The 144,179-nt window shown below is 42.7% G+C and overlaps 5 protein-coding genes across 8 annotated transcripts; 2 read left to right on the top strand and 3 right to left on the bottom strand.

Moving 5' to 3' along the window:
- The first annotated feature begins 37,851 nt into the window (after positions 1-37,851).
- On the top strand, positions 37,852-47,279 carry LOC108928138 (calpain small subunit 1-like). The gene is made up of 11 exons (XM_018741921.2): positions 37,852-38,001; positions 40,032-40,110; positions 41,447-41,483; positions 42,008-42,100; positions 44,597-44,654; positions 44,971-45,035; positions 45,168-45,236; positions 45,753-45,831; positions 46,205-46,321; positions 46,461-46,519; positions 46,975-47,279. The coding sequence occupies exons 2-11, from the start codon at positions 40,064-40,066 to the stop codon at positions 46,996-46,998; spliced, it is 648 nt and encodes a 215-aa protein (XP_018597437.1). The 5' UTR covers positions 37,852-38,001; positions 40,032-40,063; the 3' UTR covers positions 46,999-47,279.
- A 9,715-nt stretch (positions 47,280-56,994) lies between these two features.
- Positions 56,995-61,631, top strand: LOC108928116 (tripartite motif-containing protein 29-like). The gene is made up of 5 exons (XM_018741897.2): positions 56,995-57,375; positions 59,409-59,504; positions 59,854-60,037; positions 60,610-60,669; positions 61,105-61,631. The coding sequence occupies exons 1-5, from the start codon at positions 56,995-56,997 to the stop codon at positions 61,629-61,631; spliced, it is 1,248 nt and encodes a 415-aa protein (XP_018597413.2).
- Positions 61,632-66,083: 4,452 nt separating this feature from the next.
- plekhm2 (pleckstrin homology domain containing, family M (with RUN domain) member 2) lies at positions 66,084-93,876 on the bottom strand. 4 transcript variants are annotated; one of them, XM_018742057.2, is made up of 20 exons: positions 92,994-93,876; positions 89,792-89,898; positions 89,348-89,457; positions 88,669-88,768; positions 80,420-80,507; positions 79,901-80,075; positions 79,418-79,477; positions 77,770-78,040; positions 76,863-77,600; positions 76,600-76,669; positions 75,343-75,433; positions 74,804-74,868; positions 74,384-74,472; positions 72,788-72,920; positions 71,239-71,429; positions 70,844-70,909; positions 68,663-68,822; positions 67,448-67,627; positions 66,853-66,969; positions 66,084-66,760 (listed from the first exon to the last, which is right to left on the bottom strand). In XM_018742057.2, exons 1-20 carry the CDS (start codon positions 93,051-93,053, stop codon positions 66,623-66,625), a joined length of 3,009 nt encoding a protein of 1,002 aa, XP_018597573.1. In that variant the 5' UTR covers positions 93,054-93,876; the 3' UTR covers positions 66,084-66,622. The 4 variants fall into 4 exon arrangements, with proteins under 4 accessions (XP_018597573.1, XP_018597574.1, XP_018597575.1 ...); XM_018742058.2 differs by having other exon boundaries at positions 77,770-78,037; XM_018742059.2 differs by lacking the exon at positions 79,418-79,477.
- A 7,662-nt stretch (positions 93,877-101,538) lies between these two features.
- zbtb17 (zinc finger and BTB domain containing 17) lies at positions 101,539-117,643 on the bottom strand. The gene is made up of 15 exons (XM_018741793.2): positions 117,471-117,643; positions 113,556-113,819; positions 113,085-113,258; positions 111,139-111,477; positions 110,965-111,054; positions 110,591-110,814; positions 109,058-109,200; positions 107,300-107,600; positions 107,120-107,207; positions 106,910-107,026; positions 105,993-106,113; positions 104,454-104,584; positions 103,953-104,240; positions 102,337-102,426; positions 101,539-102,073 (listed from the first exon to the last, which is right to left on the bottom strand). The coding sequence occupies exons 2-15, from the start codon at positions 113,758-113,760 to the stop codon at positions 101,700-101,702; spliced, it is 2,685 nt and encodes an 894-aa protein (XP_018597309.2). The 5' UTR covers positions 113,761-113,819; positions 117,471-117,643; the 3' UTR covers positions 101,539-101,699.
- Positions 117,644-121,978: 4,335 nt separating this feature from the next.
- On the bottom strand, positions 121,979-125,883 carry hspb7 (heat shock protein family, member 7 (cardiovascular)). The gene is made up of 3 exons (XM_018741952.2): positions 125,370-125,883; positions 123,830-123,963; positions 121,979-122,836 (listed from the first exon to the last, which is right to left on the bottom strand). The coding sequence occupies exons 1-3, from the start codon at positions 125,440-125,442 to the stop codon at positions 122,657-122,659; spliced, it is 387 nt and encodes a 128-aa protein (XP_018597468.1). The 5' UTR covers positions 125,443-125,883; the 3' UTR covers positions 121,979-122,656.
- Between the last annotated feature and the right edge of the window lie 18,296 nt (positions 125,884-144,179).

The raw sequence follows: 144,179 nt of genomic DNA, 5'->3' as shown, positions 1-144,179 counted from the left end.
TAAAGCTTGTTCTGATTCTGATTCTCATGTCCCAGTTTTATGATAATGGATGTTACACGCAAACATTAACCCATACTTGATTGTGTCTACAGGGTGCATGTAACTCGCGCTCCGTAGTATAAGGGACTGGATTCATGATCCATAAATTGTACATTGACCAGAATGAAAAACTGGCAATGTCTGGAGGAACACATGTCCTGGAAATTGATGGATTTAGCAGCAAAATTTTTTTTTTTTTTTTTTTTTTTTAAATCTATGTCAATCTTTCATTTTATGAAGATGTTTACAGGTGAGCAATTCTTGTCATTTGCATTTTTAATTGTATTAATTTCATACTTTTATGTCTTTTTTCACATCTGCAATTGTCAGCTACAGGACCAAATTAGAGTACACCATGGAAAGGAATTTTACTTATTCTAGCTCCTTCAAAGAAAGTGTTTCAATATCCTTCAAAATCATGAGTGACAATGTTACATGCAAACACAATCAACTAAGATATTGGCTCTATTTGCATAATATAGACAATTGTGAAAAGATTTTCTGCTAATATTGAGGATAATAACTTGGTGCATTTATAACAGGTATACAGTAATTACTTAAAACAATATTCTTATGTTTTCCTGATCACAGAACCAGACAGTTGAAAGGATGTGGCCAGAGATAAAAAAGGGTTAATTATTTCCTCAAGACAGCACTTGCAGAGCTTGTGGACCAGGAGCTCTTGGACATGGAGAATAACTTTCTCAGATACTGCCTCCAACTTCACATACCAGCTATGTCATCTTGGTATGTTACATTTATTTATTTAGCAGATGCTTTTCTCCAAAGCAGCTTACAATGGATATTATGTAGTGTTATCAGCCCACACACCTAATTCACCAAGGTAACTTACACTGCTAGATACACTACTTACAATGGGTCACCCATCCATATATCAAGGGAACACACTCTCTCTGTCACTTACACACTATGGGGAACCTGAACAGCATGTCTTTGGACTGTGGGAGGATACCCATGCAGACACAGGGAGGAACATGCAAACTCCACACAGACTGAGTGGGGATTGAACACACATTGTCTCACACCACCCAGGCACTATGAGACTGCAGCGCTACTTGCTGTGCTGTCGTTGTGTTGTGCAAGCTTAGAATGAACACAGGATTCAAGGTATACCGAACCTTTTTTTATATTTAACTTTAAATTTTTAGGCAGCAGTTAAGACCTGTCAATTTGACTTGGAAGTTATTGTTGAGATTTTGGCAGAGGGTGGATGTCTGAAGAAAATCCCTGCAGAACTGTTGCTTCATGCCAACGAAGCAGCTGACCTTTACGAGGCTGAGTTTTGTCTCTTCACTAACCAGCCAATCAACATTTGGAAGAGATGCATTCTTTTCAGGGAGACAAAGCGTATGTGCGGAACACCACTTTGCCAAACTGCACCCAGGTATTTCTATATGTTACAACTATACTGTGAATGGCGACTTCTCAGAGTTCAAACTGGCTCAGTTAGATCTTATCAACGCAACCAGAAGATTCACTCAACATGAACCTTACATAAAAACAGAAACAATATTAAAAAAAAAAAGTGAGTTCCGAGTTCAGTCAACAGAAGTATTGTCTCTCGGGACAGACAGCACATCAGAAAAGCCAGTGACTTCATAGACATTAGTATACTCTTTACATTTAAGACACTGGCTAAAAGTTTGCTGCCATTACAGTACACATACTTTACATCCCACAAGGGTCCTGAACAACCTGCATAGATGGGGTACTGAAATGGTCTTGTGAAATAAGATTCAATACATGAAGTTTGAAGTTGTCTTTAGTCATTTAAGTAATTTTCACTGTACTAAGAAATTATGCATTTTGTCTGGTTAAAAGTTGGTTTTTTCCACATTGAATTCATTCCTAAAGAAAGGAATAGTAATTTGAAAAAAATGTTTAAAATTATGTAATTATGGTATGAAGACTTTAGTCACAATATTAGCCCGATGAAAAGTTGATATTAAATACAGCAGGTCATCTCATGGAGCCTGACATGATATCACATGATCAGAAAGTATACTGGCTTTTGTATTGCCAATCCTGTTACTGGACATTTCACTCATGGACTAAATCATGGCCAGTTGTGAGCAGTTCATATCTACAATGGCATCAGTAACTGAAAGCTATTGCTTTTACCTGATGCTGCATACACATGACTTAAGTGCAAGAGCATGTCCAAAATGACTGCCATATTAGCAAAAACAACGGAACTACTGTGTGCACCTTTAACAGATTAACTGAAATACACTGTTAAACTTAACTGAATTTATGAAAAGCATCAGTGTTAAAAAAAAGTAATGTGTTGGGAATGCAAACCTTTGCATACAAGCCAGCTGAAAGCTTCCTGTAGCTGTTGTGCTTGGGAGTCCCTCATCACCAGTGTGGTTCTCCTGTGTCATTACTGAAGTGACTTCTTGTAGGTCTTGGGCAGCCAGGACAACTTTTTCAATTTTTTTCAAACACATGCTGCAAGCCATTGCTGTCATCCTTATGACTGAAATTAAGAGACATAAGATAAACATAAGTTTAAACACAAGCTACAATGCACCAAAAATAAATAGTCTTTTACTTATTTTTAGTTAAAATGTTAGGGACTGACAGCCAGAAACGTTAGGTTACTCACGTAACCCCGGTTTGCTGATAACATGAGTGAGGTATCTCACTATGGGAAACGCCTCTGGCATGACAGATCCTGGGAGCACCAATAACACCACGTCTGTCAGCTGACAGACCAGTCACAAAAGTGATGCAGGAGTCCTGTCTTCCTAATACATATACCGCTGCCTGTGGTCCCTACTTCATTTTTAGCATATCTCTTCTCCGTGCAACTGCAAGGAGGGAAGGGTGGTGAGATACCTCACTCACGATATCGGAGAACTGGGGTTACGTGAGTAACCTAACGTTCTCTTTCAAACATTCGCTCGGTATCTCACTATGGGATATAGACAACTCCCGTATTGCAGATATGCTGTCCAAAGCAGGCATGTCAACCAACTCAGTGAGCTATGTAACATAACAGAAAACCCGCAACTATTCCTCGAATAGAACGGGAACATCTGTGAAAACCAGAACCAAAAACACCTCATGAATGAACGTTTTGTTTCATTATTATTTTTTTGGGTGCGGTGGCGCAGTGGGTTGGACCACAGTCCTGCTCTCCCGTGGGTCTGGGGTTCGAGTCCCGCTTGGGGTGCCTTGCGACGGACTGGCGTCCCGTCCTGGGTGTGTCCCCTCCCCCTCCGGCCTTACGCCCTGTGTTACCGGGTAGGCTCCGGTTCCCCGTGACCCCGTATGGGACAAGCGGTTCTGAAAATGTGTGTGTGTGTGTGTGTATTATTTTTTTTTTCACACTCAGGATGGAATGAGCCAGCAATGGCTCTGTGACGTCCAGTCAATGAAATCGAACAAAAGTGTGAGGCGAAGCCCAACTTGCTGTCGCACATGTGTCCTGAACTGAAATGCCCTTAAACAGAGCCCATGAGGTAGCCATACTGGTAGAATGAGCCCACAGCCCTTCCGGAGGACCGAGACCCATGCTATTATAACCTAATATAATAGCTTCCACTACCCAGTGGGACAGGCGCTGACGTGAAATAGGTTTACCCCATGAGAATCAGCTCATGAAACAAATAACTGATTACCCTTCCGTAGTGCCTTCTTTCTGTCCACATAGTGATGCAACGCACAGACAGGACACAAACAATGAAGCCGCTCCTCTTGCGACGAGGAAGAAGGCAGCAGATGAAAAGCCAGTAAATCCACCTGCGTACAAGCAAGGGCTGACTCGTTCACTTTAGGCACAAACGCTGGATTAGTTTTGAAAGTTACCCTTCAGTAATCCGTAGCGAACAGCATACAAGTGTTATGAACCAACAAAGCATGAAGTTCACTAACCCGCTTCGCAGTCAAAAGAGCCAATAATAAAGCAACCTCTATTGATTTAAAGCTCCTTTCGCTACACTCTATAGGCTCAAATGGGGGCTGAGATAGTGCATTAAGGACCACAGACAGATCCCACGGCAGAATCAGTGGCTTTGAAACCCTGTTCAGACGCTGTGCACCTCTCATAAACCTGCATACGAGCAGGTGTTGACCCATAGTGTTTCTTTCAATCCCCACATGGCACGCAGAAATTGCCTGCAAGATGTACCTTTATTGTAGAAAAGGATCTGCCCTTGTCTAAAAGTTCTCACAGGAAGCATAACACATCTGCAACCGAACAGAGAAAAGGAACGATGTGTTTGCACGCGCACCACTGTTTAAACACGTTCCATTTCCGATCATACGCAGAGTGCGTTGAAGCTGCTCTTGCGTTCTGAATTGTTTCAATCATCCTCAGAGGCAAACCCCTAATGCTTAAGTTCAACCTCTCATGGACCAGGCCCAGAGAGCTACTATGTCAAGGCTGGGTGAATAATCTCCCTTTGCTCTTGTGAGAGGAGGTCCCTGTGCAACGGGAGAGGTCATGGCTGGTTGCATAGGAGTCGCATTATCTCCGCCAGCTACAACTTCTCTGGCCAGTTCGGGGCGATAAGTATTACTGAGTGTCCGTACTCTCTTACCCTTCTTCGATCAGACTCAGTGGGGGAAACGCATACAGCAGTGCGTTTGGTCACGGGTGCACCAGAGCATCCACACCCATAGGCGCACCGTCTCTCGCCAGAGAGAAGAATAGAGGGCAATGAGTATTTACGTGCGAGGCAAAGAAATCTACGGCAGCTCGGCCGAACCGCTCCCACAACTGGCTCACTACCTGAGGGTGGAGGGTCCATTCTCCTTACAGAGGACTTCCTCTGGATAGTAGATCTGCTCCCGCATTCATTATTCCCGGGACGTACGTTGCCCGTAATGAATGAAAATGCTTCACGCCCCACACGATCAGTTTCTTTGCCAGACTGTGAAGCTGAGTGGATCGTGTGCCCCCCTGGCGATTTATGTATGCCACCGCTGTTGTGTTGTCTGATCCAATCAAAACATGATGGTTTCTTAGGAACTGCACAAAATGTTTCAATGCCAGAAACACTGTCAACAGTTCAAGAAAGATTGTGTGCGTTCTTTCGCTATCCTGCCCTCGCACACTGCACCCCAACCTGTGAGCGACGCATCTGTCGTCACCACCTTCCTCAGAGAAACTGCCCCCAGCAGAGTCCCAGACTCGAGGGAAGAGCGATCTCTCCACTGACGGAGAGTGCGCATGCAGAGTGATGTTACTACCACTTTGCGGTTGAGGTGTCGTTTTGGACACAAGCACTGCGCCGCCATCCAGTGCTGAACCTCTCTCATTCGCAACAGTCCCAGTGGAATGACAGAAACTGTCAAGGCCATCAACCCCAGAAGATGCAAACACAGTCTGAAAGGGACTCTGTCCCCTTTCCGAAAAAGGGATAGACAACCGCAAATTGACCTGATGCGCTCCTCTGACAGAAACACTTGATACAGGACTGAGCTCAGACTGAGACCCAGGTAGATTATCTCTTGTTTGGGCACCAAGCAGCTTTTCGTCTCGTTCATCTTGAAGCCTAAGCTTTCATGAGACAGGAGCATTTTTGTATCTATCTCCGCCTGCTGCTGTGACGGAGCACGGAGGAGTAGATCGTCCAGATAAGCTGCACTCTGAGACCCGCTATCCTCAGCGGTGCGAGTGCTCCTTCGACACACTTGCTGAACACTCTCGGGGCTAAAGAGAGCCCGAACGGAACTGTCAAAAACTCGTAGGCTGTACCCTGATAGGCAAACCTGAGGAATTTTCTGTGTGCCAGGTAGATGCTTATATGAAAATATGCATCTTTCAGATCGACTGACGTACACCAGTCGTTGGGATGAATAAATTGACACAGAATTCTGAGCGTGAGCATTTTGAACTTGTACTTTCTGAGGTGTTTGTAAGGTTCCGCAAATCCAGAATGGATCGGAGACCTTCCCCTCGCTTTGGAATGACAAAATACCGGGAGTAAAAAAAGCCGTGGTGGCTGCGTCCTCCGGCAGTATAACCCGAATCGCTCTTTTGCTCAATAAAGAAGCTATTTCCTCCTCTAAAATCTGAGCCGACTCCCCTTCTGCTGTTGACATCAACACACTGCTGAGAAGTGGTGGCTGTACAGCAAACTGCAGACGATAACCCTGGCTTATTGTGGATAAAACCCAGGGGTGTACTGCGCATGCGTGCCAGCTCTTCGCATGAGCAGCTTCCGGACCACTGCGGCTCTCGCTCACTAGTGACGCTGCGCCGCCATCTAGCGGCAGAGCTGGGGACTGCAGCTCTGGTCTGGACAATTTCGTTTTTGCGTGTTTTTATGTCCAAACATTGCTGTGCCCTCGGCCCACTGCCTGGATGCACAGGGAATGAGTTTATTCTTTGCAGACCACATATGTTCTCATGTAAACTGCCCTCTGCTATCCATTGTAACCCCGTGGGTGGAGGGGGGGAGAATTTCTCTGTGGGGCACTGGGGGAACTGGTGCCAACGTTACAGCTGAACTAGTCATAAGAGAACTTTATCCTCTGAACAATTCCCGTGTCCCACGCCTTCTCTTTGGAGGGAGGGGGAGAAAATAACCGCTGTCTTTGAGGGAGGATAAGAGCAGATACTCCGCGAGTGCTGTTGCTCGTCCCTTCGTCCTGAACAGAAGGACGGATTAGATTGCATGCCATTTCTTCCCTCCCTGAGGGTTTGCCAGCCGGTGTCTAGCTGCAGCCGCTGCAAAGGAAGGTTTTCCGCTCAGCTGAGCTGGTCTGGACTGTGGCTCAGCCTGCTGAACCTGAGAAGGTCTGGGGCCCCTGAAGGTTGGCTGACCACTCCTCTGGAGGTCTTCAAACCTGGGGTGTGCTGGTTGAGGAGCCCTAGCAGTGGACTTGTGAGGGAGGCAAGTTTGGAAAGCCTTGCCCTCCAGTTTTCTTAAATCACACCACTGTCGCACAGCAGTGACCGATGCCCCGAAAAGGGTTTTGGGCTAAACTGGAGCATCCAAGAAGTCCACTTTCTCTCTGTCCGACAGCCCTGACAGTCCCAACCAGAGCGCTCGCTCACCTGCCACTGCCAGGCCCATGCTGCAACCACGGTCTGGACCGCACCCCTCAGGTAGTTCTCAGGTTGAGATCTGCAATAACACAGACCTCTTCCCAGAGAGCTGGGTTTGATGCCCCAGTGTCCATTTGCTTCCTCATCTCCTCCATAAGCTCTGCCTGATAAGCAGTGAGGAGAGAGGTGGCATTAGAATCAGAATCAGAATCAGAATCAGAACGAGCTTTATTGCCAAGTATGTTCGCACATACAAGGAATTTGTCCTGGTGACAGGAACCACCACAGCACAGACAGAATGACAGTGACAAGACACAGATGAGAAGATAGAGCACGCGAGCAAGGGACAAAAAATATTAAAAAATATAAAGTACCCAATATACAAAAATAGTACAAAAATAGTCGCTAGATACAAATGCAAGGGAGTGTAGGAGAAATGTGATAAATAGTTATAAATATAAATAGCATTATGTATTGCACGGTTTACTCTCTAGGTGTGAGATTTAGGTGTTCATGAGGTAGATGGCCTGAGGAAAGAAACTTTTCTTATGCCTGGCTGTCCTGGTGCACAGTGCTCTGTAGCGCCGGCCAGATGGCAAGGGTTCGAAGAGGAAGTGGCCTGGATGTGAGGGGTCTAGAATGATTTTGCTCGCCCTTTTACTGACTCTGGACGAGTGCAGTTCTTGGAGAGCTGGGGGGGATGTGCCGATGATTCTTCCAGCAGTCCAAACTATCCGCTGCAGTCTTCTGATGTCTGACTTCGTAGCTGAGCCGAACCAGACAGTTATAGAGGTGCAGAGGACGGACTCAATGACTGCAGAGTAGAATTGCAGCAGTAGCTCCTGTGGCAGGTTGAACTTCCTCAGCTGACGAAGGAAGTACAACCTCTGCTGGGCCTTCTTCACAATGGAGTCTATGTGGGGCTCCCACTTCAGGTCCTGTGAGATGGTGGTGCCCAGGAACCTGAATGACTCCACTGTTGCCACAGTGCTGTTCATGATGGCGAGTGGGGATAATGCTGAGGTGTTTCTCCTGAAGTCTACGATCATCTCCACTGTTTTGAGCGTGTTCAGCTCCAGGTTGTTATGACTGCACCAGACAGCCAGCTCTTGGACCTCCTGTTTATAGGCAGACTCGTCGCCATTCCGGATGAGGCCGATGAGTGTGGTGTCGTCTGCAAACTTCAGGAGTTTGACAGAGGGGTCTTTCGCGGTGCAGTCGTTGGTGTACAGGGAGAAGAGCAGTGGGGAGAGCACACATCCCTGGGGGGCTCCAGTACTGATTGTGCGAGTTTCGGATGAGAATTTTCCCAGCCTCACTATCTGCTGCCTGTCTGTCAGAAAGTTGGTGATCCACTGACAGATGGAGGTGGGCACAGAGAGTTGGGTTAATTTGGACAGGAGGAGGTGTGGGATGATGGTGTTGAAGGCTGAGCTGAAGTCCACGAACAGGATTCTCGCATAAGTCCCTGGTTTGTCCAGATGTTGCAGAATGTAGTGCAGTCCCATGTTGACTGCATCATCCACAGACCTGTTTGCTCGGTAAGCAAACTGCAGGGGGTCCAGCAAGGGTCCAGTGATGTCTTTCAGGTAGTCCAACACCAGTTTTTCAAGTGACTTCATGACCACAGATGTTAAGGCGACAGGTCTGTAGTCATTAAGTCCTGTGATCTTGGGTTTCTTTGGGATGGGGATGATGGTGGAGCGTTTGAAGCAGGAAGGAACTTCGCACATCTCCAGTGATCTGTTGAAGATCTTTGAGAAGATAGGGGCCAGCTGGTCAGCACAGGTTTTTAGGCAGGCCGGTGAGACACCGTCTGGGCCTGGTGCTTTCCTTGTCTTCTGTTTGATGAAGACCCGACGCACCTCCTCTTCGCAGATCAAAGGTACAGGAGGGGGGGAGGTGGGGGTTACTTGAGTTGTTGAGTGATTGGTGGAGAGAGGGTCTGAATGGGTGTAGGGTGTGAGGCAGGGTTTATCAAACCTGCAATAAAACTCATTCAAATCGTCGGCTAGTTGTTGAGTTGACACGGTGCCGGGGGGTGGTGTCTTGTAATTTGTGATGTCTTTCATGCCTTTCCACACCGACGCAGGATCATTGGCTGAAAACTGTTTCTTCAGAGTAGTTTCTCTTAGCCACTCTGATCTCCTTTGCCAGTGTGTTTTTGGCCTGTTTATACAAGACTCTGTCCCCGTTCTTGTAGGCGTCTTCTTTGGCCTGACGAAGCTGTCTGAGTTTTGCAGTGAACCACGGTTTGTCATTGTTGTATGTTAAACGAGTCCTGGTAGGGATGCACATATCCTCACAGAAACTGACATATGATGTTACAGAGTCTGTGAGCTCATCCAGATCGCTAGCAGCAGCCTCAAAAACACTCCAGTCAGTGCACTCGAAGCAGGCTTGTAAGTCCTGCTCTGCTTCCCCAGTCCATCTTTTAACAGTTCTTATTACAGGTTTAGCTGATTTCAGTTTCTGCCTGTAGGTCGGTATAAGATGAACCAGGCAGTGATCAGAGAGCCCCAAAGCTGCCCGTGGAACAGAGTGATATGCATCCTTTACCGTGGTGTAGCAGTGGTCCAAAATATTACTGTCTCTGGTGGGACATGTAATATGCTGTCTGTATTTTGGCAGTTCACGGGAGAGATTTGCTTTATTAAAGTCCCCGAGAATGATTATAACAGAGTCCGGGTGTTGTTGCTCTGTGTCAGTGATCTGGTCGCCCAGCTGTTGCAGCGCTGCGTTCACGCACGCTTGCGGTGGAATGTAAACACTTACGAGGATGAACGAGGAAAACTCCCGCGGCGAGTAGAAAGGCTTACAGTTGATGAAGAGCGCTTCTAGGTTGGGACAGCACATCTTCTTCAACGCTGTCACATCTGTACACCACCTTTCGTTGATGTAGAAGCATGTCCCACCGCCACGTGATTTCCCCGCTGATTCCGCGTCGCGATCCGCTCTGAACAGCTGGAAGCCCGGCAGATGTAGCGCGCTGTCCGGAATGGCTTCATTCAGCCAGGTTTCCGTGAAGCACAGAGCAGCAGAGTTTAAAAAGTCCTTGTTTCTTTGGGACAGGAGGAAAAGTTCGTCCATTTTGTTGGGTAAGGAGCGGAGGTTCGCCAGATGGATACTAGGCAGCGCTGTTCTAAAGCCGCGCTTTCGGAGCTTGACAAGCGCGCCGGCTCGCTTTCCGCGCTTGCGCGTCTTGGAGCGCTTGGAGCGCTTGAGCAGCGCCGCTGCACCTCCGACTACAATGTCCAGCAAAACGTCAGAATGGTCGAAAACCGGTAAAATGTCGGGTGGTGTGTACTGCCGAATGTTCAGCAGTTCTTCCCTGGTAAAGCTGATTGTCGGAGTATAACTAAAAACAGGGCAAACTAACAAAAACATTAAAACAACTGTGGAGCTCCACACCGAGGCGGCCATCCGCGGCGCCATCATGTATGAGAGCCTTCATTCATTCAGCCATTAAGAGCCTTCACTGCCAGCGCAGAAGAGCGATAGATCTTCTGAAAAACTGAGGCTGTTAAGCGCTCAGTGCATCCTAGCAGTGAGGCTGTGGCAGAGGAAAAGGCCGCTCTGCGGGCAGGGTTGAGGTGATGTGCCATGGACAGCTCAACAGGAGGGGGATTCGATATCCCTAACTCCTCCATGTTGCTAACATCCAGCCTGAAAAGCCCCTTTATGGGGACCCTGTGTGAAAAGGGCTTATCCCAAAAATGTTTAATTTCTGAAATGCATGCGGAGACCGCTGGAATGAGCTGTTTAATGGCTGGGGCACGTGACGGCAGTCTTTTCCCATCGTAAAGATCCCTCTCCGTTCCTTGGTTCACCTGCTGTAATGGCCAGTCAATGGAGAGTTTTGCCGCTGCCCTCCGGCACATATCAAGCAGGTCGAACTCCGCCTGAGCTAGGGAGGGGGACCCTTCGCTTAACGCGCTGTCTGGCCGGGAGGGATTCGGCGGGAGGATCTCATCGTCTTCGTCCTCCTCTCTTTCCTCCGATAGACGAGCGATAGCTTCGTCATCGTCACCGTCCTCCTGTCTGTCATCCGTTAAGGATCCAAAGAAGGGAGGCAGTTCTGGGGAGATTTCATCCATAAAGTCGCCCCAGCTGCATGACGCAGGGGGCTGTTTAGTCTCCTCTGCGGGCGGCAGAGAAAAGCAAGGGTCTGTTGTGTTTACTCAATAAACACACTGAGAATGATTTTGTTAACTGGCACATAGCCTCGTTTAATGTCCACACTGGGTTTTCACAACCATGTGCTTTTTAGTATCTCCACTAAATCTGCTTCCTTGCTGCCTAGGTATCCTTCCTGTACCTACCGAACACTTCTGCCCTCTATAGGTAATAACAGAAACAACAACTGATCACCACATCCCACACATTTTCTGAACCGCTTGTCCCATGGGGGGGGGGGGGGGGTCGCGGGGAACCGGAGCCTAATCCGGCAACACAGGGCGTAAGGCCGGAGGGGGAGGGGACACACCCAGGACAGGACGCCAGTCTGTCGCAAGGCACCCCAAGCGGGACTCGAACCCCAGACCCACCAGAGAGCAGGACTGTGGTCCAACCCACTGCGTCACCACATCCCTTTCCTTTGAAAGTAGAAACCTAGATAAACAGAACTAAGACATACTAGATAGATACTATATTACAACAGATAGTCATGTTACAGAAACCATGAAATTTCAAAATTATACATATTCTATATAAACAAATGCCACAGAAAATGGGTATCTACAAATTGAGTCTGACGGGTTTCTTTATGGTTCGCAGTGATCTTCTTAGTACAGGAGGATCACTCGTCCCGGCAGAGTGATCATTGCCAGGTGCTATGGACGAGGAAGCCTGTATGCTCAAAGGCACTTGATCCTGTGATGAGGCTTGAACCTCTTCTCTCTGATGATCATCCAATGGTTGGCTCGTTTCTTGTGTCTTGAGAAGACTCCTACGATTTCTCCTGAAGACCTGTCCATTTTCTGCTCTAACCATGTATGATCTCGGATTCACTTCTTCCAGCACAACAGCTTTCCTGTCCCAGTGGTTTGAATCCCCAAACCTTACGACGTCATACTTTGATAACGGTTCCAGTCTTTTGGTATTTTTGTCGTAGTTTGTCTTCTGTCTCTTTTATAGCGCTTTTTGTCTCATTGTGATGTCCTTTATTACATCTTGTTTTGTGTCACCTCTGTAAGGAAGTGTTGTTCTAATTTTGCGACCCATCAAGAGTTCTGCAGGAGATGCACCATGTTCCAGAGGCGATGCGCGATAACTCAGAAGAGCTAAATACGGATCTGATTTGCTCTCTGATGCTTCACAATGTGCACTCCTTTCTCCGCCTTCCCATTGGACTGAGGAAATTGTGGACTCGAAGTCACATGCCGGAAATCATAGTGAGAGGCAAAGTCCTGAAACTCACTTGAACTGTAACAAGGACCATTGTCACTCATCACTACGTTCAGAATGCCATGCCTGGCAAAAACGGATTTCATGTGCTGTATCACACATGCACTTGAGGAATTGGACAACAGTGCTATTTCAGGGTAACTGGAAAAATAGTCCGCTACCAAAAGGTAGTCCTTCCCACTAAAATGGAACAGATCAGTACCCACCTTCTGCCATGGATACTTAGGTAAGTCCACTGTGATCAAGGGCTCTCTTGCCTGCTTGTTCTGATGCTTGAGGCAAATTTCACATGTACTGACCATTTTCTCAATGTCAGCATTCATTCCAGGCCAATATATTGCATCCCTTGATCTTCTCTTGCATTTCTCTATTCCAAGATGTCCTTCATGTATCCTGGAAAGCATTTCCTTTCTCAGGACCTGTGGAATTACAATTCTGTTTCGTCTCAACAGAAGACCATTTGCTACACTGAGCTCGGCTCGAACATTGTAGAACTGTGGACATGAATCCTTGACCCATCCATTGTTCAAATTTGTAATCACCGTCTGCAGAATTGGATCTTTTCTCGTCTCCTCAGCTATTTGCTTGGACTTCTGATCAGACACTGGAAGGCTTTCCACAACAAGATTAACATGCATGTCCACATCAACTTCAGTAGAGCTCACTTCATGCAATTTCTATACTGATGGTGCGCGAGACAATGCATCAGCTAAGACAATGTACTTCCCTGGAGTGTACACTAGTTCAAAGTCATAACGCTGCAGTCTCATCATTAGACGCTGAATGCATGGAGACATCTCATTCAGATTCTTTCGAATGATTGCTATTAAAGGCTTGTCATCTGTTTCAGCAGTGAATGATGGTAAACCATATACGAAGTCATAAAATCTCTCAAATCCAAACACAAGTCCCAGGCACTCTTTCTCTATCTGAGCATATCTGCTTTCAGATTGTGACATTGTTCTGGAGGTATAAGCTACTGGTTTCCAGCCTTGAGCCTCTTCTTGGAGCAAGACTGCGCCTAGCCCATATTTTGATGCATCTGTGGAGATTTTGATCTTCTTGGATGCATCAAAGTATACAAGAACTGGTGCCATTGTCAACGTTGATTTGAGGATATTCCATTCTTCCTCATGCTTGCTCGTCCATCGAAACTCGTTTTTGTGACTCAGCAGTTCCCTGAGTCTAGCTGTTTTTGTGGAGAGATTCGGAATGAATTTACCAACAAAGTTCACCATCCCCATGATCCGCAGCACACCTTTCTTATCCACTGGACTTGGCATGTCAAGGATTGCCTATATTTTACTTCTATCAGGCCCTACACCATGTCCTGACAACTTGTCGCCCAGAAAGGTAATTTCAGTTACACCAAACTGACACTTGGCTTTGTTGAGTCGAAGTCCATATTCCCGAATTCTTTGAAGTAGCTTGAGAAGCCTCTCATTGTGCTCCTGTAATGACGATCCCCATACCACTATGTCATCAACATATGCACAAACTCCACTAAGCCCTTCTATGACGTGCTCCATGGCACGATGAAAGATTTCAGATGCTGATATTATGCCAAAGGGGAGTCGTAGGAAGGAATAACGTCCAAATGGTGAGTTGAATGTGCAGTATTTGGTGCTGTCCTCATGAAGTTTTAATTGTCAAAACCCTTGAGAAGCATCAAGTTTGCTGAAATACTTAGCACCAGCCATCTCACTGGTAATCTCCTCACGCTTTGGAATCTGGTAATGTTCTCTTTTTATATTCGCATTCGAATCTCAAGGATCCATGCATATCCTCAAATCCCCATTCTTCATTTTGACACAAACCATGGAGTTCACCCAGTCTGTGGGTTCCTCCACTTTCTTTATAACTCCCAGAGCTGTCATCTTGTCAAGCTCCTTTTTTAGTTTATCTTTCAGTGGTGCTGAAACTCTTCTTGAAGCATGTATCACAGGCTGAGCATCTTCTCTAAGCTGAATTTTGTAAGTGAATGGGAGAGCTCCCAGCCCCTTGAAAACATCTTTAAATTTGCAGACAATATCATTTGCAGTTTCCTGTTGCGCCAATGCTACATCATGACTATTGATGCAATACACTCGTTTGACCAATCCTAACTTCTCACAGGCTTTGTCACCAAGAAAGGAGTGATGATCATCTGGAACTACAACAAAGACAAGGCAATGAATTTTGCTCTTTACACGTACTTTGAGTCTACACACACCTTGAGTCTTTATGTCCTGCCCATTGTAAGCTTTGAGTGACACTGGACTTTTCCGAATATGAGGTCTAATTTTCATCTCCCTTATGTCACTTGTGCTTATCAGATTGGCCTTAGCTCCAGTATCAAGTTTCAGTGAGACAATGGTTCCATTTATTTCTAATGACACAATCCATTTATCCCCAGACACACCATCCACATTTGAGACATTTTCTTCTTTAGTCTCATTGCTTCGCTGAACACTTTCTGTATCACCGTTGATCATTCCCACAAAGAAAGTCTCTGACAATTCCGTCTTTTCCACAGCATGCACATTTGTCGTTGATTTCGACTTATTTTTTGAGAAACATTGTTTGGCAAAGTGATTCATACCTTTGCATTTTGCACATTGCTTCCCATAAGTCGGGCATCACCTGGGTTGATGCACCGAACCACATCTTTTACAACTGAATGCCTCAGTGCCTGTCCTCGGCGTGGATCGTTCACTTTGCTTTTTCATCTGTGGAGTGACAGCGCCGACTACTGGACTGTCAGCAACAGCAGCGCCCACTTTGTCACTGAAAGTTTTCGAATGCAGCAAAGCAAGTTGACTCGCATGACAAATCTTGACAGCATCATCTAACGTTAGCTCCACTTCCCTAAGCAGTCTTTCCCACACTCTCTTCTCGTGAATGCCAAAGACAATTTGATCCCTGATCAGCGAATCAGTCAAAACACCAAAGTGTTGTACACGTCTAGTGCCTGAGGTCCAGCCACCGTCAGAAGCAAAGCAATCTTTCATGCATCCGGCTTGTTATCCAGCCCAACCGCTTGCATGTACAGCGAGAATTGTTGCTTGAATGCCCGCCAGCTGCTGTCGACGTTCCCGGTTAGTTTCAAGGGCTCAGGTGGTTTAACAGCATCCATCGTACTTCTGACATTTGTTAGCTGCTCAGAGCACTCTTGGTACCATGTTGTGTTTACTCAGTAAACACACTGAGAATGATTTTGTTAACTGGCACGTAGCCTCGTTTAATATCCACGCTGGGTTTTCACAACCACTCCTCCGTGAACCGCCACCTTATCGTGGTGGAGGGGTTTGAGTGCCTGAATGAGTCCAGGAGCTATGTTGTCTGGGGCTACATGCCCCTGGTAGGGTCTCCCATGGCAGACAGGTCCTGGATGACAGACGAGACAAAGCGCGGTTCAAAACCCCTTATGAAGGAAAAAGCAAGGCGTCCGTTTACCCCGCCCGGTATGGGGTCACCGGGGCCCCACCCTGGAGCCAGGCCTGGGGGGGGGGCTCGCATGCGAGCGCCTGGTGGCCAGGTCTATGCCCACGGGGCCTGGCCGGGCTCAGCCCGAAGCCATAACGTGGAGCCGCTCTTCGGTGGGCTCACCACCTGCCGGAGAAACCGTAAGGGGCCGGTGCATTGTGAGTTGGGCGGTGGTCGGGGCCGAGTGCCCGGCCGACCCAAACCTCGGGCGCCAACTCTGGTTTTTGGGACTTGGAATGTCACCTCACTGGCGGGGAAGGAGCCTGAGCTGGTGCGGGAAGTTGAGAGATACCGTCTTGATATAGTCGGGCTCACTTCCACTCACAGCTTGGGTTCTGGAACCACTCTACTCGATCGAGGGTGGACTCTCCACTATTCTGGCGTTGCCCAAGGTGAGAGGCGGCGGGCTGGTGTGGGCTTACTAATAGCCCCCCAGTTCAGCCGCCATGTGTTGGAGTCTACCCCGGTGAATGAGAGGGTCATCTCCCTACGCCTTCGGGTCAGGGAACGGTCTCTCACTGTCGTTTGTGCTTATGCGCCTAGCGGCAGTGTAGAGTACCCGGCCTTTTTAGAGTCCTTGGGGGGCGTGCTGGAAAGCGCTCCCACTGGGGACTCTGTCGTTCTACTGGGGGACTTTAACGCCCACGTGGGCAGCGACAGTGATACCTGGAGGGGCGTGATTGGGAGGAACGGCCTCCCTGATCTGAACCCGAGTGGTGAGTTGTTATTGGATTTCTGTGCTAGTCGCGGTTTATCCATAACGAACACCATGTTCATGCATAAGGGTGTCCACCAGTGCACTTGGCACCAGGACACCCTAGGTCGGAGGTCGATGATCGACTTTGTAGTCGTTTCTTCTGACCTTCGGCCATATGTCTTGGACACTCGGGTGAAGAGAGGGGCTGAGCTGTCAACTGATCACCACCTGGTGGTGAGTTGGATTCGATGGCGGGGGAAAAAGCTGGATAGACCTGGCAGGCCCAAACGCATAGTGAGGGTCTGTTGGGAACGTTTGGCGGAGGCCCCTGTCAGAGAGGTCTTCAACTCCCACCTCCGACAGAGCTTCAACCAGGTCCCGAGGGAGGTGGGGGACATTGAGTCCGAATGGACTATGTTCCGCTCCTCCATTGTCGGTGCGGCGGTTCGGAGCTGCGGCCATAAGGTCTCCGGTGCCTGTCGCGGCGGCAATCCCCGAACACGGTGGTGGACACCGGAAGTAAGGGATGCCGTCAAGCTGAAGAAGGAGTTCTATCGGGCCTGGCTGGCTCATGGGACTCCTGAAGCAGCTGACAGGTACCGACGGGCCAAACGGAGCGCGGCTCTGGCAGTCGCCGCGGCAAAAACTCGGGCTTGGGAGGAGTTCGGTGAGGCCATGGAGGAAGACTTTCGGTCGGCCTCAAAGAGATTCTGGCAAACCGTCCGGCGACTCAGAGGGGGGAAGCGGTGTTCCACGAACACTGTTTACAGTGGAAGTGGTGCGCTGCTGACCTCAGCTGAGGATGTTCTCGGCCGGTGGAAGGAGTACTTTGAGGATCTCCTCAACCCCTCCGACACGCCTTCCGTAGAGGAAGCTGAGGCCGGGGACTCGGAGGGGGACTCGTCCATTACCCTGGCTGAAGTTGCCGAGGTAGTCAAAAAACTCCTCGGTGGCAAGGCTCCGGGGGTGGATGAGATCCGCCCCGAGTTTCTCAAGTCTCTGGATGTTGTGGGGCTGTCTTGGCTGACACGCCTCTGCAGCATCGCGTGGAGTTCGGGAACGGTGCCTCTGGACTGGCAGACCGGGGTGGTGGTCCCTCTTTTTAAGAAGGGGGACCGGAGATTGTGTTCCAACTACAGGGGGATCACACTCCTTAGCCTCCCTGGGAAAGTCTATGCCAGGGTACTGGAAAGGAGAATCCGACCGATAGTCGAACCTCGGATCCAGGAGGAGCAATGCGGTTTTCGCCCTGGCCGTGGAACACTGGACCAGCTCTATACCCTCACTAGGGTGCTGGAGGGTTCGTGGGAGTTTGCCCAACCAGTCCATATGTGTTTTGTGGACCTGGAGAAGGCATTCGACCGTGTCCCTCGTGGCATCCTGTGGGGGGTACTTCGGGATTATGGGGTTCGGGGCTCGTTGCTACGGGCTGTTCGTTCCCTGTATGACCGGAGCAGGAGCTTGGTTCGCATTGCCGGCAGTAAGTCAGACCTTTTCCCGGTGCATGTTGGACTCCGCCAGGGCTGCCCTTTGTCACCGATTCTGTTCATTATCTTTATGGACAGAATTTCTAGGCGCAGTCAGGGAACGGAGGGTGTCTGCTTTGGTGGCCGCGAGATCTCGTCTCTGCTTTTTGCGGACGATGTGGTCCTGTTGGCTTCATCAAGTCAAGACTTGCAGCGTGCACTGGGGAGGTTTGCAGCCGAGTGCGAAGCGGCGGGGATGAGAATCAGCACCTCCAAATCCGAGGCCATGGTTCTCAGTCGGAAAAAGGTGGATTGCTCCCTCCGGGTTAGGGGGGAGTTGCTCCCTCAAGTGGAGGAGTTTAAGTATCTCGGGGTCTTGTTCACGAGTGAGGGAAAAATGGAGCGGCAGGTTGACAGACGGATCGGTGCGGCGTCCGCAGTAATGCGGTCATTGTACCGGTCTGTTGTGGTGAAGAGGGAGCTGAGTCGTAAGGCGAAGCTCTCAATTTACCGGTCGATCTACGTTCCTACCCTCACCTATGGTCATGAACTCTGGATCATGACCGAAAGAATGAGATCGCGGATACAAGCGGCAGAAATGAGTTTCCTCCGCAGAGTGGCTGGGCGCACCCTTAGGGATAGGGTGAGGAGCTCAGTCACCCGGGAGGAGCTCGGAGTAGAGCCGCTGCTCCTCCGCATCGAGAGGAGCCAGTTGAGGTGGCTCGGGCATCTGTTCCGGATGCCTCCTGGACGCCTCCCTGGGGAGGTGTTCCGGGCTTGTCCCACTGGGAGGAGGCCTCGGGGCAGACCCAGGACACGTTGGAGAGACTATGTCTCCCGGCTGGCCTGGGAACGCCTTGGGGTTCCCCCAGAGGAACTGGAGGAGGTGTGCGGGGAGAGGGAAGTCTGGAGTACTCTGCTCGGACTGCTGCCCCCGCGACCCGGCCCCGGATAAAAGCGGAGGAAGATGGATGGATGGATGGATGGTTTTCACAACCATGTGCTTTTTAGTATCTCCACTAAATCTGCTTCCTTGCTACCTAGGTATCCTTCCTGTACCTACCGAACATTTCTGCCCTCTATAGGTAATAACAGAAACAACAACTGATCACCACAGGGTCTCCTTTATTAGTGGCTGCCACCCGCACCCTTCTCTCTAGCACCCTTGGTGGGAAGAGAGAACAGTGAGGACAGCACTCAGTATTCACGAGTGCCGCCTGAGCATGTTTCACCCCCAGACATACGATGCACAAGGGATGAGAATCCTTGCCGGAGATCATAGATCCACACATGCACAGACACAAAGTTACTGCTTTCGCTCCACCCCTTGCTGAACTGGCAGTCACGATGATAGATAATAATCTAAGCTCACCACGACGTGCCACCTAGCAAAATATAGAAGAGACATCGCCGTAACACATAATTCTCCCAGTATATCGCAAGCAAACAATTCACTGTGACAGTGAATAGACCCGCTAGCAAAACAGCTGTGTTCAGTGATGTACCTTGATGGCTCGTCTTCGAACAGTTAAACAGCTATTTCCCAAAACAGGGCCTGCTGAAGGATAGCTTCCAATTTTGATCTTCATGGGGAAGAGATCAAGAATGAAGTAGGGACTACCAGCAGTGGTATATGTATTAGGGAGGCGGGACTCCTGCATCACTGTTGTGACTGGTCTGTCAACTGAGAGACGTGGTGTTATTGGTGCTTCCAGGATCTGTCACGCCAGAGGCATTTCCCATAGTGAGCTACCGAGCGAATGTTTGAAAGAGAACCATTTATTTTAAATGCATTTCTCCATACAATGAAAGTGAATTGTGACAGAGGCTATCAGTTGCCAGTATTGTTTGACTGCCCAAGATCGCTTTTTGTGTTCCGTAGAGTGATGCTGGAACAACATGAGGGTGAGTAGATGACAATTGACATTTTTGGGTTAAAGATTCCTTTAAAGTCTGTATTGCTAAGATCTGTGTTGATTACTTAGACAACTATTTCTGATCTTTAGATGTACTTGTGGAAAAAAAGCTGTATTGTACCTGGTCCTCTTTCATTTGCTCCCTTGTTGAAATCTTTGAAATTTCTCCTCTAAAACGGCAAGTATTTTTCGAGCATTCTGCTTTCAGTATAGTGAACCTGTACATAGCATCTGAACAAACATCCCAGTGTTAAATGCATACACATAGCCACCCATCCATCGTCAAGAATCTCTAGTCCTGAGCTGAAGCCTTACCCGGCGACACAGGGCGCAAGGCTGAAAGAAGGGACACACCGCGGATGGGATGCCATTTTGGCACAAGGCTCGAACCCCAGACCCGCCGCACCACCATGTCCCCTCACACACATACAACAGTGTTAAATACCCCAAAACATTCTTCATAAAAATAAGGCACTGAAATACCTTTTCTTCCTTCTGAATCCATGATATCATTGCCCTGTGCATCCATGAGGGTCAATGGCTCTTCACTGTTAAGGGCAGTTTGAACTTTAGCTGTAATGCTGTTGCCTCAAACTTCATAAACCGGACAACTACAGTTGTGCTGGGCTTGAATTTTCCATTCAAACACTCAGCAATGAAAACAGACCTTTCAATTGAATAGTTAATCAAAATTACATAATTTAGCTTGCATATATAGCTACATGTGTACAGTTAAGTTATGGTACACATGTAGCTATATATACAAACATACTACAAACAGTTTACAATGACAAACATGAAAATTCTGTTTATACTATATAGACTTGGGTGCAACAAGACATCTATACGCTTCCAAGGCTGCCAGCAGGTAAGTTTGATGCAAAGATGGAACAAACACATCTTATAAATGTGGGAGAATGTATGCTTAATTTTAAAATAAACACTGGACTCGAACCCCAAACCCATCAGAGAGCAGGACCTGGCCAAGCCCACTGTGTCACTGTGCCCCCTTTTATATATTGTTTGACAAAATGCTACATATTGTGCTCTTTGAATACATTTTTAGTCTGTAGGCTGTTTTGATGCAGTTTTTGCATTATAAACATCTTTATCTCTGTGGTGCATTGTGATTCTAGGTAATATCTCTGAAACGATCATGACATGCTTGCCCTTGGAGGTGCAATACTAGCCTGAGGCAGGGATGATACAGAAGGACCTGCAACACTGGATGGTGTGTGTGGAAATGCGAAGCGCTCGCTGCCACTGGAGCTACTGGCAGATCATGATGGCAACAGGTTCGATTCACTGTTGCTGTGGATTTCACAATGCCTTCTTGGTGTCAAGTGCAGTGTGCTAAACAATCCATTCACTCCAGAAAAAACTGCCATGTTGCTTTTAACAAACTTTTCAATTTAACATATATCTCATCATGTTCTACCACCACTAGCCAGCTAAAACTTCACACTGCTTGTAACACATGGGCTTAATTAGTAATAAAATTCTTAAGAAGTAGCCCCATGAAAAGTCTTGCCAATTTTCTCAGTAAACATGTCATCCTCCCTTACTGTCACTCTCTTGGTGCTTTTGAAAAGCACGTAGTGATCCGTATTAACTTATGAATAACTCGGAGCGAAACAAGAATGTTCGACGAAGCCGCTGATGGATTATATGCTGTTTCAATTAGTTTACATGCAGGTTGTTCAAGAATACCACAAAATGAAATTGTTCAGTCAAAAAATAAGACAGCAAGAAAACATAAATAAGGTATTTCAAATATTTCACATTTTGAGCAAAAAAAGTTTTTTAAATGTAGTTACTTCATAATTTGCTTTTCATTTTTAAAACAAAAGGTATCGTTGCTCACATTTTGTTTTTCAATTTCAAATCAAAAAACGGACAAACTCAATGTACACGGACCGAGGGCTTACTCAAAATACAATATGTGCATTCTTAATTCTTGCCTCTTGGCTGCGATCAAGTATAGTACTGGAGACTTTAGCTGGGGGTAAAGTGGAACCTTATACAGAATTGTGTGTGGCATGACCGCTGCATTCTCATGTACAAGCTCTGCTCCCTGGTACGTTTTTTCTTTTATTTTGGGTAGCCTGCCGAGCCTAAGGTGCAGGGTTTAGGGTGGCTTGTCCCCCGTCCTCACAGGGTGATGCAGAGATTTTTGTTTTTAGTGTTATTATATCAGATAGCTGAGAATAGTTTTGTGTCTGACAATGACTGACGTCCCTGGCACTCCTAAGGACTGCTTGCCTAGCAACAGTGTGTCCAACGATCGCATGCCTAACAGCTGCCTGCTGAATGACCACCACAACCCCCTCGGTGTCAACCCTGGAAATGTAATATAAAAGTACCTGCTCCAATGCACCTGGCTGTGGAACCTCCAACTGAGAGGCTCCAGCTGGCTTGAAAAACTGGTCAGTAAATAAGGGTTACTAGAAAATCACAAGAAACACAGTGGGGAGCTGAACACATCTGCAATCTTGCTTATGTTCCCTTTTTACCTGTTTGCCATATTGTGAAAAGGTGTGCAGGTAAGTGAGTGACACCACCTATGGTCACTGGGGGTATTGTCCCTATGGGTCATGTCAATCAGAAATCTCACAAAACATTTTAATTGTTTCATGTGGGACATGAGCACATGGGCAATGCTATGAATAAAGTTTAAAGTAGATACAAAACAAACATTTTGTTTGTTGTAGTACATACATTGATAACTCTTTATCATCCACGTAATGGTTCATATTTTCCTCACAGTCAATGAGTGGAAGCTAGTTCATTCCAGTCAATTTACAAAATTAAGGTTAAAGGAGTCATACTCTTCATGCTGCATGTCATTAGAAATTAATCTACAAAGCCATAGTCAAAATACCATTGCAAGATAATGAAATTAAACCCAATTTATCCCAAACAAGGCACTTAATCCTAAATTGCTTCAGGGGGATTGCCCGTGGGACTGGCATGACATTGTAAGATGCCTTTCATGAACTGTCAGCTAAATACTTCATCATAAAAAAGTAAACCTGTTAAATGTAGCCTGTTGCAAAATTTAATAGGCCTAGATCACTTTCAGTGATATGGATTCTCAGGTGTAAGTGCAATAGTCCACAGTGAGGTGTTGAACTCTGCCAGCCAAGACAGCATCTAAGGAATGATGGAATCCTTGTTTCATGTAAGTTTCATCAAATGTTTCTTCAGACACAGAACGCATACGTAAGTGTAGTATCATGTGATATGTACTGCTTAGCTGCATCTGCTGATGTTGACAATTTCATCCGCTTGAAATGTGTGAGAAGTAATGACTTACGGAAAAGTCCGTGATTTAGAAGGGCGCATTAAGAATTTTATTTCTATTCGAAAGATGGACAGCTGGCTGGACTCAGTGTATATCCGTGGTGTCAAACTCTACAACGAGCCTCGCAGGCGTCAGTACAGTGAATCGGAAGCTGGGTACCCCAGACTACTCTAATGGCAACTGGGCTACTGTAAGGAGGAAGTTGAGTGAAGGTAAGCCTAAGCCACTGGTTCCTGGTACTGATTCTGGTTCTCCCAGCCAAATCCAAAATAGATATTTGGCTCTTTGTAGTTTGCCTGCTGAGCCTGGAAATATTATTGTTAGTGTGTTTAGTTTGAGAGATTCTGCTGTTCGGAATGTTAAGGTTCAGGGCCTTGGAAATTGCAGTGTGATAGCAAAGCTTTTCCAACGTGCACACATGTGCAACATCAAGGTTTGTGTAACTTCTCTAGCCAATAATGCGGTGTGAACTCTAATGGTGCCTGGTGGAGGTAGTGATATTCATTACCAGCAGTCTAGGTGTTAGAGCCGCTTTAGGTCTATGTGTAATAAAGCTAGAAGGAAGTATTGGAATGTAATACTATTTGGTCCTTTACCTAGACTATTCATGGGGGACATAGTCTACAGGACATTGGTAGCCTTTAACAGGTGGTTGGCGATGTCATGCCGCTCTAATGGCATATCGTTCTTTAACAACTGGGATGAATTCAGGGAAAGGCCTGAATTTTTCATGATAATGTATACCCCAAATGGAGGGGTTCTTTTGTACTGGACCAAAAAGTTGCAAGATTGACTCAGCCATAAGTCATCTCCTTTACCTCCTTTCTGCATTTATGTCTCAATGTACCACTGCCACCAGCAGTTTAACATTCTGTCTGTTAAACATCCACTCACTAAGAAGTAAAGTTGCTTTGGTAAACAATTTAAAACTAAGTTACTGTAATGTTTGTGGTTTAATGAGCAGTCCACACGTGGCTGACTTAACATGGCTTCTTTATTCCGCCATCTTACATGAACATACCATCAATATGTTGTACTACGCAATCACGTTACTTACATATTTTTACATATTCTAATTAAATATCACAGTTGCAAATCCAATCTCTTTTTTCTTACCTGGCTCGCTGAGTCCGATACGTTTCCGGTAATTGAAGCCTCTCCAGACAGTTATAATTTTTTCCATAAATGTCACTCAACACATCGTGGAGTCGACATTCTTTTCAATAATGGACTAGCAATAACCCCCATAAATCGTGATAATTTTGTATCATTTGAAGTTGTAGCTCTAGATTTCAAGTCTAAACATAATTATACTTATCAGCCATCCACCTGGATTGTACTCCGCTTTTCTCTGCAAATTTAATCACTTTGTTTGGTCACCACTCATGACAAAATAATCTTGATTGGTGATTTTAGTATTATACAGATATGTTGTTGGATACTCTTGGAGTAGTTTTTCGTTTCAAATTTCATCGGTTTTGCTCAAGTCAACAGTCCTACTCATTCACGTAAGCATACACTTGATCCTGTCATAACTTATGGTGTAGATGTTCATAATGTTAATTATTAGTTTAAATGAGACTAAATTTATTCATTACATGAGCAAATCTGATTTTGAAATGAATGCAGCTACAGATCAAATGGCTTTTGAATAGATAATTCTCTAGTGAAATTCACTTTAGATTCTGCAGCTCCAGCAAAAACTAAAGTTATTCAAAATATAAGAAACTCGCCATTCTTCAACAAATCAACTCATGTTATAAAGATGTTAATTTCATCAATTAAAACATAAATGTTGCTCAGCTAAACTGTATCTTTATTATGTAGCCTGGCTCGATTGTCTAAAAACATAGAGAAGCACTTTTTAATCTGAAAAGCTGAAGAAACAGTTTTCAGCCAACGACCCAGCATCAGTGTGGAAAGGCCCGAAAGACATCACCAATTACAAGACACCACCCCCCCGGCACTGTGTCAACTCAACAACTAGCCAATGATTTGAATGAGTTTTATTGCAGGTTTGATAAACCCTGTCTCACACCCTACACCCATTCAGACCCTCTTCTCCACGAATCAATTAACACCTCCAGTAACCCCCACCTTCCCCCCTCCTGCACCTTTGATCTGCGAAGAGGAGGTGCGTCGGGTCTTCGTCAAACAGAAGACAAGAAAAGCACCAGGCCCAGATGGTGTCTCACCGGCCTGCCTAAAAACCTGTGCTGACCAGCTGGCCCCTATCTTCACAAAGATCTTCAACAGATCACTGGAGCTGTGCGAAGTTCCTTCCTGCTTCAAACGCTCCACCATCATCCCCATTCCGAAGAAACCCAAAATCACAGGACTTAATGACTGCAGACCTGTCACCTTAACGTCTGTGGTCATGAAGTCACTTGAAAGATTGGTGTTGGCCTACCTGAAGGACATCACTGGACCCTTGCTGGACTCCCTGCAGTTTGCTTATCGAGTAAACAGGTCTGTGGATGATGCAGTCAACATGGGACTGCACTACATCCTGCAACATCTGGACAAACCAGGGACTTATGCGAGAATCCTGTTTGTGGACTTCAGCTCAGCCTTCAACACCATCATCCCACACCTCCTCCTGTCCAAATTAACCCAACTCTCTGTGCCCACCTCCATCTGTCGGTGGATCACCAGCTTCCTGACAGACAGGGAGCAGCTAGTGAGGCTGGGAAAATGTTCACCCAATACTCGCATGATCAGTACTGGCGCCCCCCAGGGATGTGTGCTCTCCCCACTGCTCTTCTCCCTGTACACCAACGACTGCACCGCAAAAGACCCCTCTGTCAAACTCCTGAAGTTTGCAGACAACACCACACTCATTCGCCTCATCCGGAATGGTGACGAGTCTGCTTACAGACAGGAGGTCCAAGAGCTGGCTGTCTGGTGCAGTCATAACAACCTGGAGCTGAACATGCTCAAAACAGTGGAGATGATTGTAGACTTTAGGAGAAACACCTCAGCATTATCCCCACTCACCATCATGAACAGCACTGTGGCAACAGTGGAGTCATTCAGGTTCCTGGGCACCACCATCTCACAGGACCTGAAGTGGGAGCCCCACATAGACTCCATTGTGAAGAAGGCCCAGCAGAGGTTGTACTTCCTTCGCCAGCTGAGGAAGTTCAACCTGCCACAGGAGCTACTGATGCAATTCTACTCTGCAGTCATCCAGTCTGTCCTCTGCACTTCTATAACTGTCTGGTTCGGCTCAGCTACGAAATCAGACATCAGAAGATTACAGCAGATAGTTTGGACTGCTGGAAGAATCATCGGCACACCCCCCCCAGCTCTCCAAGAACTGCACTCGTCCAGAGTAAGTAAAAGGGCTAGCAAAATCATTCTAGACCCCTCACATCCAGGCCACTTCCTCTTCAAACCTTTGCCATCTGGCCAGCGCTACAGAGCACTGAGCACCAGGACAGCCAGGCACAAGAAAAATTTCTTTCCTCAGGCCATCTACCTCATGAACAGCTAAATCCCCCCCTAGAGAGTAAACCAGTGCAATATACAACGCTATTTATATTTATAAATATTTATCACATCACATCTCTTACTCACACTCCCTTGCATTTGTATAGAACATACATATAATGTCTAGTGACTATTTTTTTGTATATTGTGTACTTTATATTTTTTAATCCTTTATTCACATATTCTATCTTCTCATCTGTGTCTTGTCACTGTCATTCTGTCTGTGCTGTGGAAGTTTCTGTCACCAAGACAAATTCCTCGTATGTGTGAACATACTTGGCAATAAAGCTCGTTCTGATTCTGATTCTGATTCTGATCAATGCCACATCAGAATATTATACTAAGTCAGTTGATGAAAATTTGAGTAATCCTCATCTTTTTGTTTAATACCATCACTAACTTAACTGGTAAACACATAGATAAACAATGTAATTCTGTTTATATTACTAATGACAAATTTGTTGTTTTTAACAAATTTTGCAATATCCAGGCATCTGTCTTAGCCAGAGTAATGAGTTCTGGCTTTGATAATATTGTGCTGTCCGAATCGTTTCAGTAACTTTGACTTAATTGCTATAGAGGAAATTACCATTCTATTTTGCTCGATGAAATGTACTACCTGCCCTTTAGAGCCAATCCCCACTGAGCTACTTAAAGTCACAGTTTCCATTGTCACTGAGCCTATTTCTAATATAGGCAGGATGATAAAAAACTGGATTCAGGAGTGTGCAACCCCCGAAGAGACTTAAGAAGAGCCTGTGGTGGTCAGGGTCAAAACGGAGGAGCTGTCACGAAGCATTGGCATCCAGGGGAACCCCGACAAAAAGCATGCTCTGGCAAAGATTCCACAGAAGAGCAATGAGATGCTGCTAAAGGCGGTTGAGCAGGTTGAGTGGGAGGGAGAAAAGCAGTAAAAAAAGGTTGCAAACCACAGCAGAGTGCAAGTATTTGTGTTTGGGGAAGTCTCCCTCTACCCCAGGAGGAGAGTGCGTTCCTAAAGGTGCTGGATGACGTGCTAGATGGTGTGGAACAGTGTACCCAGTCTATGTACAGGCAGGGCTTTCCAGGTGGAGTAAGCCCCTGGCTTGAATGAAGTCCCTTCAAGCTGCCCTAAAAAGGGGCGACATGGTGGGGCAAGTGACAGCAACTCTACAAAAGCAGGAGTGCTGCACAAACAGAAGCAGCCAGTCTTGCGAGCATTGTGGCGGCCCTGTCATGTGGCGAGGCAGTGGCATTGTGAGTGGTAAGGAAATGGTCTGCCAAGGTCCTCTGCCAAAAAGTGACCGAACAGAGGAAGGTGAGAAGACACCCAGGGCGGGTGTTTGCCACTGATGATGGAGCAGGGACAGTGCACAGTGTCTGCAGCAAATTAACCCTGCATTGCTTCAAGAACCAGTCAGCAGTGAGGAGCACAAGGCCATTAGCAAATATCATGTCAGTACAACCAGGCCTGGTTGCCTGTGCATCAAGGAGGTGTGCTGGGACTGAGGCCAGGTAGACAAGGGATGAGGATAGCCCCCTCAGCCCCCAAGCACACCACCATGCCATGGCAGGTGGTTGCCGCCTATGTCAAGGAGCTGGTCAGCCTGGATAAGTTCTGTGAAGTCCCCAATGAGAATCAGGTCCAGAATGTCATGTACTGGCACCCATGATTGCTCCTTGGGGGCATAGCCCCCTCCAGTAAACCAGATAATGAATCATGCCTCTGCATCATTTAGAATCCAGGAGTGCCTTGACTGAGCAGGATGGTAAACCACCCACATCCAGAGGCAGAGGAGATGAGGCAGACAGGCTTTGTAAGATGGAATCGCAATAGGGGTTGAGCTGGAAAACATGAAATGTGGGGCACATTCGATCGCTGGGAGGTATTTATTAAGGGAAAAAAGCTGTCCAAACCTACCTGGCCCCATGTGAAAAAGTAATTGCCCCCCCCCCCCCTTTAAATTATGAATGAACTGTGATTAACCACATTTTTTGGAAAGCTGAGTTAAATTTCACTTGCCACACCCAGGCCTGATTACTGCCAGACCTGTTGAATCAAGAAATTACTTAAACAGAACCTGTCTGACAAAGTGAAGAACATCTCAAAAAGCAACACATCATGCCGCGATCTAAAGAAATTCAAGAACAGATGAGAAACAAAGTAATTGACATGTATCAGTCTGGAAAGGGTTACAAAGCCATTTCTAAGGCTTTGGGACTCCAACGAACCACGGTGAGAGCCATTATCCACAAATAGAGAAAACTTGGAACAGTGGTGAACCGTCCCAGGAAAATTACTTACCAAAATTACTCCAAGAGCGCAACGACGACTCATCCAGGAGCTCGTAAAAGAACCCAGAACAACATCTAAAGAACTGCAGGCCTCATTTGCCTCAGTTAAGGTCAGTGTTCATGATTCAACAATAAGAAAGAGACTGGGCGAAAATGGCATCCATGGGAGAGTTCCAAGGCGAAAGCCACTGCTGACCAAAAAGAACACAAAGGCTCGTCTCACATTTGCCAAAAAACATCTTGATTATCCCCAAGACTTTTGGGCAAATATTCTGTGGACTGATGAGACAAAAGTTGAACTTTTTGGAAGGTGTGCGTCCCGTTATATCTGGCGTAAAACTAACATAGCATTTCATAAAAAGAACATTATACCAACAGTCAAAGATGGTGGTGGTAGTGTGATGGTCTGGGGCTGCTTTGCAGCTTCAGGACCTGGACGACTTGCCATAATTGATGGAACCATGAATTCTGCGCTCTACCAGAAAATCCTGAAGGAGAATGTCCGGCCATCAGTTCGTGACCTCAAGCTCAAGCGCACTTGGGTTATGTAGTAGGACAATGATCCGAAACACACCAGCAAGTCCTCCTCTGAATGGCTCAAAAAAAACAAAATTAAGGTTTTGGAGTGGCCTAGTCAAAGTCCTGACTTAAATCCGATTGAGATGCTGTGGCATGACCTTAAACAGGCCGTTCATGCTCGAGAACCCTCCAATGTGGCTGAATTAAAACAATTCTGCAAAGAAGAGTGGGCCAAAATTCCTCCACAGCGAAGTGAAAGACTCATTGCCAGTTATTGCAAATGCTTGATTGCAGTTGTTGCCACCAAGGGTGGCACAACCAGTTATTAGGTTTAGGGGGCAATTACTTTTTCACATAGGGCCAGGTAGGTTTGGACAGCTTTTTTCCGTTAATAAATGAAATCATCATTTAAAACCTGCATTTTGTATTTACTTGGGTTATCTTTGTGTAATATTAAAATTTGTTTGATGATCTCAATCATTTAACTGTGACAAATATGCAAAAAAATAAAAACTCAGGAAGGGGGCAAATATTTTTTCACGGCACTGTAACTGCAACCAGTAAGAAACTGCATTGATGATCTTGAAAGGACCGATGAACTGGGAAGCTAATTTCTGTGAGGAAAGGAGCAGTTTCATGTCTCGTGTTGGTAACCACAATCTTTGCCCTAGTTGGTATAACAGCATTCGGCACCTTCTGTCACCCTTTTCCTTTCATGCAGACACCGTCTCCTGGCAGACGCTTTTCTCCAAAGCGACGTCATAGCAGTCCATGGGAACAGTGGAGGCTCATAACCTGAAACACACTGGAAAGGCATGATTTTAGTGGACGAGTGGATCAGGGAGTTCTGGGTATACTCTGCCTAAGGCAGGAATCTGCTCCAGTCTGTCTGGTTCTGGCTACAGTAACTCTGCCGGTAATACCTGATCTCCTGGTTGAGGTGTCCCACTTGTCCATTGGACTCTTGGTGGTATTCGGAAGAAAGGCTGAATGATACCCTAAGACAGGAAAAGAAGGCCTTCCCGACTTGTGAAATCAACTGCTGTCCCCTGTCTGACACAATGTCTTTTGGAATGCCATGTAACCAGAAGACCTGTTGGAACAACAACTCTGCTGTCTCCATGGCTATGGGCAGACCCTTTAATTAAAGGAACCATGCAACATGCTTTAGAAAAGCGGTCTATTACCACCAGTATGGTGGTGTTCCTTTCTGACTTAGGTATGTCTGTAATGAAATCAGCTGCATTGTGGGACTATGGTCAGTTTGAGACAGGCAACGGTTTGAGAAACCCTGCTAGAGGCTGTCATGGTACCTTAGCCTGGGCACAGGTGGTACGTGCAAGGATGAACTTCCTCTGTTTCATTGATGGCCACCATAAGCATTTGGAAACAATCTTAACTGTCCTGTTTATTCCTGAGTGCCCTGTAGTGGGGAAATCATGGACTCAGTATATTGGCTTTGACCTCACTGCAGATGGAACATATTCATTATCTTGAGGCAGCTTGATGGGAACAAGGTCCAAGCCTTGGGCTGCTCTAATGTCATCCAACAGAACCCACTGGGTTGGCGCTACTAACCGTATAGGTGATGGAAGATGAAGTGAGTCTGGATGAAACCTCAGATTACCTGGAGAGCGCATCTGCCTTGCCATTCCTGCAGCCTGGATAATAGGTGAAGAAAATAGCCCACCATACCAGGCTGTAACTGAGCCACTACTCCAGGTTTTGATAGTCCGTGAGCACCAAAAATGGGTGAGTGGCACCCTCTAACCAATGCCTCCAGTATTCCAATGCTAATTTTGGGGCTAGGAGTTCTATGTTACCTACAAATGAATCCCAGAAATTCCAAAGAATGTTTATGGAATTGTCATTTCTCCCCTTCACATAAAGCTTATGTGGGCCAGCCTCTGTAAAACCTCCCTTATCTATGCCACATGTTCCTGAGATAGACTGAGCAAGATCAGGATGTCATCTAAATACATTAACACAGATTAATCATCTCTCGGAGGACCTCGGTAACGAAAACGTGGAATACTGAGGACGCATTTGCAAGGCCAAAGGCATAACCTGATACCCATAATGACCCAGGGTGGTGCGAAATACTGCCTTCCACTCATCCCCTTTTCTAATACGGACCAACTTGTATGCACTCCTGAGGTCCAGTTCAGTAAATTTTTTAGCTCTTCTGACCTGTTCAAGGGTGGCCCTAATAAGAGGCAAAGAGTGAGGATATTTAATCATAATGGCATTTAGCCCACTAAAATCAATACAAGGCCACAAGCCCCCATCTTTCTTCTCTATGAAGATGACTCCCATGGTGAGGACAATGCTCCGGGGATGCAGAACATTTTGAAGAATACTCTTCGCTTCCAGTGGAGGAATCGGAAGGATGACATCAAATTTCCTGAGCGAGTTCTTTTTATTCTCTATGTTATCTTAGGACCCCTGGACCTCACCATTGAGGATGTGGTCTGCATCCAACGTAATGGACCGTTGTCATTCTTTGATTTCATGCTGCTGACCAAGGGGGAGTACTGGAAGATCATGAAGACATGTGGGGAGAGTGCTGATCACGCCACCTTGCACCCCTACTCTGTGGAACCACTTTGGAGGAACGACGGGAGGATCGTGACTTCTACGTCTTTCACCCCTTCATGTCAGCAGCAGCCGTGGAAACCTTTTTTAACGGGTCTGTCAACGTCATCTGAGGATACAAAGATGTGCTGGATGAACTGGGCTTTTGGAATGGCTAAAGACAGTTTTAGGTATGTCTTCATCCTAATCCTTCAGGGAATGAGGGTTTTTGCCACCCTCCTGCATAATTTAACATTTGTGGCAGCACGGGCTACCTGTTTTATCAAGAGCAGCCTCTCTTCTCTCACCCGTGTTGGGGTCAGGGGCACACAGAGAAGAACTGCAAGGAAATGATGTGCTGGCAATGTCCGGAGACCAGCCACCTAGACAGGGACTGCATAGGTCCTCCCAGCTGTTCCTGGTGTGGAGGAGAGGGTCATCTCATCCGCAGTTGCTCCCAGCGTAGGCAGCCCTGCACTAGTGAGGGGCCGTGCAATGCGGCATTGGCCCAGAACGGCACGAAGACAACACCATCGTTGATGGGTGCTGAGGGTCAGATGGCAGCCATAGCAGAGACTGAGGTAATAAACGGTTTTGCACCGGCCAGTGTTGGTGGGTCCCACTCGGCCGGCACTCGTGCAGTGCTTCCGGCCAACAAGGGTTCTTGCTCTCCTGGTCACAGGGGTACAAACTTGGACTTTTCAAGGAAACCAGGAAGAAAAAGAGACGAAGCAGAGAGGCTGGACCAGTTGCTGGTACTACACTGGGGGCGGTTGTCTGGATGGGCACCACACAAAAAGGCCAAGAAGATTACCCCCTTTGCCCATTTGGACCAGGTGTGTTGGTTATTGGTTTGTTCCAGGTGGTGCCCCCTCCTAGGTTCAGTTTTTCAGGCTCCATTGAAGGGTCTCACCTCAGAGCTGGAGAGGAGGGGGATTATTGTCTGGAAAGATTAATATTTGATTTTCGTAGGGTTTTATTTATGGCTGGTAGCATAGTGGTTAGAGCTACTGCTTCTAGATCTAAAGGTTGCACATTTGATTCCCACCTCTGGCTGCAGTACCCTTAAGTAAGATACTTACCCTAAATTGCTCCAGAAAAATTACCCAGCTGTATAAATGCGTAAATAATTGTAAGCTTGTATTGTAACAATTGTAAGTGTAACCTTAAGATTGTAAGTCACTTTAGAGAAAAGCATCAGCTAAATGTATTGAATTTGCTAAATTTTAATACTGTTTGAGTGTTGTAGTTTATTGAAAATTATTTCCTGTATTTAATTAGGTTTTTTTATAGTATAGCGTAAAAGGTGGATTGCCCCCTCCGGGTTAGGGGGTAGTTGCTCCCTCAAGTGGAGGAGTTTAAGTATCTCGGGGTCTTGTTCACAAGTGAGGGAAAAATGGAGCGGCAGGTTGACGGACGGATCGGTGCGGCGTCCGCATTAATGCGGTCATTGTACCGGTCTGTTGTGTTGAAGAAAGAGCTGAGACATAAGGCGAAGCTCTCAATTTACCGGTCGATGTACGTTCCTACCCTTATCTATGGTCATGAACTCTGGATCATGACCGAAAGAATGAGATCGTGGATACAAGCGGCAGAAATGAGTTTTCTCCGCAGAGTGGCTGGGCGCACCCTTAGAGATAGGGTGAGGAGCTCAGTCACCCGGGAGGAGCTCGGAGTAGAGCCGCTGCTCCTCCGCATCGAGAGGAGCCAGTTGAGGTGGCTCGGGCATCTGTTCCAGATGCCTCCTGGACGCCTCCCTGGGGAGGTGTTCCGAGCTTGTCCCACTGGGAGGAGGCCTCGGGGCAGACCCAGGACACATTGGAGAGACTATATCTCCCAGCTGGCCTGGGAACGCCTTGGGGTTCCCCCAGAGGAGTTGGAGGAGGTGTGTGGGGAGAGGGAAGTCTGGGGGGCTCTGCTTGGACTATTGTCCCCGCGACCCGGTCCCGGATAAGCGGAGGAAGAAGATGAGATGAAGATAGTGTGATTCGATTGCAGATACTAAGTCATCAATACTTTTGATTGGAGTCTTTTTCTGTGGAAAAATGTGATTTGTGGAGTTTTTGGTTGTCGGATGATGACTTTGTTAAAGTTAAGTAGAGTTGTCATGATTGGTATCTGTTGTTTTTAATGGAGGGGGTGCGGTGGCGCAGTGGGTTGGACCGCAGTCCTGCTCTCCCGTGGGTCTGGGGTTCAAGTCCCACTTGGGATACCTTGCAACGGACTGGCGTCCCGTCCTGGGTGTGTCCCCTCCCCCTCCGGCCTTACGCCCTGTGTTGCCGGGTAGGCTCCGGTTCCCCGTGACCCCGTGAGGGACAAGCGGTTCTGAAAATGTGTGTGTGTGTGTGTTTTTAATGGGGTATGTTTGTTTTTTGAGTATATTGAGTTGTGTTGGTAGTGTAGTTGTTTTATTTGCAAATGTTGAATTTTATATTTGTGAAATCTTTCTATTTTTAATTGTAGTTAATAAAGGAGAGAAAAAGCCTCCAATGCCTCATGTTCTGATTAGGCAAGGGGATAAACCCTTCCCCTAGGGGACATCATGCCTGGTAGAAGGTCAATTGCATAATCACAAGGCCTATGAAGGGGAACTTCAGCAGCCTTGCATTTCTTAAATATCTGCTAGGTCTGAATATTGTACAGGATTCAGCAAGGGCATAGCTGCTTTAGGGCTTTCAATGGAATGGGTTCCACATGGTATATTCAGAGGGGACGCAGTGGGTTGGACCGGGTCCTGCTCTCCAGTGGGTCTGGGGTTCGAGTCCCACTTGGGGTGCCTTGCGACGGACTGGTGTCCTGTCCTGGGTGTGTTCCCTCCGGCCTTACACCCTGTGTTGCTGGGTAGGCTCCGGTTCCCCGCGACCCCGTATGGGACAAGCAGTTCAGAAAATGTGCGTGTGTATGGTATATTCAGACAGTTTTGTGAATATTCCTTTTCCCGAAAAGCAACTCACTTGAACTCCAAGAAAAGACAGGGTCATGGTATCTAACAATGGGTATCCAAAGATAATGGGTTGAAAGGGGATTTGACTAAATAAAACCAAATCATCTGTATGCAACAGCCCCACCTGCAGGGTTATGTGTTCTGTATGATGTTTAACCATCCCAGACCCAATCGGCCTTAACAATCAAAGCTGATTGCTGAGGGCTGCGAGCATGGAGCACAGGTAAACCCCAAACTTCAGCAATATTTATATCAATGAGATTCCCTGCTGTGCCGCTGTCCAGCAAAAGCTTACCTCCTGTGCCTGCATACCCCATTACAATTTAATGAGCAATAATAACTGGGAGGCACTATGAGATACACAATCACAAGTAGATGGCGTCTTTCAGATTCACAAGATTTCTGTGCAGGACAGGAGACCTGAAAATGATCTGCCACTCTGCAGTAAAAGCACAGTTTCTGCCGAAAATGACGCCTTCTCTTCTTCATTTACATTATAGAAGTAGTTGCGTGAATGTTTATCCACTGTATTTCTTAAGATTCCAGCAGCAGCATTTTGAATAAGTTGAAGTTGTCTGATGGTCTTTTGGGGAAGATCAGTCAGGTGAGCATTACGATAGTCCAATCTACTGGAGATAAATGCATGCATGAGTTTGACTAGGTCCTGTTTACGAACACACCCTCTGATTTTGGCTATGTTTTTGAAATGATAAAAAGACACTTTAGTTATAGTTTTGAAAAGCTTGAAAAAAAAAAAAAAAAAAAAAAAAAAAAGTTTTGATATGGTTAGTGAAGCTAAGGTCCTCATCTATTATTAGCTGGAGGTTTTTGACTTGACCTGTAATTTTTAGAGCACTAGAGTCCAGGAAAGCATTTAGTTTGAGTCTTTCTGTTTTGCTACCAAAAAGGATTATTTCAGTCTTATCTGTGTTTAATTGGAGGAAATTCTGTTGCATCTAGTTATTTATTTTCTTGAGGCAAAGACACAGTGAATCTATTGGACTGTAGTTGTTTGGCGACAGAGCTAAATAAATCTGGGTATCATCTGCATAGCTATGAGAAGCTACCTTGCTGTCTTTAAGAATTTTGCCCAGTGGCAGGATATACAGATTAAATAAGAAAGGTCCCAAAACTGATCCTTGATGGACTCCATGTCATGGCCATAAATTTTAATTCATAATCCCTTCCATCTAGGTACGATTTGAACCATTTAAGGACTGTTCCTGACAGGCCAACCCTGTTTTCTAACCTATTTAACAGTATTTTATGGTCAACCATGTCAAAAGCTGCACTAAGGTCCAGTAACACCAGGACAGCTAATTTAGATGAATCCACATTCAGGCGAATATCATTCATTACCTTTATTAGAGCAGCCTCAGTACTGTGATGTGGATGGAAGCCAGACTGAAAACAGTCAAGACAGTTATTCACTGTGAAGCAATTACTAATTTGAATAAAGACTGCTTTCTCAGTAATTTTTCCCATGAATAGAAGATTTAAAATAGGCCTGTAGTTATTAAGCACCGTGGCATCCAGGTTTCTCTTTTCTAGGAGGAGCTAAACAATGGCAGCTTTCAGCGATGGTGTAAAAATGCCTGATGTTATGGTTTCGTTCCACATGATGACGGACTCAAGTGCAGAGTTCTTCAAATCAATGTTTATTATATCAGACAGACGTAATCCAAGAGAGATGTCGGGGACAGGCAAAGGTCGGGCAATCGGCAAACAGAATACACAGGACAATGAGAATCGTGGTCAAAGAATAAACAAGCAACGGTCGAAGTCGGAAGAGGTTACAGGTAACACAATTAGGCATCCAAGAGAAGTCGCTGAACAAGGTTCCGCATTACCGTCTCCTCGGCGTCCCTTTTTATCCCTGTTCCCATTAGGGAACAGCAGGTGTCGCCGATGTGCTGGTTGATGGAGACTTGACACCTGACGAGAGAGCTATTGACTATCTGCAGTAATTCTAATGATAGCCAACTAAATATGCTTTTTAGAAAATCAGCAGGCAAAACATCAAGATAGCAGGTAGATGGTCTAAGGTGCTGTGCCAGTTTCTCCAGGGTTTTACAGTCAAATAGCATTAAATTCAGACATGACTGTCATCTTCCTCTTATGCGGTAAAACGGTCATCACGTCATTGCCAAAGGGGGTCAAGCAAATGAGTGATCTAATATCTGTAATTTTGTTGTGGAAAAAAAGATTTAAACTGATTACACTTTTCAGCAGAAGATAACTCAGGAACTGACTGTCTTAGGGGATTTGTTAACTTGTCCACAATGGCGAATAAGGCAAAGCCACTGTTGATATTCTCACTAATGATATTAGAGAAATATGATTGTCTAACCTTGCTTAGCTCCAAGTTAAAAGTTCTAAGTCTTTTTTTATAAATGCGAAAGTGGATCTGAAGCCTGTTTTTCCTCTATTTACAGTGCCTCCCAGTCATTGCCATCTAAATTGCCATGGAGTATGCAGTCTCAAGAGGTTAAGATGTTAGTGGAGAGTGGTGCAGCAGTGAATGTTATAAATATAATAGCAAAGAAGTCAATAAATTCCCCAGATCTTTGGTCGCTCCCTTCAGGAGTGCGGGTCATTACAGCCAGACTTTCAGATTTTAGTCTTATACAGTTTTTTTGGATATTTAACATTTTATGTATAGAAACATAAGCGTTATTTAGTGAGACTTCTGCGTTCAGTTGTCTTGTCTATGTGAACACAGCCCTGAGCAGCAGAGTACTGTGTTTGGGTGGCGCCCAGTGCAGCAGCAGTGCTGCACAGAGCCTGAGGTGAGGAACACAACCACAGTTACCTGCGCAGGTTTTAAGGTGATATTCATAGCCGAGCTGACAATTCTCTGTCTGTATCCAAAGGGCTCCCAGTAAGTCTTCTTCAAAAATTTATCTTTTGAAATGTATCCTTTAACTTTTAAATTTATGGCTGACATTAAGTGTTACTAAACGGCAAAAGAATATGTTTATAGTAGTAATTCTAATTCTAATTCTTTACGATTTAGCTTCTTGAATCAATCTGTATCCTGCTTCTGTTTCTGTTAAAATTAGCTGCCTTGAATAATGACTATTCTTCATGTCTTCTGTAGCTACATTTTGCATTGAGATCACTTAACTCTTTGTGGACTGAACCGCTAATAATGAAAGTTCGGTGTGATACTTTTAAAGAGATTGATGCAAAAATAAATTTATTGAAAATTAAAAAAAAATGTAGTAGTAACTGACTCACTGTTATATCAACACGTATACAGTAGGCCTATACACAAAGTGAAATGGTCAGGGAAGAGTTCTCAGTTTTTAATACTTTTAGATGGGCTTAATTTAAATATAGGTAAATATATAAAAAATTGGCTTATTTGCAAACTATTTCAAAATGTAAAAATACTAAAGCGCTGCGAACTTAACCTGTGTTTACCTTGTTTCATCCTTTTTATAACATTTATTTTTATTGTAATAATATGTACCCTGATTACATTTATTGGTATGCTATATGTGTTCTTATCTGCATTTTTTAAATTGTTTCTCTTGTTTAAAAATAAAGAAAAAATTCTGTCTTAATTCCATTTCCTCTGTGTAAATGTGGACGTTTAACCACCACCATAATTGCAATTTTGTGTAGGACAGGTTTAGATGAGGAGTAGTTCCTTAGATGGGGGGGCGCGGTGGCTTAGTGGGTGGGACCAGGTCCTGCTCTCCGGTGGGTCTGGGGTTCGAATCCCGCTTGCGGTGCCTTGCGACGGACTGGCGTCCTGTCCTGGGTGTGTCTCCTCCCCCTCTGGCCTTACACCCTGTGTTGCCGGGTAGGCTCCGGTTCCCCATGACGCCATATGGGACAAGCAGTTCAGAAAATGTGTGTGTGTGTGTAGTTCCTTAGATTATTGTCATTTTTGGAACACCCTTATTTCCATATTTTGTTGTACAATCACCATTGGAAGCATGACTAGGTGTGGTTAAAATACAGTAACAGAAACACGTGTTTGTGCGTAATGAGAGTGGGTGTTGGGGCTTTGAGTAAAGTCGAAAATCACGTTTAACCTGTTCTCCAAAGGAAAATCACCCAACTCTTCCACTGAAAGCATGAGTTTACTTAACACAACAAGACTACATATCAAGACTTTTAAGAAAAAAAATTCAAATTAAAAATTCTTTCATTCGTAAAAATACAGAAGTTTAAATTTTTTTTTTTTTTTAAAATCTATACACATTGCATGTGCATATATAAAATACATATGAAATGACAACCATTAACAACAATATACAAACATATATAATAATTCTCTAAATACATACTGTATGTACATTCAAATGTGCATACATGCCTGAGTATATGTGCAAACATCTGCAAAACTGCAACTTTAGAAGAAAAGGTTTAAGTTCACCATTAGATTGAAAGCCTTGTAAAGTGTTTCAGCTGTTTAAATTGTTCAGAGTAAAGAATGATATGCCACCTATCTGGAGAGCTATTAGTCTTACCCAACTTAACATCAGTCTTATTGTAATACGACTCTTTTTTTCATCTCACTAAAGACTTCATTAATTAATTCACACACACTAGCTGAGGCTGCTTGTCCCAAGCAGGGTCGCACCAAGCTGGAACCTAACCTGGCAACACAGGGCACAAGGCTGGAGGAGGAGAGGACAACCAGGATGGGACACCAGTCCATCACAAGGCACTCCAAGCAGGACTTGAACCCCAGACCCACCAGAAAACAGGACCCGGCCAAACCAACTGTGCCACTGCGTCCCCCCCCCCCATTAATTAATTCATCAGAGACTTAAGATTTCTCCTTGACAGGTTTTCATTGGCCATCCTAGCAGTAAATATTCCATGGTACCTTTGAAAATAAAATTTCTTAAACTTCTACTTTTATACTTTCTAATTTTATCGCCCTTCTTGCAGATTCCTTCATCCTCTTTTTGACACTGCTCAACATGTTTCAGGCAAAGAGATTAATTGGTGGCCTCATAGATATCTTAAGGTAGGTGTGTGGTATGCATATCCCACATATTAGATTTCAAAGCAGATTTGTAGGTAGTCTATTAGTAATTTAGCTCTGATTCTTATATGGAATGAAAACTGTTTACCCATGTACATGGTAGGTTATTCTTACTGTAGAAATGAAGGGTGAGTACTTTGCTCAAAGTTTCTGTAGCAGAAGTTACAAAAAAGGACCTTAAGGTTACAAAGCAATTGCCCTAGCCAATATGTCCCCTTGTACCCCAGAAAATTCCTAATACCTTTAAGATACCACTGCCCATTTCTGTCAGTCACTGTTTTGAGAAATACATTTTAATGCGTTGGTACAAGTATATTTATAAAGAGCTGTAAAGCAAATGTGAAATTCAATGTCAGATCTGACCAGAAGGTTCAGCCTTAAGTATACGGAGTGAACACATACATGCATTTAACAGTGCAATACAGTACAGGATCATTGACATTTCAGCAAGACTTCTGATCACCTGGGGCAGCCAGTAGCACAGCATTTAGGAAAAAGGAATGGAATCTTAGAGCCCACTAATCCGAGTTCCATTCCTCCCACTGCAATAGTACTTTTGAGCGATTTACTTAATCTGAGTAGCTCCAGTAATACCCATCTCTGCATATTGGTACAATCTGTGATTCAGTTTAGATAAATGTATCAGTTCAGCAGGAGATCATTTCAGTATTTTTTCATTTAATAATATTGATTTGAATTCAACATGTAGTTCAAAGAACCTTTATGTTAAGCTCATTCAGAAATACATGGAAGCATTTAAAAATGCTCATATGTGAAGCAAAAAATGTAACAAACAGTTTTAACTTTAGCTTGAACTCCTGCGTATGAAATCTTTGCCACAGGGCAGCAGCTACCATCTGCCAGAGATAAGGTATACCTTCATCGAGCTGGAGATGAGTATTGATCTATGCAAACAATATCCATTAGTTTCTTAAGAGAAAATTTATTACACCTGTAAATTTAGTTTACTGTAGTGAGAATAGCATTTTTATAAAAACAAAAGTGAAATTGGACTGAATAATGTTTTAATTTTTTTTTTAAAATTACACCTGTGTCCATACATTTTTACATATTTCTGGATGAGTGTGTATATTTATTTATATGTATATAAATGATTTTAGCTGAATTCAAATCAGCTGGTTTAAGTTGCAAGTTGGCACTTTCAAATGGGCTTTCCAGTTGGAGCTGAACATATTTCAGTTGAAATTAATGGTGGATAGTCTTGGCCTGCTTTTCTGAGCTGGACAATATTCTGCTACAGTGCAGTGAGCTAGTTATGTGTAAATGTCTGTGCATCTGACTTATCTCATTTTCACAGCCCTGCTGACGCCAGTCAGTTTGCGCCTTCAGACCCTGTGAGCTATTCCTTTTTTTTTATTCATGGTTTTGACTAATACAGGTGCAAGTAGTCAGGATAGCAGATACAGCTCATTTATCTGCATATACTCTGCGGATCAATATAATTTAACAGAACATTATGGGGCAGCAGGCAGTACTGTGGTTAGAGCTGTCTCATCTATTCTCTTTCCCTGGATCAAGAGATTTACCTTGAACTGATACAATAAAAATGACCCAGTTGTATAAATATGTAAACTCTTATAAGTACATTAATAGACAAACCTACCAGTGTAAGTAACTTTGCAGATACCCAAATTTTAAAATAATTATTAAATGATAATCATTTTGTAATTTCACAAACAATTGTTCTCATTCTTGTCTAAAAATAAGTTAAATATAGGGGTCACAGAATTAAATTATCTTAAGTGATCTTTGACTTACTGGATAATGAGTAATTTCAGTTGTTTATATTATTTTTTTTAGTAATATTAAATACAGCTGGTGATTAAGTAAATAATATCAGCTGGTCTATGTTGTACAGCCTCCACCTCGTAGGCCACTGGCGTATGCAGAGCAGAATGAGACTGAAGAGGAAAGGCAGTTCCGAAAGATCTTTAAACAGCTTGCTGGTGATGTAAGTATCTCCATCCTCTCACTACATCACTAATGACTAATTTAGGCCTACCTTCATTGTCTCTGTTAGCACCACTTTGGAACCACCTGAACTTCAGCCTGATTTAGCTGCTGTGTAATACAACTATAAAGTGGGTCTCTGAATAATGAGCATCTAAGTTATGAGCTCTTTGCCATTACTTTTCTCAGAAGTAGCTTGTATTTAGCAATTCCAACTGAAATCTTGTACCAAAGCTTAACTTGAGCAACATGCATTGTCTTAAGTTTTCCAAAGCAGTGGAGAGGATCTAAAAAAGGAAACAAATGTAAATAAGCTGTAGATGATTACTGAACTAACCAGTATTACCAGTTTCGTGCCGTTACTGAAGTGTAGGCTCTTCATCCGCCACCTCCCTGTAACACCACCAGCTTTGAGTTGATACACAGTCATTGTCTGTACTTCAAGGTAAATTCCAAACTTACACTATTCTTGAAATTTCTTAGAGTTATTTTTTTACTTCACTTTATTACACATCTGTTGGTTATCTGAAAATTTTCTATGATGTGAGGGATTAAAAAAGGACTGTGGAGCTGCAGATGAACACAAAAACTCTAGTTCTGTGTGTGGTTCTATGTTGCACATGTTCTTACTTTACATTGTGTCATTAACACCTCTGTCAGGAGGCTCAAAACACCCAGGTGTTTGTACAAGCCACCTGAACTCAACAGAGAGTGATGGAGAGAGAGCCAGCCCTGGGTTGTTCTGTTGCCATCTCAGAAGCCCTGTCATTTCAGCCCCTCAGTGAAGCTCTCTGGGTTGCTAAGAGTTACATTACGTTTATCCCTTTAGCAGGCACTTTTCTCCAAAGCAGTGTACAACTGAGTGATCCAAACTACATTTTACCAACATACAGAAAAACAGATATGGACATACGATTCTCAAAGTACAGTCATGTCCAGTTCTGCTGTTTTTGCCAGTGTACATTGTATGAGTACCTGCATACAGTAAAATGGGGACTTTATAGTACTGATTCTGGTATAGAGACTTCAGTTATCTCAACTTTTCGAACTGTAAGATGTGGAAAGCTCTGGAAAGATAATCTAGAGTGAAACCCTGGAAATCTCAGCAAAACATTTCTCTTAGTCTTGTATCTTGGGAAGCAGTGAAAAGACGCACTTGGGATTTACTCCCTAGCAAGTTGTAAATTATTCCTTTATGTATTTTGCTTGAGCTCTCATATCTTCTAGTTTTCACACTTTATTGAAGTGTCTTTTTCTTTTGTTTTAAACCTGATTGGTTCATGAGCCCCAACCATGAGGTGGACATGGGCCTCTCTGGGCATAAATGTCTGTCCTCTTTGGGGGGTATCTTGAAGCACTTTGTGACATCTTGTTGCTGGCAGTTTTCTGTGTATTGCTTTCTCTGAATCTCAATTGTATAAATAAAATATTTTCTTTATTAGTTGCAAGAGTCTTTGCTATTCTTCCATAAAGTCCATCAAATTCTGTGTGAAACTTCTTCTGTGTTGTGTTCTCATGTGGATATGCATGTTTTCGGTCTTTAGAAGCCCAAGTTGCCACAATGATCTACCATCCAGTGCTATAAAACCAAATTTACTACTACTAGGTGTTGTCACCTCCATGCGTCTACGTTGTGGGTTGGTTGTGTGCAGGGTAGAGGGTGGTTAATGGGTGGTTGGAATGGGAGGCTTTGGGGGGATTGAGTCACTGCGCCGTGAGCATGGAGGGGTATGGTTCTGGGATGCCAGATCTCACTGTTAAGCCTTCTGGAGGTGTTGTGGGCTCAATTCGATGAAACACAGACGAAGGAAGGTGCCCACTTGACAACCCCAGTGAAGTGCTCGCAGTGATCCCCGGCGCAGAGGGTAGTGTCCATGGCTAATATGTGCTGGTGTGTAGGTGTATAGAGGTGTGGGTAGCATGGATAAATCAAATAAGATGGATGGTGGATTGAGAGAGTTGGTATGAGTACTGAGAAGTAAGTGGGCACTGTTGGTATAGTTAGTATTTTGTATCCAGCCTCATTATTTTTGGAACAGGGGTTTTAACATCTTACCCTGTGTATTATTGTACACTTGACATCATAGCTGGAGACTTCAACCCAGCCATTAATAAACCATGTCCTTTTTTCCTCTGTTACACTTCCATTGCCCGCTTTTAATGACATACACCACGCACATACATAAATTAAAAAAAACACATACATCCTAACCGCAACCTTAATTACATTTACATTTATTAATTTAGCAGACTCTGCCAGTGGTGGAGGATTATAGCAATTTCACTGGAGTGAAGTTAGTGATCATGTCCTGCAGGTATCAGAGAGCAAACCCGCTGGAGGCCTTGTAGGTCAAAACCAAAGTTCTGAACTTGATGGGGGCAACAACAGGAAGCCTATGGAGAGAAATGAAGACAGGAATTGGATGGGAACACTTTGACATGGATGAATTTTATTCTGTATTTCTTAATGACACTGGATTTATTTTCTACCCTAAAGGACATGGAAATCAGCCCCTGTGAGCTGAAGAACATTCTAAACTCAATTATTACAAAACGTGAGCTTTTTCATTGTCCTTTTTATGAAATTGCAGTCTTTATAATTTACAGTGTAAATCTCAGTATCACATAGCTTTAAAGAGTTTTAAGGAACACACAAAATAACTTGGTATAACCATAGCATAATGTGATGAATAATTTGAATATTGCATGCAGTAACATTAGAACAATGTGATTATGTAAATTTTTAAAGAATGAGTCATCCAGAAGAAAATTGTGTGTGAGTGTGCGTTAGTGTTTAACAGTACATTAACAGGAACAGTAATTAACATTGTAACTGGTAGGTAAAGTGGCCATCCTTTCATTTTATTTCAGGTACTGATTTGAAGACGGATGGTTTCAGCATTGAGTCCTGCAGGGGCATGGTGGCAGTCATGGATGTATCCTTTGCAGACATCCAGTGAGGTACTGATGTACAGGAAGAGGTGGGCTGTAGGGTAAAGGACTCAATCAGATTGTGGGAATTTAATTTGAAAACTTTTGCATATTTTTACTTTAACAACAATATCTAGCATGACAACACGGGTAAACTGGGCTTCCATGAGTTCAAACATCTGTGGAACAACATCAAGAAATGGCAGGTAAGAGCAAAATAGTAATGTCAAAAGTTATGCATATGACAGATCTAATGCGCGTAAATACCAATCATATAATGTGGACATTATGTAATTCCTTTCCTAACTAGCTAATAATGGACGTGAAGGAAGAAATGCTAAATTTTGAATTCTTAGGAGATCTGGACAAGGAGAAAAATTGAAAATGCAAAGTGGAAAAAGTAATTATTATTTGAATGTATCCTTTTCCAGGGGGGTGCGGTGGCGCAGTGGGTTGGACCGCAGTCCTGCTCTCTGGTGGGTCTGGGGTTCGAGTCCCACTTGGGGTGCCTTGTGACGGACTGGCGTCCCGTCCTGGGTGTGTCCCCTCCCCCTCCGGCCTTCCGCCCTGTGTTACCGGGTAGGCTCCGGTTCCCCGTGACCCCGTATGGGACAAGCGGTTCTGAAAATGTGTGTGTGTGTGTGTGTGTGTGTGTGTGTGTGTGTGTGTGTGTGTGTGTGTGTGTGTGTGTGTGTGTGTGTGTGTGTATATCCTTTTCCCAGGGGGTCTACAAGTCTTATGATCAAGACAGATCTGGAGTTATAGGTGCAGATGAGCTCCCCGCTGCCTTCAGAGCTGCAGGTTAGAATGAGAGCTGTGTGACTTCATCATGAAAGTCTTTGTAAATACCCTTATTCTACCAAATCGATCATGTTCAGCTTCATATGCATATGTGCCATATATATTTTAATACATATGTTTATATATTCTTCAAATGCAAAATGTAGATAGCATGCTTAATGATTTCACTGGAAAATGTGGTCATTGTGTTTAGTTATTCTCATAAAGACTTGGAAACTGCCGAAAAGTGATTAAAATTTCAAATTTTAATTATCCAGGGTTTTAATGATACTGCAATGTCAAGCACAAAAAATTCAAAGTTACTTTAATGATCCTGAGAAATTCACCTCTGATAGGATCCCCAAATCTAATATTTCCTTAATTCTTTATGTAGGTTTCCCTTTGAGTGATGTGCAGTACCAGATGATAGTTCGTAGATACAGTGATGAAAACGGCAACATGGATTTTGACAACTACATTGGTTGCCTTGTGAGGCTGGATGCCATGTGTCGTGAGTCCTCCTCTTTTTCAGTTTAAAAACTCAGCTTAAATATATATATAATATATATATATATATATATACACACACACACACACACACACATTCTTGAGTTGAGGTCAAAATGTACAATTTTTTTTGTTCCGCTCAGGTGCCTTCAAAACTCTTGATGTGGACAACAATGGAACCATTAAGCTTAATCTTCAAGAGGTAAAAAAAAAATGCACACTACTCGATGTGCACTTATGGGGTTTAGGTCAACACATGTGTAGGGATATTTTTCTGTTTTTACACTCGTCTTTTAATTTGATATTTTTCTTATCTTTCCGACATCATATTTGACATCATATTCTTTTTCATGCATTTGTGATAAACTTCCGAAGGTTTATCACATATGAACCAACCTCACTCCTTATATTTTTCCACACATTACATAGCCACATAAATATCTTAATAGGTACTTACAGATATTCTTTCACTTCCAATATTCAGAGATATTAATAGATTTACAGTAGTTAAATGTGTCTATATTGAAGAGGGATGAACAAAATAATTGCTGATGCAAAGAGATGTATTTACAGTTATATTTTTTGTACTGTAATATGTATTAATACACATATTTATTATTTTTTTCATTATGTAAAGTAACAACTTTTTCTTTCTAGTGGCTGCAGATGACCATGCACTAAGAAGAAATATACCCAGATGATGTATCGGAGGATGCCCAAGTGAAACATTCATCTTTTTGCCATAGTTATTCACTTTTTATTAGATTATTTTGTTGTCAAGGACATAAGATGTGGCCCTTTCTATGTAACGAAAGTCCAAACTGGGTCATTTTTTTACATTCCTAGTATAGTGAGTGGGATCATTATCTGCAGAAGTTACATGGCAACTATCTTAAAAACTTTCTAACTTAAGTTTGTCTCTGCATGAAACAATTTTTAATTAAAGTACTTTTTTGTTGAAATATAATCTCTGCTCTATGATACTATTAGAGCGATACAGAGTATGCTTTCTCTTTGACAAAGGAAAATGGTCAAACAAATGTTCTGGGTGTTGTAATGATTTAATATACAGTTACGAAAAACACATTTAAAATACAGTGAATAGTACAACACTAACAAATAATGTGTCGATCTTTGGCTTTGAGTGGTATTGTTAAATATTGTCAGGATTCATCTGATGATGCAGAAACGGATTACTGTGTGACTAGGGAGAGAGAAGTCTTGTTATACATCACTGTAGTTGTGGCAGGCTTTTGTGGCAAGAAGTTTGGTCTAAGATGTAAATCATTTTGTTAGTGACTTCTTAATCCCATGTATATGAGGCTGAAAGTTTAAAGCGGAAAGAAAGATAGAGAATCTCAAGAGGGTGGCTACTATGTGGATAGTTTATATGTCATGATAATTTCTAATGAGATACGGAATGTATACCACTTGCAACAGAATCAAAGTGCTGCCACAACAATGATAAGAGATACCATAAATTATGATCAGAATTAGCAAGATTTTAGGATCCTGCATTGTATACATGTAACATGGCGGGAGGGGTGATACTTAGCTGAGTAGCCCATCACCCTGAGTGGTGTATAGGCCACAAACACACACACACACACACACATTTTCAGAACCGCTTGTCCCATACGGGGTCGCGGGGAACCGGAGCCTACCCAGTAACACAGGGCGTAAGGCCGGAGGGGGAGGGGACACACCCAGGACAGGACGCCAGTCCGTCGCAAGGCACCCCAAGCGGGACTCGAACCCCTGACCCACTGGAGAGCAGGACCTGGTCCAACCCACTGCGCCACCGCGCCCCCAGGCCACAAACAATAGTTTGCTAATATTTACAACCACTAAGCCTGAATATACAAGGAAGAGGGTTCAGTCCCCTGTATCTTCACCCCATTGCAGAACCTGAGAATCTCTTCACCGTGGAAAAGTAGATGTGGAAAATGAGCGGGGCTATAAAAAAAATACATTTACATTTAAATGTATTCGTTTAGCGGACACTTTTCTTCAAAGTAACTTACATCTCATAGAAAATACAATGTGTTCATTGCATTAGGAGAAAAAGAGACATAGATGCAGACGCGTGATCCTTGAATGCAGTCAGTTTCTTTCCACCATATGAACCAATGTTCATCACAGGAGTAGTTGCATAAAGGTTTATCTGAATATCAACAATTACAAATCACCTTCTTTTTTTTTTGAGATACATGTAAACATTTCTGTTACATTACAGGAGTAGCTGTGCAAAGGTTTATGCAGGCATGATCTTAGTTACAGTGCGTTTATATGTTATGTGAACTTAAGAGATCATGGGTGAAGTGAGTCTGGAGAGATGAGTTTTAAGACCTTTTTCAAACGTGGACAGAAATTCAGCAGTTCTGAGCAAAAGAGGGAGATCTTTCCACCACAATGGAGCCAGAACCGAGAAGCTTTGTGCTTTACCTTCCGTGCATGGGACCACCAAGTGGGCAGAAGTAGAAGAACGTAGCAGTCTGTTTGGGGTGTAGCAGATGATCAAGTTTTGTAGATATGTGGGACCAGTTCTATTGATGCATTTGTAGGAAATAACCAGGGTCTTATAATACGTCAAATTGCAATATTCAGACAATGTATGGCGGTAGAGTGGTGCAATCTACATATATATTTCAAATAAGCATTGTATTTTGAACAAGCTGAAATATTGAGGTATTCAGCAGTTTGCCGAGCTTGGCATTTAGATTGCAAACGTTTCAAACGTTTGAGTTTGAGCTCAAGCTATATATTAAGAAAGAAGTCCAACACACTCCACACAATTTGTGCACTGATGATGTCACCTCGACTGGTGATGAAACTTTGCAATCTAGATGCCAAGCTCGGCAAACTGCTGAATACCTCAATCAACAACCCGCGCTACAAAGACCACCAATCTTCTCGATAATTTCCAAGCTGAAATATTTTTTAATGTAAATTTTAGTTTTAATGTACAATTGTGGGAAAGCCATCATGATATATTATATTGGCACAGAACATCTGAGAAGCCAAGAGACTTTTTCTATAAGCATATTTAACCTGATTTCTTCCACTCTCCTATCAATCTCTATGGCAGACACTACTATATGACAACAGATCCATTTAGGGTTGAGAGTTTTCACACGCCCCTCAGCAAATCTCTGTGGTAAACACCACTGTCTAACGACACACCCATCTAGTGGCCAATGTCTTCCATTCCCCTGTCTGAGCTTCTGTGGTGAATGAAACACAAAACAAACTTAAGCACTTCGGGGTTATAAAAAAACTATTTAAATTTTACCAAAAGAGTTCTATGGGGGATGTGGTGGTGTGGTGACTTTGACCAGTACCTTGCTGCATGGTGCATATGGGGTTCAAGCCCTGCTCAGGGTTAGTGGCAGCTCTGTGTTTCTCCCTGCATGTCCCTCCCCAACATAGAGCAGATGGCACTGGCAACCCCCCTCTGTTCCTCCCTTGCCATGAAAACCACATGGGTAGCTGCTGTGAGTTAGGTTTAACTCGATGGCATCAACAACCAGAGAGTTTTATGTATCTCTGGTTAACGGGTTCTGAATGTGGGGTGGAGGTGGGCACATCGGCAGGATAAAGGTACTGGACAGCGGATGTGCTTCATTGCTGAAACATAAGTCTACCAAGTGGGGAATGTAGCTCCTTCATGGAGAATAACAATGATGCAACAGAAACAAAAGACCTGAACCCTGACCCACACCACAGCTCCACTGAGTAAGGTCCAAAAGGTTTTTCCTAAGATCTCCAAGTCCTCAGAGCAGCTGCTTTTAAAGTCCTTGTGATCTTTTAAAGGCCCCTGTGGAACACATGGGGCAACAAGTATAAGGATCATGTAATCACGAGAAAGCGAATTTTCACATTCTTAAAAAGTTGCTATGGGATTACAGCAAAAAACATGTTTGATCAACTAAGCGTTTAAAAATGAAAAGGCTTGGATGGTCATTTACTTTCCTTTCTTAAGCCATTTTAATTGAAAGGATCATCCCTTTTACTCTTGATTATAAACAACGCGATGCAGAGATCAGGATCATCTTGATCTCAGGTTCTCTTTTTAAGCATCATATTACATACACTCACTGGCCACTTTATTAGGTAGGCCTGTTCAACTGCTCGTTAACACAAATATCTAATCAGCCAATCACGTGGCAGCATCTCAATGCATTTAGGCATGTAGAAATGGTCAAGACAACCTGCTGAAGTTCAAACTGAGCATCAGAATGGGGAAGAAATGTGATTTAAAGGACTTTGAACGTGGCATGGTTGTTGGTGCCAGATGGGCTGGTCTGAGTATTTCAGAAACTGCTGATCTACTGGGATTTTCACGCACAACCATCTCTGTGGTTTACAGAGAATGGTCAGAAAAAGAGAAAATATCCAGTGAGCGGCAGTTCTGTGTGCTAAAATGCCTTGTTGATGCCAGAGGTCAGAGGAGAATGGCCAGACTGGTTCGAGCTGATAGAAAGGCAACAGTAACTCAAATAAGCACTCGTTACAACCGAGGTATGCAGAAGAGCATCTCTGAATGAACAGCACATTGAACCTTGAAGCAGATGGGCTACAGCAGCAGAAGACCACACCAGGTACCACTCCTGTCAGCTAAGAACAGGAAACTGAGGCTACAATTAGCACACATTTTCTTGGCACACTCTGGGCCCCTTAATGCCACAGCCTACCTGATTTCTGTTGCTGACCATGTCCATCCCTTTATGACCACAGTGTACCCATCACCTGTTGGCTACTTCCAGCAGGATAACGCTCCATGTCACAAAGCTCAAATCATCTCAAACTGGTTTCTTGAACATGACAATGAGTTCACTATACTCAAATGGCCTCCACAGTCACCAGATTTCAATCCAACATGGGATGTGGTGGTATGGGAGATTCGCATCATGGATGTGTAGCCGACAAATTTGCAGCAACTGCCTGATGCTATCATGTCAATATGGACAAAAATCTCTGAGGAATGCTTCCAGAACCTTGTTGAATCTATGCCACGAAGAATTAAGGCAGCTCTGAAAGCAAAAGGCGGTCCAACCTGGTACTAGCAAAGTGTACCTAATAAAGTGACCGGTGAGTGTATGCTCTGAATGTGGACTCAGCACAGTTCATGGGCAGCATGGTATTATAATTTAATCAATATTGTAAAGGATCTGGAAGCAGGCAATCTTAACTGTACACTAGACAGAAATCCAAATGCTGACTAACCTCTATGACAAATTTAAAGTATTCCACTACACTTAAGAATATGACCACAAATCTAGCTCTGGTTGATATTTGGAGAGAACTGCATACTCCAACTGGAGATTATACATTTTGCCCTAATCATCACAAATTCTATTCTTGATCAGATTACTGTATATCGCACTCACTTTTGACAACCACTTGTCCTGGTCAAGGTCATAGCAGTCCAGAGGAGCTCCATGAAACTGCCAGCACCCATTTAAAAAGGGTCTTAAAACTCACCTCTTACAGACTCACTTTGTCTATGATCTCTTAAATTCATGTACAGCGTAAATGTTCATGCACCATAGCTTTAAGATCATGCCCAGACAAACCTTTAGACAGCTACTCCTGAAACGTAACGTAAATGTTCATATATGTATTTCCAGAAAAAAAAAAAATTGGAAGGTGATCAGGAATTGTCGGTATTCTAAAAGTTTTATGCAGCTACTCGTGTGATGAACATTGGTTCATATGGTGGAAAGAAACTAACTGCACTTAAGAATCACACGTCTGCATCTATGTTTCTTTTTCTGCTAATGCAATGAACACACTATTTTCTATGAGATATACATTGCTTTGGAGAAAAGCGTCTGCTAAATGAATGTAAAATGAATGTAAAATTCCGTACCGTTAAAACTAAAGCAAGCATCTCCTTTTCAATGGTGCTGTAATTATCCTGGTGCTTGTTGAATTTCTTGGAATAAAAACCAATTGAGTGTTCAATACATGTATAAGCACATCTCCGGCATCTACATCCAGCCTGAAAGGCCGATTAAAATCAGGAACAGCTAACACAGGGGCACTGCACAGAAGAGCATTGACCTGTTCAAAAGCACTTCAAAACCCTTCAGACCACTGTAATATGCAGTGTTGGCTTTTTTCCTCGTGGTGTCAACCTGGGTGAAGTAATACCGTTCAGTGAACTACACCACTTTGAGTGAGGAGTGTAACAGATAGGGAGACCCTATCGAGCTGATGCTCCTTACATTTATCCATTTACCTGACGCTTTTCTCCAGAGCAACTTACAATGTTAAGGTTACAGTTATTACAAGATTACAATTATTCACCCATTTATATAGCTGGATAACTTCACTCGAGAATTTTAGGGTAAGTACCTTGCTCAACAGTACTAGTAACAGTACCAAGACTTGATCAACTGCTACACCCCAACCAGACCCCTTCGCTCATCTGCTTCTGCTTGCTTGGTGGTCCCGCACACGAAAGTAAAGCACCAAGGTTCTCGGTTCTGGTTCCGCCGTAGTGGAATGACCTCCCCCTCTCACTCAGAACTCCTGAAACTCTGTCTACATTCAAGAAGGGTGTGAAAACTTACCTTTTCTGGATTCACTTTGCCCATGATCTCTCAGGCTCATGTATGGTGTAAATTTTCATGCACCTTAACTTCATGAGCATCCCCAGATAAGCCTTTACACAGCCACTGTACTGCATGTAAATGTTTGTGTAGCTTAAAAAAAAAAATTGTAGCAATTCTAAATTGGAATTGTAGGAAGGTTATCAGGATTCATCTACCCATTTTATTATGCACCTACTTGAGCAATGAACATCAGTGCATGTTGCAAAAAGTAAAGTGGAAAGTAACAAACTAGGTTTACTTAAGAATCAGATGTCTGCAGCCATGTCTATTTCTGCTAATGTAATGTATAAATTGTATTTTTGCTAAGACATACATCACTTTGGAGAAAAGCTTCTGCTAAATGAATAAATCTAAATGTACTACAGCCAGAGGTGGGGATCTAATCTGCAACATTTAGATTCAAAGGCAGTAGCTCTAACCATTACACTACCAGCTGTCCCCTCCTCATCACCACAAGGAGACAGTTCAAGTGATCTGAGCATTGAGTTACAATGACCTGTGGAACATGACAGCATGAGAATGAAAGAATGAAATGTTTTTGAAAATTGATGGATTGAGGAATACATTTTTTTAAGTAAGAAAGTAAAAAAAGTGCAAATGCATACTGCATATAGGGTTTCTCCAGCACTGGAGCAGACATTCATTCTACACCAATATCTGGCTATTACAAACGATTAAAAAATGGATTGTGTTCACATTTCAATACAATGTTGCATACATTTTATTAGAAGGAAAACCTAGGTTGAACACATGTAGCACACTGCAGGCTTTTGCAAAGACAGGATAAGATGTAGAATCTGGGTAAGGTACAAATTTGTATTCTTATTCTGCAGGACTTTTTTTGGTGCAGAACAGAGCTTAAAACTATGAAATGTGACAACTCCAACATAGGGCTTAGAACATGATTGTGGGCTGAGGTTGCAGGTCTCAAATATTCAGTCCTACCAGATGAAGATTTACATAGATTGCCAGTAACTGAAGCCACTGGTGTAGCTTGGGTGCCTGACCTCTCCCCGTCATGTTGGCATAGCTGCACATTCCATACTATATATTGTATTTTGATGACACTTCCCTGCTTCTGTGTACAAGATAACGCTTAGACTCGGTTTGTGAAGGTCGATAGTAGGCTTTTTTTGCAAGTGATATGAAAGTCATTTGAGAAAAGGGTGAAGTAAGGGGATCTGTGTGGTAGAGACTTGAACTTCAGAAACTGGGTCTGTGGTTTAGATACGCAGCTGGGAGCCTTGGAGACTATATGCTTCTTTACTCTAATTAGGTCAATGTATGTGAGGAAGGAGGAGTTAATGTGGGTGGAGGAGGAGCCTCAGCTACACATGGTGTTGGTTTGAATCCAGCTCAAGGTTGAGTTTGCATATTCTCCTGATGTTTGCACCCTGCAGACATGCACTGAAGAGGCAATGATAAACCACTTCCATTCCCTCCCTTACCTAGAACACCATGTCAGTGGTCACTATGTCACATTTGCACTTCCATTCACACACACCCACACACACACACACACATTGTCTGAAACCGCTTGTCCCGTTCATCTATCCATATTTGGGAGGTATGGTAAATGGCAGGGTAACCAGCTGCAGATGTTGGTATTTGAATGGACACAGGCTGAGGTCTCTCCACCCACCCACCTGTCACAGTTTCATTGATTACACACACACACACACACATTTTCAGAACCGCCTGTCCCTTACGGGGTCACGGGGAACCGGAGCCTACCCGGCAACACAGGGCGTAAGGCCGGAGGGAGAGGGGACACACCCAGGACGGGACGCCAGTCCGTCGCAAGGCACCCCAAGCGGGACTCGAACCCCAGACCTACTGGAGAGCAAGACCGTGGTCCAACCCACTGCGCCACCGCGCCCCTTCATTGATTACAATCCATCCATTTTTTTCATGAATTTTCTTTTCCGTTTGTCCTAGTACGGTCGCGGTGGCAACAGGGAGAGCAGAGAGGCCTAGCCGCCCCTGTCCTTCGCAACTTCCTCCAGCTCAGCCTGGGGGATCCCCAGCTATTCCCAGGCCAACTGTGACATATAATCCCTCCAGCAGGTCCTGTGCTGACCTCAGGGTCTCATCCAAGTTGGCTATGCCTGGAATACCTCCAAAGGGAGGTGCCCGGGGGCAGCCTTATCAGATGCCCAAATCACCTCAACTAGCTCCTCTCAGTGTGGAGTGTGAGTGAAGATCCAGACTAACATGATCCAAAAAACCTCCATGGAAAAAGAAAAACCTCCATGGAAAAAGTAACTCTCCGGTCCCCTTTCTTAAAGATAGGGACCAACACCCCAGTTTGCCTTCCTGGATCTGGGCCTTGGCATGGTGGAAAAACTTGCGTGATCTAGGGATCTCCAGAGCTATGTAGTCGGGGGCAGTATGCTCCTGGTAGGGTCTCCCAAGGCAAACAGGTCTGGAGTGAAGATCCAGACTAACACGATCCAAAAACCTCCATGGAAAAAGTAAACAAGAGAATGTTTACCCTGCCCAGAATAGGGTCATAGGGACCTACCCCCCGGAGTCAGGCCTGGGGGTGGTGTTCCTAAGCGAGCGCCTGGTGGCCGGACAGCCCACGTAACCCGGCCGGCTTCAGCCCAAAAAGGCAACGTGGGAGGGCCATGTGGGCCTACCACCCGCAAGGTCCAACATGGAGGTTGGGTGGGATGTATATCATGCGGCAGGAGAGGGCAGGGTGGTACGTGGCATCACGGCCCCTCACGACAGAAACTGGCTCTTGGCACACACACACACACATTTTCAGAACCGCTTGTCCCATACGGGGTCACGGGGAACCGGAGCCTACCCGGTAACACAGGGCGGAAGGCCGGAGGGGGAGGGGACACACCCAGGACGGGACACCAGTCCGTCACAAGGCACCCCAAGTGGGACTCGAACCCCAGACCCACCAGAGAGCAGGACTGCGGTCCAACCCACTGCGCCACCGCACCCCCGGCTCTTGGCACGTTTTATTGATTTATTTTTGCATATTATTATGAGACAACAGAATCCTGTCTTGCAGCTTCCAGTTACAGTTCTAATCCAGTTCCTTACCGTAAACCGACAAAGGTAAGACATGCTCCAGATTCCTGCATTGTAGCAAGTTTAGATAATAAATACTTTCACATTCACAGGTGGCAAAAGTACCTGTGGTAAATATTTTCTTAAAAACCACGCAACTATTTGTCACGGTGGTTTGGAAACTTTCCTGACAGCATGACAGAAACTCATACGCTCATACATATCATCAGCACAGGTAATTTGGAGTCATCAGCTCAGATGAAATGCATATCTGGGCTGTGGGAGGAAACCAGAGCATCTAAAGGAAACCAGTGCAAAAAAACGGCAGCATGAACATACAAATTTCAGAAAAACTGACCTAGATTTGAGCCCACATCCAAACCTACCACCCAAGAACAGTGAAACCCCGGCTTTATTTGCTGCGGCGCCATTCTACCCCTTGTCTAACTATTCCAATTAAAATGATTATGTTCTTCAGATATGAATTTAAAGAAGCATACTTCCTTAGATATAAAGTGAATTCATAACTCTGATGAGTTTTTGCTCTAAAGTGTTTGTCTTTGCAAATTAAGTGAAAATGTCATACTGCAATTTTGTCATGAAAAATATTTCAGAAAGAAAGTAAATTACATGGGCCAGTAGAGTACACTCTTCCTCAGTAACTGCATGAAGGATTGTTCTGGTTTATCATGTGACTTTGTGTCTATATACACCTATCAGATTTTCAGTGATATGTATTTGCTGAACTTCCTGTAAAACAAGCATTCGTCAGGCATTGTTCTTCAGCTACACAGCTCTTGCCACATTCCCTTGGAGGAAAATGGCTTCTCTTCAGTTGATAGAGGACCACATCAGTTGCCCGATCTGTCTGAACTCACTGAGCGATCCAGCGACACTGCCTTGTGGACACAACTACTGCATGGAATGCATTACAAAGTTCTGGGATAAAGAAGGCCATCCTGAGAGATGCTGCTGTCCACAGTGCTTAAGGACCTTTCACCCACGGCCAGAGCTGAGCAAAAACATCATGCTTGCAGAGGTGGCGGAGGAGCTAAAGAAGAAGGGGTTACTGAGTCAATCTCCTACCCATTCGTGTGCTGGACCCGAGGATGTGCCCTGTGACTGCTGCCTCATGGACAGGAAGCTCAAGGCTGTCAAATCCTGCCTAGTTTGTTTGGCTTCCTACTGCCAGACACATTTGGAGCCCCACATGAATGTCCCAGCACTACAGTGGCATGAGCTGGTGGATGCCACTTTGCACATACAACAGAAAATCTGCTCCATTCACAACAAGGTTCTGGACATCTACTGTGAAGAGGATGAGGAGTGCATTTGCTATATGTGCACCAGGGAGAACCATGCAGGCCATGACACCATCTCACCCATGGAAGCAAGAGCCAACAAGAAGGTATGGTATCCTGCCAGAATTACATTTCTCTGTCGCAAACATCCAAATGCAGTTGAAAATGACACAATGATTCATTCGGGATGCTCCTGTTTTTATCATATCTTGACTGATTTTTTTTTAAAAGGACCTATGAGTAATTTCTTATAGTGTTCCTCAGATAAGAGGGGGTGTGGTGGCACAGTGGGTTGGACCGGGTCCTGCTCTCTGGTGGGTCTGGGGTTCGAGTCCTGCTTGGGGTGTCTTGTGATGGACTGGTGTCCTGTCCTGGGTGTGTCCCCTCCCCCTCTAGCCTTATGCCCTGAGTTACGAGGTTAGGCTCTGGTTCCCCATGACCCTGTATGGGACAAGCGGTTCAGAAAGTGGTGTGTGTGTGTGTGTGTTCCTCAGATATTAAATGGCAGTTACAACAAACATGGCTACAATAAAATTTCTGTAAAAAGGCTTTATGTGCTATTTCTTCTGGTGCATAGATCATGAACAATATTTGGCAGGGTTTTGCAATCCCACTTGAGCATTTCGCTACCATCTTTAGTACTCTTTTCCATTGGATATCACCAAGAATTTCTTGGATAATAAGGGTTTAAAAATGTGAAGAAATTGGGGGCACCTTCTTTTTTAAAACATTACAGATGCTCCTCGACTAATGATGGGGTTATATTCCGATGAACCCATCATAAGTGGGAAAAATCATAACCAAAAAAGAATACGGTACCATACCTACCGAACATCATAGCCTAGCCTACCTTAAACGTGCTCAGAACACTTACCATAGCCTACAGCAGGGCAAATTTCAGCAGGAGACATACATGGGCATTAAGTAGGCGTGATGGGATGCGAAAACACAAATAAAAAACACTTTTAACACAGTTTCGGTTGTTTACACTCGTTAGCATGATCACTACAGAGACTGCGATCATGGTTGAGTGGATGCTGCAGCTCGCTGCCATCGCCCAGCATCGGGAGAGTGTTTTATACCTCATATTGCAAGCGCAGGAACAGATCGAAATTCAAAATTTCAAGTATAGATTCTATCGAATGCATATTGTAACTTTAAAAAATCATAAGTCAAACCATCGTAAGTAGAGGAGAATCTGGATTATACAGCATTAAAAAACACGAAGATGGACACAAGAAATTCGACAATCTTTGTTGGATCAAAAGCTGTCAAATTTCTTGAGTCCATCTTCGTGTTTTGTAATGCTGCGTAATAACGTTTTACTGATAATTATCAGTAACTGCTTGTGCAGAAACGTAGGGTGTGAGACAGCATCCGCAATGTATGAGATGTCAGACCATCAAAGAGCAGTCACACACACATTCACACTATAGTCTATTTAGTTCACCTAAAACACGTCTTTGTACTTTGGGAGGAAATTGGAGCACTTGGAAGAAACCCATACAAACTGCACATAGACTGAGCTGGATTTGAACAAACATCTGATCCCACAGCTCAAGAGATGTGAGACACCTGTGCTACCCTCTATTCCCTTTTGCTGCCTTTCATACATATATATAAATATTGATATATTCCAGCACAAAATATCTTTGAGATTTCTCATAATGTAAGCAAGATTTTGGGGAACCAAAGAATACTTTTCTTTCAGGAAACTATACATGGTTTATTTCAGTGGTTGTTGACTCACAGTTTGGGGTACTGACAAAAACAGGTTTGATGCATTTCTCAGGTATGTTGCCAGACACAAAATATGCTGACAACAAATATAAAAGATCCACAGCTAAAAATAGCTCTTCTTCCTGTAAAGAGATACTTGCAAAAGTGATAATGTCTCTCTGTCAGAGAAGAAATTAGCATTTTTTTTCTTTTTCTCTATAAGCCAGGATCCAGAATAATTACAAAAAACAGAGGCTTCAGCAAAGGAATTGATAGTTTATGATGGACAGTTTATGAAAATGCACTGTCCCCAGCCAATGTGACTGTCTAGGAAGAGGGATAACTCTTCACATAACAAAATGTTAATTGTGTGTGTAATAAATGTTAAAACTGAACCCCTTCATTTCGTGTTCATCTTCAGGACGACGTAACAGAGACACAAAATCAATTCAAGAAGAGGATCCAGAAGATGGAGAGCAAGCTGCAGGAGCTGGTGCAGGCCATGGAGTTTTTCTCGGTAGGTGTGGAACCAACCTCTAGGTAATTCCAATGGAGCAGTTTGTTTTTTGTCATCCGTGTTTCTTTCTGCTCACACACAGTCATTTTAATACAATCAATTTTACATGATTACACATTAATGTACAGAGAGGTTGTTCCTTGTCGCATTTTCTGTTGTCTCTGTTCTGCTTCTCTGGTTTCCAGGTATGCATGTGATATATTTTCTGGTAAAATAGCATTTGTAGAAATAGAAGCATTATTAGAAGCAGAAATCCTTGCTAGATGTCACTCAATTAATTTTTTCATACATGATCTTTGACAAAACTTCTATCTCTATCGACTGAATTTTCTGTTATGGTCTTCAACAGAAATTCAGGCAGAATGCTGGGGTTGACTGTGACAAGGTCTTCAGTCAGCTTAAAGAACTCATAGAGCAGCTGCACTCCGAGGTGAGGAAGAAAATCGAAGAGCAGGAGAAGACTGTGGTGGGCCAGGCCAAGAAGGCCAGAGAGCAGCTACAGAACAAGATTGAGAAACTGAAGGGTAGAGAAGGTCAGCTGGAAAGTTTATCCCACACACAAGACCACATTCTTTTCCTGCAGGTAAAAAATTTCAGAAAAGATATAACAATGAATTTCCATTTCTAGAGTACTGTAAACACAAAGACTAATGCTCTCTCTTGAAAGACCTGGAAATCTCTTTGCAACCAAAATGATGACCAGAGTCCTGCTTCACTTCGGATCCATCCTTACCCCTCTTTCTGGGATATGAAGATCTCCTTAATTGAGATGAAAGAGAAGGTTGAGCGTGTCTGTCGACAGGAAACAAATGAGATCTGTCAAAGAGGTTTGTGCAGATATCACTGACCCCTTGATTCATCTGAAATCTGCTTGGAAATCACTTAATACATTTTGATATGTTGAAAGCTTCTGTGCTCTAAGCACAATTTCCTTTTTTACAGTGATTAAGGGTCATATATTGGCTCCACCACACATACCTCCCAAACAGTGTGCTACAGGATGTAAGGGTATGTCTTCTCTGGCTCTTCATCCTGTGGGATGTGCTGACTCTACAGAGTTACCTATGAAGTAATTTCTGTCCTTTCCTTCTTTCCTTCTCTACAGTGAAACGACACAATACAGAGAAGCTCATCATACCCAAGGGTTGTAAGCCCTTCAGTTCAGGTAAAAAAAAAAGGGGGAGACACTGGTTTTGCTATGTGCTGCAAGAAGTACGGTTGTTCTGATTGTTAAGTATTGTTTTCCTTTGAATCCAGCCCCTGCAAAAGTCTGGACCAGAACGGACCTTTTAAGGTGTAAGTCTTATGACCTTTATGTTTTCTGTGTGTATGTTCTCACTTGTGAACCTTTCTATGAAAACACAGCAGTCTCGTGAACTTCAAACCAAAGTAGATGAGAAAATTGTACGGTAAAGAGAATCCTTAACATTTTGATCACAGTGGTTCCAGTGATGATGTTTTAGCAAAAATTTAGTTAAAATCATATTGAACTAGCAACCTTTGGGCCCAAAAGCTCTAACCTCTACACTACTAGCTGCCACAAATAAATGCAAATGTAAATTGTAAAAGTATTAAAATGCTAACACTTCACCCTTTACAGATTCCTGGCCATTCACACTGGACCTTGGTACAGTCAGTAAATATATATCAATCTCTGAAGGAAATCGAAAGATAAGTGTAAGAAGCAAGGGTCATCAGTCACAGAGGTTCCAGAGGTGGGAGCTGATGCTGTGCAAAGAGGCCATCACAGATGTTTGCTGCTACTGGGAAGTGGAGTGGAGTGGCCAAGATGTCTTAATCGGGGTGACTTACAATAACCTCATCAGAAAGGCTAAGACCCCCGACTGTGACTTTGGCTTTAATGCCTGGTCTTGGAGCTTGCAGTGTACTGATACCAGCTACACTGCCTGGCATGACAACCAGAAGAATGAAGTAGCCAACCCCGTGGCCTCTCCCTGGGTGGGGGTCTACCTCGACCACAAAGCAGGAAGCTTGGCATTTTACAGCATCTCTAATCGTGTCACACTACTGCACAGATTCCGGACCAGTTTTTCCAAGCCCCTCTATCCATGTTTTGGAGTAGGCTTTGGATCAGCATTAAAACTGTGCCATCTACAAGTGGAATGAAGGTGACAGGAGAAACCCCCAGTATAAACCCCGCCCCCCCCAACACACACACACACACACACATACACACACACACAGATTGACTGAAACCACTTGTCCCAAGTGGGGTTGTGGCAAACCGGTGCCTAACCCAGCAACGCAGGGCATAAGGCTGGAGGGGGAGGGGACACACCCAGGACGGGATGCCAGTCCATCCAGTATAAACCAGAGAGAAACAATTATATTGATGACTGAAGCAGGAATATTAGTAGCTGTGATTAAGTAAAAAACAATTTCTTTATATATACACACACACAAACATATATATTATGTTTACAACAAACATGGCTACAATAAAATTTCCATGAGAAGGCTTTATGGGAACACAGTGGCACAGCGGGCTTGGCCGGGTGCCGCTCTCTGCCAGGTCTGTGATTCAAGTCCTGCTTTGCATGCCTTGCGACTGTCTGGCATCCTGTCCTGGGTATCTCCTCTCCCCCTCCAGCCTTGTGCCTTGTGTTGCTGGGTTACGCTCCTGTTTGCCGTGACCCTGATTGGGATAAACGGTTTCAGCCAATGTGTGTGTGTGTGTATATTCTGAATATAAATCACTGCAAAAAAAGAACATCTGATCAAAATGTCATCACTGTGAACTAATTCTAAACAGTATTTGTTACATCTGATTTGTAACTGAAATATTATGTTCCTTTTTGTTCCTCGAGAAACTGCTTACAGATTACTAACATTTTCCACTGTCTTACTTGCTGATTAGAGAAATTTTTGTTAGCATTTTATCTACTACTGAAATGTTATGTAGGTTTCTCAGACATTACCAATAAGGAAAGCTGGTATCCTGCCATTAAAGTTCCATGATCTCATGATTTTATATTTTTTCTCCATCCGTCTAAACATGTGGATCATTGGGGTTAAAATGCATTATATCTAGTCATGCTATATAAAGCTGTGATATTTAATTATAAACAAACAGCACAGAGTTATCAGGTTTGTGATTGTTTCCATAGAATTATTGGATAGCTGGTGGTATAGTGGTCAATGCTGCCACCTTAGGCTCAAAGGACCTAGTTTTGAACTACTGGAGTACCTTTGAGGAAGGTACTTACACTGACCTGCTATAGTAAAAATCACCCAGCTGTATAAATGGGTGAATACTTTGTAATGTTCTGTGGAGAAAAGCATCAACTAAATGAATTAATGTATTAATATAAATCTTTTCAAAATCCTGAAGCAGTAAACTCATAACACATATGGACTTGTTTTTGTAATCCAAGATAAAACAACCTTTCCAATATTAATTCTTTAGCTTACATTGTAGATAAAGAATTGAAAATCATTAATGATTTATATATACATTAACTTTGTCAACTGCAAGTGCCAGCCTGTTCCTTTTTACCTAGTGAATGTAACGCAACATTTTAAAAAGTTAAATATTGTTTTTATACTGTATAAAATTAATATTCCATTAATTATTTTTGTCAAATTCCATCTGTAATTACCCTTTCTACTTATTCAAGGTCTATTCTTGTTTTTGATCAACTCTGATTATGCCTGGACTAATATTTATTACTATGTTAATAAATCAAAAAAACTTGCTGAATCACTTGTTAGCATTTTTATGAAGGGGACCTATGGTATTCTTCTGCACTGTTCATCTGTACTTGTGAGCTACCTTCTCAGATTCAAACCCATTTCCTTCTGGTTTGACTCTGATAACTGACATGGGTACTACAAAGCAATGTTTTGCATTTTATTGTGGCTGGGTTGCTGAAGGAATATTTTATATATTTCATGAAGACCATGTGAGTTACTTCGGTGATCAGCACAGCTCCTCCAAGTTTCTACTGAAGATGTCTGCCAGGTGTGGTCGTCCTCTTAATGATTCCCTCCCCACACACACACACACACACACACACACACACACACACACACACACACAGTTATGGTGGCAGGGATGTAGTTATGTTCCAGACTCCTCACACTGGCTGATAAACCAATTTACAGCATTTATTTATCATAACCATATTTACAAATTTTTTACATATGCACAGTCCTATAAAGATGTTTATTAAACATCTTTATTACACGCCATTTTTTAGAATACAATTTGTCTACTGAGGTTTATTACTACATTGAAAACAGAAATAAAATCTAAAAAATACATAAAAATAACCAGAAATAACCAAGAGTACATCCAAGATGTGCTTGACAAAGAAAACCAGATGTAACAAGTAGATGCAATTGTGCAGCAACATTCACACACTCCATTTGTACTCTGCTGGCTTTACTCATACACTTCATTACAACACTCAGTCTCTACAACCTGAGCCCAGCTCCACATATTACTCCTAATATTACTTTTCACATGAATGGGGGGGGGGGGGGGGTCAAACATGTTCCAGAATAGGAAAAGATATAATGAAGTAAGGAACAAAAATCTACAGTCTAGTGTGTATTATTCCAGATAAAGATATCCATGGCCTTGACATGTTAAGCATTTTTCAAAAAGTAATCTTCTCTGTCAATTTTGGCTTAGTGTCATTGCATACCCATGTGATAAACGTAATAATGCAGCTGAGGTTATTATATTGTTTTTTGCTATGAAGTCCAATCCCTAACCACTATACCACCTGCTGTCTATGCAACCCCATGCAGCAGAGTACTGGTATAGCCCTCCTACATACTTGTGGGCTCTAAGGCACAGTACAGTACAGTATAATCATGATGCTTTCAGCTGGCACCTGTAACACAAAATACCTGCTGGATTAATGAAGGGACATTTTTATTTCATTGCTTGTTTGAATTTTTCATTCCAACTCCAGTTCCTCTTAAAGACTGATGACTTGAAAGACCTTGAAGGACTCATGCAAGTCAAACTTCTAGCTGTAAAAATGCTGGAGCCACCCCCCAAATCAAATTGCCTTCATAAAATACTCCTGAAATATAACTAAAATGGCAGCAGATACTAAAGAAAACAAAAAACTATTTTAAATCAAATCTTTCAAAAGTATCTGAGATTAGGGCTTGAAATTAGCACCTTCCTACTAACCAAATAAAGTAAATTAACTCTACAGCCAGGAAAACGAAGCAGCTTCACAATCCTTGTTAATGACTTCAATTCAAATGGACAATTATGGGTTCATGAACATGATTCAGGCTCAGCATCAAGCTGTAACTCCAAGTCATGTTTGCTTCACTGCTTGGAAGCTCATGCCAACCTTAGAACACCGACAACAGAGTTCAAGCAATCGGAGAGTCATACAATTATTTCAAAATAGCTACTTGGTGAGACCCCAAGAAGGAGTAGAAGCTAGTAAAGTCTCCAGGAAGAAAGCTAGGAAAAAGACTGCTCATAAAGTATACCATAACCTCAGCCAAAAACAGTAACAACTGACGTCTAGTGCCCTGTTCTTATTGTCAGTGATTTTATGGTTGTTAATTACTATGTTTTACGAGTTAATGAGTGTTTAGATATAGTCAAAAACTAGTAAATGTTGTAGTAAAACTCTTTAAAGTAACATCTAATAATCATGTATGGCAACAATGCATTGATTAAAACAATTCATGCTTATGAATGTTTCCTTAATATTTAAGGATCCCCCCTCCCCAAAGCTTAAAAATGCAAAGACAAAGATTGAGCCTCTGGTTATTTTTCATCTGACAAAGTTCATTTCAGAGCCTGGATTATGTAGTGCTGAATGGCTAAAGCTGAACAATTTCCCCTCAAAAGACCATCAGGACAATTTTTCAGAGGAAGCAAACATCATACAAATAAATCCCCCCCCCCCCCCCACAACAACAACACTGTTGCAAAATCAAAGCATTATGTCCAAAGTGCAACTGGAAACTAACAGTTTCACACAATCTTAATGAACAGGGAGAGAAAGCAATCAAGTACTTGGTCCAAAACAATGTCACTCCTGGTGCATTTCAAGTTCCTCGCACACCCGTTGTTCAGCATAGACCACCAGATACCCATCACAATGTTCAACACAGATCTGTTCACTTCCTATTTTTAAAAAATTGTTAAAATTCATGACAGGAGCCCTTAAACAGATGCAGAAAGCCAAATATTACATTAAATTTGCAGAAACAACCGGCCTTTTTTGCTTCTCGCCACAGAGTAACTGAAAAGCAGTTAATAATGCAAAAATATTGTGCAGCTGGGTTCCATGTAATGTGCGCTGTCCCAGCGGATGTAATGCAGCGTTGTGTATCACCACTCCAGTGTCGAGGTGAAAACCATCAGCTCTCCTGCCCTAGAACCCACTGGACTGCAAGGAGATCCAAACAAACTAAGATTGAACTTTCAAAACAAAGTCCTTCATAATGATCTCCAGCATCCAAGAGCCAGCATGAAAACTATGAAGGGGGGGGGGGGGGGGGGGGGGGGAGACTTCCCACACCTTGTACCTGCATATTGCCAAAACCTTCTGCATACCTGGGTGGGTTGTGTGGTTTTTTTTTTTTTTGTTGTTTTTTTATAAATGGTGGAAGACAAGCAAACAGAACCCACTGCAATCATGAGGAACTGTCCAACTTGTGCAAACTGCATTTCAGTGATACTGCAAACTTTCACCAGTTCCTCACATATCATGATTTCAACATATTTACAGTAACACTTTCTGTCTAAAAAAAACTGAATGTGTCAGGCACAGAGGAGTGCTTTACTCTACAGCAGCACTCCCATGAGATTCACACCAAAAAAATCAAACGTAAACCTAAAGTGTTTGATGCATGTATTGTGCGACATGGGCCAATACAATGAAGGGCCCCATGACTACTTCCGCTAGTAAACCAGACCAGGCTCAAAGCTTGTAGCTGCTTCTGATAGAATAAGGTTTACCCTTCCACAGTAAATAACTTATTTGCAGAGTAAGAGCTGTGGGTATGCGGTGTGAAGCTCTGGTCTGGTTGACCCAGCAGGGCACCAGTCGTACCCATGTTAGCATTGCAGCAGCTATCAGCACTGTTAGCAGTGCACACTTAAGCTCCCTTCAGCACCAGGGCTCCCTGTGGGCTCGGCCGCGGTGAAGGCTGTCGCTTCGCTGCCAGGTACTTCTCATCAGAGCCAGCGCCTCGCCACACTTCTTCTGTACCAGTGGGTCTGACACATCCTTGCGAGACAGGCACACCTACCAAGCAGCAAAGCAAAGCATGAAAGGTCTTTAGCCATATATGTTGATGGACTCTAGCTGCACAAGATTTGCAAAAACAGTTCACAGACCTTAAAGATGTCATTCCAGACCCTCTCCAGCACCCCTAACAGGCGATCTCTTTCTCTGCAGCTGCTGAAGTAGAGGACCCATGGAGGCAGAAAGTGGGATCTGTCTTCTGCAAACTCCTACAAAGATGGAAGAATGTAGACATCAGCACTAATGTCCACATTTACTGCAACAAGAAAGAATATGTAAAAACAGAATACCAGCAAACATTAATATCATATGCTGAAGTGCAACATGAATGCAGGGCTCAACAATAACTGTTGTCCAAACTGTTAGGGACAGGTAATTTGCTATAATTTTCAGTCAGGCAGAGAAGAAAAAAAGAGACAGGTGGAAATTGGAAAAAATATTAAGAAATCTGATGCAGAATGATAACCGCCATTGTAATAAAGAAACTGATGTCACTAACTATTGTTTTCTGGCTAGAAAGCACCCAAATTAGTCAAAATTTTATGAAAAGTAAAATGTAACTGACCTGTGGAAAACCAAACACACGCACAAAAAAATACTTGTTGACCCATGCAATCACACACAAACTTGATGATTAAACAAACACTAAAAGTGGTCAGCATTTAGGTGCAATCCCAGATGCCTTACAATGACACAATACTCCTTGTCTCTCTCCACACAGACAGCAGTGACGTCACAGAGCTCAACCCCTCCAAGTGAGCGGAAGAAACTTGTCTGGCAGTCCTGATGACAGGTCAGCAATTTCTTGTCTGTCATAACAAGACAGCATGGGATACAAGGGCTGGGTGCTACACCTTGTGGGGTGATCTGGAAGGACAAAAACCAGAAAACCAAATTATCCTGTTAACATCTTCTTCTGTAACCTTGGCTACCCCCTGTACCCAGACTTGAAAAACAGGCAAAAGCTTCTACAGTTGCAATCAGTTTAGATAGAGGGGTGGCACATTCTGCACTTGAAGTGATATAGATAACCTGCTTAGTATACAAACAGAGAAAACCCAGACAGATATATATGTGAAGACAACTTGGTTCATTGTGAGGACAAACAGGCAAAAGTGAAGGAATGGTGACTAAATGAGATACGAAGAAATGCATGGAAATTCAGGGAGCTACCTTATTGACAATGTACAAGGTGTTGAATGAATGACTGTAGCACAAGTGTGGTGATTCGAATGAAGTGCAGATCTTGACTAAGAAGTACAGTACCTATAAACTGTATTCATCATAACCCTCATACTTTCTCACACTTTACTTCGTGGAATAAAAACCTGCTGCATCTGCAAGAAAAGTGAGGCTTTGGAGAAGATTTATTTTCCAGCATAAAGCTAACCCAAAAGCAAAGCCAAAGTGAAAAGCTTAAACAAAAATGTCAGTGCCCTGGAGTGATTATGTAAGAGCCCGGAACTCAGTCCAACAGAAAACTCATGACAAGGCTTGAAAATTGCATTTCAGTCATGGTCCCCATCCAACTTCAAGAAACCTGAGCAGTTTTGCAAAGAGAAATCTGCAATATCTACAGTGTTAAGATGTGCAAAGGTGATACAGACGTATCCAAACAGAACCGAGGCTATAACTGCTGCAAAAGTGCCTCTACTAAACACAGAGTGAAGGGGTAAAGCTGCAGTCAGATATTTTTGTGCTTTGTACTTGTAATTCAAAATTTATCAGTAGAAATGTGTTTTCACTTTTTAAATTTTTCCATTTGTCAGCGTCAAATCCGTTCTTCAATCTTATAAAACATGAAGAAGTATGAAGGGGTGAGTATTTTTAATGGTACTGTAGGTAGGCATGGTACAGACAGGATAACAGTCAGACATAAGTATGGGTGTGAGACAAACAAACCCCTTTGGAGACGGACTGACAGAGCAGCTGCATCCAGTCTGCCATGTCCTGCTCATTGTCCGCACTGAGCTCCAGCGGAGGGCGATCTGTCAGGATAACCTGGAAGGCATGTGGCCTCTCAGACGAGTGGGAACGCCGGCAACCTCCACAGTGCTCACCCCTGTGCAGAGGGAGAGAAAGGAGCAGGAGTCATCTTTATCACAACCAGAGAACAGACACAGTCTTCCAAAATGAACAATGCAAAAAGAATGAATGTATATAAAGATGCAGAGCATAGTACACCAATCCGGAACCCAACCCGGCAACACAGCATGCAAGGCTGGAGGGGAGGGGACACCAGTTGCAAGGCACCCCAAGCAGGATTTGAACCCCAGACCCACCAGAGAGCAGGACCCGGCCAAACCCGCTGCACCACCGTGCCCCCCCTCCACTTATTTTAAATGCAAAAAAAATTATGAAAACCTGTCTGACTGAAATGCCTATAAATAAATACGCGTTCTCCACAAGTTCCCATTCAATGTCTCTACCAATGAGCTGCCCCGCCATGCCCCAAGCCATTATCAAAAACCACTTTACAGTGAGAAATCAGCAAGAGGTGAAAACAAAATAGTGGTAGTAATGACAGGAAACAAAGAAAAAATACACATCAATGTATCTGGACAAAAATGATTAGGGACACGCAAAGACAAAGAATTAGAGAAAAATAAAAAGGAGAGGACGAGAAAGAAAAATATGAATTGTGGATATAAACAGGAGTAATTCGATGACAGACAGGACTCGGAGCAATGCAATATATTAAATGTAAGCACCAAGATACAAAGAAAAAAGAGGGCAAGTGAGACTCAAGAAAAGTATTTGACAAGAAAGAAGGGGAGGGGGCAGGGAAAGAAAAGAGAACAAGGATGGAGACACACAAGTAGGTACCCATTAGGACATATTAGCAGGAGGGCAGTAAGAATGGGAAAGAGCCAAAACAGCAGATTAGATGAAACTAAGGAGTATAATGGCAGCAAGTTGCTCAAATGTATTTACATGTAAGGTTATGTAAATATCTTAATTATTGCAATAGTAAAAAAAAAAATTTTAAAAATCCTTTGCTAGAATTTTCATTAACACCTTTATTAACTTTAAGCTACATTACAATTCATCCCATAAACAGACACATGCAGTGTGTCATCTTGCTATGGCTCACCAACACTTGGGAGTGCCAGAACATGAGCTGTAAACACTGTGTTAGTGAGTAGAGTGAAAGCGGCCTCACGTTCCTACTCTGCTCAGGCTTTTTTACTGCCAACTAATGGTTAGACATGGAGATACAGCTGGCTTTCAATCTATAACAGAAGAATTTCTGAAAATAGAAGTGAGAAGAAAAGGCAATGAAAAATAAACTGTACAATGCATCTCCAAAAGTGTGTGACTTAGATGTTCATAATACAAAAGCAGCCAGTGAACAAGGTCCATCTCAGCAGAATCCATTCAGTAGCATGTATTAACTCATACACCAGTTGTCTTCCTTCAACTTTTATGCTGGTAAATAAGGGCCACCAATGCCACCAATCTTATTTTCTGGAGGGATGACTGAGTAGAATCTACCTATTCTAGAAAACAACCAATAAAACATGTCTTAAAATGAGATTTGCTGGAAGAACAGTGCAAAAAAATGCACCCTAGAAGACACTATTAAACTGTTGCTTGCATCAGAATTTTTTTAAACACATTCAATTTGTTTAAGAGCGCTCTTCTCACAAGGAGGGCGCGGTGGCAAAAAAAGAAAGAAGACAGTTGACTACAGACTAGTGTAATACATTACCAATGCTTTTATAAAGCCATAAACGTATGCCTATTGGCCACGGAGGAGGGAACAAAAAACTCCCAACTGAAAGTCGAGGGTGGAAAAAACCTTTGGAGGTCCAAGTGCCAGTGGCTGCCCACCCCTCCTGGGCATTCTAGATTAAACAAGACTTCTAAGAGTACAGCTAAGAACAACACTGTTGCTGTATGGTACCTTGATTGCCCAGTTCTCTCTCACATTTGTCTTTAAAAGTCATAGTAAGTACTATGATTTGCCTGGTTTTTAAATCTCTCACAACTGTTATATAAAAAAAAATTTTATAAATACACATACTGTATATACACACACACACAATAACTATTTGGTTGCACGGCAGGCATTAGCCTTACCCCATGGTCACTGACAGAAGTGGTTTGGCATCTGTTCGGTCTGAGTACTGATACAGAATCCCATTGCTTGGTGAGCAAAGAAAAACAATTCCAATTAGCGCCAATGCATTGAATGTACAGTGTTTACAGCTACAACATTCAAACCTTTCGATATGCATATGCAATGATTAGCAAAATTATGTATTCACCCAGTTACTGATTCAACTAAGGCAGAATGAAAACTCATGAACCTTGATACATATAAACTTGGTACAAACTCTTGGTATACTGTGTTCATATACATAGAAATATATGACATTTCTATGTCTATCACATTGCTATGCGTGCGGTAGTTACAAATTAAGCAAATTAATGTGAATGATGCACAGGTGTATGGGTCCAGCATTAAACCATACCTAAGCACCATGTAGCAGCTCTTCCACTGTTCCTTGCCCAAATAGGTGGTCCCAGCACGGTAAAGCAGATGTCCCTCTTTGGTTGTACTACAGCCGAAAGGACTGCACAAGGCCATTGGTGTGGCCACATTCATATCCATCGGGTCCTCCCAGTGGACCAAAGCATACAGCTGGATTGAGACTTCAGATACCTGTGGAGAGGCACGTCCACCATGGGTCAGAGCTCCTGGCTCAGATAGAATCCAGGTTTAGACTGGAAACATCGAAAGGAAAAAAGCCACACATTTACATTTATTCATTTAGCAGATGCTTTTCTCCAAAGCGACATACATCTCAGACACACAGACTTCTCTGGCTCAGCACAATCAGAGCTTTATGGAAACATCCGACCCATAAAAGAATGGATCACTATCATTTCTGCCTAGATGGGGTGGTGAAAGATGTTGAAACCTGGAAATCAACAGTGCAGCACACACTTTGATAATAATCCTAAAGAAAGGGTGTGCAGACAACAGACCACCAATCAGGATCAACTGAACCTATATAAATACACTCCACACACTTGTGTTCCTTTTTACTTTTAAAGCACTGATGTCACCTCAACTGTTCAAAGGTATGCAGGATTTACCGAAGCTCAGCATGTCTAATTTTTGAAAATTTAAAAAAAAAAAAAAAAACTCTCCTCCCCAATTGCCAATTTTCTCTCATTATTATTATTGTTGTTGTTGTTACAAAAAAAAAAAAAAAAAAAAAAAAAAAACACAAGAGCAGTGGGACACATCAGCAGAGACAGAAATTGTACTGAAGAAACTGCAAATACTTCCACATACATAGATCAAAGGTCAGAAGGTCAAGAGGTTAGAATATTTCACAGGTAGATTGACACAGCACTGCCTAATAAGTTCCACAGAGGTGTCCAGACATTCCAGAATTCCTCTGAATAGTAATACAAATTATATGATTAACTTTCTTCTGCTTTAAAAATTAAAACTTCAGACATTCACATGTTTATAGTGGGAACTTCAGGTGCAGACCAACAGATACATTTCCTTGACAGGTAGGTAAGAGTAATCTGCCTACGCTTCATAACTTTGTAAAACAAAGAGAATTTGGATTGTTGTTTTGAGAAGAAATTAAATTTTTTGCTAAAGATTTTTTGAATGATGAAGTGAAATGGTTCTTCACGATGTACCTTACTCAACCTTCTCTTTATGTCTGACTTTTAATTCCTTAGTAATGAAAATGAAGCATAGCTGCAAAGCTGACAGCGATTCTTCAAAATGTGGGTGTTTTCACAAAGAAAATATTCAGTTAAGAAATCTCAACCATCAGCTCAAGTAAACAATGTCATTATTAATAAGAACAATGTAAACACCTTCAGTACATTACATTAGTTTGCTCTACAGAGAAAGCTACAGTGTCCCCACATGTAGGTCTTACCAAAGAGACCACCATCAACACCTAGTTTATTGCTGCGCTACCGCTCATTGTAAGAGGCACAAAAGCCAAACACATTGCATGTGTCAGGGTTAACCGCGAGTGCACTCACCTCACAGTGTGACTCCTGGGACACAAACTTTGTGAGTGCAAGCTTCTCCATGGTGGCATCAGTCAGCACTGAGGGGTAAGGGGGCTCTCGGCAGCCCTTTACCATGGCAGACCGCAGGACACCCAGAAACCAGCTGTCATATGGGAAGAGTTTTAGGACTGTGATGAATAATACAGGAAACATGGATCTTGCAGAGAACAAAAGAGCGAGAGAGTGCGAGAGAATCTGGAACCAGATACAAAGAAAACAGAGTAGCAAACTTTTTGCTGATAGTGTTTTTTGAGAGCTATTTAGGCTTGTTTAAATGGCCTGCTAAAGTGCCACCTGATGATCTGACAGATAGTGACTGCAAATATTACACGCTGCCTTGCATTTTTTCCGAAAGAGTAGAGAAGCAAAGAAATTACGCTGTAGATGGTCTTATCGCTTTGCATCTACCAGGTGTGCTCTCTCTCCATCATCCTCCATGTCATACCACTAGCTCCAAGCTGCTGTGCAGTTTTTTGTGCTCAAGAGTAAATGTACAACTTAAGTTTCTTATTATTATCCATTTATGTAGCTGACACTTTTCTCCAAAGAAACTTGATTACTTTGAACAATGTTAATCTACCTGCAATTATTTACCCATTTATACAGCTGGGTAATTTCACTAGAGCAATTTAGGGTAAGTATCTTGTTCAACGGTAGTACAGCCAGAGATGAGATTTGAATCTGCGACCTTTGGGTCCAAAGGCAGCAGTTGTAACCACTACAGTATCAGCTGTCCCCTATTTGTTATTATAATGCTTCCATTGAGTATTAGTGAATTTTATATAATTTGTGGGGTAAAACAAGGGATCAGGAGCCATTGTGGTGAGCACCAACACTCTGGTCTAGCTCTGAGCCATGTTCCTGTATTGTATATTTCTTAGACTGTGTCATAAATAGTCCTGCTAGAGCTGGAGTAGAACATGCAGGCACATGCATGAGACATCCCAGCTCACCAGAGGGAAGGAATGTCCACAACCTACTCAACAGACAGTAAGAGAAAGACAGTAGTTCAGCTCATTTCCAAAAAGTCTTGCCGTTGCCTCCCATCCTGCAGAGCTGTTCAGTTTGTCTATTACCACCATTTTTGCCAGTGCACATTATGCCAGTACCTGCATACAGAACTGATAATGAGCACCTGGCCCACTATGTCACATTTGACTTATGAATTTTGAGTAACAAACCAACTAATGAGTCTAAATAAGTTTGTAAGGGACCAAATGTACCTTAAAAGCCCATATAAAGGTAATCAGATGCTAATGTTTTCTTCACATAAATAAAACATGGAGTAATTAAAAACCAGTGTGCTGGGAGGGACTTTCTTCTGGCAGTCAGAGAAGCTCTTCATAGTTCTTTTATTGTATTTGAAACTGTGTCAAAGAGTTATACAACAAAAAAAAATTAAAATGTGTTTAGTCCACAAATTTTGGAAGAAAATATCCTTTTTCTGAAAGTCGCATATATTTTCTTCATGTCAATAAAGCAACCCTGAGAAAGAATTTAGCCAAGGTGGGAGAAGGAAGAAGGACAGGAAAGTCAGGAAATGTAAAGGTCCAGGTTCCAACGCACACAGTTAGCGATGAGTCTGCAGTGTCCAGCAGGAACTGACGTCTCCGGTTAGTGCACACAAGCGTGACTGTCTGCTGGTCCATGCCCACCTACAACAAAGAAAATCAGCAGAATCAGCCTGTGGCCCGAGTTTGGATGCGAGTGCAAATCCGGCATACTCACACACTCTTTCATTCTACACGAAGACCTGTCAAACAAAACAGACACCTAAATCTAATTTATGAAATCAAATATACTAGAACAGTAACTAGAGGACAATGATGAACCCTTTTATGGAATATTATATAAACCCCATTTTCTTAATAGCCAATCACAGAGTTGAGTCCATCAATATGGGGGGGGAATGTGTGTGCATCTATAAAAAAAATTTGGAAAAAATAAAATCACATGCAATCAGTGAGAAAAGACAAGTCAGCTTACAGAGATGTAGTCCAGCTCGTTGTAGGACACTGCCTCTTCCACTGTGTAGGGCTTCTCTGCTGCACCTGAATGAGAGCAACAAGTTAGTCCTCCACAGATGCATCCAACTCATATATTCAGCTCAAGTAGTACAAAAGCCAAATGTGAGTGCATGCTGATGGAAGGAGGAACCCCTGTATGGGACATGGCCATGGCTGGTCATTAACTCTTGAACTCTAACAGAAAAAAATAAAAATAATCACATGCCTTTAATAACATAAGGCTATGCTACAAAGCAGCTTGTCAGACTAAACAAAGGCAAGAACCGTTATGAGGAGAACTTTGTGTTGAACGGTGACTTATGACCATTATGACTTATGTTTCCACCTCTTTTGTGGTATAGACTAAAAGGTGCTACATCCCCCCCTCTTTCCTTCAGTTTAAGGAATATCCATTTCTGTTTGAACCCTTTGTGCAGCACATATCTCACCCATACAGCTGGCCACTTTACAAAACAATATCACCTCCTCAATAAGTCTGGTATAAATGGGTGAGCATACCTTTGCGCAGCAGGTAGACATAGCAGTCTGAGAGCAAGAGGTAGAGGGGCTGAAGGTCACCCTCCTGGTGGCCTGTGCTCATCCTCACCATCTGGAAGGGAAAGAAGAGCGAAGCATATTGGCTTCAATCTTCCTGCTCAACTCATCAGCAGGCCAGACAATCTGAGGTTTCTGCTGACCCAATTAGTTGATCCCCAACTTACAAACCAAGGATTGGATTGTTATTCAAAAAGTTTGTCAGCTGAATGTCACATGGAACAGGAAAGGGGTTTGTTATCAATTCTACATGAAGTAATTCATGTAACGTGCTGGCAAAGATAGTGGTATTGGACTAAGTTAACATGCTTTGCGAATCGCTTCATGGCATCAGTTATTGCCACATGTTGGTGAAATACACTTGTTTACAGACTTGTAAATAACTTCAGAGAAAAGAGACTGCCAAATGAATACATGCAATATACATATCAACTGGGAGAGCTGAGCAGGGTGGAGTTTTTTTGGACGTGAGCCCAGTGGCACAGCAGATGTCTCTCTCTCCAATTCAGTAGATCAGAAAGTAAGACAGCAGACAGCACCTCCCTTTCAGCAGCTGGGATGTTGCACACACACCTAGGTGTCTTGAGTCCTCTCGCAGAGGTCTTCACAACAAATAAGTAAATAAGAAAGCCCAATAAAGATCCTTAGCGCAGGGGGTTTGTGCTCACCTGTGGCTCTGTGATCCCTTCTACTCCACACATTATGTGAAATTCACCAATACCCAATAAAAGCACAATAACAGATAATTATGAGATTAAAAAAGTATAAGTTGTGTTATTTACCATCAAGTGTGGAGAAGCGCACATCAACTTGAAGTCAGAGGTGGATGATGACAGACAGCACTAACTAATACCTCAAAACTGGTAGATACAGAAGCCACATGGTTATCTATGGCTTGTTTACCTTCCGTTTGCTTCTTCTACACCTTCTCCACTCTATAAAACTTAAGGCAGCATTTACTGATTGAAGTTTTCAAGAGTGGAGTAGGTAATACCAAGCAAATACAAGCATCAGGTAACACTGATGCCCAATCTGAAATTGTACACCAGCTAAAATACTTGTCCCAAAAAAAAAAAAAAAAAAAAAAAAGTAAAAAGCATCCTCTCAGGGACCAGCTGTTATTTGTTTTGAACTGGACAGAACAATGAAGGATTTTCAACCATACAGTGGTCCATAAAGGTCCCCTTCCACAGAGCCTTAGACTGGTTCACTCCCTCTCACCTTGAAGAGCTGCTCCTCATTCTCTCTGAAGACATGAATCATCAGCAAGAGCAAATGATTGTTGTCCACCCTGAAACACAGTAACTACCATCAGTGACCAAAAAAAAAAAAAAAAAAAAAAAAAAAACCTACTAAACTGTAACCCAGGAGTGACGGTGCAACCTATGTTTCCACAGCCCATGGAAAAGTGATGCAAGCTTGGCTGAAACACTGGGATTCACATTAGAGTATGGACACAAATGTGTTCTAGCCAGATTTCGGACCTGAACTCTGCTGGGTGACTGTCATTTACTGGGTTTGTCCCCTCTTCTTCCTCATTGTCCACCTCTTGTGCTCCAGGAGTATGGCCGTTCTCCACTACCAGAGACTCTGCTTCCTCCTGCTCTTCCTGCGGCACTATGGCTGGGGTGGATGCCTGTCCTTGCTTTCCTTTATCTTTCTTCTCATTCTCATGGCTACCTGAAGCAACCTCCCGTTGGCCATCCCCTGCAGGGTCATAGCAGCTACCACCTGGGGCAGCAGAATCTGGACTGCGGGTGGTAAAGCAGTAGAAGTCTGCAGGAGCCTGCAGGGACTGGAAGAAGCCTGGGTCTGGACTTCCTGGCCGATCTGGTGGCTCATCCTCAGCATCCCCCTGAAAGGGCTGCTGCTGTGGGAGGTGTGGACCAGGAGCAACTCCATCTGCTTCTCCATCATCTACCTGCTCCCAGGCCTGTCCATCCAGAGGTTCATTAAGCTGATCCACAACCTGCCGCAATGACTGCCCCACACTATTCATGGAGGTGTCCATCATTTCTGGGAGCCTAAGCAAGGCCTCAGCTTCATCGTCCACTTCATCCTCTTCAGAATCCTGGGTCCTGTTGGAGGTCCTCCAGGCCTGGGAAGGTGTGGGTGCACTCTGGCCTTGGGAATGGTTGAGCAACATGTCATCCTGGCTGTTCACAGGCTCCGAGACTACGTGCCCACGGCGTCGCTTGCCTGGCTTTCTACGGCGAGCCACCCTGGCAGGGAACAGGAACAGGCACATACATAAACATTCTGGTGAACAAGGATTTATTCTTAACCTTAAAACCAAGGCATTTCTTCACACATTCTCAATCGATGAAGAAATTCATAAGAATGAAATGAGATTAAGGAGGAACAGGATCAGCCCACAAGGGAAATACTAACCTGATGACCTCTAGCTCTGTGCCTGTGTTCTCTGTTTCCCACCCAGGAGCAGTGTCTGGTTGGCTCACTTTGTGTATCGGTGTCACGTCACCAGACCTGTTTGTGTCGGACTCTTCGTTGAAGGGGTTGTGCCGAAATGTGGGACTCCGTGGTGCTGGGACACCTCGTCCACCAGACCCCTTGGCAACCATCTCTAGTTTAGCGCTGACTACTGACTGAGGGTCTGAAGCAGTCGAGTGTGGACAGCTAGTTGGGTCAGTAAGATCACCTTCTGTAAGGAAAGGTGGGGAAAACACCATCCCAGACACAGAGAAATTAGACACACACCGAAACACATCCACAGTGGTGCTCAAATAGGCGAGGACACAAAGACAATTGCCTTTATCAAAAGCACTAGGACAGACTGTGACAGGTAGACAGAAGGGGGGGTGGGGAATCATACATACTTACAAGAGGCAACACACATTAGAAAGTTGCTTACATACAGGAAAACTAGTAGGCATGGATAAAATGGAAGCTTAAGGCCATTCAAATATGGTGCTCCCTTACAGTCCTGTTAGGGAAGCCAGACTGTTGAAACAGCAAGGAATTAGTACATTAGTGCAGCTGCACACACATCTAGCCTCACACGGGGTACAATCAGACCACAAATCCCCCAGAGCAGAAGATACTTATGGTTCTCAGATGTGTAACTGATGTATTGTACAACATATTTAATCATGTCAATATATCAATCACACAAATTACTATATAGTAAAATTACCATGTTAAAACATCCAACTAAAAATCAGAAAAATACCTGATTATTTCCAATAAAGTGAGACAGTTACTGATAATGAATGCATAAATTAATGAATGAAACAATGAAAATTTCAAACAGCACACCAAAACGCAACTTTCTTGTTCATTTACCTTCATGCACCAAAATACGAACATTAAATAAACTGCACGCTATACAATTCTCATAACGATTTTTCAAACACTGGAAAACGAAAAAGACCAGCACCCAGAAAAAGTAAAACAGAGCCTCTTGTTAAGCCACAATCCTACTTCCAAGACCAATGAGTTCTCATGTTTCAGCACCCAGAACAGTTCCAGTTCCATCAAGTAACTGTCGTACAAACTCGGCTCTTGTCAGCGCTCAGGGATTTTTCTGACCTTACACAATCTAAGAGCCAAAGACTTGTTCCTTGATGGATTGTAGTGGATTAAATAATTCGATAACTGTACAGCAAGGTGGAGCCTCTTTTTACAGTTTTGCTTATTGTCTGCTCTTAAAATGCGCATGTACTGGATTGTTTTAATATTGCTGCCACATTATCAAAAAGTGGTCTTTGTTATGAGGGGTCTTGACTCCAACTCCACTGTACAGAATTACCACTGTCTATTTTAAAGTCAGCAACAAGAACACAAATATTCCCACATTCAGGAGCAATTTTTGCAGTTTTGTCTTTATCGTGGCACCAACAATAAACAGGAAGTTATAAATGTTAGCGAAAACAGCTATAGGCCAAAACACCCCAATATTGTGGCATGCATTCTTATATACTTCAGGCGGAACATGCACATAGCAGTAAACTGGGTGGGAGGGGAGGTCATCGAGGGTAGGGGGGACAAGATGTGGGAGGTATGGATAACCATGTCGCACCTTCCCAGTCTGCACTTGGCATTGACTGCAACACAGGGAAGATGTCACCAAAATCATAATCTAAAAAGGAGGGATAAGATTTGATATTAGCTATGAATGTATGTATGACAAGTCAAAAAGTACAAACAAAATCTGATGATCTGAGGAAAAATAAGAATGAAAGTAGAGATATGAATGAAGGCATGAAAAGTGAAACAAATGATGTATTTTAGCATTAATAAAACGATAAGAATACAAACTAAACACAGATCTAATGTGGTTTCACTCAGATGCACTAGGTCATGTCAGCGTACTTCACGCACTTAATTGTAATGGGGTCAGTTTGCCACCTAAATGAATGAACAGTGCATTTTTCAACATAAAATTTGCAGTGGCCTCTTCCAATACAAGAAATTTGGCATAAAATAAATTGTGTTTTTGTGTCCATGTTTATTTGCATGGCTTCATATGATGTGGGGATGCAAGTACACAGTAGCTACTCACCCTCGCTGGATGGAGCAATGGCACTGTCATCCCACTCCAGGTTGGTTGAGGTCAGAGAAGTGAAGGAGTGCAGAGATAAGCTATCTGAGCTTGGCAACCTCTCCTCGAAGTCCAACACATTCTGAGGCTTGTAGTACTCTGGCATGTAGGGGGCCACATCCAAGTAGGGCACATCCTGTTCAAGATGGAACAATTTAAGACAGACTACTAAAGATCAATAGCCAAGCAATTCAAGTCTTGGTAAAGAAAAATGGTACGTGTGATACTTCCTTGCTTCTTTTGGCCTATTTTAAGTGTGGAGACACTGATAGGTCCCATCGACATCATTACAATATTGTGAATGAATAGACACATGACTTAATTTTAAAAGGTTAATTAAAACTAAATATATCAGTTGCAATAAACACGTAACTAATCGGCTAATTAATCACCCAAAATGAGTAGGTGGTACCAGACACTGTCTAAATAACAGGTGGATTTTTAAATAAAAAAAAAAAAGTTAGATGAGAACCAGCATACCAGCTCCAGGTCAAATCGAATGAACTCTAGTCCTGACACAAGAGTCAGGAAGAGTGTCAGGTGATCATGGCTGCATACCAAGGCATTTCTGAAATAAATTAAACAACCTGTTATTAAAGGCAATTTAAAAACTGATACATTTCCCATTTAGGGGGGCGCGATGGTGCAGTGGGTTTGGCCGGGGCCTGCTCTGTGGTGGGTCTGGGGTTCGAGTCCTGCTTCAGGTGCCTTGCGGTGGGCTGGTGTCCCGTCCAGGGTGTGTCCCCTACACCTTTGGCTTTGCGCCCTGTGTTGCAGGATTAGGCTCCGGCTCACCGCAACCCCGCTCAGGGCAAGTGGTTATTGACACTGTGTGTGTGATTTCCCATTCACCTCCCTGTCTTATTTTTGCATTGTTATCTTGTTATGAGATAATGTGCAAAATAACTTCAAACGGGGACAGGTTCTTACGGTAAATGCAGTGTCTTCACTGAACATACAAGATTTGACTTTCTTCTAGCTTTTTATGGCTCTTGCAGATCTTACATGAAGTTTCAGTTGCACAGTGGCTTTCTCTGAAGACTATTAGATTAACTGAAATCTGTAATGCTAGATAATTCTTTCCTGATCTGGCAAAAGACAAATTTCACTGAGTGGCATGTGGCCACACCTGCTAACCTTGACACAATAAACCACCTCAGTTGCACCTAGCAACATGTCTTGGTTACAGCCAACATGATGTACTGACACTAACAACGCTGATGTCTGATCACCATTGGTTATGACAGTTTAATAGTATTATTCCCCTGTTTAAGCCCCGAGTAGGGGGTGCGGTGGCGCAGTGGGTTGAACCACAGTCCTGCTCTCCGGTGGGTCTGGGGTTCGAGTCCCGCTTGGGGTGCCTTGCGACGGACTGGCGTCCCGTCCTGGGTGTGTCCCCTCCCCCTCCGGCCTTACGCCCTGTGTTGCCGGGTTAGGCTCCGGTTACCCGTGGCCCCGTATGGGACGAGCGGTTCAGAAAATGTGTGTGTGTGTGTGTGTGTTTAAGCCCCTTATACCCATAGTAACAGAACCTTTAAATGCTGAGCAAGGACCAGAGAAAGACAGCTGGTAGCATAGTGGTTAGAGCTACTGTTTAAATGGGTAAATAACCAAGTAGCTTAACATTGTAAGTCACTTTGGAGAAACGTGTCACCTAAATAGATGTAGGACCAGCAATTCCAGGTCGAGTACAGATCTCTGTCTACAATTCTGAATCCTGTTCCCGAGTCTCTCACCAAGCAGAAAACAAAAGTTGTTTGACAAAAGTAAAATGAAGACTGTGTTTGAGACAAGAATGAGTTTCAGATTTAACACAACACAGGCTTCCCAAGCATTACATGTGCAATTTTTTCCTGATCTGCTCTTAAAGTCAATTCTCATTTAAAAAAAAATCCCAAAATAGGGAAAATGCATTCCTGTGCCTTTTTTCAAAAAAAGCTAAATTCTTGCCTTTTAAATAAAAAAAAAAGTTTGATATCAGAACTGCTTTGGGGGACCTTTAAATCCAGACATTCTTGCATTGCATATTTTCTTAGTGTCTATGTGGGTTTCCTCAAGGTGCTCTGGTTTCCTCCCACAGTCCAAAGATAACTGGATCACAAACCTGAAATGCATTATCTGTAGTGTGGGCAAGTGAGTGTGTGCATGCAACTGCCTTGTGATGAACTGGTGCTCCATCCAGGGTGTGCCTTTCACGCTGTCAACCACCAGATTCCACTCTCCTCTCTTGGACAGCTTGGCATCACAGGAACCACACTGAAATAGTTTGAGTCCTACCTATCAGGTAGATCCTATCAAGTGGTCTGAGAGGACTCACAATCACCTCCTCAGCATCTCTCAACTGGAGTTCCATAGGGCTCAGTACTCAGCCCTCTACTCTTCTCAATCTACACCTCTTCATTTGAGCCATAGTCACCTCCCATGCATTCTCCTACCACTGCTATGCCAACAATGCCCAGCTCTTCCTCTCCTTCCTCCCCTGGAACTACAAAACATTACCCTGTACATCTCATCACTACCTACAACTCAACCTCTGCAGCACAGATCCTTCACCTCCCAATTGGTTTGTCCTCCTGAGTAACAACAAACTCAACTCTTGTCTTTCAACATATAAAGCCACAACCCAGTCTTCCACATACAGTCAGCATAACATCTGCAGGAGCCACCCTTATCTCAAACTCTACACAGCTCCTGGTCCAGGCCATGGGAATATCTTGCCTGGACTACTGCAACTTTCCTGTCTAGCCTTCCAGCCTCTGCCATCAAAACTCTCCAGCTGATGCAGAATGATGCTACACACGAGTTCGTGTTTGACTTGCCAAAGCATTCCCATGTATCCTTCTACCTTGTCTCTGCTTTTGCTTCTTATAGCTGCCCTGGTTACAACCTACAAAAAACAAAAGGTCCTGCACCCAAATATATACAATATCTGATCACTCACTACACCCCATTCAGACTGCTATGCCCCTTCACCTCTGCTCACTTCGTACTCCTGCATGAAAGGTCTGTGGGAGGAAACCCATGCAGACACAGGGAAAACATGCAAACTACACACAGACTGAGCTGGGATTCAACCCATGTCCTTTTGCACCACCCAGGTGCAGAGAGTCATGAGCACTACTCGCTGTGCAACCATGCCACCCTGGTCTAAATGTAAGGTCTGAAATTAAAAGCACAAGGGTTTTTCATTCTAGCTCCAATGCAGTGGAATGACTTCCCCTCTCAGTCAGGACTGGGAAGTCTTGCTCTACATTTTAAGAAGTCTCAAAACTCACTTCTTCCAGGCTCGCTTCTTCCATGACAAACCACACCCCTTCTCCATCTCTACATTGCACACCACCCCATTATCCTATAAAACTCACATTTAATGGTTAAAAATGAAGGTTCCTCTGCTTAACCAACTTTTACTCCAAAAGAAGAGTCCTGAGAAAGTAATGGAAATAATCTACACTAAAAATAATCCAGAAAATGAAAACTGACAAAAGCCCTTCCCAATCAGGGCAGCTACAGGACGCAAAAGCAAAGAGACAAGGTGGGGGGAACAAGGGAATGCTTTGGAAGGTCAAACACAACTCGTGCGTATCATTGTGCATCAGCTGGAGGACAAGGTACGAAACATGCAAGCCTAGTGCTCTGCCAACAATCTCATTCTTAACACCAGGAAGAAAAAAAAGATTGTGGTGGACTGAAAAGGAGAACTGACCTTAGTCCTGTGCTCATAAATGGCAAGGCTGTGGAGAGAGTCCCCAGTTTCAAATTCTTGAGGGTGAACATTACAGAGGACTACTCTTGGGCCGGCCACACACACACACACACACACACACACCTCTACAGTCATTGGAAAGACACAACAGCACCTCAGTTTCTTGAGAAGAAAGAGGAGAGCGAGACTGTCCCAGGATCTTCTTGTGAATTTCTATCAATGTACAGTGGAGAGTTTACTGACGCACTGCATTACAGCATGGTACGCCAGCTGGACAAGAGAAGACCAGAAAGCTCTGCAACAGGTTATCAGGACAGCTCAAAACATCACTGGCACACAGCTACCGGCAGTCGAGAACATTATCTGTCCCGATGTCAGAGTAGAGCCTCCAAAATTATCAGGGACTCCACTCACCCTCCACACTAACTCTTGAAAGTGCTCGTCTCTTCAAGGTGATAGAGGACAATTCACTCACACACCACAAGAATGAACAGCTTCTTCCATAGAGCTGTAAAAGAAAAGATGTAATTTGATACTTGCCATTTGTTTTATGTGGTTGTCTAAAGAACTCAGGGAATACCACTATAATTTCATTGTATTGTACAGCAGTACAAAGTCTTCAACTCAATCTCCCCTTCCCTACCATTACAACTTTTTTTTTTTTACCAGCTATTTATGGGCTATGTCATCTACCTTCATTCTTCATGGAGAGCTGCCTCTAAAGGAACTGCTTTCATTAAAGGGTAACTCAATGAAATGTTCAAGAGTTCCCTTTGGAAATAGCTAATGTATATGACATCACAGTCCTGCAGCCTGCATTTGCTATTAAAGGGCAATCAAACTTCAGCAGGAAGTAACAGATACAGCACTGTAGGAGGTGTACGGCAGGGAAAAACCACTTTGTCATACTTTGGTCCCTTTAACAGATGCAAGTATATATTTTGCTGTGTAGCAAAATGTTGGCAGTAATCTTCAGTTAGTTATACTGCAAAACAAAGACTACTACCTAAAATGCATAAATTTGCAGATGGTTGAACTTGGAGACAGTGCAATTTTAATCATGTATCAGTTGGACACTTACCAAGTTATATTGCCCTAGCTAAGTGGTTAGCAACTATGGTCTTCATTAAGTCACAAGCTATGTTTTGTCTCTCGGCTGAAGTGAACCACAGGTCAATTTTCCAGACAGAGTAAGCTTTCTCCCAGACTAAAAAGGATTTTCTATCTAAATTAAGTGTCTGACTACAGTAACTCTGGCTGTAGAATAACAACTCCTAATTTCCTCATCTTTGATTGAATTTCTAAACATATCACATGATTAAAATGACATTAATACATGACACTTGTTTTACAATCATGTTGAATAGTTAGGATTAGTGTTTACTATTTAATGCAACTGGAAATAGACATTAAACAATTGCCTTTTCAGATTAGTAGATAATTCCTGAATTAATTACTACAAAATTTGTTTTCAGTAGTATACAATGACATACACTCAACAAACCCACTTAATGAAAACTAACTTAAACAGACCATACCATTTAAAATGGAAAATACCACATACGTGGTCAATTTAACAAAGTGGTTTTTTTTCTTTTTTTAAAAAAAATAAAAAAATAAAAAAAAAAAAAAAAAGTAGGTTGCAACTAGCGCAGACAGGTAACAGCAAAATGACTAGCACACAAATACAAACAAGGAGAGCAACATAATGTCTTGGTGAGGCTTGTTGCCTCCAATGTAAAGGGACATGATATGAATTGCATTGCTTTTGTTTCTTGGAGCTGGATTTTGTGAAGAAATGGTAATTTTATTACCAGTCATTTGAAATTAGTGTTGTTGCTCCAAGATAAAAATGTTAACATCTTTGAAAGTATTTTGTTATTATAACCTTATGTTTTCACAAAACATAAATTTGAAATAAATCAAATATTATTCTGGGCCAGGTTTGTAAGGTAAAGAGCCATTGTGTTTTGTGGTTCTTGATTAATTACCAGCTTTTCTTCCTATAACAACCGATTATGTGACAAACTGAAAAAAGCTCCCGGCAGTAAGGAAAAGTCCAAATTAAAAATACCAGACCCCATGAAGGTGCAGCTGGATGGAAGAATGAGTAAGACATTTGTTTAGAAATACATTTAATAAAGTCCTCCTCTCACACTGCTTTTTTGTAAGTCAGTGACTTGCTAGGTTTTTCTTCCCTTAAGTTTTTGTTCTTTAAAAATTATTACACTTTGATAATTAGTTTCATTTTTACACAATCATTGTGTCTATTCTACTGTATACATGAGTGCAATACAGCCTGAAGGAGCTGAATGTCTGTCCCTTTCAAATTAGGATACAAGAGGTATGCTTAAAGGTTTTCACAGAATGAAGAGTAGACCCCTTAAGCAGATGCTGAGAGTAGTAAAGAACAGATTTTTTTAAATAAATAAATAAAAATTTAAAAAAAAAAAAAAACATGTTAAAACAAATGTATTTAAATTTTAGAAGTGACCAAGGAACTCCAGAATATTACAAGAAACACAGCATGGAAAAAGTTGAACAAAAATTAGTTCCCCTAGTGCAGTTAAATATTAATCATACACTGAAGCATTAAATCAAAATCCCCATGAGGTTTTACTGATTACAAGATCAACAGCAAAAAAAAAAAAAAAAAAAAAAAAAAAAAAAAAAAAAAACACACTACTCTTGTAGAAGCTGACCCTACCCTAACTGAAATGGAAAAATACTGTCATAGGAAATACACTAATCTGTTAAAATTTGGGAACAAACTAATAAATTATACCATTTTTGATAATCATTGATATCTTATCGTGAACAGTTCTACTAGATGAAACCTATTAAATACACCCTTCATTCCCATTTCAATATGCACCTTAAGAAGGTATTCTATAACCCCTGGCAAAAATTATAGAATCACCACACTCTGAGCATGTTTAACCCAACATTTTTACTTCATAACAAATCACAGATACAACACAAAACATTTTTTGATTAATAGCTGGACATTCTGGCTTTGTTGAACATACCTCAAACAAATTAAATTACTTTAATGGCAACTTTTTTCCAAATCAATTAGAGGAAAAAAAATTATGGAATCAGTGTTAAGGGAAAAAAATGAAATCAACAAAAAAAATACAGTCGATACTTTGTCGTTCCTCCTCGGGCTTTTATGATGGCCTGGATTCTTTGAGGCATTGACTTCACTAAGGAAAAACAATATTCTTCATCAATCTGGTTCCAACTTACTCGAATAGCCGCTAACAGATCAGCTTTGCAGCTTTGCAGGATGGAACCAGTTTTTCAATTTGCACCATAAATTTTCAATTGGATTGAGATCCAGACTGTTTGCTGGCCATGTCATTGAGCTGATATGCCTTTCCTGAAGAAAAGCTTTTACACTCTTTGCTCTATGGCAAGATGCATTATCATCCTGAAAAATTACTTCATAACCAAACCTATTTTCTATTGATGCAATGAGGGAGAAAAGGAAAAAAAAAAAGTGTCCAAAATTTCAATGTACACCTGGGCATTGACTGCTGAGGTCATGATTGCCATCTCACCTGGTCCTTTACCTGACATGCAACCCCACATCATAAATGACTGGGGAAATCTGACTGCCTCAAGAAAACAGTCATCTTTATGTGTTTGATTAGAAGGGCACCAGACAAGAGTTCCAGCATCATCGCCTTGGCCAATGCAGATTTGTGATTCATCACTGAATATCACTTTCATCCAGTCATGCACACTCCATGATGCTTCTCTTTAGCCCACTGTAACCTTTTCTTCTGTTTAGGTGTTAGTGCTGGATTTCGTTTGGTTTTTCTATATGTGAATCCCATTTCTTTCAGCCGATTTCTTACAGTTCCGTCATAGACATTGATTCAGTTTCGGCCCATTTGTTTTTCTTTTGTTTTGTTGTGCATTTTCTATTTTCAAGGCATATTGCTTTGAGTTTTCTATCCTGACGCTTTGATGTCTTCCTTGGTCTACCCATATGTTTTCCTTTTATTACCTTCCCATTTTGTTTATACTTGCACCAAATTTTAGACACAGCTGACTGGGAACAGCTAACTTCTTTTGCCACACTCCGTGTTGGATTTCCTTCTTGAAGAAGTTTTATTATCCTTTCCATTGTTTCTATTGACAGCTCTTTTGTTGGGGTCATGTTTCCTTTCAATTAGTCAAGTCCAACAGCTCGTTAAGATCAGTAAGCTCTCTCTTAACTGCAGACAAAATTTGCATTTTTTTTTTTACTTGTGTCTGTGTGTTTTAAAAATGCAAATACCAAGTGATTCCACAGTTTTTTCCTTAACACTGATTCCATATTTTTTTCTTCTACTTGATTTGAAAAAAAATGTGATTAAATTATTTTAATTAATTTGTTTGAGATATGGTTAATGAACCCAGAGTATTCAGCTATTAAACAAAAATTGTTTTGTGTTCTCTGATTTATTTGCCACAACGTAAAAAAAGCTGTGTGAACATCCTCAAAGTGTGGTGATTCCATAATTTTTTGCCAGGGATTGTACATTTTTTATGTTTGAGACATGCTGGGTTGCAACTTCCAGCTTTGTATTCTGTCTTAGATAGTTTGCTCTCAACATACCCCCCACTTCTGATGTCCTTGTGGTGCATTTCTAGAAGTTTTTAATCCTATCTGCCAGTCAACCACTCATTCTCTGTAGAACATCTCCTTACCTCACCAGTTGGGAATGAAGTCATCTGGAAGTCATTTAACTTCCTCCTGACTCAATTTACCATTTTTCTACCCTCAGTGCTGAAGGAAATTTTTTTGCCCAGCTGAACATGAGTATTGGTCCATTTCAAATTCTCTGCATAGCAAGTTCGTTTGCATCCTCACAATGAATGCTGCAAAATCCTATCATGTTTAAACACTATGTGCATACAGTGTTCACTTAAGTGTCACAAATTAATTGCCTTGCTTTCCAGTTCCTTACTGGAAAAGGGCAACGTTGCACTTAGACAGATACAACACCATTGGCTACCACTCCAGGAAACTTACTTGAAATAGTACTTCTGCAACAAAGCTTGGTTCTCTTGGAAGAGGCGAAGGTAGCTTTCCAGCGAGCTCTCACTCAGGGCCAGGTAGAGCCAGGCTCGGCCTGGACACATAGCACAGAACAGGCATGACTGCCAAGATCAGCATGAACTGAAATGCGTATAGTAATGCTATCACACAATTTCTGAATGCAAATGTTCACAATTAGAAATTAACACAAAGAAATTAATCCATGCCTTATATGCTGCTCGATGGAATGGAAAATTGCCTTGTAGTGTGTAAAAGTTCAGGGAAAGAAGAATGGAGGAAAACAAAACATTCTAAGTGTTTGCACTGAAACTCAATTAGTTCCATGGAGCATATTACTGAGAATTACACAAAAATTAACAAGAGAAAGATATAAAATTTATGCTCTAATTACATAGTGTGCCATGATTGATTTTGCAATGCAAGCAAACACTTGCATGACAAAACAAAAGCCTTCTTTGAAATTTGCTAGGCAAATTAAAATACTGCTTTAAATTTTTTTTTTTTTTTTTTTTTTTTTTAATCATCATCAATTCCGGTTCCACACCATATTCCTCCCATTTGACAAAGGACCCCCTCTGGGCAACCTTTGAATTACAAGCTGATAATGTAGCAACTATACTCCCCGCAGTGTGTAATGACAGTTTGTACTCACTGCGACCAAGGTTGGTGGCAATGTGCTCGAGCTCCTCAATCTGTCGCACTGCTTCCCTGCGGGTGAAATGCAGAACCAGCACCCAGTAGCCTGAGGAGATATCCTGCAGCCTAGTAAAGAAACAAAGTGGGAAAGCAGCAAAAGAGGACATTTTCTGCAGAATGTTCTTTGTGAAATACTGACTACACATGTGTATACACAGTGCATAGAAAGAATGCTGAAATAACTGTTCTGCTGTTAGCCTAATACTTATAGTTTATTTAAAAAAAAAAATTACAACTGACCTCTTAAAAATCTGGGTACCTTACCATGCCAGCGAAGACACAGCACCCTGCCTTTTATCTTTAACCAGTACCTATACCTGCTATTCTTCAGGCACACACATCACTTCCACAAACACAGATTCAGTGAAACATCACAGCACATACAAAATTGCCCATATACCCATAAAGTAGGGCATGGTCCAGGTGCTCGCAAAGGCGCTGCAGGACACGGTCATGGTTGCGGATGGCTGGTGTCTCCTCCTCGCAGGCAGCAAAGTAACTCTGCAGCTGCAGACACGCCGTTAGACAGGTTAGTGCAGAACTTCCCATCATTCCCATGAAGCACAGTAGACTAACCTTAGAGCAGAAGGGGCATAGTGGTTTGATATATCACCTCTGGACTCAAGCTGAATGTCCAAATCCCACCTCTTACTGTACCTGCTGTATAAATTCAGGGACTCACCCTGAACTGATACAGTAATTTTTACCCTGATGTGTAAATGTTGCAAGTAGTTTAACACTCAGTTGCTTTAGAGAAAAGTATCAAATAAATGTAATCATGTTAAAAACATACATCCATTACACCCCTGTAATGCTTCAGAAATCCTGACAAAAATACATTTACCCTTTTCAATAAATTCATCTGGATTCATGCAGCCCGGGCCAATGTAACCCTGCACTACAACAAGCAGACAGTAAGTGGACACAAAGCACAGGGAACTGTGCAACAAGAGCACAGGAGTGTGCAAATATGGAGTAAGGGTCATTGCCCGGAAAACACTTAGGTTCACTGCATTATAAAGTATTGATGAAGCCCAAGCATTCACCTATGTACCCATTATTATTCAGCCCTTATTGGCACTTTACCAAGTATTAGTTAAGGATTCATAAGACCAACAGCATGAACAAATGTCCAGATGCTCCCCATCTCCAGGAGAACAGTCTCCTGGAATGTGGCTGACAGTGTCTCCTATAGTTTCTCATTTGCCATTTTCACACTTATTTCTCACTTCTCTTGAAAGTTCAGTGTTTACCAGAGAACTTGTTTGCACTTTCAGCCAGTGATTAGTTGCTGTGGCTATCAATTCCCCGAACAGACCATGGGTGCTAGAGCGTGTCAGTGACACTTGTGCAGTTCTGATCTTCACAGGACAGAAATAGAAAGGGTTAAGCTGAACATGCCACTATAACTCATTAAGAAACCAACCTAGGCACATTTCTGTGGCTAAGAGACAGCTAAATGCCCAGACTGCAGCATATATCTATTGGACCTGAAGACACTACAGAAAGAGGCACAGTGTTTAAAACTGTAGCTAATGCGCTTCTGAGTTCTTTTACTGTAATTTTCAGTGCATTAAAGTATCAAAGCCAAGAAGTATGCAAGTTCATACAACAAAAGGATCATGTTGCAGTCCGGATCACTGTACTTAAAAGGATGTTTAACCTTAACTGCTTCAGCACATTATTTCAGCTTTCAAAGTGAATGAGCTTTAAAAAATAAAAAAAAAATAAAAAAAATCATTAGATCTGGATAAAATGCTCCTCAGAGCATATGTGCAACTGTACAGAATATCAGGTGCAGCTATACTGCTGCAGTAGAAAAACCAACTGTGAGGCTAACTAGCATTAGCTCACATAACTGTACACAAAAGACGCATGTTTTCCCAAAACAGACCTTAAAAGTCCTTGCTTTATAATCACAGACTAGTAAAGAGTCACAGAGGACAGTACAGGCTTTGCAAGCTTACGTACGCATTAATGTCATATTCAAACTCGTTTTCATTTCTTTCTCCCATACATATGTACTACAAATTTCAAATATGCTGCACTATTTTAAATGGACTAATGGTAATCTAGCATCAAGAAAGCTTTACAAATTGAATGCTGAGCATGTTGCTCAACTCCACACTTCCCTTTTCAATATTCACAAGTTTACTGCAAAGGAAGATGCTGGCAACAAAGGAACCCTTATGACAAAAGATTAGTTGATTAGATCAGTTTCCTCATGTTTCAACTGTAAGAGACTTTTTGCAGACAATTAAATTGAAGTGTTCAGTTACACACACACACCCTATTTAATATCATTACATGAAGACACACAAAGTATACAGAAGACAAATTATGGATTACTCAGGAAAGCCTAACTAACCATGGAGGGAAGAAAAATAGGAAAGGTATAAAATGTGTTGAAGGTTCATAAACTGCCTGTGTAATGAGAAGACAGACCATTATAATAGAAAGAGGAAGTTTAAGAGATTCTTTTCTCTGTGGTAGCTGAAAGAGTCACTGGCTGGACTATAAATTGTTGACCAGTCTAAATCCCAAGCACCTGATTGCCTTGTGGCCTTGCAGGCCTCTGCTGGAAATATAATACCCAAAAAGATTGACTGGAAAGAATTACAAAAACAAAAAAAGGGCAGCACTAAAACAGTAAGGAGCCATCTAAACCATCTGCAAGGGAACAGCTGCTAGTGTAGTGGTTAGAGCTGCTGCCTTTGGACAGAAAGGTCTCAGGTTCGAATCTCATCTCTGGCCGTAGTGCCCGTGAGCAAGCAACTCACCCTAAACTTCTTCAGTAAGATTATCCAACTGTCTAAGTGTGTAAATAACTAGGTAGCATAACACTGTGAGTTGCTCTGGAGAAAAGCATCAGCTAAACATACAGTATAAATATTAATATATTCCAACAAATTTACATAATTGAATATGTATATGCCACAAAATTAAACCCTGACAAAACCCAAATTGGTCAGGCCCAGGAATTAATGACTACATAAAGTCAATAAAGCTGGAATGAACAAGAACATCTCAATCTCCTGAACTTAATACTGCTTCAGACACAAATTAAAGTGGAATTCAGGAATGCTGCTATTGCAGGCTGAGCTAACATTAACAGTCAGGGACAACTGGGTGGTGCAAGGAGCTCCCTCTGCCCCTCACAGCTGCTTGAACCCCTCTAGCATTTAAAGAGATGCTTTTGGAAAAAGAGTCTTTTTGACCCATTCCTTTCCTGAAAGCTTCGCTGTCAGCTACTCACCACCTGCTCCTTTTTATCTACCTGTTTCGTGGAATATTTCATTTCAATCACTGGTGTGACCAAGCTGTGCTTCTGTAAACTTGTGTATGTGTACAAGCTCCCTGTCAGTTGTGGGATGCACTTTTGTTTACTCCTGGGAGACAAAATACATTCCAAATGCATTAAACTAAAGTAAACAAAACATTGCTTTACGTAGAAATCAGTTATTCTCAGTATTCAAAACAAAATGTTTTCTGCTCTTCAGCTCCTAGTGCGGATCCACAGGACGCGTCTGAGGTCTGTTCGCTAGATCGCACGTGCCTCGCTCGCGAACGCACGCTGGAGACAACAGGACAGAGATACGCACCTTCTTCACGGACAGGGAGATGTTCTCCAGGATTCGGTCCTTCACCCGCAGTTGCTCCATGGGGTCGCGCGCCGGCTGAGCTCCTCCGCTGTCCCGTTCACAAACGGTCGCTTAGGAGATCACAGCAAATCAAATGCGGAGAGAGACGGACGAAAAGCGACGGCAGTCCCGGGCGAGGGGCAGCCGGGAATCGCACTGTTCCCATGAACAAGAGCCCCTTCAAAGCCCCAATGCCAGTGGTGCGACCATAACAGTAGTAATAAAAATACACAAGGAGTGTTGACAAAAACGAGAAGCGCGAAGCAGACGGCACGGTGCTCCACTGTCTGTCCGGCTCACACGCAGCGTAAACACGTCAGTAGCGAAGGCAGCAGTCCAGGAACACACACTGACTGCTGTCCCGTCGCGGGCTCACGATTGGGACACCGCCGCCGGGCGCGCTATGGTGAAGCTCTCTCTCCTCTCGGCCGCTCTTATTCCCCGTTACTCCCTCCTGGTCACTGTTTCCTCGCCGCTTTCTGCGGCTTTCCGCCCGTCACCTGTGTGCTGCCTGCGCGCTCGTTCAGCGCGCGCCTCCCGGGAAGCGCACACACGAGCTGAGCCGAGCCGGGCCGGGCCGAGCCGACCCGCAGCTCCGGCGCCTCAACTTCAGCAGTCCACCCCGTCTGCTGAGGAGTGCCACACGCGCCAACAAGACAGTCGCGAGACGGAGGTGAGGCCGTGCTGGGACGCCAGTTCCACTCAAGAATGTAAAGAATGTACGAAACTACACAGAAGCGCGCAAAACTAGGCAAATGACGACCCAGCGAAAGTCAGCGGAGCCGTGCACACACATACAGACCGCAGGGAGCTCCCGAGCGCTGCGACCGACAACGAACTCGTGACACTTGGGCGGATATGACGTCACGCTGTTGAAACGGAATAGGGCGAGCTCACGTGAGCGCATTACCCACAGCAACATAAATATCCAGATAAACAAGCAAAGGCAAACAAGGACAGACAGACAGACAGACAGACAGACAGACAGACAGATAGATAGATAGATAGATAGATAGGGTGGAGCCTGGCCACGCTCCTGCCCCACTCATGTTGACACTAAACTTGTACTGTCTGTACTGGCATTTTGGAAAACGAGCACCAGGTGTGGCCGCTGAAAGCTGTCAAACTCTACAAAAGAGAGACATCCCTGAGAGCTCAGAAAATAAACACAATACAATTTTTTGTTAAGGTTGTGTTGTGTCGTGTCCAAAATGGACCGCATATTGAACACGATCGCGATAGTGGCCGCGATAGTTGCGACAGTGGTCGCGATAGTCAATCCCTGTCCATTGCTAGAGTACTTCACTTGCTTCACTGTCAATGCTGACACAAGTTAATGTAACTGCAATGCAAATTATTAGTAATAGTTGAACTTATTTATTGGTGTTCATGTTGTTCATGACTAGTTGTTGCTCTCTTTTCTTTGAGGGTGTGATTGTGCTTCAGGACCTCAAGAAGAAAGTGGCTTTTGCAACTGCAATGTTTTCTGGTCTCATTTATGCTCTCAACCTGAAGTTCCCCACAAAGTTGCGCTACACTTTTGAGGTTTCAAGTTCTATAGAAGAGTCTGAGAGGACAAAGTTATTTTATTAAGTAAACTTATCAGAATCAGAATGAGCTTTATTGCCAAGTATGTTCACACATACAAGGAATTTGTCTTGGTGACAGGAACTTCCACAGCACAGACAGAATGACAGTGACAAGACAGGTGAGAAGATAGAGTATGTGAACAAGGGACAAAAAATATTTAAAAATATAAAGTACCCAATATACAAAAATAGTCACTAGATACAAATGCAAGGGAGTGTGAGTAAGAGATATGATGTGATAAATAGTTATAAATACAAATATAAATAGCGTTATGTATTGCACTGGTTTACTCTCTAGGGGAGAGATTTAGGTGTTCATGAGGTAGATGGCCTGAGGAAAGAAGCTTTTCTTATGCCTGGCTGTCCTGGTGCTCAGTGTTCTGTAGCGCTGGCCAGATGGCAAGGGTTCGAAGAGGAAGTGGCCTGGATGTGAGGGGTCTAGAATGATTTTGCTAGCCCTTTTACTGACTCTGGACGAGTGCAGTTCTTGGAGAGCTGGGGGGGATGTGCCGATGATTCTTCCAGCAGTCCGAACTATCCGCTGTAGTCTTCTGATGTCTGACTTCGTAGCTGAGCCGAACCAGACAGTTATAGAAGTGCAGAGGACAGACTCGATGACTGCGGAGTAGAATTGCATCAGTAGCTCCTGTGGCAGGTTGAACTTCCTCAGCTGGCGAAGGAAGTACAACCTCTGCTGGGCCTTCTTCACAATGGAGTCTATGTGGGGCTCCCACTTCAGATCCTGTGAGATGGTAGTGCCCAGGAACCTGAATGACTCCACTGTTGCCACAGTGCTGTTCATGATGGTGAGTGGGGATAATGCTGAGGTGTTTCTCCTGAAGTCTACGATCATCTCCACTGTTTTGAGCGTGTTCAGCTCCAGGTTGTTATGACTGCACCAGACAGCCAGCTCTTGGACCTCCTGTCTGTAAGCAGACTCGTCACCATCCCGGATGAGGCCGATGAGTGTGGTGTCGTCTGCAAACTTCAGGAGTTTGACAGAGGGGTCTTTTGCGGTGCAGTCGTTGGTGTACAGGGAGAAGAGCAGTGGGGAGAGCACACATCCCTGGGGGGCTCCAGTACTGATTGTGCGAGTATTGGATGAGAATTTTCCCAGCCTCACTATCTGCTGCCTGTCTGTCAGAAAGTTGGTGATCCACTGACAGATCCACTGACAGAATTCTGATTCTGATTCTGATGTCAAGCTGTAAAATGGTTCTGTGTGTATACATCAGCACATTTTTTTTTTTACATATTTTCAGATATAAGTTGCTTTTAAGTCACACTGTCAACTGACTTGTTAAAGAGATGTAATTTAAACTAAGTTTTGATAAGCATGATCCTTTAAGAGCTAATCTCTGTATTTCACATTGCAATGCATTTAAGAGTATTGTTCATATTGCTCTTAAAGGACGGATGGATCACTTAATGAAATAAAGCCTTTGAATCTAAAGCTGTTTGTTTTATTGAAAATAAAATGGAACATATTGAATAACAACATAAACCATTAAAACTGAACAAAGATAATGATGTAAAGATGATGTGTTTAGATTACATAAAAATAACATGATTCAAACATGTATCTGAATATAAACAAATGATTTTAAGTCAACATGACTGAATTATGTTAGGATAACTTAATCAGAGCATGTACACTTTATTAAAATACATCTGATTAACATAAAATTATTATATTGAAAGCATGTGAATGTGTAGGATACTGTGAAACCAAACCAATTATGTGGAACCAATGTCCATACACACACACACACACACACACACACACACACACACACACACACACATTTTCTGAACCGCTTGTCCCATACAGGGTCGCGGGGAACCGGACCAAAGTCCATAATTCATCTAAATCCAACAAACATTTTTTCAGTGTAGGCACCTTAAAAATCTTTGGGTGGGTCCATACATTTGACTAACCATGTACTGTGACGTGCACTGTACAGCGCTGGACACCAGAAGCGGAGGAAAGGCTCCAGGACTGCTTTGACTCCGTGGACTGGGACATTTTCAGAAACTCACCCTCCAATCTGGACAAGTGGGCCACAGTGGTCACGGACTTCATCAGGTTCTATGTAAATGTCTGCATACCACATAAAACAGTCCGCTTATTCCCCAACCAAAAACCGTGGATTACCACCGAAATCCGAAATAAGATCCGCGCGCGAACTTGCGCGTTTCAGTCCGGAGACATAGACGTGTACAAGAAGAGCAAGTACGAGCTCCGCAAAGCCATCGCCAGCGGGAGAACGAGAATATAGCAGGAAGGTGGAATCACAGTTTAATTGCACTCAAGATGCACGTAGGCTGTGGCAGGGAATCCAAACATTAACAGATTATAAACCACAAAGGCGGTCATTGACAGGTGCCGCTGCATCTCTCCCAGATGAACTGAATGCATTTTATGGCTGCTTCGAGTTCGAGAACAAAGACCCCCTGCTGCGCATCCCCACAGTACATGGTAACGCCGCTCTCACTCTCTCTGTGGCACAGGTGAGAAAAACTTTTAGCAGAGTCAACATCCGCAAAGCTGCTGGACCGAACGGAATTTCAAGGCGAGTTTTAAAAACATGCAGTGAGCAACTGGCTACTGACTTCACGGACATATTTAACACCTCCTTAAAAAGCTCAACTGTACCCACTTGTTACAAAAACACCACCATCATCCCCATTCCTAAGAAGAACAAAGTGAGCTGCCTTAATGACTATCGCCCAGTGACACTGACCCCCATTGCAATGAAATGCTTTGAGAGGCTGGTGCTGGGACACATTAAGGACACCATCCCAGACACTCTGGACCCATTGCAGTTTGCCTATCGCCACAACAGATCCACTGAAGACGCCATATCACATACACTGCACACCACTCTGGCTCACCTGGATAATAAAAACTGCTATGTAAGGTTATTATTTGTGGACTATAGCTCAGCATTTAACACTGTCATCCCAACCAAGCTGATCCAGAAACTACTAGGGCTGGGACAACTGCCGCATTGTGCAATTGGATCCTGGATTTCCTCACCAACAGACCCCAGCGTGTGCGGATTGGCAGTAATACCTCCTCCCCACTGATCCTCAACACTGGCACTCCACAGGGAGGTGTCCTGAGCCCAGTGCTATACTCCCTATTCACACATGACTGTGTGGCCAGTCACAGCTCCAACACCATCATAAAGTTTGCTGACGATACCACCATTGTGGGTCTGATCACCAACAACGATGAGACGGCCTACAGAGGGGAGGTGAGGCTCCTGGAAGAGTGGTGCCAGGACAACAACCTGTTTCTCAATGTCAGTAAAACTAAGGAGCTGGTGATTGACTTCAGGAAACAGGATACAGTTCAGGCACCCATCTACGTAGGAGGGGACATGGTAGAGAGGGTCAACAGCTTCAAATTCCTTGGGGTCACCCTCACTGCCAAACTCACATGGACTGAGCACACAGCATCGACCATCAAAAAGGCCCATCAACACCTCCACTTCCTCAGGCATCTGAAGAAAGCCCGGATGTCCACTACAGTCCTCACCACTTTCTACAGGTGTGCTGTGGAGTCCGTCCTCACAGGGTGTATTACATCCTGGGGTGGCAGCTGCTCCATACAGGACAAGAAAGCCCTACAAAGGGTGGTCAAAACAGCTCAGGAAATCATCGGCAGATAGCTACCAGCAGTCGAGGACATCTACACCACACGCTGCCTCAGAAAGATGATGCGCATCATGAGAGATCATAGTCACTCCGCGCGGGCACTTTTCTCTTCCCTGCCATCTGCAAAACGGCTTAGGTCTATTCGAACCCGCACAGCTAGGTACAGGAACAGCTTTTACCCCACTGTTGTAAGACTATACAACACTAACCAATGTGCCACCTTTAGTAACTAGAGTTGGACTGCTCCACCCAAGCACATTGGTAAATTACACTGTCACTTTAAGTATTCTCATTCTCTCGTTCTGATTTCTCTTCCTGTCAACTGACATTATTGTTACTACTATTACCATTATTTATTGTTATTGCTGTCATTGCTGCTATTGTTATTTACTGTCATTGACACTGTTTTGTTTGTCATTGTTTTGTTTGTGCAGTATTTCTATTGTCCTTGCCATAGTCTGTGGAGAAGCATTCAGGAAGATTTTCATGATACGTGTACATGGTACTTGTATCTATGACAATAAACTTGAAAATTGAAACTAGATTGTTCTGGATAAAATGATTTTCTATCATTTTTGACATTTAATTAACAGTAGGAATTGGACATAGAAATAGTTTGAAATTAATGTAATTGGTAACAGGCGATGCAGCGATTAGGGCTGATCTTGGTACGGTGGTAGTATCTTTGATCAGGGTACTTACCATGAAGTGACATATTAGGAATACACAGCTGTAGAAATGGACGAATACAATAATTTTAAGTATAAATACACACACACACACACTGTCTGAAACTGCTTGTCCCAAGCAGGTGCACGGCAAACCAGAGCCTAACCCAGCAACACAGGGTGCAAAGCTGGAGGGGAGGGGACACAACCAGGAAGGGATGCCAGTCCAGCGCAAGGCACCCCGAGCAGGACTCAAACCCCAGAGCCACCAGAGCGCAGGACCCGACCAAGCCCGTTGCACCACCGTACCCCCCAACACAGCATAAATACAATAATTTTAAGACAATCATTTTTATGGATTTACAAAAATTATGAAGAATTGTTGAACTGTACTTTTTAGTTTTATTTTGTTATATTACTTATAAATTTGTGATTGATTTACTTTGTTTATCCTTGTTTTTGATTATTCATTATTTTACTTGGCATACTGTAATCATCTTTATATACTTTTTCCTTTGTGCCAGTGATATGGCTTACTGCCGAGAGTTCTAGAATACCAGGCACCTCTGCAACATGGAGCTTTTCCACAAAACTGCAGATAGGAGGCTAAAATCTCTTGGCTAATTTAGTTTTGAGAACGTACTGATGGGATGTATTAAAAGAAAGGACGGAGAAGAGAGGTGCGTTAGTGGCGAGTACAAGCACGTAGGAAATATGCCCTTTGCCAATGCATCCACATCTGTAATGGATAACGTCTGGTGAAAACAGCAATAAACCAGCTTTTTAAGCTTTCTTGTGCCTTGTTGTGGAAACTCCAAAGAACCCCAAACTAAAAAAGATCAGTTCTAACAAGATACAATAGTTTTGCCTTTTTGTCTCATGAAGACTTCAGAATCATCAGTGTTCCCAAAAATTTTCATTGAAATCAAATAACTAAATAACAATAAGACAAATACAACATGTGCAACAAGTTTAGCATTTATTTAGTGCAACGCTAATTCAATAATGGGAATCTTAACTGAACAATCAGAAGAAAATATTCCAACATGAAATTTTGCTCTTTAATACAAGGACTTATTTATATATGGAACAAATGTGGTGTCTCGATTTGTTGATCACTTGTGAGGTGAGTTCTTACATTGATTTCATATACATGCTCAAGTCTGTGTCTTCATTTCAGAAAGAGCTGTATGTTTGGATAACTATAGACAACCTTTCTCCAATATTTAAATGACAGGATTACATCACATTTATGGCGTACAATACAAATCAGAATGCGCACACCAAATACCTTTTCAGTAGATCATATAACCCTGTATGACAGGACAGTGCTGAGTAATAATGCCGTTACAGTAGCATACAAAAATGAGAGGTGTAAAATTGTACATCAAGACTGTAAAGTAGCATGTATGCACAATATCAATAAAATACCATTGATCAGACAAAGTTTAACTGGTGAATATGAAAAACACCATTATTCATTTCATTCTTACACTCTAGTTCTTTTTTAACCTTAAATGGGTAATAAAATGACTATGTAAAATGTGGCCAAGTGTCACAAAGTAATTTTTACAACCAGAACTTTATCAGGAAAAGTCCACTACATTGCTCAGAACTTTATCTGGTTTGTGATGTATTTCTGAAAACTAAATGCACAACAGAAATTTTCACTTTCAGTTCTAAAGACAGCACATGTGATTATCACGCAAGCCAAATTCTTAGGCCCAACTTTTGGCTGTATTGCAACATACAGTAAACTCTCATACCGATGTTAGGTAATGTAGCTTGGTGCTGAGCTATGACACACACACACATTCTTATTCAGACAGAACCTTAAGATTCACCCGCATTTTCAAAGTTTTTCTTTACAAAGCAGATGGGGAGAGATCTGTAGAGACAGCACAGTAAACGCCAATATCTTTACTAGAAATATCAAGCAGCTCCGTTGAGCAGAGCTTTGCAGAGCAAAAGGTGAACCTGCTTCCCAGGTACACAGCTTTTTTCACCCTATAATTTTGGATAAACTAACCGGAACCAAGCATGACCATCGCACACTGTATCCTAGACAATCTGGATACCAAATATGCACTTCAGTTTCCAGCACCAACTAGGTATCAATCAAGAAAAGCTGGTCATGTACATGGAAACAGGAGTCTGTTCTGTAAATAAACATTCCCTGACTGATGCCCAGAAGAATATGCAGAATATATCTGTTCCAGGCCTGCCTTCCCTTCAACAGAAATGACACACACGGTAACAGAGCCAGACGTTTTTGTTGTTTATCTTTTTTTTTTTTTTAAATCTTTGTTTCTGTTTTTCTCTTTGGGACTGTCAAGATGAAAGATGTCAATTAAATTAAACCAAAAGCAAGAAAAAAAAAATCACGTTTCTGCACTAGCTGAAAACTGGATGTAACAGTAGAACAGAAGGACAGCTACATGAAATAAATAATTTCTGCATATCCGCTCTGAATAATACAGCAAATAATTCCATCTCAGTGGTTCCTGCTACAGAGGGTATTGATGATGAAGACAACGGGACACTGAACACAGACAAGGGGCTCAAGGACACCTACACCAAGGTTAGTTGTGGAATGGATTCATATTTAATTATGATCTATAACTTTACATAGATTAAATAATGTAGATATACTAGGACGCAGATCTCTTTCCCCAGTAAACTTTCATGTCAGCCCCCCTCCTACTGATGTACTCCATTTTAGGCAGATACTTGTGCCAAAGCCTAGGTCACTCCACCTGGTTGTCACACTGCATTTCCACAGGGTCTGCTTCGGCCAGTACCTCCGGCTCCACACCTGTGATGGCCTCACCCTCGCCAGTCTGTGTCTGGCACCGAACATGGGCCTCCTCCACACCCCCATCCGCCACCTCCTGCTCTGCCTCGCCATCCCGGGTGCGGAAGAGGAGTTGGCCACCCTGAAGCACCTGTTCAGCAGCCTGCCATGCACCAGTGCATCCGTACTGCTGGTAGAAGTCAGAGTCGGCCTGGAACATGACGAGTGCCTGTGCCGTGTGGATCCGCACGTGTTGTGCCAGGGAACTGGCATCCATGAACTTCTCCCCGCAGGAATCGCACGCATATAGGATCTGCGTGTTGGGATCTGGAAGATGTACATGAGGTTTAAAAGCAGCAGGAAAATAATGCTGTACACTGAGTCGCAGCTAAAGATCACAAATTCTCTGTGTTAACTGCATTCACAATGTTTCATTAGTGAACCCATACTGTGAAGACTGCTTCTAATATGCAGTCATCTCCATGCATAATAGTGTGTCTTTGTGAGAGTCTGTACAAAACTGCATGCAAGAGTCCCGCTTGTGCATATGCATTTGTGTCAGTGTATGTAAATATGTATGGGTGGCATACCTGCTTCCTGCACCCTCTCCACAGCTTTGGTAATCTCTGCTTTCAGAGCCTCAGTCTCATCTACTGACACAGATGCAGCTACAGGCACCACTAAAACAAGACCACATAAAGTTATTTGCACCTCATGTGACAGAAGTTAGAGTTTTGTATTTTCAAAGATACAAACATTCCAGTTTTACTATTTTTGTGTTTTCTTCACCATTCCACTCAAAAATAAGTTTTTTCCCCCAGAATGAATATAGCCTGTGCTTACACAACTAGCCATTAGTTAGCAGTAAAAAGTACCCAAACAAAGGAGGACTGTGTGTCTTATTCAGCTCTCTTCTAAAGATTTTAAAGCTCCAGCTGGTGCTCTTTAGTGCTGCTGATCAATAGCAAGATGACTGCTGAACAGAATTTTTTTTAAGAAAAAAATACAATGTATTTCTTTAAAAAACTTTAAATTACTTTTAATTTGAAGCTAGCTAGAAGTTAAAAAATATACTTACTTAAATTTAAATTATAGCTATATCTGAGACTTTTACAGAACCCAAACAGTGAATAACTTGAGGTATATCTCTTAAGCTTTTATTGACTGTGTAGATAACGAAGTCAAAAGATGCTGTCTCACAGCGCCTGGGTGGTGCGAGAGAATGTGGGTTCGATCCCCACTCAGTTTGTGTGGAGTTTGCATGTTCTCCCCATGTCTGTGTGGGTTTCCTCCCACAGTCCAAAGACAAGCTGTTCAGGTTCACCCATAGTGTGTGAGTGACAGAGAGCGTGTGTTCCACTGATATATGGATGAGTGACCCATTGTAAGTACTGTATCTAGCAGTGTAAGTCACATTGGTGAATAAGGTGTGTGGGCTGATAACACTACATAGAGTTCATTGGAAGTCGCTTTGGAGAAGCATCTGCTAAATAAATAAATGTAAAGGTTATGGAGATTACATTTTTCAGTCACTTTAAAATAGACTTTGAACTTGAACTAAAGTAGATTTAATTTTAGTTTTGCTTCAAATTAGGAATATACATTTACTCATTAAGTAGACACTTTTCTCAAAAGCGATGTACATCTCATAGAAAATACAATGTGTTCATTAGATTAGCAGAAAGAGAGACTTAAATGCAAATGCATGATTCTTAAGTACAGTTAGTTTGTTTCTTTCTACTGTATGAATTGACACAAAAATAAAGTTCTGCAACATACTAGTATGCAGCGAAGGAGGTTTCCTGCTTTGTGCACTATGATTAAAGGATAGGCTCTGGACACCACAACCACGCACAGGTTAAGTGGTTAATGAAAACAGGATAAATGAAAACAGAAAAACTTATTTATTACAGTTTTATGGAATCTTTCCTGGAAATAAATCAAGGACTGCGTCTATTAAGTTCTTACTGACTGTGACTTATTGGCAAAAATGACTCTACAGAGTTATAGCACGACCTCTAGTCCCAACAGTGTTTGTAAGTTGAAAACCCTGTGCATTAGTAAAACAAGTATTTAATTAGAATTAACTTTATGTGGTCAGCTTCACAGTTGTACAGAAGTATGAATGTCTGTCAGAAACCCTGGTTCTTTCTCCTTTCTCTATTGCTTCCCCCTCCTTGTCCTGTATTCTCATCGCCACACCAACCTGTCAGCTGAGCGACGGTGCTAGCAGCCAGGGCCTCCGTTGTAAGGGTGACGATATCATCTGTGGTCACAGTAACAATGTTGACCTCTCCGTCGTCCAGCTCTGTGGCTGCAGCGGAGGCGGGGTGCAGTTTGTCCTCCCCCACCTCGCCATTCTCACTCTCGCCTCCGGCCACCACCAGCCGCTTCATGCCTGCCTTGCCCTGATGCACAGTCTTCACATGAGAGCGCAGGTTGTCCACACGGTTAAATCCCCTCCCACATTTGTCACACAGAAAGGGCTTCTCTCCTGGAAACAAAGCAGAGATGTGAGATGAAAACAATGAGCTGGATGACATTATTAGTCACAGTATAATAATGATAGACATTTTATGTTCCAGTGCTGATATATTTTTACTACTCATGTAGCCGCAATGAGGTGTATTTCTACCAATGTACTTTACGCTTTGCACACTGCTTCTATACTACAGTAGTGGTATGTTACCACCTGTGTGGCAGCTACCTGTGTGGATGATGATGTGCTTTGAGAGGTCACCAACATTGACGAAGGCTTTGTTGCACACATGACACTTGTGAGGCCGAATGTTGTCATGATGACGGATGTGGTTGGCCAGCTGGCTTGACTGGACGAACCTATACATAGAGGGACAAACAGAGGAGAACCGCAAAAGATCTGGGATATTCATCTGGGTTAAATGTACTTCCAAAACATGTATGTATGTCATATGTGTGTGTGTGTGTGTGTGTGTGCGCGCGCGCTGTATATGTTTCTGCAACAGATTGGAATTTCCCTCAGTTGTTAATAAAGTTTAATTAATTCATTCAATATACCCATTTTTCACATAACAGGGTTAATTTTTCCCTTGTTCCGTTAATTTTTCATCCAATTATACAAGTTACTTTTTCAAAAGGTCAAAATACCATTAGTTCTTACTGGAAAAATAATGTGTTCCCTGATTTTAAAAAATGTTACCTAAAATTAAGTAACAAGCTAAAATAAAAGGTACAATAAGACCAACAAATTTTATAAGATTTGTAATAATTATTTTTTTTAGCTCACTCTTCAGTTACAGTACTGTGCAAAAGTCTTATACACTTAGAAGTTTCACAGAAATATTTGTTTTAGATGGTTATTTAATGTCTTCTGCATTAGTGTCAATGGGAAAGTGGGAAATTTTAGATTTCCAAACATTCCTTTTGCAAAAAGTTACAGTAAGGGTTTTGTATCTTGTTAAAGAAAGAAAGTTTACACACACACACACACACACACACACACACACACACACACACACACACACACACACACACACACACACACAGAGTCTGAAAACACTGGGGGAGGGCACAAACCCAGGACAGGACACCAGTCCGTTGCAAGGCACCCCAAGCAGGATTCGAACCCCAGACCCGCCAGACAGCAGGTCCCGGCCAAACCTGCCACAACCCCACTTGGGACAAACGGTTGTTGACGATGGACGGCTACTATGTTTTGTAGGAAGTTTATTAATTAAGAGCATTATTTTTGGAGGCACTCTCACTTTACAACTTTTTCCCCCAAGTGCCTAAAACTTTACAGTACTGTATATTTTCATTCATTCATTTGTTGTCATTAGCCTATCCAGGAAGCATATGGTGCAAGGCAAGGTTCACCCTGGACACAGGCATTTTCATAATCTGGATCACAGATGTTTATGACAGTAAGCTACTGTTGGAGAAAAGTGCCAGATAAATGAATAAATAAATAACAGTTCTGAATCTGCTATTTCAATTGTGATATTTAATTTAATCAAAGGATGTGACTGATTGAGATTGTGAGCATGACAGGAAGTACAAACTATATAGATGGTTTTGTTATGGAAGAAATGTAGTGTCTGCAAGCTTTGCAAAAGACATAGCAAAATTAATAAAATACTTATTGTAATAGCAAATTTCCTGCATAACCCGGGAAAGGGGTGTATATTTTCATTAGCCATTGTAGCTTTTGATTTTACAAGACCCTAGTGTATGGGGGTGGAGTGTACATCCACTGGTGGTCACTGACCTCTTACCACAGCGGTCACAGACATACGGTTTCTCTCCAGTGTGCTGACGGACATGGGCGATGAGAGAACTAGCTTGGGTGAACCCCTTTCCACAGATCACACACTGGCAAGGCTTCTCTCCTACAAAAAACACACATGAGACAATGCAAAAGGGGCTTTTATACAGTGTATATTCTCATGACTGGGTAGAGTGAAATGAAGCATTGTAAAATATTAGAAATTATAAGTATGATATGTATTTGTGTTTTTCTGCCAGTGTCAGAGTGCATGGCACATAACAGCTATGAAAGTGAACAAGTTTAAAATTTAGATATCTGCATAGACAGGATGTAAACACAAGCAGTGAGAAAACATTGGGTACAAGAGGAGAGCAACTGTGCGAGTAGGGCCAACAACTCCCATAAAATCTTGAATATGCGCACAGTCTTGCTGTAATGGAAAAATCTAAACACTATGTATAACGCTCAGGATTTCTACAGTCAGCCTCCACTAAATTTGGCTGAGCAACACTACAACAGAACTACAACAAGTACTACAGCACTTAAAGTGATAATTATTGATTTATTATAAGTATTGTGGACAGTAAGTTTAGCATTTTATTCATTTGTACAGAACCAAATTGTGGTGACTTGCACATACTGCAGCCAAAAAATTAAAAATAATAAATTACAACGAGTGAAACGGCAAAAAGGCAGCTAACTGTGAATTGACATTGCAAAATCGAATTCACACCAAGTGACTTGAGAAACTGCTTTATTTTATGTCAAACAATTAAGATTTTGAATGTTCTTTGATTTATGGAAACATTTATGTTAATAACTTTAACAAAAGGTAAAAACACATACATCATTACTTAACAGTATAAGCAAACAATGTTGTGTATGCTCCTGTGTGTGTATGCAGGTAAGTGGAGTACCTGTGTGAATGCGCACGTGTCTCTGCAGCGCCCCTGGGTCAGCAAAGGCTCTCTGGCAGTGCATGCACACATAAGGTTTTTCACCACTGTGCACACGCAGGTGTCGCTTCAGGTTACCTGCACAGATGCAACAGGTCACACACCTGCACATGGGGGGAGACGCACCTGTACCCCAGAGCAGTGTTTGAGGCTCCTACAGGTGGACCCTACCTGAGGTGGTGAACTGCTTGCCACACTCTTTGCACTTCAGCGGTCCATCTGCAATGTGAATCTTAAGGTGCGCCTTCAAATTCCCCACCTGGGAAGGGGACAGGTGTAGATGAGCTGCTAAGCACTATGGGAAGGGGGAGAGTCATAGCAACTTCCAGCTCAGAGGCTTATCAGCCTCACCTGGTTGAAGCGCTTGTCACAGTGCGGACACCGGTGGCCCTTGTCGGTGTCGTGTGTCTCCAGGTGACGCATCTTGGCGGTGGGGTCTGAGAATGCGCGCTCGCAGTAGTCACAGTGGTATGGCTTCTCGCCACTGTGCACCAGCTGGTGGCGCTTCAGGTTGCCCGACGTGGTGAAGAGTTTGCCGCAGTCCTCACAGCTGTAGCGAGCCTCGCCTGTGTGCCGCTTGCGGTGCAGATTCAGCAGGCTTATCTGCCGGTAGCTCTTTCCACAGGTGATGCAGCTGTACGGCTTCACTGGGCTGAGCAACGCATAAACAATGTGCTGCTAATAAACTAATAATGAACAATGCGCTGACACACTAACCATGCATAAAGAACATAGTTTTATAAACCAACAGTGATCAACAATGGTAAACGAACAATGAGAATCTAACAAATATTTTGAAAAACTAACATTGAACAAACAACATGCAAACAACGGCCTTCAACCTGCAGTGATACAGATGCCAATAGCTACAGCTTCTGAGAATGCTGGGATTGCGGAGAATCCCAACGCTGCTGGCAAACGGCATCTCCAGCGACACAGTTTAACTTTCAAATATCGATCAGCACAGGAAGTTGGACATATTGCCAGGTGTGTATCTTGGAAGGTTTACAAGTTGAAGAAAAGACTTTAATGGCCAAGCACATTTGACGATATACGGTTTGAAGAGGTAGGGTAACAATAGAGTGACAGCACTGGATGGAAATTTATTAAATAAATATTATCTAAACAGTACAATTACTGACAGACACACACACACACGTATGGGTGTGAGTGTGTTTGTGTCTGCACTGTTATATACATACTGTATACAGGCATCCCTTGAAACATATCCCTTTGGGTTACAGGAACTCAAGCTCACAATTTAAGACCCCTACTTTCATTTACAAGGCATTTTTTTTTGCACGTACAAGGACTGGATCATGATTTCACGCGCCTGTAGTGTGAAAAATTGTTTGTTCAAGTGATTAATATGTTCTAGCGTGATGTAAAAGTTAAGACATTCAGAAAATGTATGCTGTCTGTTTAATGCAAATGTTGACAGGGAAAACAAAACGTAAAGAAAGTTTAACCTTTAGGACGCATCCCGACACACTTCTTAAACAGGGACAAACTGTTCGGAGTATAGGTCATTTTTGTGTCGGACGCAAGGGAAGTTTTGAAAGTGTTTCCATGCCTTGTGATGACCTATGTAGGAGCTTGCAAATAAAAGGAGGCAAAGCAAACCGATCAGGCAGACATCAAGTTGTACGGCACTCTCCTATCGACCAATGTTGTTGTGAAAAGTCTCTACGTGTCTGAGTGTTTTGTGCAGATCTCCTGCGGCTGATCGGTTCCAGAAATGGGAATATAATTTCTTTCACACCCCTATCGATAGTTGGGTGGCACGAGACCAGAGCCACTTAGTGGCCTTCTCAGTTATAGTTTGGCTTGTGTGGAGTTCTCAAACATTAGCTCTTGTTTTCAGTCAAGTAATTTATGGTAGAAAGCCCATCAGTAATACTACTGGGATCAGGGATTCAAACCAGTTCTTTGAATGCAAGGCAAGAGCACAAGCCACTACACCACCTGTTGCCCCAAGACACATTAAAGTAAGATTAACTAAATGGGCCACTTAGGCCAGAGAAAAGGAGTGGAACAGAAACCAGAATACAATGAGTTTGAGACCCATAGACTGAGGGCTAAAAGCTCAGGCTCCTCACAAGAACTCACCTGTGCGTCTTCTCATGGGCCTTGCAAGCTGCCGGATCGGAGAAGGCCTTGTGGCAGTCTCTGCAGCTGAAGGGCTTCTCACCCGTATGGATTCGGATATGCCTCTTGAAGTTGCCAGTGTGTGTGAACTTCTTACCACAGTCCTGGACCGGGGATACCAGCAGCACACACATTTACATTAACATTTATTCATTTCCAAATATCAAGCTCGGCAAACACCTGAACATTTGAACCAACAACCTGAGCTACGAACACCACCAATCTTCTCTACCACTGTTAAATGGAGTAAATCTTGGCACCATTCAGAGTATCATCTCTAATGATTCTTAACTGCAGTCAGAAACTTTATTTGTTACAAAGAGAACTGGAGTCATAACCCAATTAATGCCAAAAACAGTTAAGGATGGAGAACTTTTACAGTAATGGCATTTTTAGACGATGTTCACTAATGCTGACTTTAGTGATCCCACTCCTAGTACTTCTTCATTAAAACTCACGCCTCCGAAACTGTGCCACCTGCCAATAATATTTGGCTCTGTTCAAACCGTTTAGTTTGTGTATTGTTTATACAGAGGGTTTTACTAAAAACACCAAACAATTATTGCAATGAGCATGCAAGAAAACGCAGAACAGAAGCCTATCACCAATACCAATCTGAGCTCTGCGGCCCAAAGACTGCAGTCCAGACTCCTTCATTTTATCACATGCTACGGAAAAACCTGCCGGATATTGTCCTTGGAGGGGAGCGGTCCTCTGTGTAACTTTTTTTAAATTAATTTTTTTTGTTTTTTTCCTAATTAATTTTGTAACTCTGCTCCTTATTTTAATGTGTAATGTGTTGCTTAAACAAATGTATACTAAAATAACTATATATTGCCATTTTCCAACTCTTTAACTAGAATGGTACCAGTTACAAGGCCTCACAGAAGGGGGAGGGGTATCCCTCTAGTAGCAGTTACCAACAGAGCTTCAGTCCCAAACTCTGATAGTAACTGGGCAATGACTATATATGGTTGACAGGACAGCTGAATACTACAAAATCAAATGCACAGTCACAAATTCAGATGCACAGCACACATTCGCTCATTGTGGCATATGCACATAAACACAAACACTTCACATTTGAACAATCTGCTGTGGATATTGTCACACTAGCATACAGTACACACCTACACCTGCTTACCATGCTGGATACCATGTGACCTTAACATACTACACTCATCACCATGTTACCCTAATACATAGACCAAGTTACAGTTAAACACCTAGTTGCCATGACTCCCCTGTGTAAGCCCCTTCTGTCCACAAAAAGAGGACATCCCCTGGAGTGAGAGACGAACGAGGGTCAGAGACTAAGGTTTCAGGAGTCTGAAACCTGCTGTTTTGATTACCTTCTCCCCAACAACTTACCCAGCCTAAAAGCAACAGAAAGAGCAATAGAAACCAGAATTCCAGGGTAGGTCCCTCTTGCCCGGCAAAAAAATGTTTTTCAGAGTCACATGAGCAGGCAAGGAAAAACAATTAGGCACAAACCTCACACTTGTGTATCACAGAGCCATACGCTCGAGATTCACTGCGGTCAGTAAACGCTCCCGGCCGCAGCTGCTTTCCTTCTCCGTTGCCCTCTTCTGTCTGTGCATATTCCATCTCAGGCTCTCCCCCCTCATCCCTGTCCTCCTCTCCTTCATTCCCTGGTTCTTCCTCTTCGTCCTCTTCGTTCTCTTGCTTGGACTTGCTGCCTTCACTTCCCTCTGAGTCTACAGGCAGGAGATAAAGTGTTTAAAAACACGTGTTCATTCTAAACCTACAGCATCAGTGAACAGCAACACTAAAGTCTGGAGGACTGAATGACTGAACTGTATACAAAACTGACAGTAAGGGTAATACAGTAATTGAAAAAAGCTCACCTTGTGCTGTAGTGTGTCGAGCAGAACTTCTAGCTCTCCTACGCCGGGTGCTTATGCAAGTCCTTCCCATACTGGACTTGACAGACACCTCTGAAAAAACAGCATGATTCACAAACCTGCACACAAACCAAGAGAACTGATCGCTATAATAACTCAAGGAAACTGGAAACTGACTGGGTGTGTAGTCAGCATCTGAAGGGTCATCCTGGAACTCAGGAGCATCTTTGCCCTCTTCTTCTGCATCACCTGCCCTGCAAGCAGAGGGCCGGGAACCTCTTACTGATTTTCGGGGTGACGGAGCTTCAGCGGGCATTTCCTGTGGCACTGTGGACTTCTTCTCCACAGCCTTCGGAGTTGCCTGCAATGTGGAGACTGACTCGTCTTTGGAAGCACCACAGTCCTCAGAGCTTTCATCCTCGACTTGCTGCTGTCCCACATCATGGTGCGAGGCAGCCATCTCTTCTTTTTGTGGCCTTTCCTCCAGCACCTCTGCCTCCATGGCTCTCTCTGCCTCTGTGAGCAACATGTGTGACAGAGTTCCATGTTCATTTTTTTAATGGCACATTTTGCATTTTACTGTCCCGCCAAATTTCGAACCTGTCCAATTTCTGAACACAGCAGACAGATAAAAATAAGTAAATGACTAGGTTCAAGACATCCTTTAATGGGAAGAAAATGAACACAAACATTTGCTGCTCGCAAGTTTTTCAGTTACACTATCACTTGCTATGCAATTTTAATACAAAAAAAGAACAAAAAAATTTAAATGCCTGAAAATAAATTTAAATGAAGCACTAAAAAAGAAATTACATAATACAATAATACGCTGCTTAGCACGCAGGACATGTTCCTAGAACATGGCGTGCCAAATGAAACAACACTAAACGGAGCCACTATAACATTACATTTTATTAGACAAGAGAAAAAACAAAATACGATAAAAAAAAATGTACTTTTTTTTGAGTGATTTTCACTGTGACAACACAGTACGGTGAAACAACATGTAACACATGTGAGAAACATATGCTGTAGCTGCACATGACCAAACTAAGGGTCACACTGATGGCTCACATGCACAGGAGTAAGCACGAGCTGCAAATCGTAGGACTCATTTTTACAGTGTGCTCTGACACACTGAGCCGCCTGTCCAACTTGCGTGAAGAAATGGACACACCAGCTGCACGCACCTGGAGGCACCAGTCCTGCATGTGGCACGATGTGCAGGTTGTGCTCCAAACTGTGTGCGGACAGCAGTGTCTCATTCACTCCTTTTGTGTTGCTTTGCTGAATAGACACGGGGAGCGCGAACTGCATGGCACAGGTAGACTGTGAGTAATGGGTTCCCAGTGCCACTTTGCAGCACTGAAACCGCTGGGCCGCCCTACACACACGTACGCATACATTCACGTGTGGAACTGAGCCCTGAAATGCTAAATAAGCTGTGTTTGTGAGAGAGAGATAGTGAGAGAAAGGTTCCACTAGCACGCGTGATATAAGTAAACAGCTCTGGACAGGGCAGCTTTTAGCAGGATATTACTGTCATAACTAATAGCACTCCCTTAGAAGAAATCACCCACAAGAGCAAGATATGGGGGCTATTTTACTTCATATTTGTGCAAATTTGTGCAAGAAAACCATTTTGCAAGAAAGATGAAGATGATGTAGTCTGTGACACGACAGTTTATTATTATAGCAACTGTCATTTTCAGAACCGCTTATCCCATATGGGGTCACGGGAAACCGGAGCCTACCCGGCAACACAGGGCGTAAGGCCACAAGGGGAGAGGACACACCCAGGACGGGACACCAGTCCGTCGCAAGGCACCCCAAGCAGGACTCGAACCCCAGACCCACTGGAGAGCAGGACCCAGTCCAACCCACTGCGCCACCACGCCCCCCCAGCAACTGTCATTTTACTTCAAATTTCTTAATGTTTTTCCATAATTTCTAGTGCACCTGTCCATCTAACATGTGCCAGAATTATTCTACTTGTCTGAATATGCAAATACAAGCAAATTACTTCTTCCACACAATAAGTACTTGTCCCAAACTCATCAGTGTTGAATCCTGCAGAGTGAAGAGTGTGGGGTGGCCTGAGTGAGTTTGCAGTTCGTACTTACTGGAAGGCAGTTCGGTGCTGCCTTCCCTGGTGTAGGTGAGAGAGTGGTAGGCTGAACAGGCATTCATAATCTCCTGCATCTGCAGGAAGGTGGCTACGGCTAGCACGTCCTCCACGTTCTGAGGGCCCAGGCACAGCTTTGCTGTGTACATGAACTCCAGCACCTGTTCCAGGCCTGCGCAGAGGATGGAAGAGATATGCAATCATTCCTCGCTCATCAGTCTCAAGCTAATATTTTAATTTTCTTTTCTTTAAATTTATTTAGCACATGCTTTTTTCCAAAGAGTCTTACAACATTAAACTACTTTCAGCAATGTATCCATTAAAACAGCAGGGTAATTTTTACTATATTACTTTAGGTTAAGTACCTCGATCAAAGATACTAGAGCAGGAGGCATGATTCGAACCTGGGTCTTTCAAGTGCAAGCCAGCAGCTCTAACCACAGCGCTACCTGCTGCCCCTGAAACTCACCTGCAGCATTGCTGATGTCAAGATGCACCACATCCTTCTGGTCCAGGAAGAGGGTGCGGAAGTAGGCACTGCAGGCTGCCAGCACAGCCTTGTGTGCTTTAAAGTCCACTCCATCTACAACAAAGGTGCAGTCGCACAGCAGACCCAGCTGGCGTTGGTGGTTCAGTTCCTCCAATACCTTGCTGCTGTGCCAGGGGAAGTCCATTGTGAAACCAGGGGAATGGAGGGGCCAGCAGGGGCTGTGGGTGTCTCAGTCGGCCTCCTCTACAGGGTACAGAGTAGAGAAAGACAGACGGGTGGGTAAATAAATGTTTTCACTGCTCACTGAGCTTGTCATTGATTGATAGTCAAAAAGTACTGTATGTTTTTCGTTGCCTTCAGCTCACTGGGTGGTGTTTTGACTAAAACAAAAAAAGGAGTATGCAAACACTACACAAATACCATCATGAATTATTAACTGTTCATTCAGGACATACTGTATATCATTCACACAGATGTGAATATGAGCTGATGCTAAATGGCCTCCACTGGATCAACAAACATTTATTTGAATGCAGTAAGATGTGCAAAATGTGCTGTGAAACAGTACTTGCCCCCTTTTCCAATTTTCCAAGTTTTACATATGACATTTAATCAGACCTTTTGTCAGTTCTACTACTACAGGTGGTGGCCGATTTACAATGGTTCGACTTACAATTTTTTCGACTTTACAATGGTAAGCCGGCTCTAGAAATTCAGTAGGAACTGTACTTTGAATTTTAAATTTTGATTTTTTTCCCGGGCAAGCAATATGTGGTGCGATACTCTTTTGTGATGCTAGACAGTGAGCCGCATCTCCCAGTATGCCATGTGGTTGTGTTTTGTGCATCCATAATGTCACAGAAACGCCGATCTGTGTCTCCTACTACTGTTGAGAAGAAGAAGAGGAGGGCAATTACTCTTGAGGAAAAACTCAAGATAACTTCCCAGCATGAAGGCGGAAAGCCCGTAATGGCCATTGTATGTATGCTAGGCTATGATGTTTGTTAGGTTAGGTGTATTAAGTGCATTTTCGACTTAAAATATTTTTGACCTATGATGGATTTCGCAGAACGTAACCCCATCATAAATCAGCAACTACTTGTATACGAATAAAGCCTTAGAGCAAAAAAGTGGCACCAGTATTGCTTTAACGCCATTTCCTTGTTGTGGAAGATAATGAAATGTGCAGCTATAGGTGCAAAAATATAAATGCGCATTCACTGTCAGAAACCTGTTGCACCAGTTGCAGTAATGACTGCAACAAAATGCCTCATGTAGCAGTTGACCACATCACACACACATTTTCAGAACCGCTTGTCCCATACGGGGACACAGGGAACCGGAGCCTAACCCGGCAACACAGGGCGGAAGGCCGGAGGGGGAGAGGACACACCCAGGACGGGACGCCAGTCCATCACAAGGCACCCCAAGCGGGACTCGAACCGCAGACCCACGGAAGAGCAGGACCCGGTCCAACCCACCACGCCACCGCGCCCCTGAGTTTGACCACATCAGTGAGATGGTATTCTGTTCCATTTTTCCATGCAGAACTGCTTTAGCAAAACATCATTTAGGTTTAAGAGAATGAACACTCTTTTCAGTCCTCCCACAACATCTCCATTTGACTCAGGTCCAGACTTTGACTAGTCTTTTCCATAACTTTAACTTTCTTTTGTCAACTATTCAAACGTTGACTTGCACATGTCTGCAATTATTGTCTTGCTGCATAACCTAGCTGCATTTTATCTTCACGCAAAGTATGATGGCCTGACATTCTTCTTCATAATTCATGGCTCCTTCAGTAATAGCACAGCACCCAGGTCATGTGGCAGCAAAATACACCCAGACCATGATGCTGCCACCACCATGCTTAAAATTTCATTTTCTTTTTAGTGCGTAGTTGTTTCTTTCCTTACCCATTTTTGCACGTTGCCTATCATTGTGGAGTCATGAACATTGAGTTATGAGATCATTAATAATTTTACCACTTGGTTGTGGAGAGATTTTGGTAGGACAACCACTTCTAGGCAGATTCACCACCGTTCCAATCTATTTGATGAGTATGGCTCTGACTTAATAAAGGTTCTAAGCCTTAAATATGACTGTGTAACTTTACAAACTGATAGGCTTCAGTAATGCTCCTTATGAGGTATCCAGAAATTTCTTCTGAGAGTATCATGATGGATTTCTATACTTTCCTGCCTTCCCAACTTGACTTTCAATGGTTAGGGTTTAAGGAGTTGGCCCAGATCAGGCCTGAGTATTTCCAAACAGCTGACTCTACCTCATTAACTAGACTGATTAAAGTTAATACACCTGTGACTGTACATTTCAATTTCCTCCACTCCACACAAGAAAATGACACAAAAAACAATACTGGTGTTACTTGGAGATACAGAGCACTGTCCATAAACATATTTAATGTACTGGACAGACACAGTGGTTTCATGAGCCCTTTGATTTATAAAGTACCCATCTATTATGTACCTGGCTAGTCTTTAGAACATTAAGGGCACCACACATCATTGACTGTAAATAATTCTGACTTTCTTCTCACCAACCTCCATTATTCTGATTCCCACTGATTTAGACTGATCATTAACACTGACTGATCCTCTGACTCTCACCAACCCTCATTAATTCTACCACTGACTCTCACACATTCCATATTTATATTGATTTACTTAGCTGGCACTTTTATTCAAAGCCACCTAGCTGGGTAATTTTTTACTAGAGCAGTTTAGGGCAAGTAGTGTGCTCAAGGGTACAACAGTAGGTGGGATTCAATATTCTGGTCCAAAGTAAGTGAATCAGGGTCTGAGAGAATCTGTGAAACTAAGTGAGTCAGTGAGTATAAGAAAGTCAGCATCAGAGAGAGTCAGTGAAACTAAGTGAAGTAGTAAGGATGTGAGAGTAAGTGAATCAGCATCAGAGAGACTAAGTGAACTTGTGAGAGTCAGGATCTGAGAGAGTTAGTGAAGCTGAATCAGCAAGAGTCAATGGTGGTGTGAATAAATAGTCATTCAAGGAAGATCAGTTAGATTAAGTGAATCAGTGGAAGTCACTGAGTGTCGGTGACAATAAGTGAGTAGAAAGAATCAGTGAAACTCAACTGGTAAGAGTCAGAATCGTTGAGGGGTGGTGAGAATCTGTGAATTAGTGGTAGCAGAGTGGATATAGTTGCTGCCTTCTGTCCAATAAGTTATTGTCACTGACTCAATCATTTTGACTGTGACAGATTAATTTTGTTTCTCTGGTTCTCACTGACTTTCAATTATTTTGACTCTTGCTGATTTACTTTCTCTGACTCTTGTCACTCACTTGTGTGACACAGAGTCAATAATGATTATCCCGACATATTGATTTTCTCTGACTCTGACTAACGTATACAAACTTTAAGTGATTCTCTCTGATTCTTACTGAACCTCGTTGACTCTGATTCACTTATTCTCACTGACACTCTGAGTCTGACTAGGATTTTTGAAATATTTCGACTGCGACTCTTACCACTGACTGACACTAACCCTCGGACTCTCCTTGAAAAACAATGCTAACCCGTCAGCCGCCATGTCCGCTCTTACTCTTACAAAAGTGCACTAAAATACTTTTAAAGAGTGAAAACACAACAAGCTGCAGACTGACACACGACACAAACAGCCGTCTGTGTGTCTTGCGCCAGGTTGACGATGCGGCGCATTGATTATGTATCCTCTATCGCTGTATTGGCGCTATCCGGGATTAATTCGCCGTGCCTAGAACAGAGCGACGCGGGCGAACAAGATGGCGGGCGGCGCTCGCGCGGGCCTCGCGGTAGCACTCCTCCTCCGACCCTCTGTCCTTCCGCGTCCGTCCCCGAAAAGACATTACAGTGTGCTCGCGGTCGCCTACACATACCTGTAAATAACCCCGTGGTCGGATAACGCGCTCCCACCAGTTGTTCGCGTAATGTTTTAAAAAGACTTCCCACACTCCGTTTTGTTTTGTCCGATCGACGGATTCGGTGATCGATCTATCTTCTCAGACTTAGTCCGCCGCCATCTTCCTCTCGCTGATCGATTGATACTGGCCAGTCGTCGACCACTGCGCATGCGTAGATTGCCTTTTACCGCAATAGTTAAAACTGAGCACGCGGTGGCGCGATTTATCTCCGCAGAGAAATAGGATTTTCAGTAAAGTGTCATTTATAGGTAAAATACTAGTTTAAGGCATAATCGCATTTTTCTGTATCGGTCTAATACACTAATAATCATTACTAAGTTCAAATATGTTTGTTTATGTATGTAATGTATATACTCCTATATAATCATGGACGAAGCTGTCACTTCCATGCCCTGTATATTGGAATGCAGCTACACTTATTTTCCGTATCAGTGATACATGAAGCACCATCCAGTATAAACTGTTAGAAATACAGCAGTGCACCTTAGACCATTCTCCTATGTTGACGTTATTTCATGTGTATTTGTCTCTATACTTTACGTTATGTAATGGATTCCAAAACATGTTTATTAAATCATTTAATAAATGTACAACGTCACGTCGTGTGTATAAATATTCTTCTCTGAGGTGGAAGTCACTTCTGCTAAGTGAATTAATGTAAATATATATTAACGGTGTCATCTTTTGGAGTAAAACCGAAGCTTTCTATGAGATATAAAAATGAACAGACACTACAGTAATATACAGTAATACTTGACATTTCACAAAAAGCCTTTAGATATATTGTTATTTATATAGGCTGTAATACACTACAGTAACTGATTTAGCAAGTATGACTATCAGTACGAAGTATCGCAGAAAAAAAAACTACTTTGCATATCGTAACATCTAAGATTTTTTTTTACAGCTGTGGTGTTTCAAGAAAGTCACTGGAGTGCTGCAAACCAAATCATGAACACTAATTTTCACACACAGACTTATCTTTCATCTCTACGGAGTAAAATAACGCTTCATGAATCTTACTTTATAAATGTAGCAATATATTTTACTAAATGTAAAAAAAAACTTTAATATACTTGATTTAGATCTTCCTTCATATACATATGACAAGTGCAAAAAATAGAGCAGCTTCCTCCGGTTTCCTGAACTCTAGGAAAACTTGGTAGAAGTTTGGAATATGGAATCTGTCAAAGTAAGAGTGAAAGTAAAGTTTTATTTTAATATCTTTCTTTTTTAAACTACAGGATCACAAAGGAAAATTGTCACATTTCTGTGACACTCATGACTTGAGCCTCTGTTTCCAGGTCTCAAACAGCAACGACAAAACAAACATGCTGGTGTTAAAAATACCACAATAAGACAAGGTTTTCATAACCTGGGATCCTTGTTTTTGATTTGCTTTGGCACAGTTCTGCATGTTAGATATTCTCACATGGTTTTATGACTTGTAATTACACAGCATGTCATAAATTTGGAATCATATTTACTGTGTGCTGATGTCTGTTTAAGTAATAAATTTTGTTTGATGTTTTCATGGCAAAACTGGATTTCTCATGATGTATGATTCAAGGATTGTTTTAGACTGGAAGATTAAAACGAGAGCAAAGTTTTGCTTTGTGGAAAATTGATGTGAACATTTTGATATTCAAAAATGTCAAAGTTATTTTTTTGAAGAGGGCATTGCCATTGGTGTGTTAATGCCATGGTTTGTTCCGGAAGGAAGTGATGGACCCAAGTGCGGAGCAAAAAGAGGCTTTATTATGGGAAATCCAGGTATCATTGTCACAGGACAGGCAAAGGTCTCCGAGGTGCATACGTCGATGAAAGGGAAATCCAGAAGACGAGGCCGATGAACAGGCAAGAGGTCGATGATCACAAACAGTCGAGGAGGACAAAGGAGTGGGTCGAGGGAAGAAGACGTGAGGGCAAGGAAGACGCTAAGGCTGAGCAAGGAGGTAACGAGTCGCAAGGCTGAACAAGGTTCTCTGTTAGCTCTTGCTCTGCCGCAACCTTTTATGCGTCTGTCTGTGCTGAGCCCCAGGTGTTCCTCCTTCTTCCAGCGGTGTGGGCAAGGCAGTTAATGCTGTTTCCCACTGTCCTGATGTTTTGTGGTTTTACGAATTTTCAAAGATACCATTTTAACATATTATTTATTTATTATAGAATTTTCTGCATTTATTAATTTTGTTAACTGTTTCTCTCAGAGTGACACTTGCATTTCATATCCCTTCATTAACTGGCAATAAAACATTCAAACCGAAGTGTGGGACCACCTTCATTCAGCTCCTCTATACAATGTATACAACTCCTCTTTGGATATGTATTTTTCTTAGTCTTCTTAGTCTTAATTTTAAGGCAGTTTAAGCTTAAAATTCTTTCAGTGTTATGCAGCATATTTTTAAGAATGTAAATTAAAAGCTGTGCCCAGTAATTTGGCTTTGATCAGACCTGTAATATTGTGAATACTTCTTGACCCTTCTGGATATTAAAGCTTTGTTCAACATTTCGACAAACATACTCAGCAAATAAGTAAAGTACATCTCCTGATGTTATTGACATAGTAAAGAAGGTTGACAGTGGCCAGAAGCTGACAAATACTGTACATGTTTTATGGGATAAGCCATTGAGAGTGATGAAAATGCTATGGAAATGGTGGTCTTCAGTCATTTAAATTAGTTTTAATGTCATCTGAAGTTAATTAAAAGCAACGAAATATATCTTAACAAATTTATTGAATTTATTATAGCTTTATCCAAGACAGAATTATTATTGAACGTAACTAGTGAATAAATCACAGAACATGTGTATTACTAAGCCTCCATTGACTGTTAGTAATAAAACACATAACACACATCATCTGAAACCGCTTGTCCCATGCGGGGTCACGAGGAGCTGGAGCCTAACCCAGCAGCACAGGGCAAAAGGCCGGAGGGGGAGGGAACACTACCAGGACGGGACGCCAGCCCGTCGCAAGGCACCCCAAGCGGCACTCAAACCCCAGGCCCACCGGAGAGCAGGACCCAGTCAAACCCACTGCGCCATCGCGCCCCCCACTGTTACTAGTAAAAGGGACTTAAATTTAAAAATTAAATTACGAACAGCCTTCAAGTCTCACTTGTGTTCATAAGATGAGGAGCCAGTGTATTTTTGAATTGGTCCTCTTGTAAATGCCCCCAAAAGTGGTCTCATGATGAATACCGTCTTAGTATGGGAGAAACATCACAGGAGCCACAACTGATCTTCCTCTCACAACTCAAACAATCCCATATTCCTTTTCTTGCCATGCCTAGCTACCTGTTTCATTACACTGTCTTGAAATCAAACTGAATATTCCAATGCAATTTTAACTGGCTGCCTTGCTAGCTGACTTATGGTCATATTACTAGATAGAAGAGAGCTTGCGATAGCGGAGAACGTGACAGCAAAGCGGAACCACTGATACGAGCCCTATTAATAAAGACCAGGCGGACATACAGGCATGGATAGTGTGTGTGATGTGGGCTCCTCGTGATGACAAAGAACAGACCTCTGGGGAATGTTGTCTCCCTTGCTCCCAACTCACACACTCACACAAAAGCACACGCACATGTTCTCATACACACACTGCTCTCAGTTTCTCCTGCTCACACATACACACACGAATTCACATTGACCCATTCATACATGCAAACAAAACACAGTAATAATTATGGTTCCAGTTTTTCTTGGTTACACCTGAGCAGAATTATTGTCCTTTTCTCTATCAAAAGCTGCACTATAAAAGTGTACTTGAGCACAAATGGAAATCAGACAAAATCTGTTTAAATATTTAATCTAAACAGAGAATTCTTCCCAAATTGCTTCACAGCACAGGTTATATAAACATGATGCCTGTTGTATTTTTACTTTTTTTTTAACATTTCAGAGCCCTGTACAGACAGTGCTGTCTTTATTAGTAGGGAATAGGATTGTGGGTATCAGTGTGCATTAGTCTCAAAAAAAATATATGCATAAAGTAAATAGTCAGAGACTGATGGGAGGTCTGGGTTTGTGGCTATAGAACTGGATCATGTCAGAAATGCAATGTGTTTTGTCGAAAGATGTGAATGGAGGTAATGGTGAGGAGCCCAACTCCCTGAGAGCCTCAGACTTAGCTGAGCTTAAGGTTAAAGTAAGGGTTAGGTGTAACAATAATCACCTGTATTGGAGTCTTTGTTTAACCCCTGGTTAGAGCCAGCTTTTTATTTTTGGTGTTCCCGTCGAAAACTGGGTTACGGTTAGACTTTTTGTTCATAAAGCAGTTACAAAACATGGATGATCATGTAATGTTATATTTAACTTTATATTGAACTTCATTTCTAGTTATTATAACAAGTTCTGTTAAGTTTTTGCAATTTATTGTCTACAGACTTCATTTACTTGAAATGATACCACTTGTGTGTGTGTGTGTGTGTGTGTGTGTGTGTGTGTGTGTGTGTGTGTGTGTGTGTGTGTGTGTAAATCTGCTGACCATGGCATTTGGTTCTTTTTTCTTTTTGTTATATCTCACCGATTCATTTCCTATGATGGGCCAGATGTAATTGCACACACCACATCATAAATTGTGAATGAAAAATTCAATTAAAGAAATTATCATTGTTTTTTTTTGTTCAGATGCCTAGTGTGGAGGATGTCATGAAGCCTTATGGTAGTCCGATAAAAGAAACCATTTTTAAGTTACTTTAAATTTGCAAACATGTCAAATTTGACTGCTACCCAACTTGAGGGTTAAACGTGTTTGATCATACAGGAAATAATTCCACAAAAACAGGACATACTTCTACATATAATTAATTTTCTGCAGTAGGACTACAATAAACTGGAGTGTCAAACAGCCCAAAAACCAAGCGCAAGGGACAGCAGATAAGATCAGCTGTCCAGAGGTTCTCCAGAACCGTGGTTGGACATTGTTAGTCTAGGTGAAGCTGCTACATGGAGCATCTTCTTCATCTCAGTTAGTAAACACTAGTCTGGGCAGTAGTATAAGGATTAGGCTCATGAGGCAAGTCAAAAGATGGGAGGAGACAACATGAGGTGGATGGGGGAATAAATAATATGGGGCAAATGGAAGGACAGTGCACTGATGGACAGGAATAGAGAAGCAGCAAGACTGAAGTTTAGTCTCAGATCTTAATCTCTGTGCGAAAGGTCTGGGCAGGCTCATGCTTGGCTGGGTGCCGGCGTGCCTTCACTGTTAGTGCTCCATCACCCCCCAGAGATGAGGTCACTGAGGTGGGGTCCACATCCTCTGGCAGCTGGCACTTGTGAGCAAACGTGTTCATCACTGTGCCGTCTGCCGCCAGCTGGGGCAGGGAGTGGAGGTACAGGAGCAAGAATGGAAATAAAGAAGATGACAAGGAGCAGAGATTAGTTGTAAACAAGGGGTGCAACTAATAAACTCATCACGTAAAAGACCCTGAAAAAAGCTTTCATTTCATATCTCAGAAATGTCCCATTGTTGTATTGTACTCTGCACATTATCTATCTATATTTACATTTATTCATTTAGCTGTCACTTTTTACCAAAGCTACTTTAAGCTAATTATTTACATAAACTGGATAACTTTACTGGAGCACTTTTAGGACATTTACCTTGCTCTGGGTTAGTACATCTGGAGGTAAGATTCAAACAAAAAAACTTTTTGATCCAAAAGAAACAGCTCTAACCACTATGCTACTTGCTGCCCTATCTATCTATCTATCTATCTATCTATCTATCTATCTATCTATCTATCTATCTATCATAGTAAAATTAGTAATAACAGTAATAGTGTGTGTAATAATAACATGATCAGCTGTGTAAACAAGTCAAAAAGTATTTTTAAATGTAAATGTATCATCTTACCAAGGACATTATATTATTGCTACTACTACATTATTTCATTTAGCAGATGATTTTCTTCAAAGCGACTTCCAATGAACTCTATGTAGTGTTATGAGCCCACACACCTTATTCACCAAGGTGACTTACACTGCTAAATACACTACTTACAATGGGTCACTTATCCATACATTAGTGGAACACACTTCCTCTTGCACCACCCAGGCACTGTGAGACAGCAGCGCTACTACTATTAAATGATAATATTAAACTACTACTTCTATAATAATAATAATAATAATAATAATAAATGTGAAAAAGAAGAAGAAATAAAAACCTAACTCTTGTCTCTCAAACTGCCTTCCCTACAAACCAGATGAAGGTGAGCAGAGGGAAGGGGTCTGTGTAGCACTGTCTGGGTGTTTTTCCCTGTCTCTCACTTTCAGGAACACTGATGCAAATGTCAGCTACTTACCTTCTCAGCCCGCACTTCAATCTGGTTGTTGGAGGTGGTGACGATGACGTCTTCTGGCGAGAAGTCGCTGACATCCACTGTGAACTGATATGTGTCTCCCATGGTCTTAACGTTCCCTGTGGTCCCAGTGCGACCTGGAGGGGGAGACGGGTGGTGAGCAACCTTGTTGTCACGGCTCATCCCCTGATGTTCCTACCCAGCATGACATGATGTCCGATCTCTTACCTCCCAGTTCTCTCAGTTACAGCTGGATGACGATAGCTTTGGGCAGTATGCTACAGTAATGTCATTGCTTACCCCGAGGCAGCAGGTGACATGGTTTTTGCAGCTACCAATTTGCAAACCAAGGAAGCAGGCATGAATCTCACATTAAACATGTCCCACCTCCATAAATGGGGAAATCAATTTAATCAGTTTAACACATTAAGCCCCTTTAAAGAAATGTGTCAGATATGTAAATATTAAACAATTGACCCTTGAACTACACATTTTTGAACTGCATGGGTCCACTTATACCTGGATTTTTTTCAATACATATATTGGAAAATTTTTTGCGAGATTTGCGACAATTTGAAAAAACTGGCAGATGAGCCGCGTAGCCTAGAAATATGAAAAAATTAAGAAAAGTTAGGTATGTCATGAATGCACCCAATATATGTAGATACTAGTCCATTTGATCATTTACTACCATAAAATATACACGTAACATGTATAACATGTACAGTGTTTTGCATGATATAAGACAATATTGATATAGGTACTGACAGACAGACAGACAGACAGACAATTTGTCTTGTAAACAGACAATGTAAACTTACGATATCGATAAATACAGTAGAGTATTGTAAATGTATTTTCTCTGCCCTATGATTTTCTTAACATTTTCTTTTCTCTAGCTTACTTTATTGTAAGAATACAGTATATATTATGTATAACGTGTTAACCAACTGTTTAAGTCATCGATAAGGCTTCTGGTCAACAGTAGGCTATTAGTAGTTAAGTTTTTTGGAGTCAAAAGTTATATATGGATTTTGTTCTGTATGTGTGTATAGCCCCATTGCTAGGCAACAGCTCGCCGCCACCAAGGCCATACCTCCCTAGAGCCATTCCCCATGGGTGAGGTCACCTCTCTGGACTGTCCTCAGGCATCTCCTGGCACACTTAGATGGTCGGTGCCTTTTCACCTTCTGCCCATCACCCCCTGCGTACACACCTCTCTAGCCTCAGAGTAATCCGTGTACTGGGCCCATGTGCAGAACACACACATTCCCATTTAGCAACCACACCTCCTGCCATCTTTCAAGGACATTGTTGATTTGTATTAAGTAATGTAGTGTCCAGCGTTGTGCTGGTGTTCATCTCACTGTACCATGGGATATGCCAGTGATAAATGTCAGTTGTGGTAAAAGTCATGGCTACAATAGTTACTATTTACTAATACTCCATTCATTTTCAATATGCTGCTGCATATGTGACTTCTGAGGTCAAAGCTCCAGTGCTCTATGTGTGCGACGCAAAGGCAGAAAAACGTAGCACGAACCGAGTGCATCGTCGTGGGGGGGGTGCATGAACGAGCCAAAATTCTCAGCAAACATGGCTCGGCTCTTCTCCATGTATGGCGCCGCGGTGGTGGACAAGGATGAGGAGGAGAAGGACGACGTCTGCTGGAAACTGCACTCCAATCAGAAAGCCGAGGACTTGATCACACTCATTGACGACGAGCCCGGTTAGTTGTGTTCTTGTCCACAAGAAGCAAGGGCCAGGATCAGCATCCACCGTATTCAGAATGTTCTTCTACAGGATCTCTCCGTCTCTGTCCCGCTGCTTTTCTTGTGTATCTCCAGCTGGGTCTCCAGTGCTTCTTCTGTCTGCCTTCTTCTTTCTATGAATGTGTTTTGTGTATGTGTGCGTGTCTCTCTCACCCTGGTTACTCTGGCCTCAGCCAAAGTAAGCCTTTATAGTCTTACTGTGAGTGATGAGGCTATAACTTGTGTGTATGAGAGAGGGGAGAGAGAGAGAGAGAGAGAGAGAGACAGAGAGAGAGAGAGAGAGAAAGAAACTCTGTGTGTGTGTGTGTGTGTGTGTGTGTGTGTGTGTGTGTGTGTGTGTGTGTGTGTATACTCTGGAAGTTTTTTCCCAGATATCTAAGTGCTATATTTACCACCTGAGAGATTACGTCAGTGGCTGGGAAAGTTTTGTTCGATGAGGGCTTTAAATGGGGGCGGAACTTTTCACAGAAAGGACCAGTCCGGAGAGGGAGGAGCAACATAGTGAGACGGTCATCAGCATGTGACACAACCCACACCCTCATTCCACCATGATTTATTCTGTTTGCCTCCCATCAGTTTTAATTTGATTTGAATGACTTATGGCTGTCTAATGACACAGAATGTCAAGCCCACCCATCTGTCCTTAATGAACATCATCAAGAAGCCATTACATTGTGTTTTCAAGACCATTTCATGTAGGTTCAATAACAAATCCATTAACAGCAATGAACGAGAATGCCACATATCTATAGATTTCAGTGTCTCAACAGGATTGTATATTTCTGCTAACATTGCCAGTGAAAACTGTGTTTACACTTAGGCCACCTGGGAAATAGGATGAAATTGATGAAAGAGTCAAAGAAAAGCAAGTAAACTACGATTCTGGAAATTCCTGCAGAACAGGTGGGAACACATGTTGGAACAAATCCTGATGAAATTTATTTAGATGAAGTACAGTTGTGAGAAAACATCTAAAAAACTTTAGAATGTTTTGGATTTCTGCAAAGTGGTTCCTAAAATGTCATCTGATTTTCATTTAAGTCATTATAATAAATGAATAGACTTATTTGACAACACATGCAACAGTTTACACTGTCATATCTTTACTGAAAAAAATGGTTTAAACAGTCAAGATCACTGATGGAAAAAATATTTAAACCCTTGCATTTACTAACTGGTTGAAACTACTTTATTGGCAATAACCTCAACCAAACTCTTTCGGTAGCCACTGATCAGACTTGCACAGCCTTTAAAAGGTTTTTTTGGCCCAAAACTCTATACAAAACTGTCTCAGGATGTTTTTAGGATGTTTTGCTGGAATATTGTGCTTCAGATCATGCCATAGCATGAAGCTGAAGTCAGGATTCTTACTTGGAGATTCTAAACTATGTTTTTTTTTTTTTTTTTTTCTGTTTGAGCCCCACTATTGATTCAGTCTTGAGTTTTGGATCACTGTCATGTTGCATGACCCAACTTATTTGGAATTGAAGATCACAAACAGACACCCTGTAGATCACAAACAGACATTTTGCTATAGAATTTTTTGATATAACCTGGAATTTGTTGGTCCTTCAGTGACTGTAAGCCATCCAGGTCCTGAGACTGCAAAGTAACCCCACAGCATTATATTCCCTCCACCATGCTTCGCAGTTAGGATGAGGTGTTAGTATGCACTGTTTGTTTTCTCCAAACATTTACATATTCCAAAAAATCTACTTTGTCTCATCTTTTCAGCCACATTTTTTTCTTATAGTGCACACATGAACACAGATGTTGTCAAGAGTAAGTGCTGCATTTCAGATCCTTGGATCTCATCATAGGGTTTCTGCACATCCTCACATGCTTAAAGATTTTGAGGAGCCCTTACCTTGATCTCTATAGAACATCCACTACTAGGGAGAGTTTCAGCGGTATTGAATTGGTTAATAAATATTTGTAAACTATCTGCATGACCATATACTGAAGATAGCCCAGGTCTTTAGAAATGTCATTGTAACCATTTCCAGTCTTATGACCTCCAACAGCCCTTGTTCTGAGGTCCTTTGAAATATCTTTTGATCAGACCATATTTCACTTCAACAGAATTCTGCTGTAAAGAGCAAGTAACCAAAGTTCTGTGGTATTTTGCAAGGCAGGGCAGGTCAAACCCACAGCTCAGCTAATTGGAACACCTTCTCAAGATTTCGTTATACTAGAGGTTCACATACATTTCTCATCAATGATCTTGTTTGTTTAAACCATTTGCTCAATAAAGTTATATCAGTTTACAATGTTGTGTATGTTGTTTTTTTCAAATAAGATTGCCTTTATTGATTATCATGAATTTTGTTTATTATCATGAAGATCAGATCACATTTTAGGAGCCATTAATGCAGAAGTCCAGATAATTCACAAACTTTTCCTCAAAATTCTGTACGTCCATTTTACATAATACAATAAAGCTTTAATAATAATAATAATAATACTAATAATAATAATAATAATAATAATAATAATCCTTTTAAACAAGTACAATTTGCAACTTCAGAGCTGTTTTGTATATTACATGTGTGTTCTTTCAGTCAATTTCCTGTAAATTTCTGTCTGATATGTACTACTTGTTGTCATTTCCAAGCTGTTCACAGACTAAGAAAATAAAGGCACAGCTGTAGAGACAGGTACAGGTTTTTGCGTCATTGTGCCTCCCAAGGAGCTTGTGAGAATCGCAGGAACAGACGGCAGCAGCAGGACCAAAGCCAGCGTGATGGAAAGAATGCAATGTGGTTGTCAAGGGAGGCCCAACGGCGAGAAGAGGGATTATGTGACATTTGTCGGGACGAAAGAAAAGCTATTATTATTCTGACAGGCAAGTGTCTCTGTCCTTCCCAGAGCCAACAGCAGTCACTATCCCCATAGCACCTCCCTGTTCAAGATTTCCAGCACCACCACCCAACGTTAGTTCCACACTGTGCACTGGAGTTCAATCAGTGGCTTTCAGGGGCACCCTTGTTGTTGTTATTGTTGTTGTTCCAGTTAAGCTCAAGTATTGAAGTGATGTCTTTGTTTTGAGGAGAGCTTAATTAATCATTTCCAAGGAGCTTTGAATCTTATTTTCACCTTCATTTGTAGTAGATCTGTTAATTACTTTATTATTTCAGTTGTTTGGGGAGGTAAGTGCACTTGTCAGTATGAGAGCCTGTCTCACTCCTAAAAGATATATGCAGTCTTTGTGTTCATATTGAAATGCAGGTATTTTTTGATTCACTTAACTCCTCAACTTACAAACTCAACTGGGAGGGCTGTTCGTAACTCATTTTGTTCATGAATACAAATTCACTTTTAACCCAAAGTCACAATAAAACAAAGTTTAACAATATAAACATCCATCAATTTATTCATAGATTAAGTTCAGTAAAAATCTTAAATCTGGCAATAATAAGTCTAAAAAAATACTCCCTCACATATTTTATTAGATTCACAAGGCTAAGTTGACTGAAAAATTTACTAAAAGTAAAAAAGTAACCTCCAGATTCTTCTCAGATTCATCCCATAAACGTGCAACATTCCTCATCTTCTTACTGATCACCAACACACACAAACACCAGATTCAAGATGTAAATATAGTGCCAGTGAATTGAATTAGGTGGTGTCACACTCCTATTCTGTTTGGGTACATTTTACTGTCATCTATTGGCTTAGCAGAAAAGACAGGTTGCATTCAGTCTAATGCAAAGATATATTATAAGAAAACCTTTAAGTGAAGAAAATGCATTTAAAAAAACAGTAGACAAACTTTGTGTCTTTGAAAACTGTAGTGTTAGTAACTGTAATAGACAGTGCACACTTCTCTCAGTTTCCTTTATGGTTCCACTTTTTTTAGCTGAACAGCTCACACAGACCACATCAGAGATTCCACGTGTGTGAGTTTCCTGTCACCAAATTAGGCCTGATGTATTGTTTTCTTCATTCCAACAGCCTGGATGTCAATCAACAATGGGAATTGTCCTGACCTGTTGGAAGGGACCTTTGGGCAGCAATACCCAGTCTTTCGTCTTGTTATAATTGTAAGTCCACCATTTTTCACAAGTATTCATGGAATTGTTAACAATCGTGAAATCACTAATGACCTTGAGTGATGCTAATTAACAGCTCAACTGGCCCAATGAGAGAATAATAAAAGCAAAGCAGATGTATCAGTGCTATATACTTGTATCCCCCATTAATCAATCATAACTTGTTTCTGAAAACCAACTGAATATCAAAAAACCAGATAATGATTAAAAAAACAGATATTTCTTTGGGAGGAAAGCACCACGTTTTTCCAAACCCATCCCATGTTCAGCCAAATCACTTCTTCATGATATGTTCTTGGAAAATAATAATGTTTTTTTTTAATTGTGCTCATGTCAGTGAAGCACTTTTGAACTGAGCGTGTTGCTCCAGTAACAGGCCTGTTTATAAAAAGCTTTCTCACCTTTCTACATCTCAGAGTTTTTTACGGTCTACATTTGGAATAGAGCTTAGAGCAATACATTTTCTTTTCTTTGCATTATTTAATATTTAACTCTGTTTTTCTCCTACTTTATAAATAAATGCAGCTATTAGTTAAAGATCTGTTCTGTTTTCATATGCAATCCCAGTTTATCATGCCAGGCTGGATGTTGTGGCCTTGGAGCAGATGCAGCAGACCGTATCAATGAAAATGTGGACCCAGGATTATTTTGTGCTTTTTTGTTATATATTTTTGTGTTTATTCTATTATACATATAAAAATACAAACAATGTATAATATATAAAACAGCATTTAAAAAACATGAAGTATATATTAAAAGACATAATAATAATGCTCTAGTATATAAATCAGTGAAGGATAGATTATAGTGGGTCATAAGTCCCCTTGGATAGAGGTGTCAGCTAAATACTACATAGCATTCCATAAACGTGCATTTAGAGAAAAGTGTTTCCTAAATGAATCCATGTTAATATAATTTAACAAAAGCATTCCACAGCTCTGCATTAGTTTGTGTTTTTCTGCGATGCTTCAGTAGCTGGGGATCAAGATGGTGGAGTTCCAGAAGGGTTTAGAAGGGGAGTATAGAATGTCTGTTTTAGGTAGACAAGCCCCTGCCACAACAAAAGCTTATAAAGAGTAATGTGACCAAAGAGCTTCTGGGACTTGCTGATTCATAGAGGAAGGATAAAATCTGGGAAGAAGCATTACAAAATAAATATCTTTTGAATCCAAGTCTCAGCATCCATCACTGTGCCTCCAGACAAACTGGATTCACCACGTCCAGCACATGAATCCAACAGCAGAGGGAAATTAAGGTGAAAGGCATAATAATTACTGCTGGAGTTCTCTGGCTTCTTCAAACAGCTGCACCGGTACTTTTACGAGGCACAGACACACTGCCCCTTCCTACTATCACTCTAAACTTTAAAGTCCTTCACTAATGGTCTAAACACAGCCAAGGCTCTCATCCTCCACACCCAACAGGAATGCGTTGCCTGCTGCCAGGTGTTGCCTGTGTGAGCCTGAGTGTATTTCTATTCTTGCAACATGAGAACACTGTGTGATTAATGTTTGTATGCACAAGAAAGAGTGTGCGATTCCCACCCAGAGCATGTGCAATGCTGCACCACTGAGGGAAAGTATATTAAAGGGAACATGATAGCCAGGGCAATAATCCTACCCTTAAGTGTGATATTGGAGCACTGTTGGAGAGGGGTCTAATGGTCACAGCGAGAAACACAGCCAAAACACAATGGCTGAACAGACATTGGGTTCAAGATCAGTCAAACACATACAAAATTTTTTGGAATTATTTTTAATTTGTAGGACAAAAGATGACCACGCAATAGCGATAACAGTGACACATACCGTATGTACAGTGCTGCTTGAAACCCCTGTACAGATGGTCCATCTCTTATATAAAATATTAAAATAAACGTAAACTCAAAATCTTACGTCTTAAATTTATAAAATGAATACAAGTTTAAGATTTACACACCTGATTCTAGTTACCTACATGGTTTAAGCAATGCAACTTGGTTTCACTTATTTTTGCACCTGTGCTCCTTCCGGTTTTCCTACTACACACATAATTTCCTTTTAATCAACATATGGAATTTTTCATTACTCAACTATGTCAGATGAGAAAGATATCTTCTTATTCAGTAACCTTTTTGTGGGAAAACTAAGTGACATAAGGGGTTCACATTCTTTCAAGCAGGACTGTACACACACCCATACAAATTCTTCCTTAAATAAGACATTGTCAATAAGGTGCCTCCCACCTGATCTGTATTATTTAACCTCCGGTTCCCACAGATTTTCATATTCAGAGTGGACAGAGGAACATAGTGGTATATTTAATTATACTTGGGTTGTAAACACCAGCAATCACACGTAGAAATGTTTGTTGACAGATAACATCAGACAGCTGTTCACTAGACAGTGTGGTGCTGTGCACCATAAATGGTTTGTATCAACAGATACGACATGAAAAATCCTGAGTGCATTTCTCCTGTGCTCAGTTTCCCCCACAGTTCCATAGCCACACTGCTCCACCCTGTTGTCAATGGACGTGCGTCGTTAATATAACAGGTAACATAATGAGATAATGGTGCTGTTTCTGTGAATAGCATAGTATCTCCAATCTTATGTCCAGTTGCCAAAAAATCCAATTTTACTGGAACTGGATAATGCAGAAGATGTCTCGTCAACTCCACAAAGAAGAAAACCCTCAGGCAAAGAAAAGAGGTAGAAATAGAATGGTGTCCTGATGAAGAGATAGCCAGGAAGAGTGGAAGGATGAAGGTTGAAGCAACAGTTTGGGAAACCGTCAAAAGATGATTTTTGTGTCCTAACAAATGTTAAGCTGTACACTTTATCACCCTGATACCTAAACAGCTTGATCCATCCCTACACCATAGCAAGAACACTGCTTCTCCACTCCTGGCTGCCTCATGGTTCCCCTCACAAGGTGGCCTAATTCTAAAGCGTGAAAGTTCTCAGTGTTGGCCATGACGGACTTAAATGAGCTCCCTCTGTCCCTCAGAGTTGCTGAACCTTTTCCAACTTTCAAGAAGGGTCTCAGCACTCATCTCTTTTGAACCCGTTTCCCTCTCAAACTCCTGAAACTTTTGTATGCTACTCTTTCAGAAACTTCTTTTTTCTACCCGTTTGTCTATTTGTATGTTATTTCACAAAAGAAATTGGAATCTGTGCACTATGATAACAGCTGTATGGAGCAGACACTGTGTGATAAAAATGTTTAGCTTCATTTTACATGCTTTCTAAATGATTCAAGCCACTAGTCCAAACAGACAGCTAGTAGTGTAGTGGTTAGAACAACTGCCTTTGGAGGCAAAGGTCATAGATTCAAGCCTCCCCTCTGGCTGTAGTACCCTTGAGCAAGGTACTTACTCTGAATTGCTCCACTAAAATTACCCAGCTGTATAAATGGGTAAATAATTATAACCTTAATATTGTAAATCACTTTGGAGAAAAGCATCAGCTAACTGAATAAATGTGCTAGTGCTGTTCTTTTTCTGAATCGTCAGCATTTTCATGGGTAATTATGTAAATGTCTTTTTGTGATATACTGTACACATGTGATCAAAAGGGAGTGGTGTCAGCACCAAACGCTGTGAAACAGGAGATAGGACCCAAGCTCAGGTGCGTTTATTAGAAATCTGAGGAACAAGGGGAGACTCAAGGTTAGGGACAGGCGTGTTTCAAAGAACCAAGGGGTGAACGTTGGTCTGAGGGCAAATCCGGGTCAATGTCAAGGAGCTGAGCAGTGGCTGAAGCAATGGACTTGTGGGCGCAGAGGGGACGGGTGTCTCAATGAGATTCCACGACATGAGAACAGTGGTGTGGCTCCTTTTGTTCTCTGCTGCGCTGATTCCTGCTAGGTGCGCCTGGTTGGGGTGTGCTCTGGGGCGTGACAGTATCCACCCCCATGGGCGGCTCTTGCCGCCCTGCGACCTGTGAAAGGGGGACGTCCCCTGGGACGAGGCACTGACCAGTCTGAGTAGTCCTTGTGGAAGTCAGAGATGAGTCAAAGGTCAAGGATGTCATGTGCCAGAACCCAGCTACACCAATCTACCAGGTAGTACAAGCCTCATCGCTGGTGCTTGGAATCCAGGAGGGAATGGCATATGTATGCTGGGGACCCATCTACCTCCAACGGGGGAGGAGGCACGGTCATAAGGGGCACATGGTGGAGCAAAGTCCTATAGGGCTTGAGCAGGAACACATGGAAGGTGGGACAGATGCGGAAGTGAGACGGCATGTACAGAGGTAATTTGCCAGACAATCTTGAATGGCCCTATGTACCTAGGACTGAGTTTCCAAGAAAGCAATTTCATCAAGTTGTCCTATGTCACTAACCAAACCCTCTGTCCAGGTTGGATCAACAGGGTGCAACATTGCTTATCTGCCTGCTTATACCATTGGTAACTCTGGTGTGATGCTCCTGGATCTTCCACCAGACCTCCCTCTTTTGCTGATACCAGGAATCCACATATGGTAATTGCTGTGGCTCGGGTGCCAAGAGAACGGGATAGTTTATAACCTAGGAGACACAGGAATGGGGATATCTCTGTAGAGGAATGAGTGAGTGAGATGTGCCTATATTCAGCCCATGGCAGGAACCGGGACCAAGTGTCTTGCTTGAGGCTGCAATAGCTGTAGAAAAAACATCCAAGGTCTTGATTCAGACATTCGACCTGACCATTCGCCTGTGGAATGATACCCAGAAGTCAAGCTGATGGACACCCCTAGATGTTGCCAGAATGCGCTCCACACCCGAGATGTAAATTTTGGTCCCCTGTCAGAGATGATGTCTTTGGGGAGGTCATAGAGATGAAAGACATGCTGGAACAGGAGTTCAGCCACCTCCAGGGCAAAGTGAGAAGCGATGAAGGACAAAGATAACGGTGTTACCTTCGGAAGTGGGGAGATCTGTAATGAAGTTGATGGCTACATGGGACCACGGCTGGGAGGGTACAGGTAGTGGTTCCAGGAGTTCCGTGAGCCTCTGGTTTGGGTATTTGGACTATGCACAGACCTCGCAAGCCTCTACAAATTCTTGGACATTGTCATAGAGGAAGGGCGACCAAAATTTGTTCTGTACTATGGAGAGGGTCTTGCAGCAGCGTGAATGTCCTTCTGCCAGGGAGTCGTGCGCCCAGTGAAGTAAGGAGGGTCTCAATTGCAGTGGGACATATTCCTTCCCTCCAGCCGGTCAGTGGGTCCTGGCTCCTCCTACTGAGCTGCTCAGAAGTCTTCTCTCAGAAGGAATTGCCATTGCACTTGAGGAGAGGTGGACAGCCAAATGATTCCCAAGGCCACGGCCTCTGAGATGTACTCTTACATGTCCTTTTGCTTGGGTAGGGACAATGGACACACTCTGGACCTGGGGGGTGAGATTCCAGGCAAGAGATCGATCACACAATCCCACAGTCGGTGTGGGGGAAGGGCGGACGCCTTTGACTTGGTGAAGACCTCCATGAGGTCATGATAAACATCAGGCACGTCAAAGGGTTGCGTAGCCTCCGGACTTTCTATGGAAGTGGTTCTACAAGGCAGAGAGAAACAGAGTGCTGCGCAGCACATGTAGCGTCCAGACAGGAGTCCGACACGGACACATGTTGCTGTTACGTCCAAACACGGACGAAAAGTAAAATGACCCCACATGCAGAATCTATTCATAAGCGCACAGTGCAAACTGTAAAGTACCAGGTAGAGGCGAAATAATGAACGCGGGACAAGGAGACACACAGGGTATTCGCGGGACAAGGAGACACACAGGGTATTCGCAAGGTGAAAAGTGAAACGTGAATGTGTGAGTAGGACTGGAACACGGAGGCGTGACGAAATACCAGACTGGAACACTGGACCAGGACTGGAGAACAAGAGGCAGGAGTAGACAGGATGGGCACTAGGGACTGGAACATAAACACTTATAGAACAAACTGAGGAAACAGGGAACTAATGATCGCTAAGAGAACACAAAAGAAACGCTGATTCAGAATCCGCAATCTATCTTCTACCACTTGTCCCTTTTATACCCCAGCAACTACCAGATTGTGAACAGGTGTATGGGTCTGGGCTAGCGGCACTAAGTGGTGCCTCCTCTGGCTCGTAGGGGTATTGCCCCTGTGGGTCATGACAGCATGAACCCCATGACACCAATTCTCCAGTGCTCCATGAAAAGACTAGGTTGTGTTTGGCCAGGGGGTGTGTGGTGGCGCAAAGGGATTAGCTGGGGCCTGCTCTGTGGCAGGTCTGGGTTTGAGTCCTGCTTGGGGTACCTTGTGAGAGACTGGCGTTCTGCCCTGGGTGTGTCCCCTCCCCCTCCAGCCTTGCGCTATGTGTTGCCGGGTTAGGCTCCAGTTTACCGCGACCCAGGTTTTGACAAGCGGTTTCAGACTGTGTGTGTGTGTGTGTGTGTGTGTGTGTGTGTGTGTGTGTGTGTGTGTGTGTGTGTTTGGCCAGCCAAGTATATTCCAGTATAATTGGGTTATGGGGCAATTTTATCAGAAAAAAGATGTATTCCTTGTGACATGCTCCTACCTGTAACTGAAAGTGCCCTACCCAGAGATCCACAACACCCATTCGCAGTGGTTGCTCATCCAGTGCACTAACCCTTACATCACACAGTCGTGTATGGGGACACCCTATGACTCCGCAAAAGTGATATCTATAAAGCTGCTCATAGCCTCAGAGTCCACAAAAGCCTGAGCCAAGATCGGGTTCCCCTCCCACGACAAGGTAATGAAAACCAACACCGGGTGAGGCATGCTGAAGGAGGTCACTCGGCTTCCATTCCTGCCAGGTGGCTCTAGGGGTTGGCCATGAGGGACATGCTGCATGGAAGTGGTCTGCGTTCCCACAGTACAAGCAGAGACCCTCTCCGAACCAGTGCTGTCTTTTCTCCAGTGTCAGACGTCTGTGTCCCAATTGGATGGGCTCTGGAGGCTCGAAGAATGGGCTGGACAGGGACGGTGCAAGCTGGGAGCGCTGAATATGCTCTCACAACAGATTGCAGATTGTTATTGCATTTGCAACAAATTGTTCAAAGGTCCAGTCCTCCCTGATAGGCAAGCTCAGCCTGGATATGGGGATTCAGGATGTTTTGAAAGCTTGCCAGGAGAGCCGGAGGGTTCCACTGGCTCTCAACCCCCAGCATCCGGAAGGTGAGCAGCTACTGACCTGTTGCCTTGTTGGGATGTCAGCAATCGACCACCAGTAGTCTTCCCAGTCACAAGGTGATCAAAAACAGCCTCAAATTATTTTTTAAACTGGGCTTAGGTGGTGGTGATTTAGGTCTTCCAGATTGCGGTCCCAGTCCAGAGTGGCGTCAGTCAGGATAGACACCGGGTACGTCGCTTTGCTTCATCAGTGTGAAAATCATGAGGCAGGCTGGAGAACACTATCTCACACTACAGTAAAAACCCATGGCATTTCTCAGGGGAGCTGCTATATCTCATGGGGGTGGCTAGTCAGGTGTCTGTTGCAGGGAACGCCATGGCGGTGATGGGTGATGATGCAAGAGGTGACACAATGGTCGTGGTTGCACCCTTTGTAGCAGCGGCCTCATCCCAATGCAGGATCTGTAATAGCTCCCCGATGGACTTCAACATTTGCTGCAGGGTCTGCTCATGGGAGCCCAAAAGAACCCCCTGTCCTGATACGGCAGTCTAGAGCTTCTCTATCTCAGCTGGGTCCATTCTGAAAGGTGGAATTTTCTGTCAGCACCACATGCTGGGAGACAGAAGATGGAACCTAAGTGTGGGTTTGTTTATTATGAATCCGAGGGACAAGGCAAGAACTGAGGTCTGGGACAGGTGTGTTTCAAAAAACCGAGGAGCGAACGTTGATCTGAGGGAAAATCCGGGTTGATGCCAAGGAGCTGAGCAGTGGTCGAAGCTGAGGACGTCAGAATGTAGGGCGAGGAGTCCAGGACAGTGAGGAAAGGGTAGGAATGCAGGCAAGAAAGCAGAGCAGGGACAAATAGGTAGGATCATGGAGCGAGGAGTTGAGTGAGGCGAGGCAAGGTAGGAGTTGTGTGCAGAGGGGACGGATGTCTTGATGAGATTCCATGACCTGGAAACGGTGGTGTGGCTGCCTTTATTCTTTGCTGCACTGATTCCTGCCAGGTGCGCCCGGTTGGGGTCAAGGGCATGACAAGTGGATTGTTGGTGAAGAACGTGGAGAGAATTTTCATCAAGATATTCAAACAATGGAAAGGAGATATCAGGGAAGATGGGATGAAGAAATAATAGGGAACTGCATCTGGGGCTTGATTAGAGACGATGGCTCTAGTCACAAGAGGCAAAATATTCTAAAGTACACTTTTGTAGACAAAAATTTGGTCCTAGGGTTATTGACATCAGCTAATTGTAGGAATAACAGTAACAGAAACAGATTTCTTCATGTTGTAGTTTTACTGCACATGTTCCTATCAGGGTGGCATGGTGGTGCAGCAAGTAGCACTGCCACCTCACAGCACCTGGGTGGTGTGAGAGAACATGGGTTTGATTCCTGCTCAGACTGTGTTGAGTTTGCATGTTTTCCCAGAGTCTCCATGTGTTTCTGCTGGATTCTCAGGTTTCCTCCCACAGTCTATAAACATGTACTCAGGGTGATTGGTTGATGTCACAGCACCCAGCATGTACTCACTCCTTAGCCTTGTACCCAATGTTTCTAGGATAGGCTCCAGGTTACTGTGACCCTGATTAGGACAAGCAGTTATTAAAAATAAATCTATGCATATTGCTATCATCTACAAATAGACCCTAACCAATATAGTGAATTCAGGTAGCAGCAGATATTAGTTAATCATTTTTCCTTAGTACTTTTGGTGCTGCAAAAAAATGTTTATGTCTTTGATTTTTGGAATCAGCTACCAAATTTTATAAACAAACATTAAAAATGCAGCCAAGCACAACTTTTGCAAAAACTGGTTATGTGATGTAATCGTGTCTGTACGTAAGCCCTCGGTCTGTAGTGTAGGATGTACTTCGGTTTACTCTGAGCTATATTGTGTCAGGGATTTGGGTGTCCTGCTGGATGGAAAGCTATCATTTGTATCTCAAATAAATGCTTTGACTAAGTTGTGCTTCCTTTAGTTAAGAAACATAGCTACCTTACAGCAATTCCTATGTAGACAGGATGCTGAGAATTTGATTCATGCTTTTGTTTCAAGCAGGCTGGACTATTGTAATGCTTTATTATCGGGTTGTCCATACCAGACTGTATCCAGGCTACAGCTGGTACAAAATGCTACTGTGAGAATTGTCACTAGAACTAGGAAGTACGACTATATAACACCAATACTTAAATCATTGCATTGGCTCCCAGTCGCATTTAGAGTTGATTATAAAATCCTACTTTTGACCTATCAGGCAGTACATGGCATTGCTCTGGCTCACCTTTGTGAGATTATTGATTCTTATATCCCAGGACTATATCTTTGTTCATTGGATGCAGGTACCTGTGATCAATAAGACCTCAGTAGGAGGTCGCACCTTTAGTTATAGAGCAGCTAAACTGTGGAATAGTCTACCAGTTACTGTCAGAAATGCCCTGTCTGTTTCCGTTTTCAAATCCTGACTAAAGACTTGTATGTTCACTCAGGCATTCCACCTCGTAATGTAATTCCACCTGCCTTGGTTGTTTTTTTTATCACCTTTATGAAAATGCATATTAAATTGACTTAAGTTACAAATTGCTAACTCTGTTATTTCTTCTTGTTGAGCATTGTCTCGCTATGTAAGACTTGAGAAGGCTGGCCGGTGGTGACAGACGAATCCCATGCTGACTGAAGATGATGACTAACTGCCATGATGAACGAGACATACCATGCTGAGCTAGGGATTCAAGATACCATATAGCACAATATCATTATTACTTGTTAACTGGCTTCGAATTGTTACTTAATCTAGAATGCCCAGGAGGGGTTGGCAACCGCTGGCTCTTGCACCCCCAGAGGTTTTTTCCTAAAACTTTCAGTTAGGAGTTTTTTTTCCTTTCCTCTGTGGCCAGTAGGCATACTTATAGCTCTATAAAAGTACTATATTATGATAGTCATTAGTCAGCTGTCGTCTTTGTTTCTTATCTGATGTATTTGTATTACTTGCCTTATGCCTGTGTTAAAACACTCTGTGTCACCGCATGAGAAGAGCGCTCTATAAAAATAAACTGAATTGAATTGAATTGAATATGTCACTTTGGAGATGAGAGTCTGTCAAATGCATAAATGTAAATGTAATGTTAACAAACATTATTAGAATAAAGTATGAAAATTATGGAGCTGGTTAGTAGGGGGTTCTTTACGGGGTCATGATTAGTTTACCTACAACACTGTTGAAAACAAGTTGAGTGTTTTGCATCTACATACCCAGGTTCTCTTCACTGTGTGCGCTGTGTAGAAGGAACAGTGCAGTGATGACTGCAACTTCATCGCCTGCTCCTTCACAGGCACATTCCTCCCACTCCTTCCTTTCTTCAAGAAAATCTCACAGTCTGTTATGTTTTGCGGAGGACCCCATGTGTGAATGTACTTTCGTCTTCTTGCGCAGATCATTTTTCTGTTGTACTAACATCAGAAAGACAGACCCTCACACCTTCAGTTTTGTTTACAGAATAACAACGGCCTAGTTCCTCAGCTGCATTCCAGCTTTTGGTTTAACATTCCTTTGTGGAGTATGGGGGGTGATATTCCATCGTTTTCAACTGCACAGTGAAAATTTCACACTTACTCAAACAAGAAGTGCCATCACTGAAGCATACATTTACTGGAATGCATCACAACATCTTTTGGCAATTTTTTCTTTAAAAATTAATTGAACTGTCATGCTCCTTTGTGGTAATACAGTTTTCTCACTAACAAGAACAAGCTGGAAGTTGTCTTGACACCCCCTTTAGGCCACTTTTGGGATTGCATTTCTTGACTAGTCACCTTTAATTTTCATATTTTGCATTTCTTATTTTATTTTAGTTTTGTATTTTGATCTTTTTATTTTTGCATTTATATTTTACAGTCATCCATCCAGCTGTAAGTGATTTACACAGCTAAATTTATACAATGTTCTGTTTAATCATACCATCCCTTGCCTTATGGGGTTAATTTATTCAGTGACATCCATCAGTTAGGTAAATTTCTGTTGTGAAAGGATTAAATTAGCATTATTTCTGACATAAAAAATGCTTCCTGGTTGAAAATGCCTTACCTAAAATTAATTTAAAGATCAGATAGGTATTGTTATGCACGACAAAAACAGGAGCAACTTAATTCATGTTAGAAGCGAAAGCTTCTTTTAATTGTATATTTTGATTTGTTGATTTATTGTCAACGCCCGTTTTTCCTGTGCAGGGTGATTGTAGTCTGAAGTCTGCCCTGCAAGAGGATGTTAGACAAGATGCACAGTCCATATGACGTTTTGATAATTTGGCTCACAAATGTTTATATTTGAAATAATTAAATTTCTCAGGAACGCTGCCTGTCACTGTGCAAAGCATGTTAACACTGTGCTCTTAGAGGAGCTATGCAATTACTGACAAATGTCTCACACTAGATGATCTTCTTTTGAGCACTATATTAAAGTTTTATTTAGGCTAGTGTAAGGGTATTCGTGTTATTAAAGCTGTTTATATGATCGTGACTAGGCTGTCCTCATCACCTTTTATTTAAACCTTTCCTGGCAGTAGGAGAAACAAACCAGAGCCCAAATTCCTGCCAGACAGAACTAATTTCCCAGACCTTCCTCCACTCCCTCACCATTAGTCCTCAACAGTCACCATTTCTGAAGTTTCTCATGCATCTTAACCAGACCTTCAGTCTCTCTTCAGTTCTGCTCCCTCAAAGAACCAGCTGAGTAACAATAACTCAGGCAGTGAGTTTGCAAGTAGAGGCTTATAGTATATTTCTATGCTGTAATTACCCATTTATACAGCTGGATACGTTTCTGTAGTCACTGAGTGTCAGCATCTTGTTCTTGGGTATTATAGTGGGAGTTGGAATTCGAGCTTCAGTCTTTCAATTGTAAGGCAATGGTTCATTCCTACTGCTCCTTAAATAAAAGTAAATATATGTTAAATGTATATTACACTCCTGAAAATGTGTGTGTTTAAAGCTGGTTATAAACTGAAATATTATTAACACATAAACCACAAGCAATACACCACTCAAGCTGCATTTCTTGCTCATGGTTCCAGTCCCATCTGTCTTATCCACAGTAATACCATCCTCTAAATTAAATCCTAGAGCTGTATTTCAGTTGAAAATGCCTTTGGCCATGTTTGTATATCCCAGCATGCTTTTCACTAAATTGCATTCCTTTTTGTTGCTCACTGATGTGATTGAGTGATAAGAGCTCTTTTTAATGTTAAAAAGAGGCAGAGGAAGAATTCACCTTTAATGTATTCCTTTTTGAGATGTTTCCATGGTGATCATTGCAAGGATCTTGGAGGGAGGTAGAAACTTAGTAATTTAGCAAAACAAAGCTGGAAAAAGATTAATAAGTTTTGTGTAAAATCTTGTGTTGGTACAAAAAGTAAAGTGCTGTTTGCACGAATGGGAAATTATTAACAGGGAAACATGGCTAGGTGACTGAGCTCCTGCATTCTTCCAAATGGTCTGACCTGATTGCGTTGACCTTGTGGAAGAGCGATGAAATGAAGTCTCATTGCACTTGGACTGAACAAAGCTAGAAACCTGCCCAAAAGGCTGCCTGTGTTCTTGTTTTTCCTTTTTTATGTATAAAGCAGGGTACTGAAAGTGCCTCACATCACCTGGGCTGTTTGTACATGTTTCATCCCATCTGTGTGGAGTTCATATGTTCTCCCAATGTTTCCGTGGGTTTCCGCCATAGTGCACGCACGCACACGCACACGCGCACACACGCGCACACACATTTGCTGAAGCTGCTTGTCCCAAGTGGGGTCGTGGCGAGCTGGAGCCAAGCCCAGCAACGCAGGGCACCAGGCCAGAGGGGGAGGGGACACACCCAGGATGGGGACACCAGTCCGTTACAAGGCACCCCAGCGGGATTCGAACCCCAGACCCACCAGAAGGCAGGACCTGGCCAAGCCTGTTGCGCCACTGTAACCCCCCTCCCTCCATAGTCCTGTGGCTCTAAATCACCCATAGTAGGATAGAGGTCCCATCCAGGGTGTATCCTGCTTAGCCAAGCATCTGTGGTTCCAGGACATGCTACGGACCACCACGATCCTGTCGTAGGAAAAGCAGGTATTGGTAGGGATTAAGTGTAGTGTAAAACAGTGTGTGAAATGTGCCATCCTTGGGTGAAGATTACAGGTGGTTGTTTCAGGGGCAGGTTGGCACCTCGTCAGCTACATGTAAAGCTGCCGTTTCTGAATGTGGGGTGAGGGCTGTGGGGTGCCAATATCCAGATACATATCTGGTGTCCCTTTGGTCTCAATTTTGTCTGTGTGTAGTGTGTATGCCATGAATGAACTATGAATAAGAAACACTGACTGACTCCTGTGGTTGTTACCATGAACAACAGACCCATCACCAGTCAGTTACATGTGATGAATAAGTCATCTTTCTAATTAACACAGTAAAGTCACCCATTTCCAGATATGGTCTCAGTGAGAGCGGGGGGTGCAGTGGCGCAGTGGGTTGGACTGGGTCCTGCTCTCCAGTAGGTCTGGGGTTCAAGTCCCGCTTGGGGTGCCTTGCGACAGACTGGTGTCCCATCCTGGGTGTGTCCCCTCCCCCTCCGGCCTTACGCCCTGTGTTGCCGGGTAGGCTCCGGTTTCCCGCAACCCCGTAAGGGACAAGCGGTTCAGAAAATGTGTGTGTGTGTGTGTGTGTGTGTGTGTGTGTGTGTGTGTGTGTGTGTCAGTGAGAAAAATGCTCTGACCACCGTGTCCTTTGCCCCAAGCAAAGTCAAGCCTCACTCCAAGGGCGGGTGTGGAACAGCTGGTACCTGGAATGGGGTCATGTGAGCAACCAATGGGTCAGCAAGTAAATGGCATTATTGGCCACCTGAGAAGAGTTGCCTCACACACATGCTGAAACACAGACTGGTGGTATGTTCTCAAATTGCAGCTACACACACACTTGAATCTTGGATGATTAAAGAGGAAGTGCTATATGGTAAGTCTCTGCTCACAAAGAGTTGATTTAACACTGTCTTTAAACTTTTATTAATATATATGCAGATCGTCATTTATACATTCTTCTGTTCTTCAAATCTGTGAATACATGGCAGAGCTAACACCCCAAGTCTAGGAAAATAATAGTAAAATCAGTACTATTAAGGAATCTGTTGATTTTATTTCCTTAATGTAGTGACCTGTTAATAGAAAATCTGAGGAACCTAGTTAAAATTTTTTTTCTTTGTCATTTTAGTTTTCATTTTATATCCTTGGTGCTTTTGAAATCTGATGTCCCTTTATATTATGTCTGCTTTGCTGCTGTAATGTTAATTAGATTTTCTTTCCTACCCTTTCCCTATAACATGTTCAGTTGTTATATACCATGATGCTGTGGGGTGGAAAAATGTCTGTAAAATGCAGATTTTAATCTCTTCTTAGATGTTTACTGAAATATGTGTAT

Source organism: Scleropages formosus, chromosome 25, assembly GCF_900964775.1.
Source record: "Scleropages formosus chromosome 25, fSclFor1.1, whole genome shotgun sequence".
Classification (NCBI taxonomy): domain Eukaryota; kingdom Metazoa; phylum Chordata; class Actinopteri; order Osteoglossiformes; family Osteoglossidae; genus Scleropages; species Scleropages formosus.
The sequence above is the reverse complement of the archived record's forward strand: the minus strand, read 5'-3'. Positions and strand labels throughout refer to the sequence as shown.

What these genes read in the sequence shown, in the direction of transcription:
- LOC108928138 (XM_018741921.2), top strand. Translation starts at nt 40,064, where the DNA reads ATGTTTCAGGCAAAGAGATTAATTGGTGGCCTCATAGATATCTTAAG. An exon ending in GCATGGTGGCAGTCATGGAT is followed by an intron (nt 45,036 to 45,167) that starts GTATCCTTTGCA and finishes AACAATATCTAG; the next exon opens with CATGACAACACGGGTAAACT. An exon ending in ACAACATCAAGAAATGGCAG is followed by an intron (nt 45,237 to 45,752) that starts GTAAGAGCAAAA and finishes TCCTTTTCCCAG; the next exon opens with GGGGTCTACAAGTCTTATGA.
- LOC108928116 (XM_018741897.2), top strand. Translation starts at nt 56,995, where the DNA reads ATGCTTGCAGAGGTGGCGGAGGAGCTAAAGAAGAAGGGGTTACTGAGT. An exon ending in AGGCCATGGAGTTTTTCTCG is followed by an intron (nt 59,505 to 59,853) that starts GTAGGTGTGGAA and finishes GGTCTTCAACAG; the next exon opens with AAATTCAGGCAGAATGCTGG. An exon ending in TTGTAAGCCCTTCAGTTCAG is followed by an intron (nt 60,670 to 61,104) that starts GTAAAAAAAAAA and finishes CACCCTTTACAG; the next exon opens with ATTCCTGGCCATTCACACTG.
- plekhm2 (XM_018742057.2), bottom strand. Translation starts at nt 93,053, where the DNA reads ATGGAGCAACTGCGGGTGAAGGACCGAATCCTGGAGAACATCTCCCTG. An exon ending in TCTCCCTGTCCGTGAAGAAG is followed by an intron (nt 89,899 to 92,993) that starts GTGCGTATCTCT and finishes GCGTGTCTGCAG; the next exon opens with CTGCAGAGTTACTTTGCTGC. An exon ending in ACAAGGAGTATTGTGTCATT is followed by an intron (nt 66,970 to 67,447) that starts GTAAGGCATCTG and finishes CCATCTTTGTAG; the next exon opens with GAGTTTGCAGAAGACAGATC.
- zbtb17 (XM_018741793.2), bottom strand. Translation starts at nt 113,760, where the DNA reads ATGGACTTCCCCTGGCACAGCAGCAAGGTATTGGAGGAACTGAACCAC. An exon ending in TGACATCAGCAATGCTGCAG is followed by an intron (nt 113,259 to 113,555) that starts GTGAGTTTCAGG and finishes TCCTCTGCGCAG; the next exon opens with GCCTGGAACAGGTGCTGGAG. An exon ending in CTGTGATACACAAGTGTGAG is followed by an intron (nt 109,201 to 110,590) that starts GTTTGTGCCTAA and finishes TCCCCGGTCCAG; the next exon opens with GACTGTGGTAAGAAGTTCAC.
- hspb7 (XM_018741952.2), bottom strand. Translation starts at nt 125,442, where the DNA reads ATGGAGAAGAGCCGAGCCATGTTTGCTGAGAATTTTGGCTCGTTCATG. An exon ending in CCCCCACGACGATGCACTCG is followed by an intron (nt 123,964 to 125,369) that starts GTTCGTGCTACG and finishes CTCCCCCTCCAG; the next exon opens with GTCGCACTGGGACCACAGGG. An exon ending in TTGAAGTGCGGGCTGAGAAG is followed by an intron (nt 122,837 to 123,829) that starts GTAAGTAGCTGA and finishes TCCCTGCCCCAG; the next exon opens with CTGGCGGCAGACGGCACAGT.